The sequence below is a fragment of the Camarhynchus parvulus genome, chromosome 2 (assembly GCF_901933205.1).
Source record: "Camarhynchus parvulus chromosome 2, STF_HiC, whole genome shotgun sequence".
NCBI lineage: Eukaryota > Metazoa > Chordata > Aves > Passeriformes > Thraupidae > Camarhynchus > Camarhynchus parvulus.
The window spans coordinates 104,472,570-104,616,748 of NC_044572.1; the positions used below are offsets into that span (position 1 = coordinate 104,472,570).

At 40.9% G+C, this 144,179-nt stretch overlaps 1 protein-coding gene across 2 annotated transcripts; it reads left to right on the plus strand.

Moving 5' to 3' along the window:
- Positions 1-374: 374 nt before the first annotated feature.
- On the plus strand, positions 375-77,476 carry MIB1 (mindbomb E3 ubiquitin protein ligase 1). Of its 2 annotated transcripts, none has more exons than XM_030943614.1 (21): positions 375-839; positions 9,723-9,894; positions 12,541-12,670; positions 14,485-14,589; positions 21,591-21,657; positions 22,444-22,648; positions 24,112-24,295; positions 24,627-24,771; positions 25,907-26,040; positions 27,050-27,157; positions 30,782-30,979; positions 33,403-33,554; positions 51,548-51,680; positions 52,059-52,145; positions 54,865-55,026; positions 59,735-59,916; positions 61,125-61,317; positions 63,399-63,477; positions 65,102-65,215; positions 66,326-66,426; positions 71,106-77,476. In XM_030943614.1, exons 1-21 carry the CDS (start codon positions 611-613, stop codon positions 71,244-71,246), a joined length of 3,021 nt encoding a protein of 1,006 aa, XP_030799474.1. In that variant the 5' UTR covers positions 375-610; the 3' UTR covers positions 71,247-77,476. The 2 variants fall into 2 exon arrangements, with proteins under 2 accessions (XP_030799474.1, XP_030799475.1); XM_030943615.1 differs by having other exon boundaries at positions 65,102-65,188.
- Positions 77,477-144,179: the final 66,703 nt, after the last annotated feature.

Here is a 144,179-nt window from a genome sequence, read left to right on the forward strand (position 1 = left end):
CACCGCATTATCACCTCAAGGCCGGGCGGGGCAGCGCCACAGCACTCGGCACCAGGACGCCGCGATTCCAGAAGGAGTGGCCGGGCTGGGGACCCTGAGAAGCCTCCGGCAGCCCTCCCGGCAGGGACGAACAGCCCCGGTTGGCTCCTCCGCGCCCGGCCCTTCCCTCGGGCACAGCCCCGGGGCCGGGCCGGGGCAGGGCGAGCGCGGCAGTGCCCGCCGCGGCTCCGCAGGGGGCGCTCGAGCGACGCGCCCGCCGCGGCGCTCGCGCATGCGCAGCGCGGCGGGGCGGGGGCGGCCGCGCCGGTCTCCCTGGAGCCGGCGCCGTCGCGGCCGCAGGTCCCGGATGTAGCGGCGGGAGCGGGGCCGGCGGTGGGAGCGGGCGGGGGACGCCGCTGGGGCCGGGGAATGGGCGCGTAGGGAGCGAGGAAGGAAGGGAGGAGGGGAGCGAGCGAGCAAGAAGCGAGCAAGCAAGCAAGCAAGCAAGCAAGGAGAAGAGCCGGACGGAGATTCCCGCCCGGCGCCCGAGGTAGCCGCCCCCATCGGGGTCCCCCTCCGCCGCCTGCGGGCTGCGCGCCCCTTCCATCCGCCCCAGGGCTCCGCCGCAGGGATGAGCAGCTCGCGGAACAACCGGGTGATGGTGGAAGGAGTCGGGGCCCGGGTGGTCCGCGGCCCGGACTGGAAGTGGGGGAAGCAGGATGGCGGCGAGGGCCATGTGGGCACCGTGCGCAGCTTCGAGAGCCCCGAGGAGGTGGTCGTGGTGTGGGACAACGGCACCGCCGCCAACTACCGCTGCTCCGGGGCCTACGACCTCCGCATCCTGGACAGCGCGCCCACCGGTGAGCGGGGGGGAATGGAGGCACCTCCGCCCCCAGGGCGCTGGGTGCGGGGGGCAGCACCCCGGGGTGCTCGGGGTCCCGTCCTGGGGAGCGGATTGCGCCGTTCCTTCTTCCCCTTTTAGAGGTGCGCCTTTGCCTTGGATTTGGGCGGGGGGAGTCAGGCACCCTCCCTCTGCCCGGGCGTGGATGTCTGTCTGTGCGCGTCCGTGTGTCTGTGTGTGTGTGTCCACGGAAACTTGGGACAATCTACAGCGCGGGGCCGCGGGGACAGAAGATGTCCCGGGACTGCTAAATTGGAAACAAAGCAAAAGTGATCTGCCACAGACAGCAGGCTCCTGTTGTGCTGGGGAGGAGGTGGAGAGAGGGTGATATATCAAGATTTGGGTTTGCTTTCACGCCCCGATCCCCACTTCTTGAATTTATATTTCAAAGCAGTTTTGTAAAATACTGGCAGTCATCCTTGAATCAAGTATAGGGATAATTGCAGAATATATGTGTACTACCTTTTTTGTAAAGGTTACACTAAGTGGTTGAAATACTGTGGTTTTGTGCCTGTAATCTGCACGTTGCCTTTTATCTGTATTGCCAGAGCTGCTGTAAAATAGTAAAGGTACTGGGAGGAAAAGAAGCACATGAGTTCATTCTTTTACTTAGCTGCTCGATAGTTATGCTTTAAATCCTGTCATTTTGGACAATGGAATTTGATCTGCGCTGACATTATGCGGCAGTGTTAGTGTTGCAAACACTGCAGAGAAATGTTCATTTTAGCACCTGTTTTTACAGTGAAAACTCAGGCAGAAAAATGTATATATTGTTAAGTTTCATCAGAAATATCGTGAGGTGACTTTTGGGCCAGTCAGGATTGCCTCAGTAATGAGGTGTTTGCACTGATTTATTGAGGCACTTGAGCTGTACTCTTTTGTAGTATGTCTTTCATTTAGAACGTGATGGAGAGACCATCTTTGTGCCAGCTACGTGTAGTGTTACAGCAAGGAAAATTATAGCAGTACTTAAAGCTAAAACACTTTTGAGGAGACAGAACCATGGAATTCATTCTAACTAATTACAAAAAACTTTGCTAAGGAAAGAACCCCAAATATTGCATGGTTACCCTTTGAGATGGATTTAATTTTTCAGTGACTGGGTATTTTCCTCTCTGCTGGCATGATGATGATGATGATTTTTTTTGAAAATCCTTTTGCAGTGGGCTTTAAAACAAGAAAGAGGAGTCTTTCAAGTTGTCCGTCCTTGTCTTGCAGATGTTTATGCTTACAAACTTTTACCTGTGTTTGATGTCCTGTAGAAACCAGTGGGACTGCTTCTGCTTAGAACTGAAGCATATGCATAAATGTTGCATATGAGCCTCGAATGCTCTTTGTTCTAGCCCTGCCTGACATATTTGCAAGCAGATGGTGTCCTCTTAACTGTATCTGGAAGCCTAGACTTAATATTCAGTTTAAAAACTGTCACATTTTTATTTCCATTTTTTGCTTTATTCCTTCTGATTTTAATTTCTGTTTATACTTTTGTATTACAATTTTAAGTTCTGTTTCAGATAAAACCGTGTATATTGTGTCACACACATTGCTGTTGTCAGGCTTAGCAAAATGGTCTTTCTCTTCCTGAGGTTTCTGGCGAACATCATCCTCATCCTCATGGAACTGTTGTGCGGAAGTACCCAGGGTTGCTTTTTGCTAGTGGGAATTACTTTTGAGGTCTTTATTCCCTGGAGATAGGAAGAGTAGAATTCTGTAAAGTAGCTGTAACAAAAGGGCAAAGTTAATAGAGTTAAGGTGCTGTCAGTTTGGGCTGAAGTCCTCCGTTTACTGCTGATTCACTTTGTAGTCTTGTGTAAGTCACTTTCTTTCACCTTTTGGTAGTGATTTGTTTTTTCTCCATGGTGATGACTGTCTTTGGATGATATAGTTTGATACTTCTCTAGGGACATTAATGTAAATGGGATTAGGTATCAGGAATTTCTCGTGGTAGTATTAATGATGATGTTGAGCAAGAAAATGTTATAAAGCATGGGGTGGCTTTTTGTTTGATGATACTTAGTGGAGTGTGTGTCATGGCTCTTATAGTTTAAAATGAAAAAAAATTGTCTGGTTCATGAATTTACAATCACAATGTAAGTTTATAGGGAAGATAAATATAAAAGTAAAATAGTAAAAATAAAAATTGGTTATTTCTGGGAGTTCTTTCTATTATGTGTTCAAAACTAGTCTTGATTGTAAGTTCTTAGAGGTGGTGCTTGCAGCTGGAATTGCTGCCTTAAGTTTGAGGCCTGTGCAGCCAGGAACAGTGGGGTGCATCAGGAACTTAGAGTGTTATAAAAGTAATGTTTGAAGGTCATTCTATTAAAAAAAAAAGGCAAGTTGAGTTTGATTAATGTATGTGCATATATATGCAAGAACTATGCTTCATGGACTTAAAAGATAAACTGTTCTTGTCTTTCAATGGTTGTAGGCTATTACCAGCATTGTGACACTATGTTAACATCTTAGAAAACTTCAATAGCCTTAGGGCTATTAAGATTCTAGGATGGTCTTCTTAAAATAAAAACTCATTTACATGAAGAATGTCTTATAAACTCTTTGCTCCAGATGTAGTCATCTGGGTCATGAAGGACTTGTGATACGAAGTTTGGGGTTGTTTTGGTTATGTCTACCAGGCTTGCTGTATTAGCTGCCCTTTGGTGTGGTCCTATTTACATTGCTCACATTGCTTTTAGTGAGACAGAGCACTTGAGAAGAATTGGTAAACCAGGGATTTGGAAAGAATCAAAATTTCACATGGAAGTAAAACTTCAGGTAGGTCCTGCGTAGCTGGCTCCTCAATGGAGAAAGTGGTCAGATGTGATACATCAGTAGTGCATTGTGGTTGTTCAGTGACTTGCAGATAAATCCTGTTTTTTCTGTGAAGTAGACTTTTGCCAGGATCTACAACTCTTGAGTGTCCCTCTTTTTTGACAGTGTTCTGTAAAAGAATCAGGAGTCGCTTTCTGAGTTGTTGAAGAGAAGCAAGAAAGTTATAAATCCAAGCTTTTTGTTTAGAAAGGAAAGCAGCCTTTTACCTGAGCTAAAGGCCAGACAAGTAGCATGTTTGTAGAGAGCACATCTGGCTATGTTCACATAATAGCCATGAGCAATACAGAAACTTTTTCTGTTTATTCTTTTTCTGAAGATTTGCTTTCTGTAGAGCAGAATTCATTTGTCATTCATTTCCTTTTTTATACAGTTGATTCAAAGTAACAATATTATTTTCCTGCTGAAAGAATTTACCAAATTGTGTTTGAATAAGGGGAGGTGGCGGAGGGGCTGGAGTCCGGAAATGGAAATCTTGATACAGAATTATCCCCCAGCTGGAGCGTGCATCAGTGCAGTGTGGAAAGCATAATGTGCTGTATTCTGGTAATACTGAAAATCTGGGTGTTATCTGCAGGAGATGAGTGGCTTTCTGTATTGTATTGATAGGTTCTTGTACCTGAAAAGGGGCATAATTGATTATGAAGTCAAACACGTTAAAACATTTTAAAAGACAGAGCACCTATGATTTATCCTGTGTATTTATTTGTTCTTACTTTTAGAACTTCAAATGTAATTTACAGCAAGTTGTCTTAGTCAAGATTTTTTTAGTGGCTACTTGTAAATACCTATAGGAGCCCTCACAAATTAAAAAAATTATTAGCTTCCTGAGTAGTGGTACTTGGGAGGCCTGTTTTTTTAAATAAACATGTTCTTTGTTCTCCCTGCCCTTCCCCCTTGTCTCCTACACGATAATCCTCTCCCTTCCTGTGTATCTTGTGATTCCCTTACCAGATAGGACACATGCTTTAGCAAGTCTGGCATTTTGTGTCTGCAATAATAATTGGTCAGCTGGCTACTTCCAGATGGTGTATTTAGTAGATGAGTTATTTTTGTGGGAACAGTCATTGGAGTTTTCATGCAGTTTTTCAGAATCTAACTGGTTATCTCTAAGAATTTTTTGTTTTCAATTTACCTGAAGTCTGGCCCTAATGTAAAAATGGTCTGGGGTGAAAGAATAGGAAGAACAAAACATTGTTACTGCTTTTTAAATTAGGGTGTATATAAATCAATTTTTAAGTATCCCTTACGTGATGGTGTTATTGTCATTATGGTATGAAGGGACTTTAGTTCATTACAGTTCTGTAGAGAGTAATGACTCCATTGGAAACCAGATTTTGTTTGTTCTGAGAAGTGAAATCACTACTGGTGTCTTCTGTTTAACACTGAGTGAATGTGGATACCCCTTGTACATCTAACTTTACTGTTAAAATCCTTTTACTGGACAGCTGTATATTGCCATCTAATTATCTTCAGTACAAAAAACCTATTTGTAAGAAACTCAAATAGCAATTTGAGCAACACCACTTTTATTTCCTTTCACATCTGTAAGAGTGAGCATGGGCTTCAAAAACTTGAGAAGGGCTGTAAAACTGATGTGTAAATAAGTGGTGACAAAGGAATAGTGGGCTAGGTAATCCAGGGAGGATTTAGGAAGAGATGAGAAAAGTGAAAATAAGGTATGGCATTAAGGTAGAAAACGAATTTGAAATTCAAATAGTAGAAAGCATTAATGGCATGTGGACATCAGGAATATTGGATTTTATGGTGTGCTAAAGGTGAAGGGACATAAGGAAACAGGAGTTATTTGAAAGTAACTAGGCATGGTGAAAGTACCCTTCTCATTACCTGGTTTGTTTTGGTTTTTAAAGTGTATACAACACAAAACCTGTTTCATTTTGAAATAGCCTTCTTCTAGGAAATTTTGAAGAATATTTAGAAGTTAAATTTTTTCATTATCTCAGTTTGGAGAGCTAAAGTGCTCTAGCTCTCAGTTTAGACAGCTAGAGTGCTCTTCTGGTGCAGAACTGGTCAGCTGTAACCTGCTGTTTGAACTTTGAAGTTTTTATGGCACTTCAGTTTATTCCAATAGTTTAATGAAGGCTTTCTTTCCTAATATAAACTTTGTAACATTTGTGTTTCTCAAGCTTTCTTCAACAGCCTTGAAGAGGGGAAGAGTTTATGTGGCAGATTTTGCTTTTGGGTCAGGATTTTAGTTTGGCTCCAGAGCCTACACTTGATGCAGTCTCCTGGTTTTCTTATGACTTATGTACTGTACTTTGATTTACGTCATGGATGGTTTGAGAGTGCATAAACTGCTTTGCTTTTTGGTAAAAGTAAATTGAAATACGTTATCTCAGTGATGATGAGGCTTCAGTCCACTGGGGTAGAACCAAACTAGTCTGAAACTGGACATAATGTCTCCTTCCTTCCCCCTGAGTATCTGTAGTGCCACTGTCAGGTCCTCAGTGCTGAGTTTTGGTGTGGATGGTTGACCAGCAGATGGACACCTCAGTGATGCAGGTTGTCCTCATGCCACCCAGGGAGGGCCACAGTGGAGCAGGGACCCTCACTGCAGCACATGGGGGAGCCCATGCTCAAAGAATGTTTTCCTGAAGGAATAAAGCTTGTGGAGAGGACCTGTGATGGGGCAGGGGAAAAGTGTGAGGAGCTATTATGGACTGACCTCCATTCCCCATCTGCACCAAAAGGGTTGTCAAGCACTGGAGCAGGCTGCCCAGAGGAGTGGTTGAATAACCATCCCTGCAAGTATTTAGAAGATGTGTAGGCATGTTGCTTAGGGATGTGGTTTAGAGGTGATCTTGGTGGTGTTAAGTTAATGTCTGGACTTGATGGTCTTCAGGGCGTTTTCCAACCAAAAAGATTATGTAGTTTTAATCTACCCTGGGAAGAAGCAGGGAGATAGAGGCATTTGGAACGAAGGAATTGTTGTCTCTGCAAAGATGGTGAAGTACAGGGAGAAGGTGTTTTAGTTTTTAGTTTTTCTCACCATCCTCTTTTTTTTTAATTAGCTATAAATTTTCCCCAAGTCAAATCTCTTTTGCCTGTGATGATGTTTGGTAAATAATTCCACTTTTAGCTTGACCTAAGCTGTTTCATTTTGTTTTCACTCTTTGTCCTGTTGAGGAGGTAAAGTGAGAGACTGGTTGAGTGGACACCTGACAGCCAGGCAAGGTCAACCTACTACGCTTGTGTACCTATAATATCTAGTTGAACTTAAATTCTTTCAATCTTCTTTAACACATAGTATTGATCTAAATAATTTTCTTTGTATTATGGCCATGAATAAGAGTTTAATATCACATTATGTGGTCAATAGTAGCACCTTGTTTTACCCTTTTTTTTAGCAGATGAAGTTCAAGGTCTCTTAGTGCACTGTCACCAGAAGCCTACAAATCTGCTTCTTCCTCCAGATCTCTGGTGCAGTGGTTAGACATTCTGTAACAGGATTACTTGCCTGCTCCTGCCCTGCAATTCTTTGTTCCTCATGGCAGTAGGGTTGTGCAGCACCTCAAATAATGGGATTGGGAAGATTGGGAAACCAGTTCAGCTGAATATTTTTCCTCCTGGCTGTTTTCCAGCCTAGTATATTTCTTGATGCAGTTTGCATCCCAGCTCTGCAAAAACCTTTTGCGTGCATAATGAAAAGAATGGAGCAGCATGATCAGGTGAGGCATGTGCTGAAGTGGGTGTTGCTGCTGGAATCATGTGTCAGGGAATGGATGAAGAAAGGCCATATCTATTAGGATGGTGTTTAGGGATCTATGAGATACAGAAATGTCCCTTTAGATCAGATACTTCAAGTACAGACATGCACTGTTCTTTTTTTAAGTCCCAGACCCTGTGGTCAATAAAATTACTCGAGTCAAATATCTTTGTACTTTTTTTTTTTCTTGATCTTTCCTAAACAAATTTTGCTGAGTTTTGCATAGCTGCTTTTACCCACTGTCAAGAAGTGTTTAGTTTTTATTTAAGTTTACAGTGAGATGACCTATTCTGTATCACATGATTCCTGATTATACTGCTGTTTTGCTGTTTCTTCCTGCTGTTAGGTCAAGTGGAAGAATCCTACAGCACCCAATTCCTTAGTTCCTTCACATCCAGAATAAATGTATTTCTTGGCCAAATGCCTTCCCAAAAGTTCAGCAGGCATTAAAAAAGAATATAATCAAGAGATGTGTAGCTTCTGTTTCTATGTGAAATACAAATTTAGCAATCAGTTAGAAATAACACCAAAACAAACACTACCTCTCAACCCCAAGCACTGTAACTAGTTAGTCTTTTTAAACAAGGTGACAAAAACACGAATAAGATATCTCGGTGCTTTTAGTGCATCCACTCTTGAAGACTTCAGCTTTGAAACCAAAAGAATAGTAAAATGCTTCAGTACAATCCCTAGAGCAAGAGGGACGTGGCCATACTGAGATTCAAGTGAAGGGCTGCAGATGTATTGCAAAGAATCTTAAGGGTGTCTGGTTCAGGAAGAGAATGAGGGATCTGGTGGTGCTTAGTCTGGAGAAGAGGAGGCTCAGGGAGATCTTAATAGTGTATATAAATACCTGATGAATGTTGTAAAGAGCATGGAGCCAGGCTCTTTGCAGTGGTGTCACGTGACAAGGCAAGAGACAATGGGCACAAATTGAAATACAGGAATTTCCACTGAAACAGAAGAAACAGTTTTTTTCCTAGGGATGGTTGCATATGCTGTGTTGTGGAGTATGTTTGTGGTGGTGCTCAAAACCTTGACTGGATATGGTCCTGGGCAGCCAGCTCTAGTTTGCCCTGTTTAGAGCAGTGGTTGTTGGAAGAGACAATTTCCAAACCTTTCTTCCAACCTCAGCTATTACATGTTTCTGGGAAATGATCAAACAAGAAGGCATTTCCTTCAGTTTTGCCTTTCCAACTGTTGATTTTTCTTTGCCACAGATGGCTCAGCTGTTGGGTGTAAGCGACTAATAGCTTTATAGTGAATTTGGCATTCATTTCTGAAAGCATCCCTGCTGGAGGGGGCAAAATCTATTTTTTTTTCTTCACTTAATTTCAAATTGATCTGGGATTTTTTTAAGGGCAAGTGATTGGGAAAATTCTGCATTACTCTAGCTTCTTAGTGCTCATTTCTGTCTAGTGCTACAGACTGAATGCTAGTGCTTCTCTCTTCTATTGCTAATTTTTTTCCAAACAGCAGAATTTGATTATTTTTTTTTTATAAACTTGTGGCTGTTCGCTGTATTTAGAATGGGTGGATGGAAACTCTGTGACTGATCATTTTTACTCTGCTGTAGCTTGGCAGAGCTGTAAGGCTAAAGACTTGGGATCAGTTTTTGTGGAAGGCTTGGCAGAGCTCATGCTGGTGGGTTACATCTGGTCTGTCTCTGGCACATTCGTTTTAGAAACAAAACCAGAATAACAGTAAAATGCTTCAAAAATGGTAACAGATTTTCATGAAGCTAATGGCATCTATCCAAGAGAGCTTAATTTTTTTCCCATATAAAAAAAGAATAGAGACAAGCACTTAAATTTTCCAGTGTACAAAATGTGTAGGTCAAAGCAGTAATTTTTAGGCTGCCACACACAGTTGAGCCCAGTAACCTTTGTGATATAATGTGTGTTGATAGCTGTACTCCAGAGATAAAATTCTAGGTTGCCCTGTGTATTTTGATAAACCCATTTCTGACCCTTTTTAACTTGTAGTTAAAAGATTTCTCATTTTCTTTCTCTCCTTTGTATAGATGGAAGGAAGCAGACATAGCCTTCTCAACTTTTTAAGCTAAGAAAAGGTAGAATATTTCAGGAACAGACTGCCAACCAGAGATACGAGGCAAAGTCCACTATCTTTTCCCCTCAGTGGTACAGTCTGATAGGGTATAAGCAGCAGCCTTTCTTTATTGTTAAATTTCTAGTATGTGGTTTCAAGTTATAATGATGTGCAACAGAAGTCTGTGTAGTGATGCAGCAAAGTTTTTAGGTTTTTTTCCTTTTTCTTTTCCTTCCACAGGTATCAAACATGATGGGACTATGTGTGATACTTGTCGACAGCAGCCTATCATTGGCATCCGATGGAAATGTGCTGAATGCACAAATTATGACTTGTGCACAGTTTGCTATCATGGGGACAAGCATCACTTGAGGCATCGTTTTTACAGAATTACCACACCGGGAAGTGAAAGGTAAAACCTATCTTTTTCCTCATGAAATCAAGTAGAAACAGGTATTTGTGGTTAACTTTGAAACTGAACATTTGGTTACTGAAATTTGGATTAGGTAAGAGAGTAAGAGGCTTGAGGTTAGATTCTGTTTCTGGGAGACAGCTAGGATAAGTCCTTGGATCTTGGAAAACATGGAAATTTTAGGAAGAACGGAATACAGAAAAAAGTTAGGATATGATTATTCAGTTTTGCTTAATCTCCTTGAGGCTTTCCTAGTTTTTAAAACAAGCCTTTAAAACAAAGGCAATTACCTCTATGCTGTGTGTAATCACAAAAAGATTTGTCAATGAATTCTGAATGTGAAGGTTTAATTAGGTTCAGTAATGGTGTGGACAGACTGAGGGAAAATACCCTCCTTGAAGGTTATGGAAAACAGAATGATCTGGACTTTGACTTGAACTGCTTAAACTGCTCACTACAGGAAGCAGAGAAAAGATGCTATGAAGGGTTGTTCTATTCTTGCCTTGGTTTTCATGTTCTTAAGCATCTATTATCATCTCTCAGTGGAGAACTCAGAACAAAATTGCATTTAGTGTGTCCTTGTATAAGTGTTCTTGACTCTAAATAACTTGTCTCAGTCCAAAGCCCCTCTTTGTCAAGATTCATCTACCAGTTAAGTGAGAACAGTGATATTTGCCTGCTGCTAAATACTTGGAGAGCTATGGAAAAACACTGTGTAAAGGCTACACACTGTGGTGGCACCTCTATGATGTTTCCTGAATGGTCTTTCATTAAATCATCAAAATTTTTTTTTTTTTTAGATATGGTACTCATTTGAATGTGACATCTGATGTGTAAGACAACATTTATATCTTCTTCTTGGAGAAGTTAGATTTACAAGTATGCTGTAAATTAGTGGTGTGCTTTAATCAGTTCTTTTACAGTTAAGGGAAGTGGCTGGAGCACGCAGCCTGAGGTCTCAAATTATGTCTTACAGGGTCTGTGTTTACATTGTCAAGTGCTTGCTTAAATGTTTTAACTGTGGCTCAGATGCCCAAGTCAGTGGCTTAATCAAAACATAAGAACTTTTTGTTGTTTTTTTTTTTTTTTTTGGAGGCTCACACCAGTAGCTTTAGGTACCAAATGGGTATCATAACCTTACTCTCAATTGCAGTGTTGAATGCAGAACAAGACTTAGAAGTTGGACTTCGAGATGCTGTCTTAATGTAGTTAAAGGAGAATAGGTGACAAAATACATATGTTTTCTATTTATTTGGTTTTTTTTTAAGTCTGGTTGCTTTTGAGAATGCTTGCCAGACTTTTTTTCTTTCTTAAGCTGAGGTTTCCTTTGTAGTTTTAAGAGGCTGGTTATGGTGAATACAGTACAAGTTTTAGTTTTGAAGATAGATTGTACACTGTGAAAAATTGCTGGAAATTTTTTGCATCTTGTCACTTTCTTCCTTTCTTTGTTTACTTTCACTGAGCTCTTATCTAGAAAGCAGCTTCTTCTGCCAAGGAGCTGTTTCTATTGGATCAAGCTTAGCTGAGAATAAATGATGGAAGCTAACTATTTTAGGGAGGAGAAAAGGGCAAAACAGTGCTGTTGAATTTGAGGGATGTCTCACAGGAAAAATGGCAAGAGAACATGTAAGAACATTTTGATGAAGGGAAGCATAAGCTCTTACTGTTTCATTTTTGGGTCTGGGATATTGTATGGGTGGCATAATGAAGTAATGTATGTAGGTTTTTGTCTCAGTTTTGTAAGTTAAGGAGCCTCTCTAAACAAGATTACTTTGTGGTTTTGGTAACTTTTATTTTTCTTAGGAAAAAAATGGCCAATATTTTCATGTGCTTTTTACATTGATTGTAACAGTTGAACTCTTTCCTTGTATGCCATCTGCTGGATGTTAAAAGTTAGCAGGATGCTGAGAAATTTCCTGAAGTGGTCAGGAAACATTCCGAATGTCAGCTGAAAAATTCTTTTGTCTGGCAACATGTTCCTGGTATGAAGTAAGAAGACTTGTTACATGAAAATTGGTGGCTTTTGAGATGATTATTTATAGTTAAATAATCGTGAACTGTTCTATTTAGGTTTATCTACTTCAGTTCTGCTGAAGTCAGAAGGAAAAGAGGTTTGCTTTGAAAAAAACTACATAATATGACTGAAAAAATGGATGCTACTATAATGACTTAAATTTGCCAAGAGATGCTATAAAAATGTGTAGAAAAGCTGGGGGAAGAGGGAAAAGAGATGCTCTTAGTAGCATAATTCTGAGTAAAAGTAACAGGGTGGTTGTGGGGCAGAAATAATGGCTTAGAGTGCATCTAAGAGAAACACAGATGTGTTTATATGGCTCTGCTTTTCCTTTAATGATTATAATAATATAAGTACAGATCTATATACAAGCATTTATAGGATGGATGCTGGTAGTAGGAAGTCTGGAGAAAAATTGTTAGAATTTTAAAAACTAATTATATACATTCAATGAATCAGATTCTGGAAGTTTATGGGGTTTTACCTTTGTACTACTTGTGTGAATCGTGCACTGAAATCTGCAGTTGTGGGTTATTTTTGGTTTAAGATACTCTCCTTCCCGTCCCCAAAGATTTGTTTTGGACTTCCTTTATTATGTTGACATTTGTGGGTTCTTCTTTTAATAACTTCAGGGTATTGTTGGAGTCTCGACGTAAATCAAAGAAAATTACAGCAAGAGGAATCTTTGCAGGTGCCAGGGTGGTGCGAGGAGTTGACTGGCAATGGGAAGATCAAGATGGTGGCAATGGGCGTAGAGGAAAGGTAAGAATAAAACTGGTTTAAATAAGAAGCTGCACCTCTTTTTGCTCATGTAATGGCCTCAGTTGCCTTTTTAATTGTAGAGCAAAAATACAATAATGAAAACTCGTATTTTAGTTGTCTGGGCACTTTTTGATCTTGTTTTGTAATATTTAAGCATTTTGAAAGAGGAGGCTGTGTACACCATAGCCAGTTCTTTTACATTTTAATTTGCATTTTTTACTGTATCAGCACAGATTTTTTAAAATTTCTTAATTTTTTTGGTCATTTTTGTCTGTTTAAGATTGATTTGTAGCAACATTAAGATCTTGAGCATATTTCAGCATTACTAGAGAGCTGGTATAAAAAAAAGAGCTATCAAGAGTAGCCCTTTCTAGTCATCACTGAATTCTGTAATCTTACTGCTTATGGGCCAGCACATTTGTGTATCTCTTGCTCTTGGTTTTCAGTGCTGGCACCCTAGGGTTTTGTTTTTCACATAATGATTATAGGGATTTCTCCAGTTTAAAATGAAAAAGCTTTGCAAGTTTTGGGTGTGGTATTATGTTACTGGCTTAGGACAGTCTAGGAGTGCTTTTGATGCAGTGCTATAGTAAAAAATATTTGTATTTATTGAAAATTCTATGGAATAATAAGTTACTAATCATAACATTTGTATATTTTACTTTTACAACTTCTATTTACCTTGAAAACTGATGAAGGTTTGTTGTAAGTATGAACTTACAACAGGCAGTGTAAAATACACTATGACTTTTATCACCAAATTTGAGAATTGGATGCCCTTGTGTCTTGGCAACCTGGTGGTTTTTGTTAAATTTATTTTTAATACACTTAAACAGCATTTAAAGGAGAGTGAAAAGTTCCTGACTATGATATTTAGCCTATTTTATATTATTGTTTAGCTTATTTCATATCCTGGACATTTATGGAAGCCTTAGGACTTTTGGGGATTTAATTTTGAATTTTTATTGAAAGGAAATAGTAAGTCTAAATCTCTTAAAACAAGAGATATTTAAATGCAGCTTTTTTCATGTAGATTATTTACTCTTTCCCATGTCAAAATACATTGAAATCTCTGAAACTTTGCAAAATAAGAGTCTTATCCTGAACAGTCTGCTTTGTGTACTAAATTTGTATTAGAGAGATTGTTTAGCTGTACATCTGAAAATATATATAAATGCATATAAATGTTTTTAAATGTGGAAAGGTAGGTCGTAGCTAGCAGAAACACTGTTTAAATAAATATAAGTAAGAGTGAAAGCAAAATCTGTAAACTGATTTTTTTTTCTGTTTTTTAAATAATGGAAGTGTTTTCAGAATTTGCTGCATGGCCTCCTGATTTCAGAAATGTCAGGGAAAGACATTTTCACTCTCCTTTTATACTGTTGTTAATCATACTGGCTCTGGAAATAAAACTCTGTCTCTTAACATAGTGCACAGCCACCAGGCTAATGCAAGTTAAAGCAGTCATATTGAAGCAATTAGAATAGTTTTCATCCTGTTTCTCTTAGTTAAATGATGCTTCTGGTAAAAACATATCAGAACAGTCCAGATTTTGTTCTCTGGCTGTGTAGTTAGATAACCTCCAAATATACAAAAGAAAAATAGGCCTACAAAGTATATATTCAGACTGCTGTCTTAACACACCCAGGGAACATTTGCATCAAGCAGAAAACATTTTCAGAACAAATTTTATCAGGTTTAGTAAAACTACAATATCATTCATTATTTTGAAGAGATGAGTAAATTTTGAAGTTCAAATAGTGCTTCTGAGTCTTTGCTCTAGAAACCATTTTCTTATTTTCACAACTGAATAGGTAACTGAAATCCAAGATTGGAGTGCATCGAGTCCACATAGCGCAGCATATGTTCTTTGGGACAATGGTGCTAAAAACCTTTACAGAGTTGGCTTTGAGGGCATGGTGAGTATAAAGGAACACAAAGGGTAAAATGCATGGTGGGGGAAGGGCAGTAAGAATAACTTGTGCTTTATGGTCCTGCTTTTGTAATATGCTTTGTCAGTTTGCATGCTGGTAGTCAGGTCATTGCGAATCCAGCTGTAAGGGTCATGCATATGTATTAGTAAGGAAATCTGATCTGGGAATTTACTAGATGTGAATAACTACAAGTTAAGAGCTGCTTTCTGACGCAGTAAATATTTGCTTCACACACATTTATCTTTCTGTGCTACTGTTGTGTTTAGATTAAAATTCAGAAAAGAATGGCAAGCATAGTTAAAAACTTTTTTAAAAACCCTGTTTTTCCACTCCTGAACTATTCCGTTGACTTCAAATTTTGGTGTGATTACTGCAAGATTTGCAGTTTTAAAATTACTTCAATACTTGGAATGCTATTGAGAGCAATTTTATTTTTGCAAATGGAAAGGTGTTGAATTAAATTACGACCTTAATTTGCTTAGCGCTAAATTTTTCTGTTTCCTTTTGAATCTTCTCCTGCAACTTCTTCAGCTTTAGAAAGAAAATGGGTCAGACTCTAGCCTAAGTGCCTTCTGTTGCTGGGTTTTATCCTAATGTGGGTCAAGGAAAGGTTACTTTGATTATCAGCTGCTTAAAACATCTTAATTAGCATTTTCTCTGCATGATTTTTGTTTGATTGTGAAGGGGAAAACCATGTTAATTTAACATTTAAGTGTCATCTTGTCAGATGTGTAACAGTAATAAAATGTTAAACAATGACCAGTTACTTTTTTGAATGTAAACTATTTGACCTTATAGCCTCAATTACAGCTAATTTTAATACTTAAAATGAAAATAAATACCACTTTTGCAGTAAATACATATTTTAGTGTTACATTTAAAAAGAGTAAAGTAATTTAGTGCAGGTCAGCTTTTTGATGCATTAAGATCCTGGGGGCAAAATATGAGTCAGTATTAAATTATGTGCTTCATGGTGTCCCCCAGTTCTAAAGAAAATTCTTTATATACTGGCAAAAATGAATGTAGTATAACATTAAATCAATGTTTGGTGTCTTCTCTCTTGTGATACATGGAAAGGTAATGGTTACAAAATCTAGATAGAATGAGATACAGATCAACTGATTTTTTTGTTGTTGTGGTTGTTATGACTTCAGTTGCTATGTTAAAATTTTTGGACTACATAATAAAAGTGCTGTGATTTGAAGATTCCTTCTGCTCTCATGAAAAAAGTACATTTGAGATAAGTTACATTCTGCTTTGAAATAGTTATTCCCTTAATTAAAAAGAAGTTATTATTTTTAAATCAACAATACTGTGTGTCCCAATTTTTGCCACCTTTGAAAATGTTAACTATTTCTAGCAAACTCCATTAAGTACTGCAGCTGTAAATTTGAAGGGGTGATGGTGGTCCTTCACACAAGTTTTGTAGAAATATAGATATTTGCTTAATTAAAAAAAAAGCCTGTTAAACTGTGTGTGAGACTATGTATGTAGATGTTCTTTTTAGAATAATAGAGAAAAAATATGTACACATGAATGTACAGAAAGGATAGTTGGAGGCTGTGTAAGTGATGCTTACCTGATTGTAATCCATTCCTACACTAACTTTATCTTTGGGGTTTTCAAAAAATGCAATTTTCAAAAAATGCAATTTTCACTTCAGACAGAATGGATTCTTGAATATCTATGAGGGTCGTTTGAATGTAATGCTCAATTTTTTAACTGGTTAGTAATTTGTTAAGTGTGCAATTCGTTATTATTGTTTACTACTATTTATGTGCAGTTATGTAAAGCTGATACTGTCAAAAAGTTCACATAAAGTTGGGGCAAACTTGTTTTGGTACTTGGAAATTGGTTTAAAAACGTCCAGAGAATGTGGAATCAACAATACTCAAGAGTGTGTAGCCATGTAAATACAGCTGGGAAGAGACCCTGACTTGCAAATGGGTAACACTTGACTCATGCTAATGGAGCTGATTAAAGAAACACAGCTCATTATTGTAAGTCAGTGTTGTTGTTTGATAGCTTATAGGCTGCATCTGGTCCTCAAAATTAATCTATCTGGCCTGCCAGCTTTGGAGAGATGAGGTTTGGCTGGTGGGGCAGCAGGTGCTGACTGAAAATATGCATTTATTTCTGGTCAGATACTTGGAGGTTTTATTTGTGTTTGCTGTGTTTAAATATGAAGTGGCTGAGAAGTGCATCTTGCCTCTGTTTTTTTTTTTCTGAAGTCTGACATTTAAGCCTGGGAGTTTCTGTTGCCACACGTCACAAATTCCCGAATTGAAATCTGTGTTTATGATGTGGTTAGGTCATATAAAATGTTTGCTACATCCTCAGTAAGAATGAATTACTGTTGGCTTATATGGCTCGTTATGCTGCTCACGTTTCTTACCTATATGTATTCGGAGTCCTGAGCCAAAATGAGCTGTCAACCAAGTAACCTGCTTTGGGCATTTTTTCGTTTCTAAAAATGTGTGGCCACATCCTTTTGCAAGAAAGAGAGGTCATATGGAATTAAAAAGTTAATGGGAAGATTGTGATTTTGCTTTTGGGACTTGTGGCTGGATTTTATTTGTTCATATCACGTTAGCTGAGGATGTAAAGCTGGTGGCTTCCCTTGGTTTTCAGTGGAAAATAGTTCCAGCTACAGTTTCATCATTTAGGAATCTGTTTCTTTCAGAATTTCTTTTCTCTGTACCACTTGCCTTTTTTTTTGCTGCAGTTAGCCTCTCCTAGTTTCTCGTTTTGGTAGATTTTGCTTTCATCTGCGTAGCCTCTGAAAGAAGTATCTGTAGTTATCATCCATCACTGTCACAGCAATATGTAAGCCATCTGTGCTGGTGTACTTTTTTCCACAAATTCCAAATAGTGAGTGCATAAGGGAAGTTGAGATTGCCTGTCTCCAGGTGATTGATAATTAATGTCTGTTCATCAACTTTTATTTGGATTACCCATGAAGTTATTATTTGAAAATGCTCTAGAGGATTTTAAGAATTTCTTGTTACCACTTCCTTCTTTTAAATAAAAGCAAGGTAAATATCTTGATATACTAGGCATTTTATGTGAGTGTTATAAAATACACTTCTTCCACTGTAGTTAAAACTGTTAGATCTGTAATGTCAGTCAAATCTTCACTTCTCTGGTCATTTATCTTGTGCATTTATTTGCATTTGTCAGCAGACTTTGTTTTGTTTCTTTTTGATGTAGTCACATATCTCCTGTAGTCTTAACCAAGTCAAGTTTTTCATCTTTCTGTGTTGTGAAGAAAAATATTTCCATTAAGGAGAAATGTATTTACTGATCATTTTCCAAATTTTATTTATAGTATTAACTGACAAGGTTAGTGTCTTCCTTAAAAAAAAAAGTTACACACACAAGGCTTTTTTAAGTGCCTATAATAAATAGTAAGGTTACAAACCATTCACCCACTATTTGCCTGAGGTCTGGTTTCCTCTTTAAGAAACTGTTATTATTGTTTCTGTGCCTCACACATTTGAAACACGGCATTTCTTATAAACCTTTAGCTAAAACATATGGATTTATCCAGTCTCTCGTTGCCTTAATCCGGTGACAAAGCAGCATGCACTGAACTTCTTCCATTTGCCTCCAAAGGGCTGATTTCCTTGCCAAAAGCTGTTGTGAGTTTAAAGACTTAAAGTGACCTTTACTGTGTGTATTCAGTGCTACCTTGAACAATTGCAGCCATGGCACTATTCCTGCTGGTGTATCTGTAAGATCAGTATTAATTTCTCCCCTGATATTTCCTGCTGATGTTAGATGCTACATCAGTGCATGTGGATCAAACATTCCTCTTTTTCTCAGCAGCACAGCTTGTTTTCTTACCAAGTCTGTGGATCCTTCCTCCCTGGTATTGATGGATGGCATTCCATATTGATTGGAGTAACTTAAAAGTTATTTCTGTAGTCAGCTGCTCCTTCAGCTTTGTTTTCCTCCTCAAGGTCGGGGATAATGGTGCTTTTGCACCATCTGGCAGCACTGCTGACATTGCTCTACATTTTCTCATTCTCTGAAGTTTTATGAAGATGAAATTGCTGCTGTTTATTTCCATTGGTATAATTGGATGGTATGTCAAAGTACATTTACTGTATTTCCTATTTGACTGGGCAAGTCGTGATCTCTATGTAAGAGAATCACATGCTGCTGGAATGCAGATTTTTAGGAAGTTAAAGTGTGAGTGCTAGAAGACCAGAGTTCTCCATGGTAGGCAGAGACCATTATTACCCATTGCTCATGTGCATCAACTGACCTGCAAGTTGTGCAGTGCAATGTCTGATTTGCATGCTTTTCCTTGAGTTCTGATTGATTACCTGCTTAACTGGGCTTTCTGTCTCTTAATCGTACACAAATTCTACAAGATCTTTAGCTTATTTTTCTGTTTCCTGAAAGAATCCTACTTGAAGTTTATCAAATGATTTCTCCATCAAGTCATTGTAGAAATGCTGATTTGTTCATCTCCACAATGTATTTACATTATACCCTGCCTCACAGTTGTTACTTCTTTTTCTGATAGTGTCACTGTGAGTCTAAAACTTGTATTCTAACATCCCTTGTTTTGGTACTTCCCCTTTTACACTTGCACATGTCATCTCCAAACAATCTGCTATTTTGATTGATATTGAAGTCTCAGGGTAACTTTTAGAAATCCCAGTGGGATTCTCTGAAGTGCAAAGCCTGGTGCATCCAGGCTCCATCCATGTGTGTTTTTGCTCCATGTGCACTAGGGGGGCCTCCTGCCATGTGGTCCTCAGAGTAGTGTGACCAGGAGCTTAACATCATCCCTGATTTTTTACTTAAATTACTTGGGCAAGAGAAAACTTATTTTCTTTCTCTGAGAAGTATAACAGCTGAGTGCTAGAAGGAAAATTGTAGATGCTTACCCAGCTTTTGTGGCACTGAAATACAACTAACTACAGTTTTCTGTCTTAAAACTCCAGAATCTTGTTTGAGTTTGGTTATATTTTAAGGTATTTGCAGGCCTTTATCATGTTGATAAAGTATTTTTCTTAGTAGTGCTGTTTGCCACATTGCCAAAGGCACTCTGCTTATATACAGTATATAAGTTTATTTTGTGCTACCTTAATATCTGTAGGTGTCTTATCTTTCTGTGTGTTTTGGGTCCTCCATTATTTTGTTGAAGGCTTCTGGGAAAAAGAAAAAAAAAGCCACATTCCCTTGCTTTTCTGCTATAGTTAGATCAGACTCTTGTTTTATTCTTTAGCAATGAAACATTGACTACATCATGTAAGAGAAAGGAAGACAGTTGTGAGGCTGAGGTTGGACAGCAATCTACCATTTAGTTTTTCAACCAAGCATATCATTATATTCCAGAAGTAAACTGTGTGCAGGTCACAGTGCAGGCAGGGTAAAATGTGCAGGTTTCTGAGTTTTGGGTTTTTTTCTATAAAATTTAGGATACCATAACAGGCTTCCTAGTAATGTTAGCTGCAAAATAGTAATTAGCCTTTTAATGAGCATTTTGTTTCTTCTGCTAGGTTTTAGCCATCAGTCTGCTCAGTGCATTAACACTTGCTGTAACACAAGCAGTCTTTCACCCCGATTTTGCCTGGCAGGGAGGAGAGCCTTTGGACTCTCCTGCGCTCTATTCTTAGTGTTCTGAAGAATGTGACAGCAGCTCTTGCGTGTGCACCCCTCCTTGTCTCCTTCACAGACAGCTGCTTGTTGCCTGACACGGAGGGCTTGCATTCAGTGGGTGAGACGCGGTGCTCCCGGGCACGTTCAGTCTCCCTGGTTCCGGGGAATGAATGAGTTTGCCATCTGGGATGGGCCGCGCAGCCCCTTTGTCTGCGGCAGGGCTTAACCCAGCACCTGCCCACCGGGTGGCAGCATCCTGCCGCAGGCCTGCTGCTGCTGTGCTGAGCGAGCTTTCTCTGCTTCCTCAGGGGATTTGAAGAGCGGCTAAAATCTCATTGTTTTCCTCTGGCTGTCTTCATCGTATTTCCAAAGTGATGGTACATTCTATATAGATTGAATTTTGTATTGTTTCTGCTTACCAGTTGCCAAGGGTGGTATTGTGCTCTTCAGAGCCTTGATGATTTGGAAGAGTTCAGAGTTTTCATTTTAATCCTTTTTCAGGAGGACAGTCTGTCAGTAAATCCCGGGCAGGGGTAAAAGAATTGTTCAAGTATGTTTAGTTGTGGTTAATTATATCATTACCACCACCTGTCCCCTACTTCCTCCCCCATGCCATAGAATATTCTGAGACATTTTGCAGTTTCTGATCTCCTTCCCCACTTATTTTGCACACAAAAATGTCCTTTGTTTAGTGAGAATTGTTTCATAAGGAACAATGGCAGATGATAGCTATTTGGAATTAAGCATTACACATAAAGGAAAGGAGAATTATAGAAAATCTGCTGGCTTTATGAGTAGGAGTTGGTTACCACACTTGAAGCTTCTCTTTCTCATAATATGAAACAGTTTTATGAAGGATGAACTTTAAAACTTTTCTCTTTAAAAAGAGCATGTTTAGCTCAGTGTAGTATTTTGTAGGCTTTTTTGAAGTAATACCCTTCCTCATATTCTTAATAAAGAAGTTTTCATTTTATAGAATCTGAGTGGCAAGTTTTCTTCCAAGTTAAACATGGATCTGTCAAAAAGTGTTGGGAAGAGTGGGCAGCACTGGCAGGCATTAAATGATATTTCCTTATTTTTTAAAAGGAAAAATAACTAAATAGAACAATGCAAAGGTGCTTTGTGTTAATTCCTGTCTTTGAACTAAAAATTTCTCATCCTTTATAGCCTCTTATATTTTTAAAGGTTATTAAAGTCTTGAGAATGTCAAGGCTGATAGATTGGAAACTATTAGAGATTATGTGCATCATGGGACATGTTTTTTGTACATACAATTTTCAGCCTTTCTCAATTAAATATTTCAGTTTTGGTTTCACTGACCTGGAGACTCGGTCACTGAGGACTAAAGTTTTCTCAATCTCTCTCCGTAGTCTGACCTGAAATGTGTTCAAGATGCAAAAGGAGGCTCTTTCTACAGAGACCATTGTCCTGTGTTAGGTAAGCTGAAGTAAATTCATGTTGATTTGTATTAATTATACTCACTCTGGATTTCCCTTTATTTTCTAAATGTCATCCAAAAGTACTGTCCTTACTAGTGAAGTGTAAATAGTAACATTTCTATGTCCTAATGATAAATTGTCATGCTTTTCTAAATTCTAATTGGTATCAGTGTGCCAAGGGGATGACAAGGGAGCTTTTAAGTGATCATTAAGTTATTAATTGTGTTGTGTGTCCTGTGCAGTGTATTTCTAAAAAGCCAAACATAGCTGTTCATTCTTACAGAGCTGGCTTAAATACTAAGAGATGTAATCTCCTTGCCCAAAAGCACTGTTGTTTTATTGACACCAGAGCTTGTATGTGTCCAGATGTCTAACACCATATGATAGCTTTTAAGATCCCAGTTAGAGCCCATAGTGGAACTTGTCACAAGTATTTAGCATTTGCCAGCGTCACTGCTATTTGCCTTGAAAACTCAACAAGAAACACACAGTTCTGTTGCCAGAGTTTCCAAAGTTTTTTTTTACCTGTTGGCCACTATGGTTGCAGAGACATTGGTGTGGAGTCACCGTCCCTGGAAGTGTTGAAAACATGTTGATAGGGTACTTGGAACAGGGTTCAATGGTGAACATGGTGGTGGTGCTTGGTTGGTGGTTGGACTTGAAAATCTCAAAGGTCTTTTCCAACCTTATCAATTCTATGAGTCTCAGAAATTACCTTCTGCTCTTTAAGTTGCTTGGAAAATTAGTATGCTGATGTAAACTTTTTTTTCTTACTCCCTTTCAGGTGAGCAAAATGGTAACAGAAACCCTGGTGGGCTGCAAATAGGTGACCTTGTAAACATTGACCTTGACTTGGAAATTGTGCAGTCTTTGCAGCATGGTCATGGAGGATGGACTGATGGCATGTTTGAAACTTTAACAACAACTGGCACAGTTTGTGGCATCGATGAGGACCATGACATTGTAGTACAATATCCAAGTGGCAACAGGTTTGTTCTATAGCCTTCATCATTGCTTCTCACAAACTTCCCTTGCCTTCAGTGATTGTGATTACTTGGTGCCAGAAGCTTTCTCTTCTCCTTTTGTGTCTGTTAAGATTTCCTTCTAGATGTGTAATGAGGACTTCACTTTGAGGATGCTTTAGTGGGAAAAGGAATTTTCCTGTGCCTCTCGCTTGTGAAAATTTACTTTCAAAATACGAAATTATGTTCTAGACTATCTTATTTGCAAAATGCAGTGTTTTAAGCAGTAGCTTCCTTTTTAATGAAAAACTATCCATCCCATGGTTTCAATAGGCAAGGTAATAGCAATTCATTGTGGGTTTTCAGTAAAGTAGTTTAAGAGGACAGGCAACAAACTTCGGGAGGGATCTTGTCTAAACTATAGTCACCTTGGCATGGTCCATATCTAGCCTTTTATTATTCAAAGGAATGTTAGATTATGTAAATACAGACCAAGAACAGGAGGTATTGGGGAAGCCAAAACTACTCTTTGCAAGCAGTTTAGGTTTGAACTTTGCTTAGCTCCATCCATGTTAACAAGACTCAAACCCAGCTGTACAGCGGGGTTTGAATCTCCTATGGCCACATGGTTTTCTGTTCTCTTGCTCTCAAGTATTGGGCTTATCTTTAAAAAGTAGCAGGTGAATGGAATAACATTTCAGTTGTATATGGAGTTTGCCCTCTTTGGTTTGTCCAGAAAGAATTAACAGTGTACTGTTCATTCAGGATATCCCTCAAGATATAAGATATTAGTTTGCTAATATTGCAAAGGGATGCAGAACAAAACTGTTTTCCCAGCTAAAGGGATGCAAGTGACTTTTCTTCTGGCAGTCATGTCAGCAGAGTCAGTGACAGGAGCTGTTCTGTCTTGTGGTCTCCTCCCTGACGAAACAGTGTAGTGCCTCTAAATCAGCACAATTTAAACTACCAAGAGGATAGTTTGATTGAAAATTGAGATATATCTGGGACATCCATTTAATTGAAAAGTATTGTTATAACTTAATGTTGCATCTTTTGACCTGGGGGGAAGGGCCATAATTCTGTGTTCTTCTTATGTTGTTTCCTGACACTTCAGTCCTTGTGAGACAACTTGGATCTGCTGCTTTTCAACCAGTTATTTCCTATCCTTGTAAAAATAAAGTAACAATATAGCTACTTTCAGGACTTCTACACTGCTGTCAGCTTGCTTCCCCATAGGCAGGATATTTCTTAATTGCCTTTACAAATGTATATCTCTGAAGCTTATCCTTGAAATTAATTAATGAGCCACAATTAATGAATTAATGAGGCAAGTTAATGGAAAAAAATGCATAACAGCAAATATAGTATCTATAGTATTCAGCCACAGAAAGTTTATAGGCATACAAGCAGAAAATTACACAACAGATGATTTTTAAACATATGTTTCGCTTTGTGTGTTTAAGATCTTCTTTAAATGTTTATTTGTTTAGGTGGACATTTAATCCAGCTGTTCTCACCAAGGCCAACGTTGTCCGAAGTGGAGATGCTGCTCAAGGTGCAGAAGGAGGAACCTCTCAATTCCAAGTGGGAGACCTTGTTCAAGTGTGTTACGACCTGGAGCGAATCAAGCTTCTCCAGAGAGGTCATGGAGAGTGGGCCGAGGCAATGCTTCCAGTGAGTAGCTGTGTGCTTGCATTCACAGAATGGTCAAGCTTGTGCAGTGTTTCTAGTAATGTACCTGTATATTATTGGTGTTGTACCTGTACAGTATTGGTAATGTATCTGGAGGCTGCAGCAGTCTACAAGGGATTTTCTTTGAAGTTTTCGTCTAACTCAGTGTAAAACTCGATCAGGTGCATCAATCTGCTTACCTAATGAAACCTATATAAAAGTAGTAGTGATTGTGCTGTTAAACAGTGGACTTAATAAAATTTATATAATATTAAAAATAAAATATTTAGGTATCTAAATGTTTCACTTATATTTGATGTTTTCTTTAATTCAGACTTTAGGTAAAGTTGGTCGGGTCCAGCAGATCTATTCAGACAGTGACTTAAAGGTAGAGGTTTGTGGGACATCTTGGACCTATAATCCAGCAGCTGTCTCAAAGGTGGCATCAGCAGGATCTGCTATAAGTAATGCATCTGGTGGTAAGTTTGAAGAATAACTAGTAATATTGCCATATGTATGGCAAGTATTTGTGTTAATTAAAAATTGTTAATAGATATTAATACATTGTTTGTATGCAAGATTAATAATAGCCTTGGAGTTTGAGTAATTGAAGTTTTATGTGAGAAAGATGGGAAAAAAGCTTGCAGTCAATATGGAGATGTTGTTATATTGATCAGGTGCTTCTGTTTGGTCGCAGTGCAGGTGTGTCTTTGGAGGTTCACTCTAAAGACTTCAAAATGGTTAGAAGGGATGTCAGATTGAAATAGGGACTGAGGCTTGCAGAGAGTGTCACTGGCAGTAACAAGGAGCCTCCTTGTTTAATAGGTGGTTTAAGATAGCAGGCACAGGCAAGGGATCTGTTGCAGGTGGTTATTTGTTATAACTCAGGATATTTATTTCTGTAAAATTTCTGTCTTAAAATTTAGTCAGACATCCTGTGACTAATTACAGTGGGATTTTTTGGTGTCTATGTAATCACACTTCAGTTTTGTTGAACATGCTGTCATTCATATAATAACAAGGCAGAAAAACTGTCCAGCATGTTTTGTGTTCTGTTGGCACTTTTCAATTGAAACTAGAATTTTTCCTTTTTTTAGTCATAGCTAGTTATTCTTTCCTCTTCACATATTTGCTTTAATGCCAAGAAAACTTTCTACATAGTTTTCTAGATTTTTTCCTAAGGAGGCATAGATGTCGTGAGTTTTCTCAATAAAGAACCGAGTACAGTGGCCATGAAACTGTCTAGAAAAGTAATAAAACTTAGTGTTTCAAATCACAGAAGACAGGCTATACCTGATGTCAGGAAGTCTGTAATAGCAATACATAAGTTCATGTTTTTACCTTGTCCCACCCTTTTGTATTTTGCAGAAGAAAAACTATTTATGGTTCGATCATCTTTATTTTGAAGTGTCTAATGTGCAGTCTCCACTGTCTAAAGGGTACTAGGGTGCAGCTCTTATTTCAAACTCAGTCATTTTACAGCTGCTGTTCTATGGTAGTTTGTGTATTACTGTGTACATGGCCTTAGAAACAAAACAAATGTAGCTGGGGTTTTTTTCTGTTCTTCTGTAATTAGAATTGTAATCTTAGTTGCCCTTTGGTTAACAATTACAGAGAGATTGTCCCAGCTATTGAAAAAATTATTTGAAACCCAAGAGTCTGGAGATCTCAATGAAGAATTGGTTAAAGCTGCTGCCAATGGAGATGTTGCTAAAGTGGAAGACTTGCTAAAGAGGCCAGACGTGGATGTGAGTGTTCTGTTTTGGGAGTATCTCTTTTGGGGGGCCTCTAGTACTAAAGGAAGGGCAGCTGTTCTGAATACTCCTTGCCAATAGGTAGTGCGTCTTCTTAGAAGTAACACAGGTAGTTCCAGTATCTCTTCTCCCATTTGTTGTCCTGTGAGATGTGTGTGGGCTGTGTGAACAGCTGTGCTGTACATACTTTGTTGCTGGACAGATTTTGTAGTCTTTTGTCTGCCATAAATTAAGATACTTTTCAGCCTCTGGCTGCCAGGGTTGGTGCAGAGAACCAAACGTTCACAATTACTGAAGGGTCTTCAAATTCTTCTTTTTTCAAGGGGGTTAGAAGAAGGAGGGTAGATTTTTCAGGATGTTTTTGCTGTTGTTGTGAGTTTGTTTTGTTTTATTAAAACTCACAAGGTAGATCATCTAATCTGATCTCTGTCAGATTTCTTTTACCAACTTGTCTAATACTGAAAAGTCTAAAAGAAAATGCTTAGTAATTATAGGATTCCATTTATAGAACATATTTTAAAGTTACAGTCGTTCTCACTACAGCAATAGTAATGCTTGCAGATAAGAGTCTGAACTTCTTTGGTTCTGAGCACTGATTTTTAACTTAAGATTTTACACAACATGGGTTTTTGTTCAGATTCTCTCCTGTTGTTGGCATATATTTGGCAAGGAAGTTGTACCATAGAGCAGAGGACAGGTATAAATCTGAGACTTGTTCTCAAAAATCTTGCCTTTACAGGAGTCACCCAAAGATGAATGTTTTTAATTCAAGTATCATTATTGTTTGTTATAAATCCATTTCTTTCTCTTTCCTTCAGTCTAGCTAATATAGAAATGAAATAGAGGAGCCCTAGGCGATCTATATATGCTAAGAAGGCATCTTAAAATTGTTAATTTGATTCAGTGTTACGTGTGCTGTTGCGTTAAGTTTTCTACTGCTAAACAGCCTCACAGGTGTGTATGTGTGTGTCTTGAACCTCACCTGCAAGTGTTGGCATTCCAGGTGAATGGGCAATGTGCTGGACACACAGCTATGCAAGCTGCAAGCCAGAACGGCCATGTCGACATTTTGAAGTTGCTTCTGAAACAGAACGTGGATGTAGAAGCAGAGGTAACCTAAAAATTTCAAAATATGCTTTGCGTGTCCTTAAACTTGTTACATGCATAACAATTCTTCTTGACTTGCCTTCTTTTTAAATGCTAGAATGTAAAACTGCTTTTATTACCGTGATTGTGACTCCTACTCCTACTAAATTAGACTCCTGCTAACAGTATTATAAAGGGTCAATATCTAATTCCTTACCACTTCTTATTAAATGAAATACAACTAATATGATAGAGCTATGTAAGCCAGCATACCCTTCTTTCTTTCCTTTGGTTTCGTTTCAACAGTAGAATTCAATGGGAGCTCTGCCTGTGGCATTGAGGGGAAAAAGATGTTTGTAGATGCTGCATCTCCAACTTCAGATGCTTGCAATGTTTCTTATATATACAAAGTTCAGTTAGGAGAAATCTTTCAATTCTTAACTAAAACAAGTTTAAGCAGAAAGTAGTAGTATCTTTGGGTAGAAACTACCAGGTCTGTGACCAGTTTTTCAGTGCCTTTTTTTTAAACCTGACTAAAAACGGAAGTTTAGGTTTAAGCCTCTTGTTTAGGTTTTTTAGAATAATTGTTTGTGAGAATTACCTATCAGCATACAGTGATATTTGCATTTTGAATTGATTTTTACTCAATTATTTGCACAGAATGCACTCTGATATTGCAACCATTTCTTGTTTTGCACAAGGCAAGAGGCACAAGAAGGATCTGTCAAATTTGATTTATTAATAATATAAACTGAAGACTAGTGGGATGCTGAGAAATTGTGCACCTGGTTGCTGTTTGCATAACAGAAAAATAACTTCACATGCTTGAACATCTAGCATTATATTGTGTTTGATATACAGAAGTTAAAGAATATTAAGACATTAATGAGGAAATGTAATTCTTGGAATTAAAATTATTTTATATTTACAGACACACCATTAATTTATAAGGCTTTCATGCTGGCTTAAATTGATGCAATACATACTTGCTGTGCTTTGATTTCTGTGAAATAACTTCACGTTAGAAGTAGTGCTTTCACTGCAGTACTGGTAAAATTAGGCTAAACTGCTTTTTGTCTGTACTCTGGTGTTCAGAGCTGCCATGTTAATCAAGTGGTGGACTGAAGGGAGGGTTAGAAGCATTAAAGAGATAGGTAGAAGCACTACTTAAACAGTTTGAAGACAATACACCTGCTAGCACTAGAATTGTGAAGAGTTCCGTGTTTGCTCAGGCTGCAGAAGCACCATTACACTAGCTTAAAAAATTGTCAGGGATTTTACTTGACTTTTAAAGCCATCTTCACATAACTGTGTTGCTGAAGTGAAGATTGTTTTCTCACTTGATTATATAATTGCCTTGGTTATTATAATAGTAATAATTTTCATAATATTATTAGATTTGTAGTTATATCTTTCAAACTTTAAAAATGTGAGCTGTTTATCAATTTTTATATATATATATATATACAAATATATAATGTTTATAAACATAATTGTTTATAAAATGCAAAGGTCAGCAGGGCCATCCCATTAAGCAGAGAGCAAAAATATAATCCATTTACTTCACTGTTGTGGTCTGAGGCATGGAAGCAATGGATAAAAATCCTTACTTTCCTTGCTTTATGGCTAAGATGGATATTTTTACACTTAAAGTCATTACTTCAGAGTATATCCATTCATGATGACATTTTCTGGGAATATCCTCATTGTTTTCTCCTCTGTTTTTCTCTGATGTCTTAATGTGGGCTACAAGTGGCCTCTGTTTAGTCAGAGAACAGTTGGTTATTGGCATATTTCAAAAACCCGGATGTAGATATTGCGTAGTAAGAATATGTAACCTTCTAGACTGAAGGCATTAATGGTTGTCAGTTATTATATTAACAGTATTATATTATACTGTTGGCATGTATAGACATGTAGTGCTTTTAATATTTAGATTTATAGCTAAATGTAGATGTAAGTCTTAAGGACAGATGATTTACTAGCTGCTAACTTTTTCTAGATGAATTATTGCTATTGGGTAGGATTTAGTTTCTGAGATGATTTGTTTTGATGCTGAGCTAAAAAAAGGCCTGCATGATACTGGACCTCTGCTCATTAAAGTAGGAATTCTGTACATTAAGACTTAATAAAATCAGGCAGTTGTGTCTCAGAATTGAAATATGGTAAAACTAAAACATTCAATAATTATATGGGTTTCATCCATAAACATCTTGGTGTACTTTTCAGACTGCAAATATGAAAAGACAAATTACCATGCCTCTGTGAAACCAAGTGCTCTGTAAATACAAGTCTTGTAGCAGTTTAGGGCTACTGGCACACTCTTGATAAAGTATGCCTCATAATGATCCTTATAACCAGATGAAAAATATAGAGAAGGTCCCTTTTCTGATCCTTTTCCCTTCCAAATGGGCAAGCTTTGGCTTGTTTTGACTGTTGGTTCCTGAGAAGGATTCCTACAATCTGAGAAGGCAATTTGGTAGTGTGAGTTGATTTGGAAGGAATAAAAGTGTCTTTTCAAAAAGCTGTTGAAGCTGCTATGTAGTGCCCTGACTATCTTGAAAACCATATCCATGTTTTCAAAAAGATACATTTGATAATTTGTTGATAAGTCTTCTTCCACCATTGTAAATGCTGTAACTAGTCTCATTGTGCAAATAGAGTTTGTGCTAAGAGCTATTAATTTTTGCACAGGTTTAAAATATTTTAGAAGTGTGCAATATATAATAAAAAGTAGTTAGAAAGATGTTGCTGAAGAAGCTCGCTCATGAGAGGCAGTGAGCCCTTGATCAGTCATGATTTTATTTTACAATTTTCAGTGTTTCTCTGTTTTCAAAATTGAATCCTACAAATGCATGGTTACATTAAACTGTGCAGAAATACCTAGCTAGAAACTAGCTTATGGAAGTTATTTAATCATGTAAACTTCCATTTTACTTCTGTCTTTTCTATACTGTCATTAATGCTGAAATCACTTGATTGATATTTTAAAATGTTTCATGTTGTACAGTCAACGTCTATGAATGTTAAAATTGCCCAAACTGACAAATTTGACTTTCACATTTTAATTCTCAATTTGTGTGAAACTGAAACAAACTGAATCAGAGTTTTAACGCTGTGAATCATCAGCACAGAATCAGAACTTCTAGTTAATGTCAGCATCAGTCACAAATTTCCTTTGGAAAAGGTTTTTTAAGTGAAAACCAAGACACAGAAAAAATCCTAATAAATACTAACCAAATTATATGAACAAGAAAATACTCATTTCTTGCACTATGGTTTGGAATCCGTAACACTTCCCAGATTACAGGAAGAACTACCCTGGGATATTAAGTGTAATACTGTTTGGGCATTGGATTTAATCTGTGGGGTTTTTGGTTCGTTTGTTTTGTATATTTTCTTGACAGTGGTTGTTTTGTAGTAGGAGCCCAAATGAAACCCATTTGAGTTTGATGAACAAACCACACAAAGATTCAGGGCAATAGTTATATATGCTGTGGATTATCATATGTTTTAGAGCATGTGTGTTTATATATGAAGTGATTCTTCATCCTCTATTGCTACAGTTTGAGCAATTATTTAATTGGGTATTTTAATGGTGTCATGGTAGTCTTATTTTTCTTATTAAATCAAATTGTTTCCACTTCAGGACAAGGATGGAGACAGGGCTGTCCATCATGCAGCCTTTGGTGACGAGGGTGCTGTCATTGAGGTTTTGCACCGAGGCAGCGCAGATCTGAATGCTCGCAACAAGCGCAGGCAGACTCCGCTCCACATTGCTGTCAACAAAGGTCATCTGCAAGTTGTCAAGACTTTACTGGACTTTGGCTGCCACCCCAGTCTCCAGGTAAAGTAAATTTTAATGGAGGGTCACTTTTCAGCTACTGAATTTTATGATTTGCTGCATGTAGGTGATAGAAAAATTATGGTAAATGGGATTGAAAGGAACAGAGATGGTAAAGTTCTCTGTCTCAACCTTTACCCCACCATGTGATCAACTGTAACAAAAATGCTGTTCAGTCTGTTTGTTTTCTTGACAGCTAGATTGACACCTGGTTTATTCTATAGTTGATGCTAATTGGTATTTTCACAGTCTGTAGTTATTTCTAATTTGGTAACTTTCCTTCCTGATTAATTACTCCTATATTGAACCCACAACTCTGTGCTCCTTCTGCAAGCTCTAGTTTAGCAGGCCAACAATACTGGGGAATGTTTTGTTAAAAGAAACCTTTTATTTTTTCCCAAAATAGATTTATCATTGGTAGACCTATTTAGTCCAATTAACTTTCAAATATTCAGCTTTTTATTTAGAAAGTGCTCATGTGTAGGATCTCAAGTACTGTAATTTCATAGGGAATTTCATCTGTAATGAAGGTGATGGAAGCAGTAGCATAAATGCAATGTCCTGTTTAGAAGGTAGAGTGGAAATGTGCTATTAGATAAACAGGTATCCCACTGCTGAATGCAGCTGCATGAACTGCATTAGTAAAACAACTGAGAATGGGTAAGTTTGAAGAGATTGGCATCAGAAAAAGCTGTAGTGGCCTGGGCAAATCAAGATACGCGGTAACAAGACATTGCCTCCTTGCTTTGCCATGTCAATAATCAGACTTTTTTGGGACTGTATATCCACATAAAAGAAGATGGGCAAAAACTTTTTCGAAATTAAGGAGCATAGTGATTGTTTATTTATCTCCTTCTACATGACTCTTAAGGTACTGTCTTGATCTTGCTGAGGTTGAGCTGTTATATCCATCCAGATCCTGTTTAGTGTTTGTTGAACAGTAGGTATAATAAGGAGTCTGATGTGCTGAGACCAGTGAAAGGTGATTGCAAGTCACATAGGAGCTATGGGTAGCCAAAGTGGATTTGCCTGAGTCTAAATTACAGAATTTTGTTTCAGTTGAAAAAGTCAGTAGAATGGTGCAAGGATGCTCCATCTGGAAAATATAATTGGCTATTGAAAAAAATGAACTTTCAGATTCAGCATGTGTGCTGAAGAACTGCGATGTGCAAATGTGAGTAGGTGATTGATTTTGTCAATGAAAGCACAGGGGAGTAAGACTGAGGCATGACTCGAATTTAGCTGGCCAGCACTCTACTACTGTGGCCACTCACTATGTAAACAGAAACATATATTAGTTTGTGAACAGGAAATACGAGCATTTAAACTAAATAAAAGCTGCATGATTTGGTTCTGGCAAATTGGTTCACACTGGTTCAAGTGCCATATTCTGGCACTTTTTGTTTGGCAGGTTTTGATTCTCACTGTAGAGATCTGTTTTCGTACTAGTGTATTGCTAAAATGTTCCGTTTCTGTGTTAGCTTGCAGTTGAGTCAGTGTTGGTGGCAAGAGACTTCCTGACTTACATGGTGCAAGAATTTTACTGGAAGCATCAATCTGGAGATTTTGCCTATGTAGCTGCAAATAAGCTTAAATGGATGTGTTTTCTCGCTGTTAGTCTATGGCATTTCTCTTCAGTCCAACCATTTGAATCCTTGAATAAGTAATGTACAAAATGCTTCTAGGAGTAACAAGTATTTTTTCCTTATTTGGGATACTTGAAAAATAAAACATTAAACTACAAGTATAAATTCTTTGCCTGTTCGATTGTGCTGTCAAGTATTATCATCTACCTTGTGTAATATAATCTTGCCATAACAAGTTAAAAGCTTAATATTGCTTTATGGCATTGGCTTTTGCTTCATGGAAAGTTATATGCTTCAGTTAAAACAACAGATATGCCTACTTTTAGTACCTGGACTGCATTTTATTTTGATTTGCCTATGCTTTAATTTCGCACTGTCATTTTGGTATTGTCTTCTACATGGTTAATTGCTGGCTAAACTTAGCATTTATTACTCAAAATTCCATGCCTCCTTCTGCCTGTCTAGTCTTCCCTCTGTCACATAAGTTTTTGTTGCTGTCCTGTTATTTATAAATGGTGATTTGGGCATCCAACTCCATCTGGATGAGCAGCATAGAGAAGTCATTATCTACCCCAGTGTCTTCAGTACCATGGGGTACAAAGCATAGTTCTGGCAGTAATGTGTCTGTACAATGGTGGAGCTCAGGGTGGGGCTTCCCACTGAAGCATTTGCAAAACTGGAGCAAGATGAGAAGCAGCTTGCTCTGAACTCTGCAATATAGCAGCACTCAGGTCTGGAAGAGCTGTTTTGTGTTTATGCAGTCAGTTTTCCTAATGATATTTTAACATTTTTTTAATGTGAATGTATGCAAAAATTGATGTAAACTGTTTCTGGTTTTAGGATTCTGAAGGAGACACTCCACTTCATGATGCAATAAGTAAAAAGCGTGATGATATCCTTGCTGTACTCTTAGAAGCTGGAGCAGATGTTACTATCACCAACAACAATGGGTTTAATGCTCTTCATCATGCTGCACTAAGAGGAAACCCTAGGTACAGATTTCTTTTTAAAGATTATTTTTTATTGTATGTAAAGGGAAAACAAGTACATGTGAGGGTAGAACTATGGTATTCTTTCAGAAGATCCTTAAATCTGCATGTAGTTGTATTTCTTAAATGTTGATGTTGCTTAGCTATGCATCTTTGTAATTTTTGGAAGCCCTTACTAGAATGAAGCTAGAAGTCTGCTCAGTTTAATGCCTATATCCAGATAACTCCAAATTCCTGAGAAATTTCCTGTCATGGCTACAAAATTTTGCCAATAAAAGCTTTGATAAATAAGTTACTAAGATCTTGAAGGTGAAATCGTGACATAGGATAAAAATAGTAAATGCTGCTATGTTTCCCTTCTTGAGTATTGGAATTGATAAAGGAATTTGAGGTTTTTAGAAATACTTATTTGTGGATAATTAAGTAAACTATACAATTCTAAAGCACTCAGGATTATTGCATTAGATTATATTTGTCAGTATTTGAAACAGTTAATTATATTTTCATAGAAGTGTATCTAGAAGGAATTCTGCATTTCAGCTTTTATGTAGCAGCTCAACTGAAAAAATAATTTTAAAGCATAGTTTGTTTTATACTAACTGCATTCTATATGGCTACATTCAATTTTCAGTTAAGGTAGCTCTTGAAAAATCCTTCATAGATCGAACCTTAAAGAAAAGTTGTGTTGCTGATTCCTTATTATGTTGTGGATAAACAGTATTTTTCAAAGCGGTTATGCCAACAAGATTTCAATAATACTTTATCCTCGGGTAGAATATTTAGTATAGTTTACACAAAAGAAGAAATGTGTGTGTTTCCTTGTTTACTACTAAATTCAGCTTTTCAGTTGAGAGAAGTTGGAGAAATAAGGCTGTAAATTTGTATAAATTCCACCCATTATTAATATATGGGATTAAAATCTAGGTTAGTCTCTTAGAACATAGCTATCAAGATTGATGGTTAAAAAGTAAACATAATTAATTATCTATGCTGTGGAATGGAATAATTTAGTGAGGAAAAAGTAGTGGCTGGAAGTGTTGATAGGACAAATAAATGTTTACCATTTTTTACAGTACTCATAAAAGGTCTTTATGAGAACATGTCAAGGACCAAGTGAAGGGACCATATTTTTGGCATTCAGAAGACAATTCTTCCAAGTCTCATTTGGTAACTTCTTCCTCTGTAGTGAATTCTTTTTACTTATATTACAGCATTAGCCCGGAGCAGTGTTTCCTGTCTCAGTTACGCTGATGGGGTATTTTTTGTTAGGTTTTTTTTATTCCCCTGCAATGCTTTTGCTCAGGTCTTGTGGTAGTTCTTTTATGTGACCATAATCTCAAGACGAGATGTAGGGAAAGTATATGGGGGAAAAAATGTTTTTCATAGACATGTGCTGGAGATTTTTCTGTGGGCGAATATTTTAGAAGTGACAGACCATTCGTTTGATGGAGGGATCCAAGTTATAGTTCAGACTGGATCAATTTGATGGTTGGTAGAATGTGAAGTATAGTGCAGTTTTAACCAGAATCCTTCCTCCTTTACAAAAGTTTTTTTGTTGCAAGTATTGGAAAATGTTTCCCATATTAGTGATTTGAATGCTGTGTGGGTTCCCTCCATACAAGGGGTTTCACTAGTATCTAAAACAGATATTTAATACTCTCTTTTGGTTGCAGTTCCATCTGAGCACTGCTCAAGCATGTGGAAAAGGAATTTTGTCTCCCATCACAGAAGCAGTAGTTTAAAATGCTCACAGCATTAGATATTTTATCCATCAGCCTGGGAAGAAATAATTTAAAATGAAACCAAAATAAATCTGTTTTGATTTCTCCCTCTGGCCAAAAATTGTCATGATAGTTTCATTCACCTAGGAGTTGAGTTTTATATTCCTCAAGACTTCAGTGATATTCCTTTGTTTCATTGCTGATTTTGTAGTTTTGCCACTTGCCTGTTTCTGAATGAAACCGAAGTTTTTGTATTTACCACTTTGTTTTTCTAATCTGATATAGAACAATGGCTATTACTGATGTATTAAATGCAGTAAGCACAAACTATTTAAAACACTGTTAAAAATAACCCCCTCATCATTAGGTTGTTACTAGTATGGGTCACAGGCTGTATGTAATAGGTTCTGCTAGAAACTTTAAGACCTGTCTTTCCTCATCTAAGCTTCCCTGCTCCACCTACACTGGAGTTTTTGTGGCTTCAGGATGTGGTGCCTTACATTAATACAATGCATTAAATTCTTCTTATATTCAAATATATAGATATATTATTGAATTTCTGTATTATTTTATAAGAGTTAAAGATGTTTTCATATGTGTATATAAATGTGTATGCATTTATGTGCATAGCTATAATTCTAAGCATTTAAACATATGTATGCTAGAATTAATGAAGTTCACATGCATTGTCCTTGTTGAGGATAGTAAAATAAATGCATGTGTTAAGTGCATGAGTTATCACAATAAATGGACGTGGATTTCTGTAGTATTTTTTCTAGTTGATGTCAAATAGATATTTGGAACCAATTTAATTTTCAGAGCAAGACTTCTTGTTTCTTGAGTTCTGACCTTTATAAATAATAGGGAGATAAATGTCCCAAGAAAAAAACCTACAAATTATGCTGAGAAGAACATTCCAAAGTTTTTAGTTTTTCATGTGAAAACAAATACATTCTATTTTAAATGTTTGAATATTGGATAAATAATATAAGAAAGATAGCGATGTATGTCAAATACTGCTGAGATTTTCTCAGCACTTTATCTTCCGTGGCAGTTTGGCTGTGTTTTCCACAAGTCAAGGTACAATGTGTTTCAGAGAGCATCCTATTCTTAGTAGAATATTTCTCCTTTTCATGTTTTGCTTCTCTTTGTACCTTGTGAATTGGCACAGAGAGAACTTCTAGTTTTTGTCCTGATGTATAATATTGAAATGTAGAATGAATGTTAGTTTATGCTGTAGGTAGCTTTAAACTTGTGCATGGGAGATAGAGCTAAAAAGAAATTTTAAATTAAATAAGGGAAAGTTAAACTTTTATTTAATACATGGTTTCTTGTTTGTGATTTTTAACTGAGTCAGTCATATTAAAAGTGCATTTATTTTGGACTTTTTTCAAAGTACTGTGAGCCTCAAAGCTTGGCAGACTTTGCCTCTTCAGTGTTAATGAGATTTTTTTCAGACAGAAAAAAGGAGAGTAAAATTTGAAAATACTGTACAGATTGGTTATTTTTGCCATGTTATCATCTCTTGCTTATGTTTGATCTATTCGCATACCTGTGACTTCAGATTTTGAGCTGAAGACATGACTGTGAAGTGTAGGCGTATTTTATATCCGTTGCCCCAGTTAGTTTTAGATTTGCATTGTATCTTGTGAAGAGAGCTTTATTCACTCTGCAGCTAGCATCTTAAATAGAGGCTGCTTTTGGAGCTGACCTGACTTCACACACGTGTATGATTAGTTCTTCAGAGCAATCAATTCTGCTGGACTTTAAATAAAAAAATTAAAGTCCTGGAGTAAGATACAGATTTTAGGTATTGCTCTCCAATAGTGAGAAGTATGTCATCTTTATGTTCCTAAACTGGCAAGCGGGAGATTGGGGTTTAAAATAGAATTGTAATTTTCCCCCATGGTTTTCTTATTATTTAGGAGATCTCAGTTTTTTTTTTTAGATTTGCAGATGGTTTGAACAGGTTGGCAGTGAGATTTCTAACTCCAGCAATTTAATTGAGAGGTGGGGTTTCTCACTTCTACGTAGTATTAATGAGTGTCTTCGGGAGGTGTCTGCAGGACTCACGGGCTGTGTTGTCGTGGAGGTCTCAGAGAGATAAGTTCTGAGGAAATGAGAGTGGTACAATTATTTTCTAAACCAGTCAAAGTGGTTTTTTGCTTTTGTATTTGCAGTTCTGACAGTAAATGTAGGTTAAGCTCAGTTGAAGCTAAGTGCAAAGAGAGTCTGTTTTTAAAACCTCTTATTAAAGTATTATGTCAGAAAATGCTTTGGAAGAATACTTTTGTTCAAGTTGGTTTGGAGGAAGAGTATAATCTCCATGAGCAGACCTATTATTAGGTGGCAGATTAGCCTGTAGCTGTTGAGGTCACTAACAAATTTATTATCTTTAAGTGATAAATAATATTCCCAAGAGATACAAAATGGCAAATTCAGTTCCTGCCCTGTGGAGTTTCCTTCTTTGTACAACATAAAAAAGGGGAGAGGGGTGCCCAGAAAGTAAACTTGCCCTGCCAGTACTGTTCGTGATTGTTTCTTTTTGGGTTTTGGGTTTTTTTGGCCTGTTCTGCTAGAAAGGGCACCAGACTTGAGGAAGAATACAAGAGACAATAAATCATTGGGAAGTGTTTATTTCACTGCTTACCTATCTTCTTTATAAATGTTGTAAGAGATGATTTTTACTGCATATGGACAAAATGTTAAACACCAGTAGCTATTTATTTACAAATACAGACTTGAAATTTTGTAATACAGAATTTGCTACACTCCTGGTTACCTTCCATCTTCAGGCTGCCTAGAAGTGGAGCTGGACTGAAGAGAGGACTACACAATTGCTCTGAGCAGGTTTTGTGTCCAGTTTTAACAACATGAGAAATCCTGTAGTGATCAATGCATAGCTACAGCTGGTTGAAGGGGACCAAATCCATTGAAGAGGTGATTTGGTTCCATTTTACCAGCTTTAGCAAAGCATTGGAGTGCAGGAAGCTTATAATTCAGTAACATATTTTAAAGCACATGAGCAGTGCACAAAGAACATGCGGCTTTCTTCTGTGTTACACAATTTGTTTCTTGTCAATGCAAAATTTTAACTCTTTCCTAATTTGGAGATGGCACAATTAAAAGCTGTATACCAGAAAGGCCTGTACAGATTTGTTGTGTCCTTGAGTATTTCCTTGAGGATATTTGGATGAGTCTTAAATCAAATCATAGTTACAGTTTAAACTTTTTCCTGTCTAGTGTAATCAAATTTTAGAATAGGTTAGAAACTGTGGTCTTAAAGTTTCTATCAGAAATAGATAGAGCTCCCTTTCTCCTTTATGTTAAACTTTGCTGGGGAAGAATGTTTCAGTTTCCTTGTCACCCTCCTCCCCTCCTTTCCCTCACTCATTTTCTGGCAGGTTCCCTTTTGCAGCTGCTTTTATGCTGTAGTTGGTTAGCACAAATATAAATGCCAAGTGCTTTCAATTCCATTGCTATATCTCTGGTGAGTATTAACTTTTTAGGAATGATTATATAATATAGCAGGATAAATTTAATTTTTTTTACCTTGGTAGCATATGTAAAAACGTTTAATGCCAGAAGAACACAGCTTTTAAAGATTTATCTGGGGTTGCATCTGATTTCTTCTCAACTAAAGTCCTTAATACAAAATTGTGCGAGCTCACAAACCTTTTTTTATGTCATACTGAATTCTTTCTGAGCTTTGACTGCAGTGGAAATTAGGGGACAACCTTAGTTCAAACCATTCTCTAGTAATGAGTATGTCAAGGATAGTCGGCGTGTGTTTGTTGCTTAGTCTGATGATGGTGAGAAGATTCATGTAAATATATTCCCCAACACTATGTATCCTAATAGAAATGTAGCAGGTGTGTCGCTTGGACTTAAGCATCAAGATGGCTATAAAATGAGTTTCTATTTTTACCAGTTATAGAGGAACTGTTTTACAGATACAGCTGCTCAAGTGTGCTTTGGATGGCAATACAGTTTCATGTACTGGCCATATCGGGACAAAAAACGGCTGTGGAAAAAAAGCCGTGTAGCATTTGATAATGTCAGCATCTGTTATCCCTGTCAGTCACACAGTTGAAATGTTTGAGTTACAACTGTGTCAGCAGATGCCCAAAGTTCAACGTGTGCTCGGTTAAAATTGAACAGCTGATCTAAGTGATGGATGTGACATTTTAGAGTGACTGGGTATGTATTCTTAGAGATATGCTAACATGAACTAGCAGGAAGCAATGTCAACATATAATTTTAACTTTTGTATCACTCTGAACTGTCATTTTGTGTCAGAATAACATTGCAATGTTATACAAGGGAGAACACAGTATGATAAATTGTTACCAAAAACCTCTAGGATAAATTAAAACTGTTAAAAAAATCTGTCCCATTTTATAGAAGAAGCTAAATCAATTGGTGCTGAGCGCAGGAACTCATCAGGAAAAGAAGAAAATGCTTAGCAATTAACCCCTCAGTGAAACTGCTAGTTATACCAAATTGCTTCTGTGAGCATGATTGAGTTTAGTGGCCTTGCTTTATTCAGAAAAGCTACTGCAATTTGATTTGTTTCCCACTATAAACCAATTTTAATTTAGATGTTAAGATACTGTAGCCTTCGTGTCAAAATATCTGCTCGTAAGAGAAAGAGCTTTAAAAAAAGTATTGAAACTTTGCTTTCTTAAGCAGGTAAGGTAATATTTCTGCTTGCATATATATATTAATATGTAATCTCAGGTGTTAAAAATATCAGGCTGTGTATATTATTAGCTGTTTGAGAATTATGCGAGTATTTAAAAATAAGTTCTCCATCTAAAAATCGTGTATTGCCTTTGTTTATTTTTCTTCTTTGTTTTGGTTGGAGTTTTTTTTCCTCACAGACATTTTAGTAAGCAAAGGGCTACAGTTAGAATCTTTAATCTGGGCCAAATGTGCCTATTTATCATGGACATATCCTATTTAATAACTGCTTTTAGACGGCTGCTGTCATGAATAGAAATGGCTGGATTGATGAGTGGGGAGTTCTGTCCTCATGTTTTCCCCTTGTTCCTGGATTTGATGTTGAGTATCCTTACTTAGGGATGGTATGCATCAGTGTATTTTAATTAATATCAGTTTTAGAACTTGAAAGTATTGCGGGACTATTTCTCATGTAGTTCTTAAAATATTTTTAATGTCCAATTTTCTTAAATTTGAATTTAAAATAAATTCAGCTAATTTGAAAATAGTATTTAAGATAACTTACCTTTTAGGCTGTAACTGTCATTTGTGTTTTCATTTAGGAATCTGTCAATAGCTTTAATCCGCTGACTAGCAACTCTGGCCTAGAAATCTCTGTATTGTCACTTTCTGTGCATAAACCTGACACTGCACTTTGTATCGAAGAGCTCAGTGAGCATAATAAGTGCTGATTTGGAGAAAATTTTAACTTAAGTCTTATTAAATGGCAGAAGTTATACTCAGTTATTTTGGCTGTCATTTTTTGTAGATCACACTGTAATTTCTTAGCTGTTAATACTTGTGTCAGTAGCAACCTGTGGATTAATTGTTCTATCTATTGTACATGTAAATTTAAATGCTACCATCTGAAGTACACAGAACAGGCTGTGATTACTATAACAGTGGCTTGTTTTTATGAGATGCATTTTGATAACTAGCCTTTTAAGTTTAGTTTAAGATCTATGAAGTGAGGAGTACTGGTAATGATTAATTTTGCAGCTATGCTGCAGTCTTAATTGGTGCATTTTGAGGTTTCATTTCCAGCCTTACTTTGAATTCTGCTTGCAACTAATATTCTGCTTATCAGCTGTTAACAATTCTTCCTACCCACTTTTATAGTCACTTAATTTAATGTTTTGTGATTTGTTACTAACAAGTATGAGTTATTTTGGCAATACCAGCTGACCCTTAGCAAGCCAATTTGTCACATGAATGTCATTCAAACAAGAGGGAAACCTGTTTCTTCCAGCAGCTGTTTAGTTTCCTCTTACTGGTCGTTCCTTGCCTGCCAAAAATACATACTTCTTTACATTCCATAGCATTGTATGTTCATATGGGTACATAAAGAAGTATGTGCTCTGAGCAGGTACATACAGAGTTGCTTGACTGCCTGTCAGATGAACCTAAAAGGTATTTTGCTGCTTTTTCTTGCTGTCATTAGGTAAAACTGGCTGACAGTTCTTTGGAAGGACAACAGTTCTGATAAACTGATGGTAGAAAATAAACTTACTATGCTAACTGAACTTTGCAATGCAATTTACCTGCACAGTGTCTTAAAGCTGGGCATAGTTCATTATTTTGGGATGGCACTGATGATAGAAGTGCTTTTCCATATTTTTGCAGCCTCTTGCTCTTCTAAGTGACTGTGTTTAAGTAGAGAGTTGAATTGCTGGTGGGTTTGCAATGTCTTTTCTTAGAATTCGTAGTTGTAGTCCACTGTAAAAACTTCAGCTTCTTCCCAGGTCTTCTAGCAGATCTTCATGCTGGGGTACCGTTTGCATCTAATGTCCTGAAGGGAAGCATAGACTGATATAAAATAGCAGTTACAAACTTATTTTCTTACCCCAAATCCCACTTCTATGCTTTTTGTATCGCATCCATTATTCTGCAAACTCTTTGCAGGTTTATCCTTATTTACACTGTATTTCAGAGTGATTTAAAAAACAACAAAACAAAAAATAAAGCTAAACAAACAAAAAAAAAGCCCACAAAAAACCCAACCCAAACACAAAAGCACATGTCACCAGTGATCCTACTTATCCTAAAGATGATGACATTGAATTAAGAAAACAGCCTCTAACTGCTGTGACAGGATTTGGATTGTTAGGCCAAAGGTCACATGTGAAAGCTAATACCTATTCAACATTTCTGCAAGCAGCTTTTCTCGTTTTTTAAAACTGGCACTCACCTGCTTCAGTCAAAGTCTTGTCCACCCTTGAAATATTTATGACAGCTAAAATAATTAACTAAAAAATTAATCCAAACCAAACAAAAAAACCTCATAGAAACAAACCCCAAGTTTAACCCTGTTTCGTAAGATTTTGTGCGACTTGGTTTGGAGCTGTGGTTAAATATTTGATGTGCAGTACAGCTTTGACTTCTGAAGGACTGTCAGATATAGCTTATGGTTGATTAATCTGTATTTCAGGAGCTGGTTTGGGTTACAGTAATGAGTAAGCTTTGTCTGTATAGCATTAGAAGGTGAATTTGAAATAAGCTGAACAATTAGTAACTGTAATAGTTGTGAAGAAAGCTGAGAGCAGAGGAAGTAAGAATTTCTGCAGCTCATGACAAAAACCTAGTGCAGCTGATAGAGAGCAAATCAGAGTGTAGCAGTAGCTAGCACAGTAGTACAAGGAGAATCAGCAATGCAGCATTAGAATCACAGCAGTCACATTCTAGTTTTTAAGTAGGCTGTTTTCATGTACGTCTGATATAAAGCACCTTGAAAATTTTGCCGAGACCTATTTGAGAACTCAGCATTGCACTACCACACTGTTTATTAGGTTTTCTTTTTCAAGTTTTTACATTTTTAGTTGTGCATAGGAAGATAAGAATATATTTCACTGAAATGAACAACCAGTTAATGGCATTGCAATTTACTAGTTTATCTTCTTTAAAAAGAATTCTGCCTACTAAGCAAGTTGGGATTTTTTTTTTTTTTGTTTCTTCCTTTTTTTTTTTTTTTTTGCTATGAAATTTGGACTAACAGTTGTTTTCTTTCGACCTGCTCTTTACACTACAAATGCTTGGTACTTCAGCACACTCAAAATTAAGCTGTTCCCAGAGTAGAGGGATTAATACAACAATTAAAAAAACAGTCTAGTAAATAAGATATACATGCAGAAAGTCATAGGCATCCTTTAAACGTGCAGAATAATGCAGGTCTCCTGATGTTCTGTTACCTGTAAGCTTAGTATCATGCAGCATTTGCAGTTGGAAGAGAGGTAATGACCTAGAGACACATCAGCAGCAGCCATCTCATCCTGAGTGCTCTCACTCTATTCGCTGAATCAGCTCTTCGTTACATGGGAGGGGGAGGCAAGGGGGGGCGAATGTCGGTGCATACAGTACCTCACCACCTTAAATAGATAAAACTTAAAAGAAAAAAAAAAGGCATGAAGATGAGTGCCTAATTGGCACCTTCTTCCTTTCTTTTGAATGCCAAAATATGGATGATGTTGTATAGAAATTATACCTTATGTCTGCTGGACTGAGAGTTAAGACTCCAAGGATAGATGCTAGGAAGCCAAGGGAAGGTGAACTTAGCCCACTGTCAGATGAAGATAATCACAGGCAAAAAGAAAAATAAAAACCCAACAAAAGACCAAAACCAAGCCCCCAAAAGTTGGAGTTGCTTCCAAAAAAAAAAAATTAGAAAAAGGCACCAAAAAAATAGCGATCGTCTCCCCCCTCCCCCGGCAAATATTGGTTTCTTCTAGTTCCTTAGATATTGCACTGCATCTTTTCTTGCTTGAGGTTATGTTTCCAGGCTTAACTGTAGGCAGGTCTGTGTTGAAGCTACTTTCCATCTTCAGAGGTCAAGTCTGCTCGCGAGGTCAGGGCTCCCGCACACACACTACAGAAGTCACCAACCGTATTTCCCACTTAGAGGGCACGAGCAAAACTGTTACGGCTTTATAGGCAGCTAAGCATTTGAAACATGCACTCCCAGGCAAACAGGCTCTCTTGTGCCTCTCTCTTCCCTGACCATATTTAGTCAACCATTGCAAAAAATAGTCTCTCAGCTGTCGATTGTCGATCCGGCAGCGAAGGGAGCCTCTATCCGGCTCTCTGCCTATTGATTGTGCAGCCTGCACTTCCACCGCCGCTTAGCCATTTGTCCCCAGGTTTTTTTAGCACTGCCAAATAAAGCTCTCTCTCATGTTTCCAGTTAGATTTCCCAGGTTTTCACTGAGCTTGCGCTGCTACTAGTAAACCCTGATGAGGTTGGCACTATACTTAGAAACGTTTGGGGCGGGGGGAGGAGTGGGAGAAAAAAAAAAGGCAGCCCTGCTAGTAACAAGGCAGGGACTTCACGCAGATATAGAACAATAAATATCCTGCGCTGCCATGGCAGGTTGTGTAACCTGGTTTCTTGATCACTGAAAAATGCCGTGACTAACATGTCGATTAACCCAAGGTCTGAGCAGCCTCAGTCGAAGTTTTCAATTGCAAATTATACAGTTATTTTATAAATAAGAAGTCAGTGCCCATTTGTAGCCCTGCATTTCCATATTCAAATCAAGTTAGAAATTATTTGAAAAAACTTTAATTAGTAAATTCATATCGTTGCACACCATTATGTTTAATAATGCCATAATATTTTGTTTCTAATGCTTATCCATAGAATTACATCTAAAGAAAATAAATGCATGTATAAATTAGGTGCTACTGTTCTTTAAAAAAACTGAATTGTTTTAAAGAAAAGAAAAAAAAGAAGAAATCAAGGGAACAGCTCATTGCATTAATCTTTCATGTTTACAAAATTGGCTCATGGCAAGACTAATAACTGCGCATTCAAAATATGAAGAGGGATTTTCATATTCATGGGGAGTATATGCAATGTTTTTTTAAAAAAAGAATAACTGAAATTTAGCATTTAAATACAACAGTCGGGAACCCAAATACTTCAAGACTTCCTCTGTATTTTGCAGACAAAATCTTTGCTTGGGAGCAAGAAAGATGAAAAAGGTGAAAATATCTCAATCTATAATGAAACAAACTTATTAAATCAAAATACCATTCAGTTAATATTGATGTAATTAGTAGTTACAAAGTTCAGTATGGTAGGGTAGAGAGTGAATTGCGAAGTCCTAAGCAAACCAGTATATTGCATTTATACTTCCCTCGGTGCTTCTTTTTGTGTTGATTTTATCCTGTGCTTGGTTACTGCTTACCCTGTAACTTCTGTTGCTTTCTGGTTGAAGTCACATTTTTTCTTTTCTCTTTGTTTTCATAATTATTCATTGAAGACAAAGATTGCACAATGTTGTGCAATACGTTCTTGTGAATTCCATGTAAATGTATATATCTCATTGTTTCTTTGTTTACATGTATATTGAAACTGATTTTTCAAAAGCAAGAGATGCTTGAAAATCTGAGAAGCAAAAAGAAGGAACAGCCTACCTTCTTAAACTTTTACTAACTAGACCATTGATCAGATACGAATTCTGTCTGCAACTCTAAATTCAAGGTACAGTGTGCTCAGTAGTACCAGTCTAAGGTAATACTCTCTTCCTGTTGCTTGTTCCTGAGAGATAGATACTTCCTTCTTCATTCTTCCAGTGGTTCTCTCTGTACTGCACAGTGAGTATGCTGTGAATCAGATCAGGGAGCTGATTTGGCTTGAAGTTGTGCGCTGACGTGCACTTATGATCTTATGGTTGCCAAAAATAGTGCTGTCCTGCTCCTGTGTTACTTCTTGCACTATGTTGGTACAAATGTTTCTTTGGCTTCACAGTGAGCAGGCTTGGAGTACTATTCCATATGAGAAATAATCCAGCAGAAGGGGATGACCTTTCAGATGCTGTGTTGGGACCACTTTTTGTGGGAGCTTTTTTTGAGCAGAGGTGGTAGTCAGCAGGACAAGAAAGGGATTTAGTAAAATGTGGTTTTTCTTCTGTTATGTTGTAAAATGCATGTCAGACTACTCAGTCTTGAAAGAAAACTTTGCCACGGAAGCTATCTTTAAATCTGAATTGTTCCTTCAACTATTTGAGGCTCTAACAGGAGACAGGTGAATGGGTTAGTTGAGCCAGGGTTAGGAGTCTGGAGAGGAGTATGTGGAGGTGGAGGTGGTGTGTGTGTATGTGAGAATACTTCAAGCCAGGATTACTGTAAAATACATTATGAAACCATGTCACACTGAGACAGTGGAAACCTGAGTTGAGGGAGGAGAATGGCATGAAAGTAGAAAAACCTGTAGTAGAAAGTGCAGTGAATCATTACAACCTCTGGTGATAGGATTGCTGATAAGTTTATGCTGATCTAAGACTTTGCTTCTGGAAAGGGCGGCGTGCCCTCCTTGCAGCTCTGGCTTTGTCTTTCCCTTACTCCTATTGCTTCTAGTGATCATGAAGTTGCGGGGTAGGTTGGATTATCTCATTGATCTGTCTGAAAGCAAACTTGCCAAATCAGGAGTCTGGCAGGTTGTTTCACTTGCTAGAAAGTGATGTGTCTGTACAGCCAACATAATGCAGGAACTGAAGTGCAGGGAAAAAAGTGGGATTGTAGCAATTTAACTTAAATGTACTTATGCAGATTGTGGAGTAGCCTTTCTAATTTTTTCTGCCTAACTATTTGTTTCTATAAAATCTTAACAAACAAACCCTGAAAGACTAAACAAACAAATCCACCCTACCAATATCCCACAAGCCTTCAACCTTCTTCATTTGCCTCGTTCTGCTGTGAAATTGCAGCTGCTGGCAGAGAATCTTCTCTAGTTTTTGTTCATGTTTTTTAAAACAGAGTGCAAGGATGCTTTTGCAGTTAAGACTGCTAAATCTGGAAATTTTTTATACAATGAGGCGTTGGCTTATCTTGTTTAAATGTACTTCTATCTTGTAGATTTTCCAAATAGATCTGTTATTGTATGTTGCATTCTCAGATAGTACTGATGAGCATCTGCAAAAATTCTGTGAGCAAAGTACTGCATAAAACCCAACATTTTATATGTAGGTTGGTAATGAATAATACCCTATATGCTAACTTTTCAGCATAAGAATACATTTTTTGTATGTCTAATGTTGGTAACTGGTGTTGAAATAAGTACTGTATTGTTCAGATCTGTAACATATCTTATATTGCAAATATACAGTTCATGATGATGAATTTCCATGGCAAGGGCTGGAATGAGATGATCTGTAAGGTCTCTTCTAACCTAAGTGATTCTGTGGTCTTATATATGTTAAGCTGTGGTTCCAGACTCTCTAAAAACCTGAATTAGAAAGAAAAAAAAGAAGTACTACTCATGTGGCAAGATCAAATAAAGATGCATGCAACAGCAGCATTTGCTGTTACTCTTCTGCATCTCAAATTAAATGTAGCGCCATATTAGTGGAAGTTCCTTTGACCAAATCACTTTTAACTGTTAGAGTCTAGGCTGTCATTTTATGGGGATGAATTGGGCAGTATAAGCCAAGGTACCCCCAGCACCTGGGAAAGCAGCAGATACCTCCATCTCAGCCCCCTATGCACTCATGAGCTTTCTCTGTCCTTTTTGACTGAGCATGTGTTTAGCACCTAGAAAAGAAGCAATCGTTTGCTTATCCCTATTAAAGCTTTGCTGATAACTCTTCTTGTTCCATTTTTATCTTCTTGTTCCATTAGAAATGTTCAGAAGTTGCAAATGGGCATCCAGGTGAAAAAGGCCCAGAATGTTTTTATGAGCTTCCCACTAAGCTGAAAATACTGCAGACCAACAAATACCAAAGCTTGCCTATTACAAAATTTTTTATTGGTGATGCTTTAGTAGTAATGTACAAATAGCATAGTGATGGCATAAGTTCAGTGTTTCAATTAAGAGTTTCAGGCATTTCATCAGTGATCTTTGCAGCTCCTCAGACAGCCATATAATCTGTTACAGTTGAATACACTGAAGATGATAGTTTGAAAAGTTTTCTTTTGGTGTTTTCATGATCAGGGTTACTTATAGATTTGCTGATTTCTTGATCTTTGCAGTACAACTACAGTGAAACCAGACTGTGGTTTGTTTAATGTATACAAGATAAAAGCCAGTTTTCACATCTATGTTGTGGTCTTCAAAACAGAGCAATACAACCCAGCTTCTTCTGTAATACTTCATGGGAAAGAGTGAATCATGAATTACTGTGTAATTGGCAACATTAATTCTCTAATGTGACTTTTTATGATGTATGCCTGTTCCAGTGAGTGCTGCTCTGAATGGTAGCCACTTGGCTGTCAAAATTTTGGCAGTAGCTCTAGAAAATCCTGTAAAAATTGAAGGAAACTACCTCTCATCTAATGAGGAGGAGGATGCAGCCACTGAGCTGAATTTACCATTGTAGCATATTAATATCTTGCAGAATTTTTAGGTGTCATTCCATGAAACAGTCCTTCTAGCCTGCTGTCCCATAATACAGCATGGTCTGAAAGAGAGGTATAGTCTTTTTCTGAATAAAAAGAAACAGCTGAGTAGTGGTTCCTGGCCCTTCGATGATTTACTGTGAACAGTAACATAAAAATCTATTCCATATGGATGCCATTTGTTTGTTTTGATGGTCCTTCTATTTTTCCAGTAAGACCAATGCATCTTAAAACCTTTCAGAAATGTAGCAGGCATCTCATTTCTCTGAAAGCAAGATATCTCCAAATATCTTTCAGTCAAACTTCAGATAAAAATTTTTCTGGTATAAGACAGCAAACTAAAGATTTGAAAGAAGATCTAGTTAGGATAACATTCACACAAATATTAAGATGATTTTTCTTCACAGCACACAAAATGCTGAGTCAGTTGGTTTCTTATTTTTGTTTCAAAGATGAGGTGTATTAAAGAAATGTCAGTAGTATTTCAGAAGTACATTTGCATATTGAGGAATCTGATGAAGTGTGTCAATGGACTTCAAATTTTGTTTATCTGTAGAACTGGCAATTTTCTTATTTCCTTACTGAAAAAAAGGATATAAAATATCATTGAGTTGGTTAGGACAGTTTCTTGTTTAGTGACTAGAGCTACTTTGGAGACATGCTGGCTGTAATTAGTGTTGATGCTCTTCCACAGTGTTCCTCAAGTTGTAGTTGCAGTTTTAAGAAAAATTTCTTGTTGGTCTTTTTTGTTTGTTTGTTTTGTTAGGTTATTGTTGCCCCACCTTTTCCTCATTGCTCACAGTCATATTGCTTCTGTCAGTCATAGGGAATTTTCAGGAATTTTTAATTGTGTTTTTTAGACTATCCACAGTAGATAAGAACTTTATGGGGTCTTTAGAAGCACTGAGCCTGGCAGGTGAAGATAAAGAGCTTACATGACATGATGCCCTGTGGGAAGCCACTATAGAAGGCTTGTTGTGCTGTTGGGACTGTGTGCTTTGTATCAGCCCAGCATTCTGAAGAGCTGGTGTGGTGGTGTGCCCAGATACCAAGCAAACCATAGTGCTCCAGACATGCTCCTCTAAAGCAGCTAAACACAGTTCTGATGGTGCCAAGATTTGGAGATACAGCATCATTGCATTACAAAATAGACTATCAGCGCAACTTATACTGGTTAATTTTGCCACATTTCATAAAGCTTTGGTAACTTGAGTTTTATTAAATTATATCACTACTTTTGAAAAATCTTGCATAAGTGAGTCTCCCAAAGAATTAATGTTACCATTGTTTGGTTTTTTCTCAAATGTTCTAATCTTTTCTTCCTAGCACGTGAGAGAGCTGTAGAAGGTGTTATGAATAGAAACTGAGCAATGGCTCACAATGAGCAATGTACAGTCTGTTAGGTGTTATTGTCTTATAATGCTGTGTTATAAGTGGTTTGGACTGCCAGGAAGTGAGAAGCAATCTGCCAGGAAAACAAAAAATCCTAAGAGACTGAGAATGGCTTCTGTCCACTCTGAGGAGGACAAACATCCAGAGCAGCCCGGCTATGGGTGCTTCATGTAGCAGTTGGTTTTCTGTGCGTTTGTATGACCTTGTGGCTTGAAAATGCAGTTGGTTAGTTGGGGTTCCTATAGGCACTCTGATTCTGGGGACAAAAATGTGTCACTTAATATGCCATTCTGGCAGCTGCAGCATAAGTGTGAAACCAGAGGTTTATGTTGTGCACTCAGTAGCAGGAGAACATGGAGATGCTTATTAAGCAGAGTCTTTTATGGGAGCATCTGAGCAGAGCGTAGGAAGGAATGCACTTCCTTACTGTTACCTCACAGACTTCTCTGCTTTCAAGGAAGGCCTGTTAGGGTGATCTGTGCCCAGACACAACTTTTAGGGCTTTTTTATAGGGAACTCATTGACTTGTTCTAAAAGAGAGCTTAGGAGTGAATACTACTTCACCTCAGTGTGGATGTTCAAGGCAACATATGATTGGAATGAACTGGGAGTTCAGTTCTTACTTGACGGGGCAGTCATTCATACCTTATGAGGGTATTTTTAAGTAAAAGCTGAGAGATTCAATTCATGAGGCTTTTTCTGAGGATTATTGAGATCCCACATTTTTGATACTGGAGCTCTTGAAGAACTCTTTAATTTAGATGCATTATCTGCCTTGCAATGCACTGTGTGACTGAGTGGTTCCACTTGCATTAGCAAGGATTACTTGGATTTTAAAAGTTTGAATTGTGTGCAGAAGCCGTGTTTCTCCTGTAGATATCATGTTCCTTCTACAGTAGGGAAACATCAGATGACAGAAGAGGTTTCTTGGCACAGAATTGTAGCAGTTTCTGGTTTTGTGTTTGTCTTTAAGGAACTGTCATAAGGGAGCTGCATATGGTGTTTATAAAGATAAGACAATGAGGGGTTTAAGTTTGGTAACTTATGTATTCCAAAAGCTAAGTGAAGACATGTAAGCTTAAGAAAACCATATTTCTCAGAGAATACAAGATTGAGCAATTTGTTTATCTAGCATTATGTTGTTAATACCCTTAACTGAAGGTTAACTTTGGACTTCATGGATTTTAGTCTGCTTTAATACTTGTAGTAATGAAGTTGCTTTTCCCCACCCTACTCCCTGACTACCGGACACTGCCATGATACGTTATAGTCAACCATTATATGTTAAGAAAGTATCCCACTAGTTCTCACTTAACAGTTTCAGCATTTATTTTGTCCGTGCTTAAGAGATCTTCCTCCATTTTCTTTCCTAGAAACTGAGTTTTAACTGTTACAGCCCATGGCATCAGTTTATAAAGTGATGATTTTAAAGAAATCTAATGTAGTGGAACTTGGTCATTAAATACTGAAGTAAAGGATTCTATAAAGATTTTGAGGGAGAAAGTTCTTTTCTCTACATTTCAGAGTTTGTTTGAATGCTTCTTTAATGTAATTTTTACTGCTAGATAGCATTCTTCTAAAAAACAAACCTGTTCCTCACACTGTTCCAGGCATTGTATGGTTTGTTTGTGTGCTTTAATGAGAAGGAAATGAACATGAAATTATTCTGCTTTGGAACTGTTGGTATAGCTTTTCACCCACTCTCTCTGTTTGAAAAAAGATTAAAATTATTTTAGCCACTAGTACATAGTTCTGAGAATTAATGTTGTTCTACTGTTGTCACTCAGCATACGTTGTAGGGGTGTTTATGCCATCTCTGCTTTTGTTTTTCAGCGCAATGCGCGTGTTGTTGTCCAAGTTACCACGACCGTGGATTGTTGATGAGAAAAAAGATGATGGTTACACAGCCTTACATCTGGCAGCTCTTAATAATCATGTGGAAGTGGCTGAACTTTTGGTGCATCAGGTAGGACTTTTCTCAGGAGGATTTAAATGTCATGCTTTGGTTAACCATCTGATGTGAAAATAGTTGGCTGCTTTACGCCTGCAGTCGCAATGCAGAAGCAGTGGAGGAGGGAAGGACATGTTGAGCTCTAAAGGTCAAATTTGCCTTTGAGATTGTTACAATGGCCTAATGGTGCAGTGGGACTGAAAAATTGGATACCTAGTTTCATTCAACAGATCAACATCTGTACAGTGAATAACTGAAGTATTTAATCACTTCTGTTCTCAAATCCCCTAACTAGGAATTGTATTCAGGGTCATAGTCAGTGTCCTAACGGACTTCCTTGCCTGTAGATGAGTTGCTGGGTGATAATGCTCTAATGTTTTGAATATCTTGCAGGGCAATGCTAACCTGGATATCCAGAATGTTAACCAGCAAACTGCTCTTCATCTTGCTGTTGAACGACAGCATACACAAATTGTTAGGGTAAGTATATTATTTGCAGTAAGCCATATGGTTAATGGCATTTGACTAAAGCTGATGGTGGCTGTTAAAATACGAATACTTCGTGAACATTCAAAAAATTATTTGACAACATATAGTCACTGCATGTTTGTTTGATTGGATTTTGTTTCATTCAGAAGCCTGCCAACTTGCACAGAAGGTCAGTCAGCAATATGAACGCTGCTTGAAGCATGCTAAATTTTTGTACATGTACATTATGGTTTCCTCTGTGTGGTTGCCAATGCCAGCATCCCTTCTTGTTTAGTAAGGAAGAATGTGTTCGGCTGTTACTTGTCTGAATCTTGTGCTACTGTAAGGGGATCTTCAAATAGCATTTCTGATGCCTCCTGCTGTATGAGTAATTGTTCTTGCTCATACCTTTTGCAAATTGTAACACGAAACATCTTTTATGACCTTAACTCCTTTTCAGTCTCTGAGTGTTTGACGTTCCCTGCTCTTAGCTTGGGAGACCTATAAGCACTGAACAGTAGTGCCTTATTGGTGAAAGGAATGCTATCCTGGTTTTTTGCTTGTGTGGTTGCAAAAGTGAATGCTTCAACTTAACAAAGCTTTGTTGCTAGCACAGGAAGTGTGATGAGTCTGGCATAGCTTGCTGTTTCTGGCCTGTGTGCACTGTCATACAGGACCTGTGTGACTGTTTGCCTTGCTACTGTGGGCTTTTGAGGCTCAGAGAGAGCACTCACTGCTCTCAGAGTGAATACATCACCCTGGCCTTGGCCTTTGATGTAATTTTTTTTCTTTATAGAGTTATCTTGTATGGAAAGCTGTCTCTTATTCAGGCCTACACAGAATTGTTCCCCCTATGCAGACCTGCATTCTGTTAAGTGTTATTTAACCATAAGGTTTCTCCCTCTCTGCGGGCTGATGGGTGTGATCCTGTTACAGTGAAACATGTGATATGGCCCTATATCTGGAACTGCTTGCTACCAGAAGAATGGTTTCCTAGAGTCAGTGCCACTTGCATCCTGCTAGCTATTTGGCAGCTGTGTTTGGTGAACTCTTGTGCCCTTCTGGAATTTACACAGTACCTGGGAATACAATATTAATGTAGCAGATGAGCAGGAAGGTAGGCACGTAGAAGAACTAGCATGTTTGTTTCACTGACATGCTTATATCTGAGAATGTTTAAGTGAACGACCCTGTAGAGTATCTGTTTTCCAGAACTGGATTAACTTTAAGAAGTCCTAAAATAGCTCATGCAGCCATGCAAAGAACATGTTGGCTCCATATTCCAAAACTAATTCCTATTGGATACCTTCCAGGGCTGGGTTTGTACCTTCAGGCATTTGTGGAATAGTGGTCAAAGGTAGCAAGGTTCTTTTAAAAGTCCTACTGGCATGACAAAGGGCAATGGTTTGCTTTTTTTTTTTAATTTTTTTTTTTAACTTCTGCAAAGACTCTGAAATTCTGTGGTAGTCAAGGATTCCAGGAGAAAATCAAAGCAATAAAGAGCTGGTGGCAGACACAAAATATGAATATTGGAGAAGAAATTGGTCCAGAGTAAATCCATTTAGAAAGTGTAAGAGGTTGAGATGTATGTAAGAAGTTGAGACTAGACTGTGTCAACTATTAGCTGGTTTCGCTTGTGGAAGAGAAGGTTGGGGAAAATGATAAACTACAAATAATTGCAGGCAGATACTTCCTTGAAAATTAGGCTTTGAGTTCCTTGTAGCCTGTTCTGAAGTTTGAGGCTCTTTGGTTCTGAGAAACTGAAGCTCCTTGCAAGCATGTGGGTTCCAAAGAGGGAGATCCCTCTTTGTATATTCCTGTTTTTAGATTGTGCCTTTTGTCTCTACTGCTAATCCAAATTTTGCAGAGTAGCAGAAGCTCAAAAATCAAAACTAAAACCTCAGCTGCTGCCGACAGGCTTCTGAATGGCAACAGTTTAATTTTTAGGGGCAGTTTGTATTTTTTTGTCAGCATGTGTTGCTTTGTTTTGTTCGACAGTATATTTAAGAAAGTTCTGGTGGGTTGAATTATGGAAGGGCTGTATGCAAAGGCCATAGGAAGAGGAGGGCCTGTGCAGCCTTGTGCTTGTTTTGTGTCGTGTGAACAGGAACGGGTGTCTAAAATTAGCCTTAGAGACAAGTCTTACAGTTCATTACTTTCCAAAGTGTTCTGAGAGAGTTTTTAATAGTGTCATTGGTTTTTATGTCTTCTCCTGAATTAAGGTTAACCAAAGTACATGCTTAACTACTTTGCTAATGCAAGGACACTGTAAATTAAGTTGTAAAGCTTAGTATGGTGTGAAAGTGATGTTTTTTGAGGTCATTGAAACCTAATAGTAAAGAATATATACCTATCTCAAGTATTGTACATATTGCTGTAATAAATTACATTGTTTGTAGGCTGTCTTATAAGAATTAAAGTCTAAGCAAGTAGAAAGGATCCTCTTAAATTGTCTTTTGTAGCATTCAGAGCACAGGTAAGCATTAGCCTTCTGCTGAAATAAGCTTGATATTTGAGACAGATAAATGCTTTGGTTGAGGCCTGAGCTCCAGGTAAGGAAAATAAATTTAAACTAATTCAACTGTGAATTGTAGCAAGATAGGAGTAGCCCTTTTGAACCTTCTAGAGAATCCTAAACCATAATTTTTTGAAAATTAGTTCTAAAAGGGTGCTTTTTTGTTTTTTGTTTTTGTTTTGTTTTGTTTTTTAATTTGGGTTTTCTCTCTTTCAGCTCTTAGTCCGTGCAGGTGCTAAATTGGATATTCAGGATAAAGATGGGGATACTCCCCTGCATGAAGCCCTGAGACACCACACCCTGTCACAGCTCCGCCAACTCCAAGACATGCAAGATGTGGGCAAGGTAGATACTGCTTGGGAGCCATCAAAGAACACAGTAAATAAAACACATTTATTTATTCTTTTTTTCCCCCTGTATATTTGTCTCGTGGTCTGCTTCTGTACTGTTGGACTGGGTTTTGGCAGCTTAAGTTTATGTAGACATTTTGCATTAAACTGCGGTGTAGGCAAAAATCATATTTTCTATGTGGCTTTCCACATGAAGTCATAACCTTTTTTGAAGAAAGAGGGTTGTGTAGCTCAAAAATATTCCTACGAATTTATCTTCTGTAGTGAACATGTATGGCTGCCAAAAAACCAAAGTAGCTTTTTTGGAAAGAGAATTAAACAGTATTACAGTACAGAATAAGACTGAAATAGTTTTCTGTGATTCAGTGTCTTGCATGTCTTTATAACTTTAGTTGCTTAGTTGCTTCTCTAACTTTCTGAAAGTATGTACTGCTAGAACAAGGCAATCTTAATTTTGAATGTTTATTGAGTGTATATTTTTGACAGAGTTCACTTCAGAAATTGTGCTGTAGTAAGGCAATAGTCAAAAAGCCTCCAGGTAATAAAAGTCAAAATGTTTTACTGAAAAAAAGAAACTCTCACACCCAAAAAGCTATGTGAACCCCATATACAGAGGTGAAGTTTGTAGTTTACCTGAAAGACAAAGAAGAGATAAAATTATGGAGCAATTCAGATTGAGAAAAAGCAACAGTTTTTTTCTTTAGATATTAAAGATGCACAACATAATGATGTATCAGAGCTGCTGAACCACTAGTTACCAGTATAATGTTTTTTTCTGACTTTAACTGAGGGTTAAAATTAGAAATTTTTTATTGTTGCTTTTGCATTTCATTAAGAAAAAAACAAATACACCAACTTTATGAAAAGTCTTTGTTCTAAACAATAATTCCACTGTACAACTTTTTTTTTCAAATTGGTTACTGAATCTCACTGAAATACACTGGAATAAGCCTTGGAAGAGATTTGAAGTATGACTAACATGTAAGAAAATGTATGTGTCTTTTTAAATGAGACAAGAAGAGCAGTGACAGCTCAGTTGTTTCTGTGATCTGAAATGGAATCTATGAGAGCTGTCTAGAATACTTTGTGTTTAACTGTGAAATGAATGAAAGGGTTTTTTTTTTCCTCAGATTTGGCATTTCATAAATTGGTTTCTCTGCTCAGTCTTATTAATGGCTTTCACAATGAAACTAGAGTTGTGCATTGAGTTTTGAGAGTTTTAACAGAAGAAGCAGGGTTTTTTCCCATCACCTTTTAAACTTCTCTTTGGGGGGATTTTATATTTTAGAGAATAAAGTTTTATCTCTAGTTTCATTTGACAAGTATCCTTGGTTTAAAACAAAAGTGTAATTTTTAAAAAAATTCTATTGACGTAATAAGACAAAGAGCAGGCAAAAGATAAGAGAAACAGAGAATTCCCTCATCATTGCATTTCTGATTACTTAAAAATGTTTTAAAGTTTTAAAAAATCATGATCAACCAATACCTCCTCTCCTTTATTAGCGTGATCAAACTACTGGTCATTTCCTCGCACTTTGTTTAGCTGCAGAGAAAATTTTTGCCAAACTAACAAATCTGGGAGGTTTAAGTGGTATGGAGAAGATAAGTTCTGGCAGAGAAGAGAGGAAAACTTGCTTGTTTTTATTTTATGTGAAATGTAAAAAATGGAGTAAATATATCTGAAAACACTTTAAGATGATCAGCAAATCAAATTATATTGGACAACGTTTTGTGAGAAACAGGCAATGAGAACAATGCTGTACCTATCTACTTTTATTTAAATGACAGTAAGGTAAAAATTCTATAAACTAGATTTTACCATTAAACAGTTTTAAATATTAAGCTGCCTTTGGCCCAAAATTGACTATCACCAAAGACAGAATTGAAGCTGTGAAAATATGTGCAGGCATTTGGACCTTTAAAACTATCCAAGGACACATTGATAATTTGTCTTGTGTGGAATTGCAAATACAGGTGATGGATAATAGATGATAAAGAGGATTAATAATTTTGCCTGGGAATCAGTAAGGTTTTCTTTTTGTAGATGTGATGACTTAAATTGAGGGTTTGTTTTGAGAGATTTTTTATTCTTCTTCATTAATTCCTTTAAAGGTTACAAAATGTGTCAGATTTCATTAGGCAATGTGATAGCAACACATCTCTGTAAATATTTAGTTTTTAGCACTCATTTTTGCTTGGCTAAATTTTAATTAATTTTGCACTGCTGTCTTGGAGATTCCAACCTACTGAGGCCTGTAGGGTGCCTCTTTGTAGCCCATACATACATAATAGAAATAATTATTTCTATTTTTGTTTCAGTTGAATAAACCGAAAAGAAAAATCTCACTTGCAGGATTTTAGAGTTTTTTCATTCTTGATCAAGTTGGTTAGACAGCAACTCATTGAAATTGTATGATTTGTTACTTTTTACTTTGACCACTGTTTAAACTATGAAACAGTACTTTTTACTGATTATCATTCACTTAATTCATAAATGGAACTAAATTGAATGAATTTTTTAACATTGATTTTTTTTTTAGTAGTTCCTTCTAAATAGCAACATTATGCCTGTTGGAGCAGGCTCCCCCGGGAAGTGGTCGCAGCACCAAGCCTACCAGAGTTCAAGAAGCTCTTGGACAATGATCTCAGGGGCCTGGTGCAATTCTTGGTGCTGTCCTGTGCAGGGGCAGGAGCTGAACTTGATGATCCTTGTGAATTCCTTCCCACTCAGCACATTTTTTGATGGACTGTTTAAAATGCATGTAGTGAGCAATCTTGATAGTACACAAAGCCCTACTCATTTTAGGTACCATTCTGAAAAGCATTACTGTGCTCAAGTGCTATGAGCAGTGAACCCCATTTCTTTAAATAATTTTTAAGTTTTCCATCCAGCATATTGTGGTGACTTGCAGCTGGGAGAAGGAGAAATTTCCTGAAGTATAGTCTCCACCACCACAAAAAAAGTCATTTGAATTGCTTTATTACAGATGCACTGTTCTGGTCTAGAGTACTTTTTCATCCCAAATAACTGTATTATTCCCAGGGTCGTTTCGTGTAATTTATTTTAATATACAAGTGTCTTTAAGGTGTATTTCTGACTCTTAAAATGCTTTTAAGTGATGCCACTGCCTAAATCCTAACTTAAAGAAACTAATGGAAAGTGTTTACTGCTTCAAAGTTTCAATTACTTAGATGATATTTATACAGTTTTTGTGGATTGCACTGAGACTTCTCCCTCACTGGTGAATTGGCTGGGTTTGCATGTGTTGGTGCATTTGAGGGCTAGCCCCCTCCAGAGGTATGCTGCAGCCATACTGGACACTGAGACATAATGGAGAATATTTTGTGCATGGGTTGTTTTGTGGTGTTCTCATTCTTTGTGCCTGAAAAGTTGCAGGCTTCCTGAGAAGTGTCATAGGATGCAACATTGTCCTGGTGTTTTCAAGTTGTACAGCATGCAGAGGCATTTTTAGGGTTTTTGTGACTAATGTAGATGACTGTTCCACAATGACTCTGCCAACCTTGGAGCAAATCAGCTTCAATGGGTGTTGTGCTGCTGCCTTGGCTGGGTTAATAATATGGTCCAAAGTACCAGGACTGAAGCTGGATCACATCTTTGCATTGCTTCAGCCAGTGCTGCAATTGAAGTGCAGAAAAATGGTCTCAATTGATAAATGAAAGTTTTCTGTTATCTGAACACCACAAAACAATTTGTTTCCATAACTTACTGATTTTCCTGGTATAAAGCCTTTGGAGCTGTACTATTCTTACCTAATCATGAGGAAGAATGCAGGAGGAGCATCTGATTTCATAAAGCAACCTTCAGGAGTCTTGTAGCCTCAGTGACATGTATTGATGTAAGAACTTCTAATTAAAAGAAAAAAAATGGGCTGAGGTTTAAAAAAATGCTTCCCTAAGCAACTGGGTTTCCTTGAGTTGGAGCTGCCCTAGCTTTGCCAAAGCTTTTCCTTTCAATGCAGTGTAGTGTGGTTTGCTGAGGGACTTCTAGTGATGCCAGCAGTTCTGGAGTCTATGTTATACTTAATGCATTTCATCTGATTGAGCTTCAATACAAAAAAATGTTGGGAGCCCAGAATGCTTTGGGGAATCCACTCCTTGCTGGGCTGAGGTAGTGAGCCTTCTTAGCATTTGTAGTTGACCCTGTGAAGCAGTTACACAAGGATACAGTAACAGCTGTAAAAGGGCAGAGTAGCATTATGTGATTAGATAGGGACAGTGTGTGGGTTTTAATCCATCCAGGCTGAGAAAGACTGAAGTTCAGTTACTTTCTTGGGCAGGTACTTTTCCTACTGGACTAAAAGTGCATTCATTTCTCTGCTCAACTGTTATTTCAGTCCAAGTGCAGAGGTAGCATTTTGTCTGAACTGAGCAATTTGAATATATACTGAAGTGTCTTCTGAATATACACACTGGAACTTTGCCCTTTACAGTGCTTACATAGAAGGACAGCCACTTCACACGTGAGTATAGGTGTACAGGAGATTGAGTGCTTCAATAGAACTATTCCTTGCTGAATTTTAGTTCCTTAAAGGAAAGATGAATATAGCTGACTCAGAATGAAGCAGTTGTTTTGATTTTAGTCCTAGAGACGCTTCCTTTGGCTTACACATTTACGTATGTATGTGCATGTGTGCATGCCTAGTAGCTTTCCTTTAGCCAGACGATCCTTAACTGCTTAGAGAGTCTTTCTTGCTTACATATTTGTTTTCTTTCAGTTAATAATGGGACTTGGCACTCAAGGAGCAGAGAAGAAGAGTGCTGCATCTATTGCCTGCTTCCTGGCAGCCAACGGGGCTGACCTCGGCATTCGTAACAAGAAGGGTCAGTCCCCTCTCGATCTCTGCCCTGATCCAAGTCTCTGCAAAGCACTGGCTAAATGTCACAAAGAAAAAGTCAGGTTTGTATATTCATAAAATACAGTTTCCAAATGTCTGCTTTCCACAGATTAACTGATTTTTTAAAAATGTTGAACCTTTAATTAGCAATAGCTAATTAAAACATACAAATTTGGGAGTTTGGTGGGGGTTTTTGTGTGTGGTTTTTTTTTTTTACTTTTAATTCTTTAGGTTTGTATGGTACACTGAATGCTATTCACAAGTACATTACTTGAAACTTACCCAAGTCTTGGAGGGCTTTCACGCATATTAGTATAAGACAGGGGAGAATGGTAAGGTGACAGTCTTCAGGGGGGAAATTGGTAGAACTTCACAAGGCAGTCGCGGGGGAGGTCCCTAGAAGAATAACTAAGCATTGCAAACACGTTGGCCTGGAAAGTTGTGAAATCTCTGTCCATACAACTTTGAATGACTGAAATGGGCAAAGCTTGGTATAAACTGATATGAATTCACTGTTGTTGCTGCTACTGAGTACCTGTTAATCTGAACAACTGTGTGATTCTGTGAAAAGAGAACGAAGGAGTAGGTCTGATGTCTTTAGGAATTACGGTTTCAGTGAAGTACCATGTTATCAGGTCCATGCAGTATCAGAGGATTCACCTTGTCCTAGTTACGTTCCACCCGTTGCCACAAATGATTCTCATCTTTAATTCTTGTATGGAAATCAAAACAGTACTCTTAAAATGTGACAAAGAGAGGCTGTTTTTATTGATGTTGCCCTGGTAAAGAGTAAGGTGCTTATTTCCTTTTGCTGTCTGTGTGTCCGTGTGTCCTAGCCCCATCCCGTGGCGGGAGTTGGGCACGCGCGCCCTCTGCGGGCCAGCGCAGCGTGGAGCTCCGGTCCCGGGTCCGGCACTGCCGGGTGTGGGGATGGATGGATGGGTGGATGGCCCGGGAGATGCGTCTGCCCACCGCAGGGCATGTTTCTGTTAGTAAAGCAAGCTCTTTAGGACGAGAGGAAGGGACTTTTTACGTTCACAACACGATATCCTGACTTGTGTGTCCTGTTTCTGGACAATGCCTTATCAGAGCATGTAACCTTGCACTGCAGTGTCAGCTGTACTTCTGGGAAAAGGCAGTTCAGATGGCTGTATGATTGTACATTGATGCCCAAGTGTATAGGAGTATAGAAGCAGCCAGTTGATGTGCATTTTAATTTGAGTGAGTTTTTTTTAATTATTGAAAGTTTCACTGCAAGGTTTCTTTGTAGTGGCCAAGTTGGTTCCCGAAGTCCGTCTATGATCAACAATGATTCTGAAACCTTAGAAGAATGCATGGTGTGTTCAGACATGAAGAGAGACACTCTGTTTGGCCCGTGTGGCCACATTGCCACGTGTTCCTTGTGCTCACCAAGGGTGAAAAAATGTCTCATCTGTAAAGAACAAGTTCAGTCTAGGACAAAGGTAAAAATCTCTGAAATTGCCTGTCATACCTACCTCTCCCTGCCTTGCAATGTCTTCATTGTTCAGGTCCTCAGAGTTCCTAATACAGTCACCTGAGGATGCTTTATTGAAATAGACTATTTCCCCCCTGCTATGGTGTCTTTTCTTCATGTTAAGATAAATTGCTGCTTTTTCTAAAGTATAATTTCCCTCAGTAATATTGAGTTCTTCCTTTCCTTAGGGCTGCTTGAAAGATGATTTGCCTGTAAACTGAGTTAATATGTGCTTGTTTTTGTAGTTAATAATTACTTTCAGCTTTCACCTTCTTTTTCTTTGGAAACATGAGTTTCATTACACTGTCTTTTTCCTTCAGAGAATCAATCAGTCATGTCCTGTTTTGGAGACCAAGGTTTTTCAAATGGTTATTCACTAGTAGTTTTGACTATATGGATACCTCTCCATTGCTTTTCTGTTTGAGTATTATTTTATTCCTTGTAATCACCAAGTCTTGTCCTGGTTTTTTTTTTAGCTGTTAAAAAAAAGAAATCATGTTCTGCATTTGCATTTATGTTTGATTTTTAGATTGGCTTTGGGGGTTTTTTTGTTTGTTTGGGGTTTTTTCTTTTGGAAACCCAACTGTTTGGTTTTTTGTTGTTTTTTTTTTTCTTTTTCCAAACATGTTTGATTAGTCTGCTTCTGTAGTATGTTGTTTTTTCCTCCCTCTCAGAGTAAGTATAAAAATGGTAAATATAAAGTTGCACTGTTTTTACTACTCACTCTCTTATTCTTCTTATACTGTTTGCTGTTCTGCATTGTGTATGTTCAAAAGCCAAATGTTAACATAGTGGGAGCTCCTTTTCTCTAGACTTTCTTTACAGTCAGTGAAAAGGGTCTGCCACTGGGTGATTTGGAGCAGCAAAGTGAGGGTTCTGCCCCTACTCATTCATCTAAAGAAGGTACTTTATGGAAATCAGCTTTCCCAGGTGGAAGCTAAGCTTTGTGGATAGCCTTCCTTTGATTTCCTTTGCTGAATTAGTTTGAGAGGTTGGAATATCTGGTCAATACTTCTCTTATACTTTTCTGTATAAAAACCGCAAGGCTAAGAAATGAATTAATCAGGACAACGGTTCTATGAACTGGAACAGATAGTCCAGGCCAGTATAAATGGAATTGTATATGATGTCTATGATCATACTGCATATGCCCCATCCCTGGCAGTGTTCAAGGCCAGGTTGGATGGGGCCCTGAATAACCTGGTCTAGTAGAAGGTGTCCCTGCCCATGGCAGGGGTTGGAACTGGGGGATCTCTAAGGTCCTTTCTAACCCAAACCATTTGATGATTCCATGATATATACAGCTCTCACACAAAAGGACTTGAGAAACCCTAACCCAGAATATTAAAATATTTCTGTAAAAGTACCTTTTAAGTTAAATTTCGTAGGATCATAGAATGTTGGAAGGGGCCTTTAAAATCAGTAATGTGACTGACATCTGATACCGTGCAATGAGCAGGGACATCTTCAACGAGATCAGGTTGCTTAGAGCCCTGTCCAGCTTGACCTTGAATGTTTCCAGGGGTGGATCATCTGCCACCACTCTGAGTAACCTGTTCCAGTGTTTCATGACCCTCATCATAAAAAATTTCTTTTTTATACCAAATTGGCTTTCTTTTAGTCTAAAACTATTACCCCCTGTACTACAGCAACAGGCCCAGCAAAAAAGTTTGTTTCCATCTTTCTTATAAGCTCCCTTTGAGTACAGAAAGGCTGTAATAACATCTTCCTGGAGAGTCTCTTCTCCAATCTGATCAACCCTGATTTAAGTATCATTGATGGAATAAAGAAGGAGAAAATAAAAAAGAAAAAGAAATATATGATGTTCTAAATGCTTCTCTCTGCCTGTCATTGTACTGAATGTGTAAAAATTGCCAGAAAATACCTGTTCTTAGAAGTTAGTGTGATAACTTATTTAAGTTGCATTTTGAGATACTGAATGAATTAAAAACCCCACTAGATGGAGATTCTTGAGGCCCATGTGCCTTGGAAATTAATGTAGAGAGCAGGAGATGCACTTTGCTCATGTGTGTGTGTTGCTCTTTACAGATTGAAGAATGCGTAGTATGTTCAGACAAAAAGGCAGCAGTGCTCTTCCAGCCTTGTGGTCATATGTGTGCCTGTGAGAGTAAGTAACTTTACAAAACCTCTTTTGGAAATAATAGTGAGACAGAATGTTTTTGATCAGACTGCTAAAAGCATTAGCAAGTGTGTGTGTGTGTGTGTGTGTGTGTGTGTGTGTGTATGTCATGTGTCCGTCTCAACAGTGACCATTAGTAATCTGATTTCAGGTTCAATTTACTTGGTAGTCTGGTGTGATCATCAGAATTTTGACATTATTTGTCATGCTGATAATAATTGGAGGACAAAGTGGAGATTTTCAAATACTTAGAAAGCATGTGCTCTTTCATCTGAATTATTTAACTGTGAGTAGGCTTTCTCACATTAAAGAAGCCTACTGTATATCATTAACACTTCGGTAGTAATTAGAATTAATTTTGTTGTTTTGTTGCAGCTTTTTCAAAGCATTCAGATATGCAAATGGTATTTTTAAAAAATATTGTCAATAAATACTTAGTATGCTTCATTATTAATCTACAGATTTGCACAAGAGCTGTATTGTGCCCCAAAAGTCACATAATATATCTTTGCAAAGAGCACTAGTTATGGTTCATTTTGATATATCTTGTGTAATGGTAAAATAGATAGGCGAGGTCTAGAAATGTTTTGGTTTTGAGTGTAAGTGGATGAGAATGCAGCTATCACCTTGTCTCCAGACATTTCAGGGTTTTGTTGAAGGGTCATTTCCCTAGAGAAGAGCAGTCCTTATTGATGAGGATCTACACAAGAGGGAAGGTAATCGTTCCCATGAGTAACTGCTTACTTGGACTTGCTAAAGAAGTCTGGTTTCTTCCTCTGTTCTGGCTGAGGCAGCTGACATTAAACCACTGACTGTAGTTAGCCTGATCTGGCCTCTTTCACTGTCTGCAGTTGAAAGATGATGAGAGAAGTTTTTTTGAATTGTTTCCCAGGAAAGAAGACAACAAAAAGATTGATGACTGTGGTGAAGGATTTCAGCAGCGCAGTACACATTACCAGGTCTAAGCTGTAACAAGGACAGCAGAAGGTTTAACAGTTGTAGATTGTTTCTTTCCAGATTTTTTTCTGGCCATCTTGTTCAAGCAGGATGACAGTCTTCAAGTTTGTGTATTTTGTAGGACCCACTCTCTTGAATCACAGTAACCTTTTGGCATTTATGAGACAATAGCTTGCCTTTAGTTGAAAAATTACAACCCCCTCTCTAGGATTATATCAAAATATGTAGGTTTACTCTTAGGGGTAAAGAGCTGCATCTCTTTGCCCCTGGAGCATTAGGACACTGAGATCCTTTGTTCTAAAGAAAAAAACAGATAGCCAGGACATTCTTGGAAGTTCTGGTCTCAAATGTGTGATTACCTTTTAATTTCTGTAATTCTTGTGGACTAGACATCCATCTGGAGAAAGAGGAACCTGTTCACTTGAAATATCTTAAAAGGAGATAGAGAATAGATTTACTTTGAGCACCAAAAAGGACATTGTTTAGGTGTGATTTGCAGAAAATTATGTGAAGATAAACTCAAGTAGTTCTTTGTATTATAAGCATCTATTCAGTCATTGCTGTACAGTTACTCTGAATAAACAAACTCATGGATAGGAAAAAAGAAAAACAAAGTGGGAAAATTCAGAGTTGATTTATTTCTCTGTTCCCTCAGATTGTGCAAGCTTGATGAAGAAATGTGTACAGTGTCGGGCAGTGGTTGAGCGAAGAGTGCCTTTCATAATGTGCTGCGGAGGGAAAGGTACAGAAGATACCAGTGATGATATTTGTGAGTGACTCCAGAGCCCATACTCTTTCCTGTTCCTCCACCAACCTATTCTCATTCTCTTAAATGATCTAAATATTTCTCTCCTTTCTGAAGAAAAGTTTAACGAAAACAGTGCTAACCCAGGTATCCCTTTGCTGTTTGCCCTACTTTCTGCATCAGTAGCAGCAAATGTGGTAACACCACCAGTCATTACATTGGAGAGTTGCTTCTGGCATTCGGAGTAGAATCCAAAACATGTGATGACTTGGCCACTTACTAATGCCCTAAGAAGTAAATGCTGAAGATTTTCTGTGATTGTGCAAATGAGCAAATAATTTTTTTTTTACCTCTGGTACTCTGAAGTAATGGTAAGTATTTTGTATGTAGGTACAAGCAACTTTCCTGAGAGAATGTCTGGTTTTACATCTCGTCCTTTGACTAGTTTTTAAACTTCTTGTGACTTATTTGAGTAATTTCTATGAATTATTTGTATTTGCTCTGTGTGTGTATATGTGGTACACTGTATTTCAGCTGAGTTTATGAGAATGGGATATCAGTTAATTCTTGTCATAATGTTCTGAAATAGATTAATATAAGAATAGTCATTAAAATCAAATCTTCAGTACTCACTGGAAATTCAAAACTTGACAATTCTTTCTTTCATTGCTTCCCAGATTAGTCAAATAGAGGACTATTAATCTGAGCTTGTTCAAAATTTGAATGAACTGCTTCTAAGACACTTGGGCAATTTTGAACACCAAATAGAATCATCTCTGTAGATAAAAAAGTCATTTCAGTGTGAAGGAATTTGGCTTTTTTTTTTCTTAAACATATGCAAAAAATATTCATGTCAGGAACTTCACTGACAAATAAAAATTCTGAGAAGATTAAGGGACTACAAGCATCATTATTATGGAAATACTTGTCAAAGAAGTGTTGCTGCTAAACTCAAAGAAATTCTTTGTTGAGCTGCAGTGAGGGTGTAGTGAATTTAATTAGATTATCAAAGATGGTTGACTAACATTTTTTTCAGATAATTGAAAAATTGTAGCTGTGACACTGGAAATAATTATTCCTGGTTTGTTAGATTGCTGCGTAATCACGTATTTTTATTTTCTTTTAATGCTACAGCAAGTGGAAACATTCCAGTTTTGCAGAAGGACAAAGACAACACTAATGTCAATGCAGATGTACAGAAGCTGCAGCAACAGTTGCAAGACATCAAGGAACAGGTAAAAGTGCTGGATAAAAGTTGTAAGAACCATTAAGTGCAAGAACCACTTGACTGAAAAAGGCAATGCATCCTTTATTATTTAAAGCAAAATGACATGTTGAAGTGCATCAGGTCTTAAACTGTAGTTGGAAGACCAATATTTTTTGTGGGATGTGACTCGTATGTCCTCTATGTATGGGATTAAAAGAAAAAATCGAGTGGCTATGTTTGATAATCCATCTATTAGAGCATGTGTGTTGATGTGACTGAAAAAGGATGCTCTTCCCAGCCAGTACATTCTCTGACTGTTTAGCTGACCTGAATGTGTTGGTACAGCAGAAACTGTTTTCACAGAACAGTGATGATAAAAGTAGATCATCTTCATCATTCTGTATCTACCTTAATCTTGACTTGTCTGTTCATTAACTGCCTTGGAACAATAGCTGAGAGTTATCTGTCTTATGAAGGGTATAGTGAACACACTCTTCAAAAAACTGTGTGGCTGCAAGGTTAAAACTTTGAAAATATTATACATGTAATTCAAATATTTGGAATTTAAATGTTAAGGTTTATCTTTGTAATTAGGTGTAGTGTTTGCAGATCTTTCAGCAGTAAGGGATCTGGAGCATCTGACTACTGAATGAGGTTACTCTCTTAGAACCCTGATAATGTGACTTTTTGTTTCCGTGGGTATAACACAGTTGGAAGAAACTTTTCATGGATACAGGAAACTGAGGTGTTCTAGCTTGCCTTTTCCTGTAGTAGGCTTACAGCAGTCCATAATACTTCAGTGATGGCAGTATCACATCTAGTCCTGGTAGTTGTTGGATTCAGCTGTTCATGTGCATGAAAGCCGGGGCTAGAACATTGAGATTGCCAGCTTTAGGGCCTGTGTTTCAAAATGCCTTAAATTTGAGAGCTGATATGCTCAACTGAATGTCTGTGAGGAGCTTTTCCTGTCATATGGTGACTGGGCCAGCACCCTAGTAATAGAAATTCAGAAGAGTTTCCTGTGTAGTTTTTATGTGTAAAGAACATGCAAGATTGAAAATTGTAATTTGAAAATGCATGTCTGTCTTACCTGGAAACTCCAGATGTTGCTGTCATCTCTGATGGCTTGCATCCACTATATAGCTTCTGCTTTACATTTTAGCATTGAATGGAAAGAGTAAGATTATTCTTTTGGCATTTGAAATGGTGCATGCACAAGATGCCAGATGAGTGCTTAAATGCAAGTAATTTGTTTTCTTCAGATACATTTTTTCAGGGTACTTTAGGAGTTACAGAAGATCAGAGTTCTGTTTGGGTATGCTGGTATTCTTATGTATAGGCACATGAGAAGAAAACTACTTTGTTACAGTTTTTCTTCTTGGTTAGATGTGATCTCAGGGGTTTTTGTCAGTTTTCCTTCGGTGCTATTTTAGTCTCTCTGATTTTACCTAACCTTTGGGATTTTGCTAGCCAGCAGCCAGAATTGTTCAGTGCCTCTGACTAGAACAGATGGTTCTGGTTATTCCTTGTATGTCTCTTGGCTTGAGACTCTTGTGTTTTCAGTGTCTTTTGTGCTTAGTCTTGTGACAGGGCAAGTTGTATCATACTTGTGAGTAGCAAGTCAGATTTGATTAAAATTGATCATCTAATCTTTCAAATTTGTGCTTGAAGTTATGCACAGCATTCCAGAATAATTGTGTATTCTTTTGATTTGTGCTGTAATAGTTCAGTCTTCATGTTCAATTGATATTTTTCTACTTAAAATTAATTTGTTCTCTTTCAGCAGGTATAAGCCTTTGTTTCAACTCATACCTTCAATGATAATCTAATATGTTAGTGCAGCAAGCTTTTAAAACTATTTCTGGTGCCAAGCAGAAGTGATGCTGATGTCAACAGAATCTCCCACATCTGATGACCACACCATTCGTCAGGGATTCCCTGAATGTGAACCCTTTTGACTGTAATTGCAATACCTTCACTCCATTTCATACATAATCATCATCATCCATCTAATACCTTACGTATGTTCCTTCACCATACTTACATCACTTTCTTCCTCCTTAAAAAAGAAATTTATTTTGTCACTGTGCACCTGTATATTGTTGTAAAAACTGTTTTTAGTAGTGAGGAATTTATACTTCAAGCAGTTTAAAACACCTTGTTAGTGAAAGAAAATTTATTTGAGTTGCAAACCAAGTTATACTTAAAGTGTAATGGGCGCTTTCCCAGAGTACTTACCTGAAGAAGTAATTCTCATATAGAACAGGCATAATGCCTTTTTATACTGTTTGTTTTCCTTCAAAAGATGGGAGTCAAATGTTGCAGGCAGATAAAAAAATGGGATTTCATGCAGAGGATGTTCTAACAAATAATATAATAGTTACAGGTACTTACTTTTCACTCCTTATTTTCCGCTGCCCAAAAGGGGCATAATGCTTGCAGTGAACTTTCTTTCACTGTACAAGTATAAGATGGTGGTTAAATAAGGTATTCTCCTTCAGAATTGGATAAAACTCAGTTTTCTGGGCTTATATCCCACTGGGAAACTGCTGAACTAATTGAGAAAAGCCTGTCAGAAGAGAATTGTGTAGCAAACAGGAAGCTTGTTATTCTGCCAGCTGAGTCCTCCTACTGTGTGAAGTAACTTAAGTGTTAAGATAGTATCATGTTAAGAAATTAAACAGCTAACATATTTTATATACTGTGCTTCTGTACTAAGCAGGGGAAATAGGGCAATCTTCTAATACTGCATATCTATAAAATGAAAATGTTGGGGTTTCTGTCCTTGACTGAATGAAACGGATCAAAGTAGTGGTGTTTCAACAGGTTTGATTTTTTTATTATTTCTGTGTTCCTTACTGGATGTTTTAATTTTTAAATGATGGTGTAGCATTTGGAGAGAAACAGACCCTTGTAACTTCAGTAATTTTGATATTATATTTAGACACAAAAGCAAATAATTAGCCAAAACATACAATAAATGCTACATATTGGGGATTTTCCCAAAGATAAGATGAGTGTTTGCTTTGTCAGTCGTTTGTGAAAGATCGTCATGCCTGCGCTGCCAAGTTACAGACACGTGTCACACAGCTGTGTATTCATTGCATTGGAAATAGCTGTTTCACTGATACCTGAAGTCTGTGAGTTACTGGAGGAGGAATACTCTCAAGGTTCCATTGATGTGTGGGATGTGAAGGTGATGACTTCATGTGAATGGAAAAGTGAGCAGGACTGATTGACAGACAGTCAGTCTTCTGCAAATTTTTAGTTTGGGAATGTTTTGTTACAGTACTGTGGAAATTCTGGCAAAGCTGGAGCACATTCCCCTTTGGGGCTTTTTTTAAGTATAAAGTGACTTAAAGTTTTACCTGGAGGTTTTATTTTCCTGCTAGCCCATTATACTAGTACCCTGAAGATTAAAATAGTGATTTGGCCAGATTCCATGCCAATTTAAACTCTTAAGCAGAATTTTGGTGAATTTTTTTGGTCTTCAGTTAAGCTATCTACCCTAGGAAGTAATACCTATTGATTTCATAGAGAATGTGCTTTAGGGTTTTTCTGAACAGTGTACCTTCGTATAGATTTTCTCTCATGCAATGAACAAATTGACGTGAAGTCCCAATGATGAATACAGAAGCAAATCACAGGTGCAAGGTGGTGATAAAATGAATTTGTATTTGAAATACAAACCTTGTCAGTATTTCATTTTATGTATGAGATCGATATTTGTAATTGTTAGATATTTGTAGTATGTCTCAGATAAGGGGACATCTTAGATTTGATTTGTTCTGTGGAATGGTCTTAACAATTTTCATCTGTTGTAACATCTGTTCATTTACTAACATTTGATAAACTGTTATAAATGAAATCCTAATACGGCTGCAATATATTTATGGTGAAGGAACATGCCTTTTGAAAACTTCAATTTCTGCACATGACAAAAGGTGAAGGACGTTGTTCCTTAGTGGCTTGGTGCAAAATGAATTTTGCTGTTGAAGAACTTTGGGCATTGACCATCACTTCACGTTCAGCAATTAAAACTGATTTTAAAAGTTTGCTGTGCTGCTGTTACTAGTGAAGGTTACAGATTTACTAAACTGTTCTTGATTTGAAACTTGTGCTGTTCTTTTGGTTGAAAATCTAGATAACTTCCACAAAGTACTAAATTTTACATGTCATATCGATTATGCAGCGTTTTTATTCCTTCTGTGGGTGTTGAGTGCTTGGTGTTTACAGGTAAGTTTATGAATGGCTAGCTAGCCTGAGAAGAAATTTGTAAATCATTACCCAAGCATTGCGTACATCAAGCTGTTTATGTTTTGCTCCCTGGAAGATTATATTATATGTTTCTGAAGAGAGTTTTTATGTTGCAGATCTGCACAATTGTATTGAAAATATGGTGTCAATCTGCTACTGGATTGCCTTAATTAAAGAAATCATATTTAGAAAAAATCTACGTGGTTGTATCATGATGGAGTAGGAAAATTCCATATATTTTAAGTCCATGGGGGATAAAAATGGGATTTAAAAGAAACCCCACAATTTAGCTTAGTGGCTATGGCAATTATCCACTGTGCTTAGGATGACGTATTTGTTGTTGAATTTCAGCAATTGAGATGTTGCACATTCACTATAACTACTACCACTGACTAGGTAACCTGTATAACTACTACCACTGACTAGGTAACCTGTCCACATCTTTTGCAGACAATGTGTCCCGTGTGTTTGGACCGCCTGAAGAACATGATCTTCCTGTGTGGCCACGGGACGTGCCAGCTCTGCGGAGACCGGATGAGCGAGTGCCCCATTTGCCGCAAGGCAATCGAACGGAGGATCCTTTTGTACTGAACAGGGGCCAGGGTCTTTTTTTCTAGGTTGTGAAAGAGTAAGGACCTGGTGATGCTTTTAAACCTCTGTTAGTTTGAAAGGTAGTAAAGGGTTCAGATGAAAACATTTCTAATACTGTAGCACAGGTTTGTTACATAGTAATTGTTTAAAGACTGTGAACACACCAAATAAAAGAAACAGTATTTGAACAGTCACCTTGTAGCTTTACTCTTAAAAAACATCTAAGCCTAATGCTAATTTAAAGCAGTCTTTTTTCATTTTGTTTCTGTCTTCTTCTTCCCCTTAAAGTTTAAAGGAACAATCTTATTTTGGTTTTGTTCATGTGTGTCATGTATGTATCAGATGTCAAGTGATGCAAGGGAATTTTTTTTTTTATATTGTCAGTTATTACCAAACATAAATATTTAGGATTTTTTTTTTTTTTGCTTTGTGCTTTTCTGGAGAGTGTCGACATTTCCTGTGACAGTTCTGATTCACAATTAATTTCTGTCTTGAAATACACAGTCATGAAAAATCAATACAAAATATATATACACAGTAATAATAGATATGCTATTCCCATAAGCTCATGCCTCAGAATGCAATGGTAGGGTAATTCTGACTTCATCATGCCCTTTGTTCCTTAGGATGGGTTGTGTAGGAAACAATAAAAAGAAAAATCTTTTTTAGAAGCATTATGTTTCCAAAACTGCACTTTGAGCTAACAGGTTCAAGCTAAGTAACTTAAATAGCGAGCTTCATAATTCTGCTAATTACTTGACTTTGTATGGAATTGCTTTTAGCTTGAGTGGAAAGGAGAACATTTGAGCTGTGAGTCAGTTATCCCTTTTAGATGAGTGAATTTGATCCATTGTGTAGAAACACATACATGCAAAACCATTTAGAAATTGTGGGTCTGTGAATTCGGAAAAAAGAGATTTTGCAAAATTTCCTTTCTTTTTAAGTGAGTTTTATTGTCTCCAGGCAAACAGTGTCAACAGCAAAAGAGAATATTTAATATTGATTATTCATCTAAGTGGGGTGTTAACACCAGAACTTATCTATGAGCATTACTGAATAATACTGCAAATGAAGATATTGCTGACAGAACAGTGAATTTTGTGAGCTGTGCCTAGTTGAGCTGAATTTTGCTGAAGGAGTTTCTTGTCCCTGATATGATAAAAAGCTGCTCCTCCTGACCTCTAAAATGCTACTGTTAGGGACTGCAAACTATTAACATTTTGAAAACAAATGTATCCTTTCATCCTTTTTAGTGGTAGAAAATGCACTGATTTAAGGATCTCTTGTAGCTAAAAGGAATCTGTGCTTGCTCCTAGGTGATTTGACAGTTTTCTGAGTGCATAGTTCATGTAGCCCATTACCATTGTGTCGACTTCATTTGGACGTGCTCTTGCAGAACATTAAAGAAATCCGTGCTGGAGTCACTTAGGTGCCTTACTTGCAGCTAAGATGAATTTATCATTGAATTCTCATTGCATATGTCTAAAACGTGGATAAAAGGATAGTTCAGGGAAAGATCCAAGTAAGGATAATGTTGTGATTGTGGTCTTTGCAGATAAATCAATCTGTCTTCTGAAACTTATGTTGATATGCCTGAACTGTGCACATGTTGGCAAATGTCTCAGAAGACTGTAATAAGCTGTAAAGATAGACAGACCTTTAAGCAATAAGATTTAAACACTGAATAAAGTTTTCCAGGAAACAAGTACAGTGATATATTGGAAAAGTGTATGTAGAGGGGCTTTTAACACCATGAAGTGGTGTAATACACAGCCTTACAATAGCCATCTTTAATCCTCATCCAGCATTCCAAATTTTCCTCATTATTTTCAGCGTTCTTTCATTGGACACAGTCGCAATCTGGAGTCACTGTAGTAGTCTGGTTTGTTTTGTATACTAGTAGTCATCTGTTCTCAGATAATTGTATCCTTGATCAAATAAAGCAGGCTTCCCTTTTTTAGCTTCTCAATTCCTATTCAAAAATACCATAATTTCAAGGAGTTTTGGAAAGTTTTTTATGTAAGGCCTTTTTTCAGTTCAGCATTTTAGGTATCTCCACTTGAACTCTGCGTGCATATGAGTGTTCATTGCAATTTTCATTTGCACAATATGCATGTTACTAAGGTTTTTGGTTTTTTTTTTTTTTTTTGGTAGCATGTTTTACAGCTGAACTTTCTATAGTAGGCTTCAGTTTCTTGTCAGGCTTCCCCTGGAAATACTTCTATAATAGGATGTGCCATTTGATGATCCATTTTGAATTTTAGCCTGTTGTGCATCAGATTTGTACCTTGATTTCCTCTGTCTCTGGCAGACATATTTTGTCCTCTTAATTATTTAAGGGAACCACTGCCAACTTGGCTGTGCAGATGCAGGGTGGATCTCTTTTTGATAACGCAACACAAAACTGAAATCTCAGTATAGCAGTTTGCATTTTCCTGATTCTTTATTGCTGGAACAAGCCAGAATTACTGGAAAGTATTCCAGCTTAGCATCAGCTGAATAATTCAGCTGAGTTAGAACAGATCTGAAGCATCCTGGGTAGGAAACTGGATGTAAGTTACTGTTTAACACCCTCAGTGGTTGAATACCATCACAGTCCTATGGAAATGGAGACAATGACTGAAGGTATTGCTGTAGGAGCAGCTTTAGTATCCTATGCTGCACTCACAGCAGATGGATGTGACTGCGCAGGAGTTTGTGATTGGACTCATTCAGCAATGTTGTATGCCAGTTGAGACTGAACTGTGTCAGCTTGATGGTGACACAGAAAAACAACTATTTTAGTGCCAAGAAAAACAACTGAATTAGAAAAACTAGGAAAGCTAACCAAGATGCTTGAATTATTTATATAGGTCTCTTGTTGACAGGAGGAAGAGCTGTATCATGTCCGGAGATGATGATACAGTTTGCCTTTCAGAAAACTTAATGAGGAAAAATGCTTGCAAATCCAGTATCATTTATGGAAATAAATATTTATATTCAGACTCTCTCTTTTCATTCAGGTGTAGAAGGTGAGCTAGTGTTGTTGAGGATCCCAGTAAGCTCATTCACTTTATTTTGTGGTTATCTGTGCAATGTGCACAGAGTGTGAATGTTTAATTGGATCGCACATGTTTGAAGGATGAGAAGTTCACTTGAAGGCCAAAGGGGATCATAACAAGTAGTAGAGTTAAGGAAATATCACTGTGCATCTGTCTTCAGGAAAAGATTAAAGTCTAAATTTCACCTGAGCAAAGTGAAAATTAGAAAAATCAGTTAGACATTTATCTCTTAATTTATTGTAAAGTTATAGAATGTAAGGGTTGTAAGGTTTGTTATGTCTATTCCCCAACATTTAATAACAATCTTGAAATTAAATGGAATGAAACATCTTCATTTGTTTCTTGAAACAAGTAGCAAGACACCTAAAAATATGTATTATTCAGTGTGAGGTATGCTCAGATGTTTAAGTAAAATACTTTCTTTTCCATTCATTAAGGGACATAAACAGTCATATCACTATGCAGTGATTTAAAGTGTAAAGACAACCTAAGAGGTTAACAGAATAAACTTAATAGTTGTAGATTGTTAACTTTTGTATAACTACCTTTGACTTTTTTTTCCCCTCAAAACTTGTATCATCACTTATTGTGGCCCAAGCTTATATGGCACTTCTCAAAATCTGGGCTGCTATTGCCTACTTTCCATTTATTGGATTACTGTGCATTTGTATGTTGGGGTTTGGAGAAATCCCTTTTTCCTGAAGTGGATAATAAAAACTAGACTGGTAAGATAGCAAACAAGTTGCTTTGTAAATGTGGAAGTTTGATTAGAAGATGGTGTTCTTAACTTGGACTGGGTGAGAATATAGCAGATTTGCACAAGTACTTGTGCCTTTTTAGCATAATCTTATAATTGGTATTTTAGCTTCTTTTAAAGACCTGAAATGGTCTTTTAAAAATAATTAAGTACTTATTGTGTAGATATTTTCTAGAGATGAAGGTTTATGTACGTGTAATTATCTTTAGCAGTATTAATTGCAGTTAGCGTAAACACTAAATTGTTTGAAGAAGCTGCTTTCAGCTAGTGATCTGAGCTTCCTTTACAAAACTAATTGTGAGAAATATAATTTTACTCTTCCAGTAGCAGCTGGTGAACCGAAGAGCCTATCCTGTTCTTTGTGCTGCATGGGTCAAGTTTTCACTTAAAAAAACCAAACCCCAACAACACTACAGTCTAACCTTTAGCAGTGCTACCTCCTTTTTGTCAAAGTGCTGAATTCTCCTCTAGCTGTTTGTTGTCTTTGGGAAGGGGTAGGGAATGCATCAGTTTTCTTTTGCTTCATCAGTTTTGATGTCTGAATACGTTGCAGAGGTTTTTTTTACTTTAGAAAATTACCGTGTAAATTGCGTACAATAGCAGTGTGTGATTTGCCACAAAGTACATTGTGTACCTGTGCATAAGTTCCTGGAATTCATACTGTTGTCCTTCTGTGCATTTCATACTTTGTTCGTGTTGACAAAGCTAACTGTTGTCTGCAGAAGCTTTAGTATGTGCCATTTTTATAGCTCAGCCTGTGGTAAATACGCAAGTTCTGACTCAGGGCTTTTTAACAACTTAAACACATTCACAATATTCTTCAGCACATCTTGGAGAATACTAGAGATTTAATGACTGTACAGTGCCTTGATAGAACTATTGAATGGGCAGCAGCCATAGGGTCTTCATAAGAATGCAAGTATCTTTTCAATCCAGTTAGTGAATTGATGTTAATATAGTTGTAATGCCCTTGCCATGGATTTATAAACTTGTATATATTTTCTGTAAAGGAAAATTGGCAAATTTAGATATTGTTAAGCTTTCTGAAAGCTGTTTAATTGTTGCACTGTCATGAGAATCTGAAGGACATAATATTCAAATTTAAAGAAGCAGGTTTTGTATCAAAGACAGCTGAGAAAATTTTCTGTATGTGACATTTTTAGTGTGAGGAAGAGGTCATTGTATAACATGTAGAAGTACCTGCTTTACTCTGATCTGGTAAATCTTCTGTAAGTGAGAGAGAAATAGCCAACAACAAATCAGTATGTTTGCATGCCATTTCATAGTTAGAAAACTTTGTGTAATTTTGAGCTTCTAGGAAATACTTAATTTGCCCAGCCTTAGTGTCTTTATGAGTGCAAACTATTCATGTTAGAAAAGTTTTTTACTGAATCACAATGAGCATTTCTGCTTTTGTTAAAACTAACTTTGTATTTTCTGTAAACTGTAGATTTTGACATGACTGTTTATTGGAGAAATTTAAGGTTGCCTGTGTGAATGTAGTATATTTCTGTATGCAGATAGCATTATATAATTGCTTACTTTAAAACTGCTTAGCAAGGTCTAAGCTTTTCAAAGGAAATGCTGATGTACTGTATGGTTAGTAAAACTTGTCATATAAGGTGTATACTGACTTTTTGAAGCTTTGATTTAAAAGTATAGTTGGGCTGAATTAATACTGATATTTTGCACACAACATTGGAAAAAGGGTTGTGGCTCATTTGTCTTCCTCCTTCTGAGTTGTAATGATGTTAGATGTCACCATGGAATTTGAAAATTAGATACCTGAAAAAGTATTTGCAAACTTGGTTACTTGTTGGCATACAATGTTTAAAAGAGCACCAGACTTTATTGAGAAATTTTGCAGTCCAAAGTTCTTAAAAAAATTGGTTCTTTTATAATGTGTTCCTGAAGAATGAGTTTGTGGATGCATCAGAAGTGCTATGTGCCTTTGAATCTCCAAGGTACTCAAACATTGTTAAAGCAGCACAGTAGAAGTTCGAAGGGTGGCTTATGTTGTAACAGAACAGAACAGAAAGGTTGATTTAAAATTATCTCTGGATTATGTGCAAATTTATCTGTAAATATGCAGTTCATAGTACTGTTCTACTGACCCAAGTTGCTGTTAATTGTTTGTTAGACTCTGTGTTTACTTGTAATTGAATGGCCTTTACAGATCTGGCTATGTGAATGTGATCATTTAAACATCTCCTGCCAGATACAGTAACTTCCATATTCTGAGACAACAGATGCTGCATCATGGTTTGTACTTTAGGATTCAATTTAATGGATGCATTTGTTAAAAAAAAAAAAAGCCTATGTAATCAAAGGCAACAAAACCAACCAGACTTATATGGCTTAGTGTTTTTATTTGTCCTAGTGTACAGGTGAAAAAAGGAACTGACAGAATAAAAAGTTTGTTGCTCTCTGTCTCAGTTTCTTTTCATTTTTCAAGTTTCTTCAGCCTTGGTTTATATGACAGGTCTGTATGAAAACAGTGTTTTCAAATACTTTTGAAAAAACTTTATTTAAAAATAATTTGTGCGAATTGTTAAAATACATATGAAGTAGCCTCTTGTTCTTTGCTTTGGGATTTACAAGCTGTTCACATTTTTCTCCTTACGTGTTCATTGAACGTGATGGGAGCGGTGCTGGCATTGGTTGAAGACTTCATTTCTGTGGTCTCAAGGGTTTCAGCCCCTGCTGTTGATTGCAGTGGAAGCTGCAGGTTTTAATACTGTTTGGTATTGATGGGTTTAGATTTTGAGAAGGCTGTTTTCTTCTGTACTATATAAATAATCATAATAATTTTATAATATAAGTACTGTGTAATGCAGTTAATTTCTGTATAGTGCACTTGGCTATTCTAAGTCATTCCAGCTATATTCAATATACAGTTGTCTGTTTTTGATGGGAGTGGTGAAGGTGCACCGAGATTTTCTTTGGATTTGACATGAATCAAATGCAGATTTCTTCATGGGTGTACTCTGTTTCATTTAGGGAGTAAAGATTGGTGGTAGTATTGGAATAAAAAAGCATTGGCCTTCCTTTTCAGACTTGGTTTTCCACCATAAGGAGAGGAAATATAAGTTGTCAGAAATAAAATTGTTGAATTTTTGTGCAGCCCTGCTCATGATGGTGACATGCTTTGGAAAACTTTTGCTTTCAAGAATGAATCATACCAACTTTTCTTGATACTTAAAATAAGGGTTTGGCTGAAAAAACCTTCAGGGTTTTAAATGGTTCGTTCCCTTTTCAGCAGAGTAGTATGTCCTTGCTTTCCAGAAGATAGTAAGGTAGGGTTTTTTTGCAGTCTTTAGAAATGATGCTATGGTGGATTAAAATAGTTTATATTAAAAACTGAGAACTGTGCCAACTGGCAATGTATACATTTTAGTCTTCAACAATGCAAGACTTTAACTTATGGGAAAGTCTTTGCAGTATCTACTACAATTAGGATTTATTGATGCTTATGTGACTGCCCTAAAGAAGCTAATAAACCTAATTTCTAAAATTTTTAAAATACACTTTTGAGACTATCATGACCTCTTGCAACACTAACACTGTTTCACTGAATTTTCCTTAGAAATAAATCTGTGGGAGGTAAGGAGACAAACTTAATTCTGAGCCGATTTCCCCATTGACCTGTCTGCATCCTAAAATGTGCATTTCTCCCACAAGGGGTCAGTAGCACCCTTCATTTGGCACCACTTTTTATTACAATATAAGCAGAAAGCAAACAAGGGATAAGGATAATGATCATTGCATTAATATGTGGGTGGACCAGACCTAACTTGTCTCCTTCTTCAAGCAGGCTAAGTATAATTAGGTTATTTGCTGACTTCAGTAAGCACCATATTCTGTCCTCTGACTCTCATGTGACATGAACATTGCTACTATTGATTAGGGCAAAGTTCCAGTGGAGTGTTTGCCTTTAGCTCTAGTTGAAAGTATTCATTTAGTCAAGCTTTTTTTCAAAAGCATGCAGCTGGAGCAGATAAACTATATGAAAGAGCTTGTCCAGCAGGCAGGGAAAAAGAATTCTTGTAAGAGTGTCCCACATATTCTTAATGATAACCACAGTCTCCCTAGATGGCTAGAGCTGATTAATATTTTCCACTCTACAGTAACACAACTTACAGTTAAATATGCTTTGAAGCCTATCAGGCTGCTCAGTGGAAGGAATGTCCAGCTTCTCAAGGCTTCTCTGAGTATGCAAGTTACTTGAAGGCCAAAAGTTTGAAGTTGAAGTAACTCATAATCTTTCTCCCAAGCGGCTGAACAGACCAGAGAGCTATTCCTTCAACAAAAATTTCCATCCCCTGTAGCAAAGTCATGTTTCACAAATCTTCAAGGAATCTTGGGATGCTTGATATCATTCAGGCACAGGTTCTTATGTATGGTGAATTTAACAAGGCCTTCCTTACCTTCATGTTTGCAACTCTTGTTATTCTCTCTGTCACATCTGTTGAGGGGTTTGTATTTCATGTCCTCAGTTCTTCTGTCCCTGCTACTGAAATCCACCATTTCAATTCTTTCTTTGTCTGTATTTTTGATAGTAGAACTGTGTCCCTTCTTCTTGGTGTGTCCCTTCTGAATGTCCTCCTGTTTTCTTTTACACTTGAGGTGGCATAAGCATAGTGAAGCCCTGTCCTTGTGTCCCTAACTCCACTGTGAATTTCTGTACTGACAGGAGGAATTCCTGAATTTGGTCTTGGCATTATTTCACATTAATTTATTGACATCTCTTATTTCTCCCCATTGGTGGCATGAGAAAAAGATTTTGTCTACCACCCAAGGAAAGGATAGTGCTGATCACTTCTGATCTCAACCATATGAGGAAATTCAGAAACAAGTAAATATTTCAAGGTTGTTTGGCTTTGGTGATGTCTTTTTGTCCTATAGGCCACCTGTAATTTTCATTCATAGAGTGTCCTGGATTCAGTTTTTGGTGGCAGCCTAGAAACTCACAAGCAACTAGAAGAGAGAAGCTTCCATCTAGAGTGTCTTGTGCACTTATGTTGCTTGGAGGAAGTTCAGTAGAATTGCTTGCAAAGAGAAGGGGTCTGGTTTTGGACTTCTTGCTGCTTCCATAAAGAATTAGGAAAATAATTCCATCTCTTTGAATAAAGTAAATCTGAAACCACGTTCCAGTTATTTCTTTTCTGCTAAGATTTCATAATCCCTGCTGTGTATATACTTTACAGTTGTAAGGTAGCATGAGGTTCTGTATGAAAGCTATATAAACTAAATGCCAATTATGTAGCATTCATTTCCCAATGGCCACAGATTGTTGGCTTTGAAATACAATACTATTATTCTTCCTCTTTTTTTCTTCTGTGATGAGACCTGTAAAATGGAGATTACTTCAGGTCTATCCAGATAAAGTGGCTTTTCCTACCACAGAGCCCTAGTTAAGCTGCTTGTGGTACAGCCATACAACATATTCAAGTTTTTTGTCTGTTTTTCTGATTAATAGCACATGGCACTTAAAGCACCTAATTTATATTGATATTGGGTTTTGTTCAGGTGATTCTGATTCTGTGTAAGGCTGAGGAAATCTTGATATTGTTGTTGTCCTGAAACTGCATTCTCCCACCATTTCATGTAGAGGACATAGAGTCTGGAGGCACCATACTTTTTTGTTGGGTTAGAAAAGTGTGCTAGAGTAAGGGAATAGGGAAACTTAAAGCTAAAATACAGTCATAGCCCTAGTTCTCCTGGCGTTTATGAGGTGAGAAACTCAGATGGCAAATTTGACAGAGAGAAGAGTGGTCTGCCCAAGCTGAGTTTTAAATTCCTCTGTACCCTCTTTGGGGAGCCTGTAACATGGATACATTGAGTCCTGCTGGAAGCCTGGCATGTCCTGCATGTCCCACCACTCTGGATAGGTCCCTCCACACCAAATCTCCCTGGAGGAATATGTCTTAAAATTATACTGAAACTATTTCACCCATTGAGAAGGAAGGCATGAGAGTTACGAGCCGGTCCCTGGTGCAAAAGTTGTGGATTTGGTGTTTTATTTAACAACGCTTTCTTCCCATGGCACACACTGAGGATGTAAAGGAGTAAGTGATCTTGACTTGGATTTTCTGTGTGCTGTGGCTGTTGGCACCCAGGCAGCAGCTTAAAGGAGCTGCTGCAAATCAACTGCTCAGTAATGAGCTGTGTAAGGCGCTCGCCCTGCAGCAAGCAGAAGTTGGGAGCCACTTGAGCTTTTAAAGTGGTGCAGCCAAGTAGGGTTGAGTGGGCCAAGCCCTCTGGGTATCTACTTATCCTGAGCTGACATTGCTTTATTGGTAAGTGGCATGGAAATGAAATAGATTTGCAAAGCATATCTTCATTAACAAGATTGGGATACCAGACATTTAATTTTAGGCTTTATCTGCCGTGCTGAATCTAACGGTGACGCCAAGATTTGGCAAGCAGTTGTTGAGCACTCCAGGAAAGGTTACTCATGGGCTTTTGTAGGAGTTTCTCAGCTTTGAGGATGTAGTCAAATAGTCCTCAGGAAAGAAAAAAACCAACTCGCTAACAAGAGTGTTTCAGTGTTTTTTTTTTCTTGGTTGGTTGGCTTTTGGTTTGTTTTGGTTTTTTTGTTCTCACCCTCTACTGGATGGCAAGTGTGCCTGGTTTTTTGTTTCTCTTGCCAATTTTCATTTAGCCAAAAATGCTGCCATAACTGCTATTTGACGTCTGGATTTGCCAAAATCAAACATATATCCTATATGTCTGTTCCAGCTATTTCTGACCATCATACTACCTCTCCCCAGAACATTCTTCCAAGGGTGTGAGTATGTGCTTATAGGAGAGCTAGTGTTATCCTGTGTAACTTTCCAGGACAAGGAAATGAATTTAATGTTGATTTGGTCTGATCTTTTTCTTTCTGACCATCTTCAATTATCAAATGTTGAGATGCCTTTTTTTCACATGGCATTTAATTTTGAGAGGAAGTCAATGGGGGCATCATTGCTGTGCCTGGAGTTCTTGGGTTTGGCCTGTCCTTTCCTACAAAAAGTTAGGCCTGTTGGCCTAAGATTGGTTGTTTTATGAGGTACAGGGTGTTTAAACACTAAGCTAGCCAGCACTGCTCATAGGAATATTAATAGAGATGGTCTGGAGCTGGCAGGTTTTTCTAGGGCAGCTAAGGAAGGGCTTAGCACATCCTAGGTTAAGCTCCTCCCTGTCACAGCTGAATGTTAAATGCTGTGTGCCCTGCAGTGTCTGAAGGGTAGGTATAGATTAAGGCATCTTCATGGCACAGTGCTGTGTCCATAGGAGCTAGCAGTGAGGGAAGTGCACTGCATCCATGATAACATAATATTTTCCATGAGTTGGTACATCTGGCTTTTCTGGAAGGGTAGGTAGCCTGAGATGAAGTCAGTAGGTACCCTAGGGAACCTGGAGATAGAGCACTGGGTGGTGCTTGGAACTTGTAGCCCAAAACTCTAGAACAGGTTTGCTCGTGTATCTGTGGATTTGGCTGTCAGTGAATTAGAAACAAGAGGATCTATAAGGCACCAATTTTCCGTGTTTGCGTGAAAAGTGTCCTTCCCTGTGCTTTATTAATTTGCTTCCTCCTGATATGGAAAGAACGCAGGAAGCTAACAAGCCTAGCTTGTTTTGCTGCGAACTGTGTATATGCAGCATTGAACATCTCCTTAGATAGCTTTGAATGTGGACAGGCAAAGGAAAAAAAAGGGAGAGGGGGGAGGACAGAGAGGTCTTTAATGATGTGTTACATTATTGATGGAATTTCTAACCCAGAGAACTGCCTGCCTGGGAGCTGTGGGCAGTGTTACCCACAGTTACTGCTTGCTTGTGCATAGTTCATTTTTGTTTTATTGTTCAGGGAAGATAAAGTGGTGTCTCTGCTAAGCGTGGTGACTGGCTGGGAAGAGCAGCCTGGTTATGCTGAGCACAGCTGCCAAAACTGGAGCAAGCCAAGGGAGCGCGGTTCTTTTGTCAGGGACAGAAATGTGGTCTGACACAGCTTTCTTATCAAAGGGAAGGATTTTTCACTTCAGGAGGAAGTTTGGCTGGGAAGGCATTGGATAACTTTTTTTTTTCAGCTCTGCGGGAAGTCCTGTATAAATGTGGTTTCCATGAATGTAATAGTTCTGCTTCTAACTCTCTGGACAGAACATTAGTGCCGTGTACGCGGGAAATAACACAAGGGTGACTAAAATATTTTTAATCTGAGTAAGTCAGCAAACATACCTTGTGTGCTCACAGCCAGGAGCCATTTGCTCTTGGCTTATGCCATGGAGCAGGCAAAAAGTAGGTCTCTTTTTTTCTAATTTTTTATTCTAAGTATTTCTGAAATTTCTCTTGATCTGTTCCAAGCCATCATGTCGTAGTTAAATTAAAACTCAGCCTTTTCTTCTGGTAAATACCTTGTGTAACAGGAGTGATTTGTTTGTGTTTCAGCTTAAACTTGGATAATTTTGTTTAAACATTAAGAGCCTATGTATATATAATATAGAGAAGTTTCTCTAGTACAGTTGAAGAAACAAGTTATCCTCTAACTGAGGCCATTAGATTGTGATTTGTTACATTTGGTTTCCGTGGTTTTCCTGTGAGTCTTTGCACGAGTCACTTAGTTTTGTGTTTCCTCTCTTTCTTAAGTGTGAAATGAGAAATTACTGCTTGGGGGTACAGAAAGAAATCTGCTGGTGTATGCAGGGACTCCTACAACAGCTCTAATGAGTTCCTGAGTAGATAAGATGCCTCCCCTGCCAGCCAGTCACACTGTGGTGTACCATCTCAGTTCGATATTTTCCTGATGAAAAACTGAAACCTGGTACCAGTGCTACTTCAATCTTGCCACAGAGCAAATAGGCATAAAATGAGCTAGTATCTTCCACCACCCATGCAATGGGAGTTATCAATTAATTAGTAATTATATACCAATGTGTATTTTATTATGCTTAACAAGTAACTGTTGATCATTATTTCCTTATTAAATCTGTTAATGAGAAAGGGCTGTGTTCAATACAGGTACTGAGTTATAACTAAGTGAGCTGATAAAATGCCAGCTTTTGGGTGGTAACATTTCTCTGAGGTTCTCTCTCTGTGATCTTGTCAGTGCACTGAAGCATTTTCATAAGTGCTCTCTGCAGCTCCACCTCCCACAGCCAGTGGGTGTCACTGCAAGCATTGCAGTGAAGGAGGAACGATTCTGGGGAGAAAGAATAAAAGTTCAAGTGTATGCTGTATTTTTTTTAAGTTAGAAGTAATTGCAGAACAACAATTAAATCCTAAGTTACTAACCTAGCAATTTGAATAGATGTTTCTTGGAGATGCTTAAAGGCCTGAATACTTATTAATAAAAAAAACAAAAATTAAGTATCCTAGATGGCCAAGGCCAATCTTCTGATAGGAGTCATGTCACTGGCCACTTCCATAGCCATGCTGGCCCCAAATGCCGCCTTGCTTCCTAGTGCTGAATGCTATGCGCCTCAGAGATGATGGTGGTTTAAAAAAACCCCAACAGCAAAACAGCCAAAAACAAACACCAAAGAACCCCCAAAGCCACTTTAAAGAATTTCCTTGAATTCTTTAAAGCCACTTGTATGGAATTCTTGCTGTTTGCAGATCTGAGTGCTAAAGGTCACTCTACTCAAAGCCCCCATCTTCCCCAGAGAACTGGCCATCCCCAAAGCCAGAGGAGCTGACTCAGATGCTCTTCCAAGCCACTGCTGGCAGAAGACGAGGTTGTACCATGCCAGGCAGCCCCCAGCCCTCTACCCCCTAGGCTGGGCACTGTTCACAGCACAGACATTGCCCGGCAGTGGGAAGGAAGGGTGGCCCCTTCGGGAGGGGCCTCCCTCGCACAGGTCGTTGCTAAGGCCCGCGTTGTCTCTGCCTGTGTTATCATGAGGATGACAGTTTAAACAGGCCTTATCACTGTGTATTCAATCAAGGTTTATGAGGGCTGATAAAGATGTCACCTAGTTGCTTTGTGTGTTCATTAAAACCCTATTCCCCAGTAGGACTTTGCTATGTTATGTTTTTCTTTTTTTTCTTTCTTCACTGAATTTTAGGTGTCTTCAGAATACAGAGGTGCGCGTTAGAAGGAAAGGCGTAATGCTTACTTGAATGCCCCTAATATTTCTGTGGGAAACCCCAAAGCTTAAATTTAGTGGCTTGGTTGACACTACTCTATCTGTATTTAATATCTTATATTGTCATAATTGCTTATTTAATAGTTCAGTAAAGTTTTCTAAATGTAGCCTATGCAGGGCAGTAAAGTGACTTGTGTGCACTTCAGTGCTCTGTGGTGTTGGTGCTGAAGGTGGCTTGGGAGTGGCTTGGTGTTACTCAGTTATGACACAGGAACTCAACAGTAGGTTGAGTTCCCATTGAGACTTTTCCTGATGGATGGAGACTGCATATTTCCGACACAGAAATGTAAGCCTTGTTCACTTATTGTTCTGGTTGTATGTCAAAGCTGAAGAAATGGTTGCAATAAATAGGTAGTCATATAAAATGCATCCATGATTTTCAAGTCGTCTGTCTGTGAACAGTAATAGAAAGTAGGCAAAGATTAAGTCTGTCTTGTCTTGTAAACTTCTTCATTTCAAGATTTTCCCCTTTAACCCATGTCCTCCTTGCTAAAATTTAAAACAAATACATTGTCTTAATTGTATCTGATGTCCTGTCCAATTCTGCCAGTCTTCAGAAAAATTTCTACAGTAAGAAGTTGCTCAGTTGCATTTGTGTTGGTTAAGTAAAATATGTTTTAAAACAAAACATATACAAAACCATAATGAAATATGATTAGTTGCAGCTGCTTGCTGTGTTATAAAAGAGAAAAATGTTAGGGGAGTCTATTGGCTAAAAAGATTTGAAAATATGTAACAGACTGAAAACCTTAGTTCAGGCACAAATCAATTGAGGTTAGCATGTGTGTTCAGGCTCTTTTAAAAAATGGGAAGAAACTGAATACTCAGTTTATTCCATAGATCCCCAGGTCATAGTAAATTCCTGTTATTTACACTTTCGCATATTGGCTCTCTGCATCCTCCAAACTTTGTGAATACTAATGGCTGTTGGCATTTCAGAAATGATTCTTTCACTTTGTTTACAATTTTGCTGCTGCTGGCAAGCATTGGACTATCAAAGGCTTTAATGCTGTGCATGTGCATTTCATAATAGAATGTTATTCTATGAGGATAATAACACTTACTAGAGATCAGTAATAAAATGAAAAACAGCCTCTCCAGCATCACTTGTTAACACTTCTAATGATTGTTTGCCTATTAACACTAATTGGTTATATGCTTCCATTTTAGCCCTGTGCAGGCTGGCATAAGCATGAGGCACTCGTGTATGTACAGTACTTATGAATAGCTGTGCTGGCCTACTGATCTCTGCAATAAAAGTTACTGTACCATGATCTGGGTCTGCTTTTTTTTAGAATGTTTTATATCAGAACCATTTGTTGACCTCTGCCTTATCAATTCACTCTATCTGTTTGTCTTTAAACAGTAGTCACCATGTATTCTGTAGAATATTTGCCTGGTACAGTGGTGTCCATTTAGCCTTGACCATGGAATACTCTGTGGTCATCCAGTAGTACAGTATTTTTTTGAAGTTTGCAGTAAAACTAGAATGTGTTGTTATACCTTTGTTTGACTTCAAACAGTTGACTCTGGGTAGTCTAAAATAGTAATTTATTTGCCTTCTGATGTTCCTGGAGCTAAGGTAGAAAGTGTTGTGGTTGCAGCCAGTCACTGGGTTCAGGAAACCACCTTCACTCAGTGAGCACTTTCGGCAGGGTGAGGAAGGAAAATCTGGAGCATGGCAATGAAAGGTACCTTTGGAAGCTGAAGTCTCACCCCAGACACGTGTGCTGACATGCTAAATTGCCAGAACATGTTTGCCAACCAGAAGCTTGTCTGGCTTCAAATGTATATTGATTTCTATTTTCTCATTTAAATCCAGAAAGCTTATAACAACAGAATATTAGGCTGAAAATCTGGGGATAATTTGGTACAGAGAAATGAAGTGGTTCAAATATTAACAATACCAAGAGATCCTTGGTCTGTTTCTAGCCCGCTGAATGGGAAAGCGCTCTCAGTGCAGAGTAATTGGCTTTTCCCTTCTATTCATGTTTGGATGAGGCAATATATTCAGTTGTATCCACAGAGGGGTCGTTTCAGCCATGCCTCGTGGTAGTTCACATGCACTATCCAACCTTGGACGTTGAGCTGAACAAAAACTACAGTTCAGTACAGTTCTTGGTATCAGCAGTTTTCTTCACAGATCTTAGGCTGCTATCAGCAGCCTTTGGAGTAGTGTCAAGAAGTACCAGAGTCACAGTCACTTCTCTGCTTCCATACTGAGAGGGGAATCATGGTAAATCAGGAGCAGGAGAGGGCCTTGTTATGGGAAGAGCCATGAATAATCGTGTTTGCCAGTGCCACCCCTTCCCAGAGCACGCTGCTGCCTCGTGAAGGGCGGCAGAGCGTGCAGCGCCGATAAAGGGTGGCGGTGGTGCCGGCGGTGCCATGGCTTTGCTGCCGTGTGTTGTGCCGTAGCCATGGCACCTGGCGAGTGATGGATGTCTGTGGGCTGGTGCTGTGCTGAGCTATGATTAGATATTTATTGCTAACAGCCACGCTGGTCCAGCCTAAGAGATGACTTGAGGCCTCTGCAGGTCTGTTGAGGAGACTTGCTCTCAAGGTGAGGCATCTGTATGTAGGTCACTGCTTATGGACACCCAAATGCTCACCAGCAATCAGCCTGGTTAATCCAGCTCCCATGGAGAGGTCAGTAGTTCCATGTGCTGGGAGATTGCCAGCCCCTGTCCATGAGAATGTGGTAATTGATTTTCTCAGTTGAGTAAAAAGAGCAAGAAATCCTCTCCATGTGTCATTCTGGAGCAATTGCTTACAATATCACTTGATTTGTTCTTTTGTGCCCACCAGCATTACTCGGGGACATACAGTGAATCTAAGTTTAGGAAATAGGCTGTTTCTTCTTGAGGTACATTTCATTTATCTTCAAAGCAGACCTCAAAGGCTAATGATTTAATACCACTTCTCCAAATAGTAGAATGGCTAAATCCAATCAAAGAGTGTATCCCACAGGTATTTGTGTACCTCCCTCAAATCAGTCGATAGGAATGATTTATTATCTAGAAACTTCATTTTTTCTAATTAGTGAAATTACAATGCAGGCCAGCCACAAAGTTTTGTTGTTGTAACCCTCACCCACCTTCCCTGCAATGTTGCTTCTTCTTGTGCTAATCTAAATGTAAATTGTAAGCCCTGTGGGACAGGGTCTATCCCTTATATTCTCTCCCTTCCTTTTCTATTTTATTTTTATTTATTCCTATTACTTCCTTTTGTATTTAATTTAATTTACTTTTATTTTATTTTACATTTGCACATGATCCTCTGAGCAGAGTAGCTGTTGCTTGCCTTATGTGCTCCTTGATGATTCCTAAATTCATGTCTTGAATCGAGTCCACCCATGGCCTCTCTTTTCCACCATGAATCAGAGTATCTGCAATAAGCCAGCAGCACAGAGCGTATTTTAAGATCTTAACAGCTCCCACTGGAGCCTCCTCATTTCCCCCATGACCAGGAAAAATGAATTGCCTGTGTGAGATGCTTGATCAACAAACTAGAATTGTTTGGGAAAAGAAAATGGATGTGAGGAAGGAGTTATAAAAAGCCAGAGAACACCCTGCGGTTTCTTCTCCCTTTCTCACAGATGGGGATCCTGCTCCTGCACAGCTGTGGTGGTGGAGTCTGGGCTGAGAGAAGACTGTGGGATGTGTAAGCCCCCAGCCACAGAGGGGGTTTGTGGGTCAAAATCAATACCTGTATGTTAGTCCATATAAATAAATCATAGGCCTGTAAAATACATGCTGTAGTTTGCTGCTGGGTCCTGCGGGAGCAGGAAAATAATTTAGCGCAGCTGGATGCTTGTTCGTCTTCCAAACTGTTTTTATGGTCTGAAAGAATAGCTTCCTAAATCGCCGTCTCGTGGAAAAGCAGAGTGTGGGGCTGCACCAGAGCGCAAAGGTGTCATTTTAATTAAAAATCTGCTCTCTCACTCACCTTCCAGAGCACCCCTGTTCCCTCTGACCAAGGAATTTTTACCTAATCCGAGCGAGCAGCTGCTGCCTGCCAAACGGCCAGCCCGTGCTGCTGGCGGGGCTGGCTGGGTGAGCAGCATTCCCGCTCTCCCCGCTGTGAAGGGCTCAGTGTGATCAGTGTGAAACCTCTTCCCCCAGCTTGAACTCCAGCGAGGAGTCCCTGCGGCTCGTGGAGACTGAACCAGCCCTTGCAGCAATAAAGGCTCCCAAACACTCTGTAAGCGCCCAACACCACTGAAGTTGAGGGCCCATTGGAGATGTTGGATGCCAAGAAATGATGTTTGATGCTAACCTCTGTGCTTAATGGACGGAGTAATTTCTTCACTACCCTTGCCAGTGAAAAACCAGGCTTTTGTGAGCCCAGTGGAAGCTATAGGAATTATTTGAGAAGCTTTGAAGACCACAAGTGTGGAATCACCTCTACGGAGGAGCTTCATTGCTTTGGTGCCTGCAATCCATGTGAGGGAAGAACCTGGCACAGGTTTCCATGTCCTTAGAAACTGTGGTGAATGGGCTGTAAATATCTTTACATTCAGCTCAGGTCTCTGAGGAAAAGTGGGAAGCCAGTTCTGGTGTTTGGTCTGCATGGCTGGCAGCACCCAGCAGTTGCTCTCAGCTGAAAGATGGAGGGATGCCTGCTGGCCCAACAAAATGCTGTGTGAGCAGCAGCACTGCCAAAGTTCTGGTTTCTTCTCGATTTCTGGTCTATAAAATGCTCTGGTAAGTTCTGTCAATGGGGAGTTGGGAGGAAATGGTGTGGCCCAGGGTACATGGAGAACGTGGGCCCTCATTAGATATATGCCCCCTTTTAAAAACGCAAATTGATAAATAAACACTGAAACAATAGGGCTGTGCTAATCCTTTTACAAAGGGTAAATTGCTAATCTAACTGCCCAGCCAGGATGGCTGCTTCACCTTAACAATAGCTGCATTTATACCTTATGTTTTACTTGTAAACTGACATGTAGTGAATTGGAAAGGGTTTCAGCTCACCTTCTTGCTGGGGGAAGGCGGCTAATCCTTTCATGCCCTTCACACTCGGTGAGCAATGCTGCCATTTGATCACGCTGAAGCAAAAAGGCCAGCCAAATTTTCAGCCAGTTTAGACTTGGTTGTGCTTGTGCTCTAACAATGCTGCCAGTGTCTGCAGTGAGGGCAGAGAGAAAGGTGTATTCATGTCTTCACGCAGCGAGTACCCGAGGGCCTAATCTTCAAAGGCGCTGGGCACTCCCAAGAAAGGATGCTGAGCTCCCTGATGTTCAGTGACCCCAGTTTTCCTCACTTTTCAAGCATGTTGGGTCCTTGCTAAGGGATATTGGCATCAGGGAGTGCGTGTGCCAGTCTTCAATGGCCTGCTCCTGGCTGATGAGGCCATCATGGAAAACCAGCTGGAAGGGAGAAAGGTCTGAACACCCTGGTCCCTCACATTGCTGTGATAGGGGACTGGGAGCTGGAAACAGGGGAGGGTGGTGTCGTGGGTTACCAGGGAGGGGGAGTGTTGCCAATGAGTTGATTGAGAGGTTGTGTGTGTCTTTGCCTTGCCTGGCATTCATGCAGATTTTATAAGTTTAACAGAATTGCTTGTGATCATGTTGGATAAGTCCAGCCTTGGACTTTTGTCCTGAGTTGCTGCAGCTTTTTGTCCTCTCCTACCACTTGGGGTTTTGTGGTTTTTTGTTTTGTTTTGGTTTGGGTTTTTTTCCTTCTATATTAGTCTCCAGCATAAGATCTGATCCAAAGAGATAGAAATACGATTTTTCTTGCTGTATTTGTTCACTAAAGTGTCTACAAACCCATAAGCCTGTGTGGGAATGAAGGAAACCTGGACGTTTCATAGCTGTAGGGTCACAAATTCAGGGCAATTTGATTCAGAAAGAGTATTGAACAAAGTATTTTGGTAGACGAGATCTATGGGGTTCTATCTTCTATGTAACCAGATTTATATGAGCACAGAAGAGGAAAATCAGGATGATTTCTATTTTTTTATCCCTGGAGGAAATATAATCTCCCAAAGTCATGTGAGATTAACATCAACATGCATTTTTCCTGAGAGAAATCGTAGCAGACATCTGGCAAAGCAATTCATGTCACTTGTATTTAAGGGATTCTTTAGAGAGGGAGGCAGAAGCAGTCATGGACCAAACATGCCAGAAAAGTTCTGTGGAAGACTTGGAGAATCTTGGTTTGACTTTTCTGGTCTGAGCTCTTCTCACTGCCAGGAGAGGAGTGTTAATGCAACATCAGCTCCAAGGAGAATCTAGCCAAGTAAGGGATGCTGTAGCAGATTAAATTAAAGACTGTGGGAAATGAATAATTAGAACTTAAAACCCACTAGTTCATAAATACCTAAAAGTTTCATTATTTTTTAATATGAATTTTTACCACAGTTATCTTGAATTAAGAGTGCTCATTCTTTTTGCTTTGGTTAACAAAGGCAGAGCTAGCCCAAGTAACACCAATGGAAGAGTTATAGCAAAAAACTTCTTCATCTCCATTTCAGTCTCACAAAGCTAAGAAAAATTCACATGTTAAATTACTGGTCATGATTTCTATTTGAACTCTGACTATTGGCATTGAGAATTCAATGTGTGGTTAACAGACAACAGATTTAAGTGATTTATCTGTTAAAAATATATAATAGATTTGAGGGAGTTTTCTTGGCAGAGTTTCATAAAATTAAATTTGGCCACTAATTTGCATTAATATTTTCACCAAGTGTCAGTGTAGGATTATGCTGATGACCTGGAGTTGGAAAGCATTTTACATAGAGTGGAATTTAGATCTCCACAAGGAGAAGGGAATAATCACATAGCAGAAGAGGTGTGAAATTTAATGCTGCAGGAGATAAGATCTCATAGTATTTAGGGAAAAATAATAAACAGTTTGGCAATGAACTGGAGCCGGGGGGTTCAGAGAAGGTGAAAACCAGGGTGCTGCAGTGAGTCACAGGAAGTGTAAGTTGGATGCAGTGTCAGTGCAGGTCTTTCCAGGGATGAGGGGAGCATTGTAGCTGTACTGCTGAGCCAGGTGCTGAGGAGAGACCTCGTGTGAAATGCTATGTGTGGGTCTGGGCAGCTGCCTTTGTAGGAGGAACTGGGAAAAAAAAAAAAAACTGACCATGCTAGAAGTATTGGGCTAGCAGAAAAACCAGGAGCTTGGAAACCTTTGTCTTGTGAGAGGGCAAATCAGCTTCACTCACAAGCTATGGAATGGGAAAGGTGCAAAGAAGGGGAACTGGAACTGAAGGACAGTGACTATAAAGAGTCACGAGTAAAATAGTAATGAGTTTTACATGAGTAAAAAATAGTAGAGAGAGCAGTTAAGTGTAGATTTAAGAATATATGCTGCAGGTTTAAGAGGAGATTCCCACAGTTTGAGCTGTGAGATTCTGGATGAGCCCTCCAAGATGAGCAGTTTAGAAAACATGGTGAATGTGTAAGTGTTCAGTATGTGCGTTGTTAGATTGGCAAAGACAGATGATCAAGCCAGCAGCAGGGAGGGCAATATTCATTATAATACTAGCCTAATGTGAGGGATCTGTAGGAAAGAAGGGCAGGGACAGACCTCAGCCAAGCAAACCGTGCTGTAAAGACAGAAAAGTTGCAGAGGCTTTAGATTAAGTTACACCATCCTAGGTCTTGTCTTCTCTGCCAATACAATGGTATTAGACATCTCAGAATAAATGTATTTCATTCTGGTAGATGGTAACTGCTTAACCTGGTGGTGAAGAGACTCATTCTGGTGGATGTGGGAAGGGATGAAGGAGGACAAAGGATTTTCTTTCTATATTCTTTCTATGTTATTTTATACACACACACATGTGCACAGACATATATGTAGTTTTCATGAAAAGCCTCTAAGGAAGGTATTCCTGCTTCAGTATGCTGCCTTAAATTTCTTGTAGCCATCCTTGCTTGTGGTAGGCAGGGGCAGGAATGGGCTCTTTGAGTTAATGAGAGCAGCAGCCCCTGAACAGTCTGTTGGGAGGTGTAAATCTCTGTGCGGAGTAAGGCGACCAAGCAGTGTTTGAGCCTGAGCTTCCAGCTCTGAGACTTCCAATCTGCCCAGCTAAGTCCCCTTTCAGACTGGAAGCACAACTGTGTTGAAACCTGCTGTGAGACCCTCAAGACTCTTGTTTAAAAAGCAACAGTACAAAGGTCAAACCCAGAAAAGGGAGAAAAAAAAATCCCCAAAACAAGAAACTAAAACCTGTGGGAACAGTCATGGAAGGAGAGGAAGGAAGAATGTTTCCTGGAAAATAAAGAACCTCGCTGAACTTTAAATCTAGCCCAGACACTCAGAGTTGGCCCAGTTATGTTGGAAAAGCTTAATCCAGCAGAAACAGGGAAGGAAAAGAAGTTAAAATGCTGGAGAAGTGAATGATAACAAGCTGCCCTTGTGTCATGGTCCTTCATATCCTGGCTGTAATGCACACCACAGAAGGATGTTTTGTGCATCCCCGTGCCCAGGCTGCTTTGTTAGTAGATAGAAGAGAGAGGGGAAATGGGTGCAGGGAGAGAGTGTCATGTTCTGGATCATCCAGAAGAGCAGGAATGCCACTCTGGACACACAGCTCAAACCAGCCTACAAAACACTGCACAGGAGAACCCCCACTCTGCAGCCCTAAGCACACACTGCACAAAAGTTAAAAGCAATCACCAGAGAATTTTAATGCCATATTAAATGTTGATTCATATGGGGCTGGAGCCACAGTGACCTGGAGGGCTGGTGCTTGATCCAGCTCCCAAGTGATAAATTGATCTGTGATTGATGCCAGTTTCCGTGCGTGGCAAAAGTCATCTGATAGGGACCAGTGGTGCAGGGTGTGACTTGGAGCTGGAGCCAGGAGCTGTGTCCTCCTGGAGTGGGTGTGCACCTGGCAGGCTGAGTCACCAGCTGCCTTTGGGAATAGCCCTCTGCACAGGAATGTTATCATCACCTCCCCTGCCTGAAGCAGACCCCAGCAGCATCACTGGTCCCTCACTGCCCGGATTCAGGTGCATCGTGTTCAGTCTCTTCCGCCTGAGAAAGGAGCAGCTGAAGGGTTTTAGCCAGGAATTGCTCCCAATCTGGTCCACACCAATGGTAAACAGCTTCTCCCCTGATCGCAAATGGCATCCAAAAAAGACTACCCTATTGCCTTTTTTACTGTTATCGTTTGGTTTTGATCACTCAAAATAAAAAAGGACTATTTTTTTAGGAAATAGATGGAATTTCAAATATATATCAGATGTTTAGGCCAGATGCTTATTAAGTCAATGAATCATTCACAATTGAGAAATATTTGCTGTCTCCACATGTTACTGACATGAGGAGTGCTTTTTTTACAGAGCATATGGAGGAACAAGTCTCTCTCTGATTAAGGGGGTGAACTGAATCAGATTTTCATCGGCTTTCACTGGAGCAGATTCTCTGACCTCCGGCTGTGAACCATGCTCTTTTCTCTGGGTCTCGTTCTCTCTCCCCTTCCCTCCCACTTGTTCTTCCCCTTTATGCAGTTGTCTATTTTTCTCAGGCTTTGTTGAAGTTCAGTTTGTGAAATTTGGTTTGCCCGGGGTTTGGTTCCATAGGATGCTGAGCTAAATGCAAACTGGTTTAAATCTGGCAGCCAATTTGTGATCAATTAGACAAATAAAGGGAATTGTCTTGAAGTGCATGAACACTGATGAAAATTGGGACATCTGTGTCATCTTCTCACCAGCAACAGTTCTTGTGAGTATTCAATAATCATTGTCTGCCTTGTTTTCCCATAACTCTGAATCAAAGGGAGCATCTACAGCAACTGCAAGCTGTATTATAAAATACCTTCAGGCAGAAGTTATACATTCATGAGTGTGTTATTATTGTCCAAGCCAGGGCTGCAGAGAAAATGAACAGTTTTGGAAAGATGCAGATAGTGGTATTTACCACAAACTGATGTTGGATATTGAAAAGGTAAAAAGCCTTAAAGTAGCACTTGTGGAGATTAATGGGCTATCCACATAGGTTTGAAATGCCATCATTCCTGTGAGAAGCAAATAGACTTATGTGCTGCATCCTGGATGAAATATCATGATATTTCTTTATTTCTAATTAACCTGTTGATTGGTAGTGTGTGTGTGTGTGTATATATATGGTGTATATGTGTATATTTTATATATATATGGTTGTATATTAATGGACTTTAGAAGTCATTAGGTCCTGCTCTATTGTGTCACCTACCTAACTGATATTAGCTATAAAGTTTTGGCCAAAACAGGTGTTTGTATTATCAAGAATCCAAGAGCCTTTAGGACTCTGGCAGGGAAGAGAGGAACAAGTGTCATATTTATCTAAACTTGCTTATTTATTTTGGTGCATGGTTCCTTGGGCAGTAGGTCATATAACTGTTTCCCCAGAGCTATCTGTCCAACAGGAAACCATGAAAGCCTTAGACATGTGCCAGCTGAAAATCCCCTTGCTGAAACACTCTAGATTTTGCTATATTTCTGCAGTAGGTACTTTTTCTCTGAGCTCATGCATGAGCAAACCTCCCAGACTGGAGCTGAACCAGAAAGGAGAAGCCAGACAATGTGGCAAAGTTGACGTTTTGAAACTATTTCCACTTATTTAAACAAATCTATTACCTGCTTGAATACCTGGAAGTACTCCAGGACTTCAACAGTTTATAATTTTCTCTTGTCTAGTTCCCCTGGTTTATTTTCCCAGGCCTAGTAGCTGCTGTCTCAAAAAGTTCTCACTAAGAAGGCAGACAGGTCCCTGTTTTCACACTGTCTTCATCCCTGCAGTTGCAGGGCTTGGTATTACAGTGCTGCTGCATTTAGCCTCCATCCCAAAAGCCTCATAATGTTCAGGATTCAGATCTGCAGGGTAGTAACAAAGGCTCTGGGCTGGTGGTGAGCAGTGGTAATGTTCCTTCCCTTGAGGAAAGGCTTTAAAATCTGACTACAGTGGGTGGCTATCAGCACAAGGGACTGCAGGAGCCTGGCTGCCTTTCCTGGGACATGGGAATAAGGAGCTGTTTGAGGGGTCTCACTCCTGGCTTTCAGAATGGATAAAACCCAAGGCTTCTCTTAAGCAGTGGCTGGGCAGACTCAGGTTTTGGTCACAGAGGGAAATTGCCAAGGCATGTGGTGCTTAGAAGGATTTAAAAGCAGCTCAATCTAAACACACAAGTGCTCTGCGGCATAAGCAGCAGTATTGGTCTAATGTGTTAAAAAAAATCACAAACCACTGCAGGGTTGACAGTTCCCCTTCCTTCAGGCTATAAACCAATTTCTTGTTGTACTTTTAATTCCTCTCCTCTCTCAATAAAAAGTGATCTTGTTGGCCAGGTGCAGTGTCAGAAAGTAGTCCCTGTCAAGCAAAGGCATTGGCCAGTTTCCTTGGGATTTGTTAAATAATGGAGTACCACAGCAAAATATGACAGAAGTCCAGCATTACTGACCACAAATAAATAAAACACCAGTCTTTGACCACGGGGAAAAACTCAACTTATTTTGCACACAAATCTCTGGCCCTTGAAGAGGCCGGGGGAAGGGAAATTTAGTTCCTTTCATAATTTTAACCAGACCTGCTTCCTAGTCAGAGCTGAGCTTGCCATTTTCTCTGTTTGGAGCGCTTTTCCTGAAAGTGGGAAGTAGGAATCCAGCTGCATGAGTCTAATTTGTAATGGAGCAGGTCAGGAAACACTTTCCTTTCACTCTTCAGTATATAAGGTTTATTCAGTTTTCCCCTTTGCTCATTTGCTGCCTATACTTGTCATAGCTTCAGAGCAAAGCTCAGCATCAGGATCCTGTACCCTGTCTTTCCTAGTCAGTCTGGATTAATAAAATTACTTTTGACAGGCTTTCCTGGTCAAGTCACTTTACCACTGATGTCTCTCATATCTTCTGCCAGGTGAGAATGGCTTTGTCACTTTTAGTTTTCTTGGCTTTTTAGGTTTTTTGTTTTCAAAGAAATTGTGTGTGTGGGCAAATGCTTCCAAAGAAGCCAGTGGAATGGAGTAGATCTTTACTAAGAGACCAGGGCAGGCATTTTGCAACAGATTATTCAGCTGCATACATGGTGGGGGAAGAGGTGCTTCAATGGGCTCTGGTGAAATTAAGAACCTGAATCACCACCTACTTTTGAATGAAGACTGTATGAGAATGGCTGAATTATACTGTTGGAAGTCCTAATTCCCACTCTGCCTTCACCTCCATTTCGGACTGATTTCTGGTGATTTTTGCACCTGCATATATTCTATAATTTGTGAGTTTCAGTGACAGTGGAAGACCAATATGTGCCTCAGGGACACTTTCCTATTGTGTCTTAGCTTGTCATTCCCCATCTCAGCATGCTCCATCATCTAGTTTCTGTGTATGAGCAGACACATTCCTGCAGAGGAACATCTTCCTCTGCAGATTGAGCCATGCCTGTGAGATGGACACCCATCACCCATCACTCAGTGTGAACCCTGCTCCACTCAGGTGATATTGGCAGACCAATATAGCTATTTTCTTTCCACTGATCACAGCTGGATCCCATGCTATGATGCTATAATCCCAATCTCATTCATGCTTCTGATGTGCTTGCCTGCCCCACTTTGCTAGTCCCTGACTTCACAGTCCTTGAAGAATGGCAGTCACCATTTGTCACTGTAAATGTAGCCCCTGTGGATCCATGTTCCTTGATGTCCATCTGTATTCTTGCTCTTTATTTAGAAAAAAATGTGCTTTGTCATATGCCCTTACCCACATCAGAGGCTTGATGCTTGAGATGTGTGGTAGGAGTTAACTGCTTGCAAAATGTGGAGACCTTCCAGCATAAGCAAAAAATAGTTATTAGCAATCAGAGTTTGATTTTCCTGCTTAGAACTCCATTCCCTTTCCTTCCTAAGACACCTGGCTATGGATCTTGATCTTCCCTTCCTGACCAGTCACTGTAGAACTCACAAAGATATGGAGAGGCCACTCTGGAGAAGAAATCGTGTTCTGTTTAAAAAACACTTTTGTTTGCATTTTCTTTTGAATGGTATGTAGAAAATGAGTCAGTCATGTGTGAGCAGAAAAGCTGACATCCCTGGTAACCAAGCAGTTGAATGCTCTGTATACTTAGGCAAGCAGGCTGCAGAAGCTGCAATTAACCACCTCTGACTGTACAGTAACTTCAAATTTTCAACTTTGATGGCCACTCATTGGTGTTTGCAGAGCATTCCTATGGCATATGGTAACCTTTAGCCCAGCACAGACCTTCAGGAGTAAGTGCAAAACCACTGTCATTCCTGTATGGGGCATATGGTTAATATTAGAGAATGGCTTAGCTCTTGTTTGTTTGTTTGTTTGTTTTTGCTTTGAGTACATCTAAGTCCATCAGCTCCCATTCAATATCACCTCAAGGACTGCTTGAAAGACTACATTGATGCTGAAATACAAAGCATCTCATTTGCAAGACAGTCACAGGGAGGCACAAAGCAATCCCGAGGTGACTGGAGTGACATGGCACAGCTGACAACAGATGAGACCAGGAGCAGGACCCAGAAGTCCTCGGCTGTGTTGCCTCTCTCACCCACTGTTCCCAGGGCGGATTGTTATTTTACAGATGTTTGTGAAACATCTGCATGCATGAAAGAACAAATCACAAACCAGTCGTAGTTCTCTGCTTTTCTTTTCTGTCAGAAACATTGTTTTAGAACCAAGGAAGAGAGACAGAAAGATTTGTTAAGCAACATCCCACAAGAAATATAAATCTCCTGAGAAAATAATGCAGCTTCTTCATTCTATCTGATTTTTGAAAGGCTTTCTTCCCTTGTAGAGCACTGTACGCCTGGTGTCCCAACATATTCCCGAGGAGAAATGCTGTGCTGGGCAGGCGGCGGAGCCCAGCTGGGATTCTGGCAGAGCATGAGAGGGGGGGTGAAAGACAGTGGGTGTCCTAGCCGGCCTTCTAGAGTTTGGACACTGTCACTTCTTTTCCTGCAGCTTAAAAGAGAAAAGAGCAGCTGTAGGAGAAGTTAAGGTTCTCTCTCACGTCCTTAGCCTTGAAGGGATGCGCTGCCGTAGCTGCGCCTCCCCATTTACATTGCTGGCAAGCGGCAGAGATGGCAGCCGGCGGTGTCTGCCCCACCCTTCTCACCCAGGGGCAGAGACAGGGCTGTATCTCAGTCAGAGCAGCTCACAGCTTGTTGTATCGGAGCAGCCTCCCTTTGTCAGCAGCTGGAGCCAGTGGGGATGTTCTGGGTTCGGAGAGCTCATGTTCTGCTGCCGCTGTCCTGCTGCAGGAACCCAGCAACCTCTGGGACGGGGAGGTGGCAGCAGCAGATGATTGTGCTCGGAAATGCAATTTGTCTGCTCAGATACTCGGGCAGGACCTTTTGTCTGCAGGTCTCTCAAATTCTTGGAAGCACTCGTGACCAAATGCCCATTGAATTCCCGCAGACCTGACACAAGTGGGAGCTCTGGGCACCTCAGAGAGCCGAAGCCACACGCTTTCAAAATTATGCTCCCAAATGGCGAATGACGCAGATTTAAAAGCCTCTTTTGAAAAACCTCAATTCTAACAACACTCCCCACAGCTGCAGTGAACCAGTGGGAGAGCCACCCTGCTCAGTGGTGCCTGAAAACAGGTGGTTGCATGAGCAGAGGAAAACTCAATCCCTTCAATCCACAATAACTTCAGCATTGAAAAATTGACTGTTTTTGAAAATACGTGTCCAAAAATGTTTCATGCAGGGATGCCAGCTCTTCGAGTGCAGACTGAAGAACTGTTGGGAGAGGAACTACAAAAATCAGGCCACCCTCTTTCCCTCTCCTCCCCTCCATCATCTGTTTAGGTTAGGATAAAAGCTGAGTCCACATTACCTTTTCTGGGACATTTTTCTGTGAAGACATAGATATGAGAGAGGGGTAAATAATGGAAAAGTACATCATCTGAGAGGTTGCTGAAGGGACTGAGGTGTGGGGACGTGAAGGAAGACAAACTGTCACTGACTGATTAATTTTTTGTAATTTCTGAGTAATGGAGAACACAAAGGTTTTCCTGATTGTGACTGCATTAATTTAAAACATTAAAATGAATGGTTAAAACATTGGTGCCTGAAACGAAAACCCTTCAAATCCATAGTTAAGCATTTAAGTAGAGAGGCTTCAGGATTCTGTGGCAGAAGAGCCCTTTGCTGCAGTGCATTTTGTGGAATTTTGCTGGACTTTTGCAAAAGTTCTGAACATCCAGCAGCTACTGCTGAAGTCCCACATAAAATATATTTCCATTTCCTTAAAGTGCTGAATTATGGACTTAAAAACCCGACTCTAGGCACAATTTTTCTCTGTGTGAATGATCTGGTTACAAGTATAATATAATAAATTGTAATAAAATAGATTTATGGCTTTTTTCCCTTTTTTGCTAGTGAATAGATGGAAAAAATCAAATTTTTTAAAAAATGTTTTTCAGTCAGTAGGGATTGTAGTGGGAACTGTGCTAGGAGTTCTTGGCTCCCAAGTTATTCTCTAAACAAGGCTGTTTTGCCTCAGCTGGCTGAGATGGTGGGCCCACTCAAGCATGGGCACTTCTGGCTCTGAGCATGCACCAGGCTGCACAGGAGCCTGGTGCTCTGTGCCAGTAGGAAGTGAAGTGGAGCCACCCCAGCCCTCTAAGATGAAGGACAAGTTGAAATGTCCCTCCTCACATCCTCTTCTTTTCCATTTCCAATGTTTCCCATCTGAATTGTGCCTGGAGTGCCTCAGCTTTGCCCGCAATGAATACCACTTGAGAAGGAAAAAAAAAGGCAAAATGCAGAAAAAATCCTATGGCTGTGGCAGATCTGTGAAATCTTAAGGCAAGTTTTCTGACAGCAAAACTTCTGCAACATCGGCAAGCAGCTCTGGTCCCTCTGGCTGGAGAGCCACGTTGTGCTATTTCTAATTAATAGCGAGCTGAGGGGCGAATCACCCGGTAGGTACCAAAGTGCTCCTTCTCCTCTCCCGCCTGCCACTTTGTCCCACCTTTTGTCACCATCTGTACATGGTTAGCTGGAGAATGTTTATTATATAATTTAGTTAACTGTCGAGCTGCGAGCCTGCCCGTTTGATGTGCCCTCCTGTTAATGCAAAGCACACCATTACTAGTTAATGATCATGAACTGTCATCACAGTCACTTTGAAAAGGTGACAGTGATGAATGGAGCCGGTGGCTCCCAGGGAGGTTGATCACTGAATGGACAGTAAAGTTTATTTAAGCCCTGGCCTGATAATGGCTCTGCATATTTCAGATGGGTTGTTTCCACTCACTTCTGGGATAGCAGACATTCCCGAAATGATGCGTGCCGCTGCCGCCCCTGCCCCCTGCATTCTGCTCTCTTATGGGGAGAGAAAATCTCCCCCTGCTTTCGCATCTGCTGCCCTAACTGCTTCCCGGTCCACACTGCAAAAGAGAGGAAACCCTTGGGCAAAATTTCCTCCAGGTTTTGATGAAAGAAAAAGCCCCTCTCGGAGCTGTTTCCTGAGTGGATGCCCACAGCTGCTCCACAGGCCGGGGAAGGGGCTCACACTCCAGTTTGACTTGCCAGGGCTTTTCTAGCACGATCGCGGCCACTCGCCTGGCGTGAGGCTGGGGGGATGGGACTAAAAATGAAATCTGCCTCTCACTGAGCGATCTTCATGGGGGCTGGCAGCCAGCACTGGCAGGCCTTGGAGCTGGGAGTCACCCCGGTGCTCTCAGGTTGGGAGGTTCGAGGTCCCAAGATAAACAAATCTTCTGGTGAGAGTGACCAGCGTTAGGTCAGGCTAAGGGTCGCCCGAGGGTCACGCCGCCCCGCAGCTTGGATATTTTGGTTGTGTATTTACCTTCCCAAAATGCATGTGCGCTGGAAGGCTGCTGCTCCGGGCCCTGGAGCTGGGATCAATCTGCCAGGGACATCCCTGGGATGAGCAGGGCCTTGGTGGTGTGATGGAGAAAGGGCCTCTGGAGGGCCGCGGGGCTTGGCGTAGGAAAAGTCTCTGTGAGTGGGCAGAAGGTGCACGCAGTGATTTATAGTGCAGCCTCTTGGCTTTCATTTTAACATGTGCCGTGTGGGAAACACTGGTGGTAAAAACCAGACACTGTTTTGTCAAGCTGTGTAAAACCTGGATCTTCATCACCTGACAGGCTGGCAGATTGCACTGCCAGAGACTCACACGTGCAGCAGTCAGGTCTGGCTTAAGGAGCTGGAGACTCTTGTAAGCCTGAAGAGGCAGAGAAAAACCCAGGACACTCTTCATTTTTCTCTTTCTGGCTTTTGAATCTTTGGAAGAGCTGTCTGTCAAGGTTTACTGTGCAGCCAGGAACACTAGAAATGTCTTTTTTCCTTTTCCTAAGGCAAGAAAGTAGAGATATATGTTTAAAAGACTCTGATAAAAGTTTCAGGGAAGTTCACAATTCAGGACCTTTTCCTTGTCAGAAGGATGAGAAGGAACCTGTCATCTAGCTTCTAGATTACCTGCTGGTACATAGGATTTCTATGGCATTATCAAAACCAGGGGGAGTGTCAGCTGCACGAGAAAATCATATCAATTTACATAAGTAATGGTTTGTCTACAGTTCAAATCCTATCAAGCTTTACTGTCAAAGCAAAATAAGGACACTGCCACAAGGGAGCCACTTACCCAGACTGTTTATAAACTAACATGGCTTTTCCTGGTAGACAAGTCTATAAGCCGTTTGCTGGTATCTCAAATGGCAAGTTATCATGAACATTTAGGGGATAACAATGGGCTTTTAGGAAAAATAAATCACCGGGTGGAATTAATAATCGCTTTCATTGTCGAAATAAATGTTTTACATGAGCCGCAGAAAGGGAGGCAAATCCTTCTCACGAAGTTCTGAGGTTTGGGGGCATTGCCAGGGAGCCGCTGGTGGCAGGGGGCTGTCGAGCAGAGTGGGGAGCAGAGCCACGTCCTTCGGAGAAAGAGCTCCCTGCCGGCCCAGGTCCGGGCAAGGCGGGAGGCCGAGCATCAGCAGGAGCACCGAGATTCCCTCCTGGAGAGGCCTTCCCTCGCCTTCCCAGGGCAGGGGCAGGGATGAAGGAAAGCCACCCTCATCTCCCCGCTGCCTCTCCCGCCCCATGCACTGTCCTTATAAATTTGGGTTGAGACATTTTACCCGAGCGTCTGCAAACATTTAGACACAGAGCTGCTGCTGCTGACTGCCAGCCCATTGTCTGCCGGTGACACTTTTCTCTGAAAGTCACTTACCAGGGGGCGAATGTTGATTGAGCAAATGAACACAAAGCGCTGAAGCCGCTGGCTGCGAATTGTGCCGCTGTTAGTTTAAACAACTGGAACAGAAATGCCATTATCCGGGGGAGTTGAGGGAGCCGGGTGGAATATTCACAGCGAGAAAATTTGCCAGAAGTGACTAGCACAGCGAGATGGATGGAGTGCTTGGCCTTGATTGACATGTCACCCTGGGTCTAGATCATTGTACCCACACTCCACTCCTCCAGAGGGATGGAATCCGAGGCTTCTCCCTCACTCTGTCCCTCCAGCAGAATTGAACCTGTGCTCCCTGGTGCTGGCACAGCCCAGCCAAACCAGCATAGCCAGTGGATCTGCTCCAGTCCCAGCCTGTGCATTCCCAGCCCTCCATGTTCTGCCTGTTTATTCCCCTCTCTGTTCCGTGGGTTGGTTTGTACCTTCTGTGGTTGGTGTGCAGCCCAGCACAGCTGGCTGGTCAGAGGAGCTTGCTGGGCTCTTGCAGGGCTGGAGCTCCAGCTCAAATGTGGCTGGGGGAGGGCATTGCCTTACTGGTGTGTTAACACCAAAAAATTGCCTTCAAGCTGGGGATCAAAGGGTCTTTCCTCCAAACAGAGCACTCAATGAATCCCTCTGGCTGATGGAAGTGCCTTGGAAATGCCACAGCTTGGCCTCTGACATGTCACAGGGGACAGGTAAGAGGAGTAAGAGAAGTGTCCGAGATCTGACTCACTATGCCATTAGCATTACAGACCTCACCTAAGAGCAGCTCTGCCTTGGTTGTGTTTGCCACATCCTTTCCCCAAGGCCTTTTCCAGCCTCTGCCACCACACTCAGTGCCATGTGTGCAGCATCATCCTTGGGCACAGAAATCTGTCCCCACGAGGGGTACAGACACGACTCAGAGAGAATGGCTGTGCCTGGACTGGGAGAGCTCTTCGGCTGACAAAGTGGAAGGGAGGAATGAAAGCCCTGAGCATTCCAAAGGGTGGGGAAACAGCAAACCGAATGAAAGATGTGGATGTTGTCTGATCCAGCAACTGAGAAATGAACATTTAAGAAAGATGAAACACCTGATAGACTAACACTTGTGTTAAATGGGATCTGGTCTGATTACCAGGGCTGGGTAATCTGTGAGTGTGAGGCATTGCAGCTGTAGATTGAGGTGACTAGGATACGTTATTCAGATTATTTTCTCACTTGAATTTGCTCAGGAGATGGGGGATCTTCCTGCTTTGCAGCCTCTTGGGAGCAGCAGTGTCGGGTGCCTGGTGTCTGAGTTTCACAGGAAGCAGGATATTTGATTATTAGAGGCAGACACTGGTAGCTGATGGTATTAGTGCTCTTCTCCCAAGCTGGTGTGAATGCAGTAAAGCAAATATAGCCTAAAAGTGAAAGTTGTCAGTGCTTCCCAGCTGGAGGGCACATCAGCCGGGCTTGCTGTGAGAGGAATGTACCATCCCACTGTCTGTAGCTCCATACCAGCAGTAACAGGAGCTGTTGGGCTCCTTGTGGAGGCAAGTGAATTGTACCTCATGCAAAGCAAGGTCTAGCCACCAAGACCCTCAAGCCCTGGTTTAATTAATTTCTCCCACCACACTCTTTGCTCTGCCATCCACAGACCCACACCAAAGCCAGATTTTCAGAGTACTGGTGTAAGGGAGCCAGAAATATCTTTGTCTTCCTCTTCATGGGTGCTGTTGTGCAGCCTCAACCTCCATGCAGAGCAGGTCTGCTCACCAGGTGGGGTGGGGAGAAGAAATTCTCAATTCTGGGATAACAGATGTCACCAGGGACACCTCGTATGCCCCCTGGGGTGCTCAGGGAGACTGCCATTTGTTCCAGCGGCACGGCTCAGCCGCAGGGCACAGCCTGCTGAGGCTTCCTGTGAGCCCAGGTAAAATAGTGCTGCCTTCTAACACCTCCCTGCCAAGTGTCAGCGCCAGCCCTGGAACCAAGGAGTTGCCATTCTTCAAGGGTGTGTGCTGCCCCTCTGCTTGCTCTGAGCCCAATTCCTCCCACAGCATGGTCCCAATGCCCAGCTGAGGAACTCTGACCCTCTGCCTTGCACCAAAGCAGTTTGCCAAGATCTTTCTAGCACCTTGTCTCCTACAGCTGCTGCAATGAGGGATCAGGGCAGCAGAGCCTGTGTGAGTGGGAGTGAAGGTCTGTGTGCTTTGGCTGGTCACTCTGGACATAGAAAGCATCAGTACAGGGCAGCTCAGAGAGCCTCCACTCTGAGCTGTTGCCCACACACAAAGAATCAAAAAGGAAAGAGGATTCCATGTAATCTGCCACACCTGTGTCAATAAATTAAATTAGACCAGGATGTAGCTGTTCAGTATCACTGAATTGTTAGCACAATTCAGAGCTTGGCCCATGCCAGTTACCACCCTGAGATTGGGTTGCTAAATCACTCTCCATCATCCTTGAAAAATCATGGGAGGTGCCCAGTGATTAGAGAAAAGCCAATGTTACTCCCTTCTTCAAAAAGGGCAAGAAGGAGGATGCATGAAACTACTGGATGCTCAGCCTCATATCCATCACCGGAAAGGTGACAGAACAGATCATTCTGGAGATCATCACCAAGCATGTAGAAATAAAGTTAATCAGGAGTAATCAGCATGGAATTATGAAGGGGAAATCATGCTTGATCATTCTGAGGATTGGTCATCCCAACTATGATGGTGTGGCAGGGTGGGACAATAAGAGGAGAGCAGTGGATGTTGTCTACCTCAGCTTCAGCAAGGCTTTTGGCATGTCTCCCAGAACATCCTTGTAGGTAAGCTCAGGAAATGTGGGTTAGATGAATGCATAGTGAGTTGGATCAAGAACTGGTTGAATGGCAGAGCCCAGAGGGCTGTGATCAGTGGAGCTGAAGCTGGAGGCCTGTAGTCAGTGGCACTCCGCAGGGATCAAGACCCAGTCTTATTCAACATGTTAATTACTTGTTTATAATTATTTACCTGGATGAAAGTAAATAATTATGGACTGGACTGTACCCTCAGCAAGGTTGATGATGATACAAAACTGGGGGCAGTGGCTGATACAGCTGAAGGCTCTGCTGCCATTCAGTGGGACCTTGACAGGCTGGAGGGTTGGGTGGGAAGAAATCTGATGAGGCTCAACAAGGGCAAGGGCAGGGTCCCGCACCTGGGGAGGAGTAACCCCAAGTACCAGCACAGGCTGGGGGTGACCTGCCGGAGAGCAGATCTGTAGAGAGGGACCTGGGAGTCTTGGTGGATGACAAGTTGACCATGAGCTGGCAGTGCCTTGTGCCCAGGAGGGCCAGTGATATGCTGAGGTGCCTTGGGAACAGTGTGACCAACCTTCATAATTCTGTGACTCTGTGATTGGAGTGTTTCAGGTGTTTGCAGCAGCTGTGACTACCGAGCACATTAGTTGTGACAAGGCTGTTTTTAGAGGTATGTTACCTGGCCACATGTGTGTGAGCTGCACTGGGCTAGCAGGCTTTGAGACCAGGGGACATCCCTGCAGGATTTTATTCACTTAGATGGATGTAACTACACTTCCCTGCTGCAACTTGATTTGGCACCAGCACAACTTGGTCCTTGGGGTGATCCTGCAGCAGGTAGGCTGGAAGAGAGCCCTGGCTTCAGGAAAACTCTTTCGGGCTCCACACCCTTTGGTTTTGCACGGTGCTGTGCATTGCCCCTTTGCTGCTCCATTGTTTTCCCAGAGTGGTCCTTCCCTCTCTGCACAGCTCTGTGCTGCCCACATCCTGGAAGCTGGTGCTCAACCCTTCCAGCGCCTGCACTCCCCTCTCCTGCATCCCACACTTCATTCTTCTCCCGACTGACTGTCCACACCTACTCTTGTATCACCTCTTTATGAAAACACATCTCCTGCACTTCTTTTCTGCTCACCAGAGCCACACACAGAGTCGTGTCTTCACGTGCATTGGCTGGCACCACCACACCGACTTCTGGGGCAAGGGACACACACTGTCATGGAGGTGTCACCCTTCACCACCCGCGCTGGCACCGAGATGGACAATGCAAAGTGAACTTAATGCTGTTTTCGTAGCAAGGTCTTCATTTACACCTCAGCTGGTATAAATGACGCCAGATTTTAGCAGTCAATTTAATCCTTTTACTTCTGGTGTGAAGGAATTGTGTGCTGGATGGCTGCGACTGCCCCACACAGACCCATCCTCAGCCTCCTCCTTTTCCCCCGGAGGTAAAAAGTTCAGCTGGACCCCGTGTAGAAAGGTTTTCAGCGTAGCCAGCTCGCCAGGGCAGCGATCAGCGTGCGGCGGAGCATCCCTGGGCACCGGGATGCGTCTGCCCCGGGCTGGGCGGGCACGGCTATACATAGCTCAGACAAAGGGAGCCTGTGAGGCTGCTGGGATTTGCGGTTATCAGCGGCCAGGGCAGGAAGCGTCCCACACCACAATAACCTCAACTCCACCTTATGTCAGCAAGCCCTACAAACAGAGGGAGCCAGCCGCGGGCTCCTGCTCAGGCTGGTACTGTACACCGGAGCTGGCTTCCATGGGGAACGGACGGAAAAACAACACGACTGGGCTGTTCCGATGGCAGGCAGATAAAGCCTCGCTCCACTCAGACGGGTATTGTTTCCTTGCCACAGGCCTCCTCGCTGCCACCGCTGAGCACACGATAAAGCCCTGGCTTTTTATAGGGCTTCTGTTTGAGTTTGTGCCAATTTCAATGCAGTCATTCAAAGCGAACATGCTCGCTGAATTGTTAATTCAAGTGTCCTGGAACACAGCAGTTAGGGAAAAATGGAAGGGTTGTTATTAACCAGTTAATTCTGGACAAAAATTCCCTACCTCTACTTGCAGTAGAGTTAGAGCTTCTTCAGCTTTACATAGCAGTTGATTTTGGAGCCAGGCCTGGCAAGGAGAAGAGGAAATATGTGCATATATCAAGAACTGTGGCACAATTTTGGTCAGACTCTGCCAGTATTGCTGTTTCCCTGTCTGCCACCTAAGGTGGCTGGAGGCATTGCCTGGATTCCAGCAGAAATAAAGCCTGATGTTCATAAAGGCTCTGTCAGGTACTACATCCCAGCACACCCACACATGGCTAGGGACAGGAAAGACCTATGGGGCCAGACCTACGGGGCCTTTTAGACCTGCATGCTCATGTTTCTTGTTCTGGAAAGTACTGACAATGAATTCAGATATTCTGTCAGATACCTGATGAGTTACAGCAGCACCTTGGGGTCCCTGTCCTGGGCCATCTGCTGATATTCTTTCCCCATGCTGCAGCAGCCACACACCCAGGCATGCTCAGGCAGGAAGGGAAGGTGGGAAAACACCCAGGGCACTTGGGCAGAAGTTTAGGTTTTTAACTGGATGGTTTGACACGACAACCTTTGGGAGCAAACCCAGTGGAGGTATTCTAGCTACTGACAGCCCATCTCCTGGCACTGCAGGAGTGTGGGCATTTGCCCCAGTCAGTGCTTCCTACACTATTTTAAGCCTGAATGCTCTTTCAGGAAAAATAAATGGATAACAGGCCCTTTGCAACACAAGCATGTATTATTAAATGCTCCTCTCAGTTGTGCAGCTCATCCACAGCCATTTCCCTTGCTATGTCCTCCACATCCTTGCCCCTCACACACTAGAAAACACTGTCTTCATTTAAATATTTCATGAGAAGATTGACTTCTATCTCTGCCATGGTAAGTGGTACTTAGCAGCCACTACCAACTGGCTGTATGCACCTAGAAGGATGTGGCTCTCTAATCCTTCAAACTGGTCTGGGTTTTCTTCTTTCGTGTACTGAACAGGCTGTTTCATCATTTTTCCCAGCTCAGGTAACTCTCTGCAGCTGGCCCACATTTTTGGGTTTTTTTTTGTATTGGATTATCTGCAGCAGTTTTTTGTTTCCTCTGTTTGTGAATTGATTTGTTTCTTCTCTATTCATCCTTGCCGCATCCACCACACTCCCTGTAATCCTACCTGCACTGAATCTTCATCTCCCATGAAGAGGTTAACTTTACTTGACTGAAATATGCAATGGGACCATGGGAGAATCTCCCATATCCTTGTAAGTCATGTTTCTCCTCTTTTCCAAAGCCAAACAATACAACACAATTGGAAAAGGCCCACCAGCCTGGGCTCTGATGAGGTACGAAGACTTTGGTTGATGCTGCTGCTTCTGCTGCCACTGCTTGGAGTGGGTGGAACAACCAGACAACTTAACTGCCCTAGAATATGTAAAACCCCAGGGAGAAACAGTCCCTGGCCTGAGAAACGTGCAGTCCTGTTAGACAAGAAAATGGCAGGGAGAGGAGACATGGGGAGATGGTGCTGGAACAAGGAGCAATTAAACCAGGCTCCTGCTCAGGAAGGGCTCTTCAGGGCTCCAAGTCACCCACTGAATTTTACAGTCCCTTTTACTTGATCAGTGAATATCCTGTTCTTTATGACTTTTATATAGTTCTGTGTGTTTCTGGTAAATTGTTTTTTTTTTTTTTTTTTTTTTTTTTTTTGTTTTTGGGTTTTGATGTTTGTTTCTTTTTCTTTTTTCTTTTTTCCTTTTTTCTTTCTGCAACATTAACTCAATAAGCAGGTAATTTCAAGCTGATCTGATGTCTCCTGTTGTAAGGTCGTTCTTTGGACACACTGTGATCCTCCTGAGGGATGGCTTTTGCCTGGTGTCATCTGCAGCTCCCAGGCTGGCATATGCAGCTTATGAAAGATGCCTAAAGTCTTTTTCTCAAGAGACTAATAAAATTAAACGCTGTGGCAATTTCTGTGGTCAGGGCAACATCTGCTTCCTCTGACATATCACAAGTGTGGAACATACCAGGCCAGAAGGGACAGAACTGGGATATAAAAGCATCTTGAAAAATGAAAAATTAAAAAGAAAATACCCTTCAGCAGCTACAGCGTGTCAGTGCTATGTCCTGGCACTGAGGCTGGCCCAGGGTGGCATGTCTGTGCTCCAGGAATGCCATCCAGGCTGGCACTGAGCCTCCCAGGAGCCACATGACGTCCTTGTGGACCCAGCTGCTGCCTTGTGTCCCTACCCTGTGCAGGGTCTCCCCAGGCTGGTGGGGCAGAAGAAACCCTGGCCAAGGAGAGGATCCCTGTCCCTCAGGTCCTCCACTGTCACTCGAACCTCATGGGTGTGTGTGGCAGGACCTGAAGCATGGGCCTGTGACCAGCTACAAAAGCCCTGGGATTATGTTTGTTATGGCCATATGGACAAATAAATACCAATAAAAGTGCATGCAGGCTCCAGTCTCTGGTTGGATTAACTCCTTACAGTAAGGTTGTGTCCTCTGGATATTTCTGTATCTCTTACACTTTTGTTCCCTGCCACAGGAGGCACACAGTGATTCCAATCCTCTGCATCTCCAATCCTTCCCCATGCCACAGGAAAGAAACATTTGGAAAGGTTTTCAGTCAGATCCTCCTCCTCCTCGTTAAATTTAGCACAAGCCTGTAAAGCGCCACCAGGAACAGCAATTAGGGAGCTGCACATTTTGGTTCATGGTTATCTGCAAGGTCAGAGAGAAGTACAGGCTGTGTTCATGAAGGTTTGTCAGTTCTCATACAGTTTAAACACAGAGGTAAATGTTAAAAAAAGAAGAAAAGCAAAATGGGTTAGTCAGTCCTGACTCTCAAAAACCTAAATCCCTTCCTTACTGCTCTCCCCCGCAACTGCTCCTTCCATTTGCAATATTGATAAAACACAATCAGCTATATTTAATGAAAGCCAGCTTTGTTGAAGGCCAGGAAAGTCAATGAACTACTGGTCACTGTGCAGGGCTCCCAAAATAGAGATCTGCCCAAGGATCTTCTAGCCAATGGCATACTGCTTGACAGAGAATGAGGCCAGAGGATCCTCATGCTAAAAGTGCTTCACCATCCCCTGTTCTTTTTAAACTCTTTTTAATTTTTATCTTTTCCTCTCCCTTTCTCCTGTCACCCACCCAGCATCACCCACCCTTTGCTTTTAGTCCTTCCCCAAACTCTATACCCACTGCTCACCCAAATTTTCTTTCCTTTCCCTCCTTTTCCACACCAGACTGCCTTCATCCTGGCTATCTAGGCTCCCTTTGGTCTCTTGGGCTCCCTCTTGGCCTCTCACCCTGGTCCCTCTCTCCCTTATGCCATATCCCTGCCTGTTCTCAGCAGTGCTGGGGGACATCCCAGTAGACTCTCCCTCTTTTCCTGCCATGCTGGTGGCATCACAGGAAGCATGACAAGGACAAACATTTCCTGCAGTGGGATGGGACAAAGCAATGTCACTCAGCATGCCCAGGGACAACAAATTCCTCCTTCAGGCTCAGCCTGGCTCTAACTTGCCTTGGGCAGCGCTCCAGCCTTCGTGCCACCTCCTTCTCCCTGTCTCCCCTTTCCTTTCTCTCTGCCCCTGCCTCATTCCACGTCATTTCCATTCCAACCAGAACACGCTCGCTCTTTCTTTTCTCCAATGAGCCCGGTCTGAAATGTGTCTGAGGGGTATTTTTAGTGAAAGCTTGGCAGCCTGGCAGTCCTGGGCATTTTGCCACCTTGAGCGAAAAATGTGCCTCAGGCCGATAAGGATTACAATGGTGCGCTGGGGCTGCGGGCGGGGCCAGCCTGGGGCTGCCTACCTGCTCCGTGGGGCTGCCCCCAGCCCACCCTGCACCCTGCCTGAGCCCCACACCGGCCTCTAAAATATGTCCAAAGGTATAAAAGGGGGGGTTGCTGGGAGAGCTATGGGAGTTAAGTGGAAAAAAGCCCTTGTATGGCTGGAATTTTGTATTTTCTGGCCGCTGCGTTTCTGCAGGTGATGTGCACACAGCATCTTGTCCCAAAAAGTTGCCTTGAGAATGTAGCAGCCACATAATGATGGGCACAGGCACAGCTCCCAACATCATAGCCTTAGGGTTGCTCCTTTTCTTCTGCTTTGTCCTTTTGGGAGTGCCATGGCTCAGAGCGAGGTGTTGGCCCCCTCTCAGGCACAGGGTGAGCTCTGGGAGCAGGCACTGTTTGTCCCAGGGCTGTGGCTGGCACAGCTTGCTTGGAGCTGTTGTTCCCTGACGTGTCAGGCAAAGTATTTGCAAGTGGGAATGGCCTGCTGGGTTGACTTCCAGCTGCAATCAATAAAGAACTGTGCTGTGCGTTTTTAATTTGAAAAATAAATATCATGTCCAGCTAATATTTTTTAGTATTTAGTTTCCCTCTCACGGTTCAAGGGTCTAGATCTTACATAGAGAAATGACGACAATGTGATTAAATGTCTTCTGAAATGTATGCAAAAATGCCACTTTTTGCAAGCAGGACATTTTGGGGAAGGGGGAGATCATATAAGCTGATGCACCGAGTTTTCTTATCTAGCCTCCTGATCATCTTAGCTACCTCTATAGCTGAGGAGGTGAGAGAAATTCTCTCAGGAAGTATTTTCAGGGGTAACACAGATGCTCTAAATACTTTTCAAATACGCCTATCTCTCCTATTGACGCCCCAGGGAAGAGCTGGCTGGTCAGGCAGGGACCCTCAGCTGTGACAAACTCTTCCAATCCACACCACTCTGGCCGCACCTGCACGGACTCGTCGAGGCAAGGGTGATCTCCGACTCCAGACAAATGGCTCCATAGTCCTTCTGTGCCAAGTGGAATAATTTCAAAGGGAACTGTGCCTCAAGGCTGGTGGTGAGGATGTTTATTTGGTGCTGGATATGAATGGATGGCTGCCTACCTGCAAGTGAGGGATCCCATGCCTGGAGCACAGAAATGGATGGAGGGATTGGAAGGGGTCTCCAAAAGCGTGTCTCTGCCAAGAAGAGACCAACTATACATGCACTGTGTTGTGAAAGGTGTTACATAATTCTTAAGGATCTCCTTTACCATTAGAAAGGTTCTTCTCCCTGTTCACTAAGAACAGGGGAGCAGACATTTCCCTTCTTCATCTCTGAGCTGTTTTAGGTAGCTGAGGATTATTACTGCATCCCCTTCAGCTGTTTGTTTTTGACCTAAGCCATCCAGTTCTTTCAGCTCTCCTCTGCAGGACACGTTTCCCAGACTTCTGGATTGTTCCTAAAAGGCCAACATCTTTCCTGAAATGCATTGCACAAAACTGGCCACCCTATAAGAGTGGTAGCACAGCTCATCCAAACTGAACAAAAGGGCCATTTCTTTGTACAGGCAGTACTGCTTGTTATTATTTCCAACATGACATTTGCTTTGTTGGTTTTGGTTTTTGGTTTTGGTAATTGTGTGATTTAGAGTATTTTCCACAGAACTGTTTCTTAACCAGCCATTTCTGCCTCGTTGTTTCTGCCTGACTGTTGTTCCTTGCACTTCGCTCTGCTGAGTTTTGTCATGCGCTTTCTCTAAATTGTCAAAACAATTTCTCTTTCCCCCATTTTTCCTCATTTTTAAAATTTTAAATTCTGATCCTCTCTACCAGGTTTGCCATCACAGTCTGTGTTCCCTTGTGCTCTGACAGATGATGCCAGGCAGAGCTGGGTACAAGCCTCCTTTACCCACCCCTCTGTGTCTCTCCCCTTTTTGACAGCAACCACCACCAGCTGCTCTTTGGGCTGCATTATCCAGCCAGTTTTGTATTGAAGCTGTGTTTTCCTGGTTTACCTGAAGGCACAACAGCAACCCTGTGTCCAGACAGTGCTCAGAAGAGAAGATGCTGCTGGCAAGACAGCTGGAAGGACAACCTGGCACAGACACCTGTGGGGTTTAGGCGTTTTGCCACTTAGCTTGGCCATGCTTTAAGAAGCTGGGTACATTCCAGATGTCTGAAGGCACCTGAGCAGAGAAGGTTAGCACGAAACCTTCGTACTCAGGTGCCTCTGGGGCCACTGAAGTTTGGTTTAGGTACCTCTGCCTGTTTGCTGGCTCCAGCTCTCGCAGTGCAGCTTCCTGTGAGGCCAAAGGGCACAAATGCGCGTCAAAACGAAATCTTTCTCTCAGTCCTGGTCACATGTTTGGAGATGGTGTTCTGGCTGAAAAAGTATTCTCCCAGTGTTCATTAACTGGTATTTTTCTTTTGGAAAACTTCTCTCTCTGAGAAAATACTGGATCCTAAGAACTCCTATCCCAACTTACCAAGGAGAAGAAATATCCAGGTGCTGGAGACGGCTACAGCCTACAAGACCACAGCTCACAAGCAGCTGCTGGGTTTTGGTTGTCACTAGTGCCTTGTATTAAAAGCCAGGAGTTGCTCCATGAACCAGGGGTTTGAGGTACAGTGAAACTTGCATTCTGCCTTCCCCTCACCCCTTCCTGGCATTAAAACCTTGAAGAGCTGCAGCACACACAACAAAGGAGAAAGCAATAGGAGAGCAGCAAGGTCACACATCTGCTGCTTTCCACACTTTCTTATCTCTGACATCACGGGCCTCAAGGTCTTTCTTCTCATTAAAACAGCTGAATAATTGCAAACTGTACACAAACTGACTAAACCTGTGGCCTTCTGCCTTAGTTATAATATGGGATGTCTGGCTAGGGAGGATGTTTCTTGGCGAGGGAGGGTGAAGGGACTGAAGAAATGAGCAGCTCCGTGCAGACGCAGCAGGAAGCTGCTGCCGCTGCCCCTTGGGCTGACAAGCTGCAGGACATCCAGCCAGGTGAGTCTGGTGTCACCGATGGTGGTACTGAAAGCACCGGGCTGTGACTCCACCCCACCCTCAGGAAATGCAGGGCCAGCCCCAAAATGACTTCGTGGAGGGCTGATTTGCAATGATCCCACCAGTGCTGCCTCTGCTCGAGGCTTACTTTGTTAGCAGTGGAGAGAGAAATAATAGGCCAGGGTGGGAAGGGGAACTAACTATGGACTGAAAGAACTGTGGAAAATCAAAGGATAAGACGTGTTATGGATGCAGAGGCATTAAAAAATGATGGCAGGGAAGGCAAAAAAAGTACCTAAACCATCAAGTCTTTTGTACAGCCTGGATTTGTTCAAGCAATACCAACCTAAGCTGACCTCAGGCCCCTCTGTCTCTTGCATCTCTTCACATCTCCATGGTTTGGACAGTCACTTCTCAGGTCTGACCATTGCATGCACTCCTGCTGATGCCTCTGTGGCTGCTGCAGCTCGAACAGCTGCCACTGGGATTTCTGAAAACCACACCTGCATCCCCCACCCTGATAGTCCCGATGAAATTCATTAATGGCAAGTCATTTGTCATGACCTAACGTGGGATGTAAAAGATCTATTCCTGGCGGTTGCACACGCCTCCCTGCTTGGAGATTAGTGTTTATCATCTGGGAGTGCAGCAATCTGGGAAAGCTAAGGCATTAGCAAGTGGATGGGGGTGGTCTGCTCTGGGAGAAATTAAATGTGTACTGAAGTAAGTGGATAAAGATGCTTTTGAGGTTCCAAACATTTTCCTACAGGAATAGAAATGATTGTGAAAGATGAAAATCAGGAAACATTGTGTAACAGGTGGCTACTGACATCAGCAGCTAAACACAAGTGTTAGCGGTTTTAGTCCTTCCAGTGTTATTTGTGAAGGTTTGAAGGTGCCACAGCACAGCCCTGTGGGTCTCCTGCATAACACTGGCCACACAGTTCCTCCTGCATTTTGTCCCCCTGGTGAGCCCAGCCATTCTGTTCATGATTCACTGTAAAGAATGTAGTTGTAAGTTCTCACATCAGTTTTTGGTTTTGGTTTGTTTGTTTTTTGTTTTAATCTGGCTTCAAATTCCACTTCTTTGTATTGTGTCTTTCCCTACCAAAAGTAAATGGGGTTTGCTATGTGACGCAGTTTCCTTCTGAATGGATTTGTACCACCAGCAAAAAAAAGCTGGACACTGACTGAGAGATGCTGCCTCTGATCTGTATTTTCCTGCACATTCTCCAATTTTTGGTGGTTTTGGAAATGTGGACCCCAGAACAAGAGCCATAGTCCACTAGTACTCTCTTCACTCCCCTGAGACTTGGTGAGACCCCATTACAAACTTCTCATCCTACAAAAGCAGTAGGGGCAGAGGCAGAGATCTTTCCTGTAACAAGAATGCACAATTCTACAGGTGCATTATGGGTTTATTTTTACAACCTTTTTTTTCTTTAAGCACTGGGTCTTGACTGCTGCTGGAAGAAAAGTTTGAAACAGATCGAGTTTTCCTTGGAAATGAACTATCTAGTAAATTTTCTCTTTGTGACAGGTTCTTAGATCAACATACTGCTTATCTGATAAAACTCTTATCAGAGACAATTTGTAGCATGTTGCCCCAGTGCCATGGCACAGTCCTTTTAGCTTTACTCAACTGTGTGAAGACAATAGAAGATGACACTGCAAATAGTAAAGAGCAAATGCTCCCTGTGTGTAGGTATCTTCAGACTATCATTCCATAGTTTGAACAAACAGCCAAATATCTACAGACAAACAAGCAAAAGTTGGCAGGAATTAATGGTCCTCTGGAATAACAATGTGCTGTAGGAGTACTATTAAGCATCCTGAGTTGGACAACTGTGGCAAAATTTATGGTTTTTCCTACAAGAAATAGTTTATTCATGGATTACTGACTCTTTTAAATTATCTTCCTCTGGGCCCTGCCTCTTGGCTAGTGCCCACAGGCAAAGTACAAAGAGAATGAAAAATATGCAAACTAGGAACAGTGATGCTTGCTGTAACTGCAGGATATATTAAAACCTGAGTGGAACAGTTATTCCTTTTGAAATTTCTAAACATTTCATACAAAAAGAATTCCAAGAATTCCAGTTCTGGTGGGACGAAATATATTGAAACAAGTCACTAAGTCTTCTGTATTTCACGTAGAGGATGAAATTAAAATATGTTATTTCAACATTTTACTCTAAGTAAATTATTCAACTAATGAATCATCATCTTTGACAAAGTGAACTTTCCTGGAATTATCCCAACAAAGCCCTCCTGAGTATCAATTTTGTAATTTAAAATTAGGTAGCAATTCAGGTTAATACTTTGGTGTCAAAATGGCAAAAAACTTTGTAATGGTAAAATAATCTGCAGAATAGAAATTATCATTCCTAACCATGACTAATGAGAAAGAAAAATAATTCAGGTCTACGAGCTGTTGCACACAGAATATCCTTTAGATAGCCCTATGGCTAATGAATATCTGCTGATATGGGTACAGACACACCTCCCTTACATATGTATAGCTTCAAACCCAGGGAGAAAAAGCCACTCAAGAGCTAGAAAAATACAGCCAGATCGAGCATGATAATGCCAGTGATAATTAACATTAGGAAGTACAAACTTACTAGTAGGTCTTCCCTAATGATCAAGATGGGACTTGCACGAAATTTTGAAAAGTATCCCCATGCTCAGGCCATTCATATTTGACAGCATTGCCTCAGCATCTAACCTGAAGCACTCAGCTTGAATGCACTGCCCTCCCACCCCCAGACACTTGTCTTCCTCTAACAGAACATGATCAGCATTTATCACAATGCTGTCCATAATGGATTTCAGCTGCTGGTGTCCCAGGGAAGCAGGGCTCCGTGGTCTCTTGCTCCTCCTCTTGTCAGGATCATTCATGTTGCTGCAGTACCTTGGGATCTGGGGATCTGTTGCACTTGCCATTGCACCCACACGCACACAGACACACACACAGACACAGACACACAAAAAAAGGCAACATTGTGACCAGTAAGATACTTACCTATTATCTAAGTAGATACCATAGCACAGAGGCAAGTGAGCTCATGTAGTCCACCAGTAGATGTGGGTGATGGAACCAGAGTTCGCACTATCCCATGCCAGTGTTCTGAGTCACTGGGCCCAGCATTTCCATCCTTAGTGCCTTCCTAACATTCTTCTTCTAAGACCTGAACTCTTAGTTGCTTCTTCCTCTGAAAGTGACATCCAGATCTTCCCCTCTTAGCATTGTTTGAGACATTTGTAACTGGACTCACCTTTCAGGCAGCACCAAACACTGCCTGAAACAGATATTGTGTTCAGCCTCAGCCCCAGTGTCAGCCCTTCTCATCTCTCCCTCAACAGTGTGTGCAACTTTTCAACAACAGTGGCTGAAAAGGGGCCCAGTGCAAAAGGACCTGGGGGTGCTGGGTGACAGCAGCTGAACAAGAGCCAGCGTGTGCCCAGGTGGCCAAGAAGGCCAATGGCATCCTGCCTGTATCAGAATTAGTGTGGCCAGCAGGACCAGGGCATGATTGTCCCCCTGTACCCTGCAATGGTGAGGCTGCACCTCGAGTGCTGTGTCCAGTTCTGGGGCGCTCAATTCAGGAAGGACACTGAGGTGCTGGAGCATGTCCAGAGAAGGGCAACGGAGCTGTGGAAGGGTCTAGAGGGTGAGTCCCATGAGAAACAGCTGAAGAAGCTGTTTGGCCTTGAGAAAAGGAGGCTCATGGGTGACCTTATCACTCTCTGTACTCTCACATCTGAAAGGAGACTGTAGCCAGCTGGGGACCGATCCCTTCTCCCAGGCAACAAGTGGCAGGATAAGGGAACATGGCCTCAAGCTGCACCTGGGGAGGTTCAAGCTGGACATAAGGACCAATTTCCCCACAGAAAGGATTGTTAAACATTGAAACAGGCTGCCCAGGGAGGTGATGGAGTCACCATACCTGGAGGTGTTCAGGAAATGGCTGGATGTGGCACTTGGTGCCATGGTCTAGTTGACAAAATGGCATTTAGTCAAAGGTTAGACTTGATGATCTCAGAGGTCTTTTCCAACTACTTGAATTTGCAATTTTGTGATACATTCCTGATCCTAGAGGACATCTATGGGGTCTCAGGACATCAACTGGTGCAGTATTTACATTCTTCCAAAGAGAACTGGACCCTAAACTGGAACTCTAAACAGCTGTGACTTGGTTCTAATTTAGCTGTGGCAGTTTCTACTAACCTTATGCTGCATTTTATACTGATTTAAACTGAGAAAGCAGCTCTGAGTACATCTGGACCATGTTACTAACCCTGTCCAGGGCTAGACATCTTTAGCAGGGGTTGTCACCTTGGACCCAGGGTGGCTTGAACTCCTCCTGCAGTCAAGTGGTTCTTGTCAGTCAGCTGTGGAATTTCTGCTCTGCAGTCTCCTGTGCTTTGGGTCTAAGTCTGGAAGTCACTACATCTAGGATGTAAAATCACCTGTGTCTAAAAAGTTTAAATACAGGCTATGTTGCGGCCTTTCCATACAGGAGAGTTTTTCAGAGCAAAATATTCCTGATGAACTCATCAGCTTCCAGAACAGGAGGTCCTTTGATAAATTAATGTAATCTACTTTAGAGCTGACCCAGAGCTTTTCTGCATACAGTGCCTCATCTTCAAGAATGACCACAGAGGAGCCTTAATTAGGTGTGTCTTTAATTATTTATTTATTCAGAGCACACATTCATTCACATTGTATTCACCAAGCTTTGGTCAAATCCTGAGTCATTGTCTGCCTACACACGAGTATTTACCCAAAGGTATGGGTTTAAACTGATTAACTCACACTGGAGCAGACGCCTGTGTAGGCACTGATATTGGCTTAATACCTCACTCAGAAGTACTCTGAAGTTGGCTGAGGTCTTGTACAGATCCTCTTCTTTGAGAGTAAAGTGTTTGCACAGGGGCAGGACTCGCCTTTACTGGGTTGTACAATGGCTGGGCTGAGCTGATACCAGGCTGACTGGGATGCTTGGAACCAGCATGTCTGGAATCAGGCTGCTGGAGATCAGGAGATGGAGCACCTCGACTGCATTCCTGGTGGTGGAGACTGACTTTGTTCTTCCAAAGTTTCCAGCAAGATAATGCTGGTTTAGATCAAGGTGAGCGAAGGCTGCCTGCTCCTTCCCTTGGTATGAGGTGTCCTTGCCCTGTCCCACAGCAAACTCATTTGCTTTGCAAAGTGCTCACAGATGCCTGGAAGTGGATAGGGGTACAAACCCACCCCTTCTGACCCAACTCCAGTGCTGATGAACCACACACACATTTTCTGCCATTGGGGTTGCCTTCTCACTCTGGTGCTGCCTCCTGACTAGTTTAATCATCTTCATGCTGAAGACCAGAGCAGCAGAAGAAGCACTCGGATTTATCAGCCCCATTTCTTCCTTCAGCTTATCAAAAATGAGCTCCCAGTTGGCTTTGTTTGACTTTTAGGGTTTATTGGATTTGTTGCTTCCCTTCTTCATTTTCATATTAAAGGGTAAGGTTGGGCTGTGATCCTGCTGCTGTAGCCTCCAGCTCCTGAGCTGATCCTACCAGCTCTAATTGCTCAGCTGCCTGATGTAATCACCAGAAGGTATATTGTGTGTGTGGCTACAGGCACTTCATATTTTCTACCCAGTCAGATGAAAAAAAAAAAAAAAAAGAAGAAAAAAAGTCAATTGGCTCTAGGTCTGTCAATAGTGACTAATCAGGTGCTGTACAATTAATTATGAAGGGGTGTCATTTTAAAACAATTCTGAGGTGGGAAAGAACAGGCCTGGGCCCTTTACCTGCTGGCACTGTTTGTGTTGCTAAGCCAATCCAGGCTGCGTCCTCTATTTCATTTACCTTTTAAACTATTGCCCCCGCATAAGTAAACACTTTCTATAAAGTGTGTGTGTGTGTGCATGCATGTGTGTAAGTGGGTGGAGGGTGATCTGGGAAGCTCTCCACCCTAGAAAAGAAACTAATGATGGGGAGGGAAAAAAGAGAGAGCAGCATAATTTGGCAGTAATTTCTCAAGAACGGCAGGAGATAATAGCAGGTGGATGAAGCAGGAATAAGATGAAACAGTCTGGGGCTGAATCCCAGTAATCAAAACGGCTGTGGGATACAGAGATGGAGGTGAGAGGTGTCCCTGCAATGCAAATGACCCCGAGCATGGAGCCACCTGCCAGCACGTGTCAAGGGGGCAAATCCCTGTCCCACCTAAACTGGCTCTCCCAGGCTCTGCTCCCAGCAGTGGCCAACACCTCCCCACTCCCCTGGGGATGTGGCTGCAGAGAACAGGATGGCATTCCTGCTGTTCACCCTGCTGGCAAAACAGAATTGTCCCTTGCAAAGCAAAACTCATTTTCCAAGGAGGGTGGCAAGGGAGCTGCTACTGTCCAGAGCCAGGCTTAGGGCACTGACTGGGGAAATTGTGTGTGTGGAGGGGAAGAAGGGCAGTCACGGAAACGACAGAACAAAGTGACAATGCTAAATGGCTGAACTTCATGGAGGGAGCTGTCAGCCATTGAGACTGTGATGACGCTGTGTCTGTTGCCTGGAGTGGTAGAAAATGGGCTGGAAATGTAGAATCGAGGGTGTTGGGGGAAAGCCTCTGCTGGGACCATCTCCCGGAAGATGCTGACTTCAAGAGATCTTCTGGAACGTGGCAAAGGGCAAGTGCCATGGTGTCTAGTAGAAAAAAACCCTGTCCAAGCATTTAGCTTGCTGATACAAAAACTCCAAATGGCCCTTTGGTCAAAAAATTCTGCCTGCAGCACTTGCAATTCTGTTCCATGGGCAAAAAAAAAGGTAAATTCCTGTGTGTGAGAGAGTGTATAATTGCTAGCATTGTTTTTTGCTATAATAATTGTAGAATTAGATGGATTATTCTGGATAACAATTTATTAGCAAATGTGTTTTAGGAACAAAATGCCAAGGCACAAGAAGCTCTGTTTAGAACTTTTCAAAATCAAGCATGACTTTGCTCCCCAAAAATTAATTTTCTTCATTTTATTGGTTGATGTTTTAAATGAAAACAAGCATTAAAGAGAGAGCAAAACATTTGATCAAAATGCACATTTATTTCATCTAATTGGAAGACTTCTAAAACCTTACTCAAAGTTAGTTTCAGGGCTTTGTGTGTATTTCAGTGTCATTGCTGGCAGAGTCCCCCTCTCCCCATTCTTCAAAAAACCACATTAGATTTGCTTTGTTAACAGTGAAATATTTAGTACCCTTAACCTCTGTTTCTGTCAGCATTTTGATGACAGCAGCTACTGGATCCCAGCCACAGCATTTCCTTGCCCTGTGTCAGAGGACTTTGAAGTACGACGTGAGGAGGTTCAGTTTGTTGGGGCTCTACAAGGCAGGGGTTGCCAGCCTGGTTTAGGTCAGAAGTCTGGTCAGTCCTTGGTCCTGGTTTTGAAGCCCCAGCAAGTCTTGCACCAAGAGCATGGAAATGCACTGCCCAGAGAAAGAGCTTTACCCTGAATCATCCCAGAGCCAAGTCAGTGCCTGTAGAAAGGCACCGTGGCACTGAGCAGTGGCTAACCCAGGGTTACACAGCAAGGCAAAATTAAGGGATGTAAAAGTGGAGGTTACAACATAAACATGTGCTCAGATACTGGTGTAATGAACATAGTATAAATATTTAGATGTATTCCTACATCTAATTCTTATACTCATCATTCTTATGTCAAACGGTTTACAGAAGGCAAAACTACAGTTCAGTTACAGGCACGGCTTCATAATTCTTCAAGTTAATTAAGGCATCTAAATGTGCTTCATGTCTGTTGTCTCTGCTTTGTAAATGGCACATACCTGTAGGTAATTAAATGCTTTTCATATCAGTGACAGTAATGGCAGTTTAAGTGCCCAGCCTCAGGGAACAGCAGCAGCTATGAGTGTCATTTGTACATCTCCAGATTTGGGATCTCTCTATACTGAGTGTGAGAGTCCTGGTGCTGGTGTAGGTGCTGGGAGGTGCCCTGCAGATGGGATGTTGTGCTGATGGGTGCCCAGGGGCACAGGGACACCTCTGCCAGCCCTGGCGTCAGAGCAAGGGGCCTGTGCGTGCCACCTGCCCAGGATAGCTGCAGTACTGTGCAGTTTGTGTTGGCCCAGAGCTCCTCTCATTGCTCTGCTTCTTTCTTTATGCCTTTATGCAAAAGCTATAGCTGGCTGCACAGGCAAGGGAGGAGAGGGGTGGCCTGTCTCCAGCTGGGGTGTCCCGTCTCCAGCTGGGGTGTCCCCTTGCAAAGGAGACAGGGGGAGCAGGCGACAGGGTGCCACCCACAGCAGAGATCTCCCCAGGGGCCTGAGGGTGGGCTGCCTGTGGTGGTCCCAGAGCCTCACTGACAACTGAGATCTGCTTGGTGCCAGCTGGGGAATCTCCCTTTGCCAGGGGAATCCCTACCCGGCCGCTTCATAGTGTTTTTAAGGACAGCAAGGAGCCTTATCACGTTTCCACATCTGCTCCAGATGCTTTGCATTCCAGCAACGCTCTACAAAGGTGCTGAACCCTACAGCATCTCTCCAAAGAGAACTCACTTGCTGCCACCTCGGCAGCTGTCAGCTTCCTGCGTGCGCTCCGAGGGGAAGGGAGCGGCCGTGCTCCCAAGGATGTCCCCGCGGGGCTGACAGCCGGTGACACAGCCCTGCCCCTCAGCCGTGTCAGAAGGACCGTGTGTGGCAGCGGAGCTGTGTGTGCAGGAAGGCTGCCCTGCCTGCAGCCAAAGTTCAGGCAAACAGAGGAGAGCAGGGATGGTTTCCGACCCAGTGGCACCAAGGCCGCCTTGGCCAGTTTTGGGTTTCACCTTGAAGCACAGCCAGAGCATGAGGTGCTGCTGGCTCTGGGCTCTGTGCAGCAGGGTATGGCTCTCGGGGAGTGCTCTGCTCCCAGAAGAAGGAATAATTAATAAATGCCTCTCACAACATTTTCCAAAGGGCTGATACCCATCAGTCCCTAGCTGAGCCCCAGTGCTCTGCCATCTCTCTGCTGTGTGGGGTATCAGCACCCCCTGTCCTCCACCTCTCTCCCTCTATCTCCCACGTCTGTGCTGTTCCAGGGCTTCTTTCCCTTTAAGAGGAAACTCGGCGGAAGCCGAGCTATTCAATATTGTTTCATATTATTTGGTTGTGAAACAATTTAATTTGTTTATGGCTCTAAAGGTCAGATTTGACTATTGCCCAAATTTCTAAAGAATAAAGAATGCATCAGGGACTGAATGGGACTCCATGGCATGATCAACTGGAGAAAAAGAAGGGGGCTAGTGAGAATATTTAACTGGAACAGCAAGGCAAACTTACCTTCAGCTCAGGTTTAAAAGCCTAGTCAATCATTACACGTTTTTTATTATTTACCTGGTACAAAATCCCCCTGGGTGAAGAAGTAGAAAAACTCACAGGCCACACTCTTTCAAATTTTTGGTAGCTTGCTCAGCATCTTTTTTCCTCTGTCTCAGGACAGTTGAAACGGTATGGGCTGTGATGGTGCCTGTGGATAGATAAGAAATAAAGTGGAAGCACATTGTGGTTGTAGCTCCAAGCAGGGGTGTTTGTATCAGTAAGAGCAGGGCCAGCCAGGGACTTTGAGAAGGAAGGTAATTCTCACACAGTCATCAGAAGACAAAGGTTGCATTTACACCTGGCCAGAAGGTTTAATCATCTACTATTTCCAAACATTGCAGGCTCACAATCTGTTGTGTCTGAGATCATAAAACATAATCACAAACTGGAAACAAGAGACCTGGGGCTTGATTGACCAGACCTTATCTTTTCTTTTTCTTCGTTCTTATTTTTTGCTCAATTTTCTGCCTTTTTTTCTGGAGGGAAAGAAAAAAAAAAGATGTTATGGAAAGAACTTGCTTTGGCCAGAAAATTCTTGATGCAAAAAAAAATCTGAAAACCAAGGATTAATGGGCAATTTTCATTCTTCTTTGTCTCACTTGTGTCAAGAGCACTTGGGAGGCAGATTACCTGCTTGCTAAGGTCTGCCTCCCAGGTTTTCAGGGAGCAGAAATTATGGTAAAGGGACCAAAGAGAGAGAAGTATTCAAAGAGAACCAGGTACAAACCTCTCATAGCTTAGTTTTCCAGGTCCTACCACAAAAACAACTAACATTCAACCACCTGAAACACTGGGTGTAGGTGGCTTTCATCTGTCTTTGGGGGAAGGGTAAAATTATGGTAACGTAGAAAGATAATCTGGTGGTGATGGGAGGGTTTCTGGGTAATGTTAGCCACATTTTTGCAGTTTGAGACTGTAATTGATTTCCCCTGTACCTGTGAGGTTGGTGAGGAGGTTTATCAAGCAGGATCAGGGTCTCCAATAGCATAAAAAATTTGAGGCAGCAATACTTCTGCGTGCCTGACCCCGTTGCCTCTGCAGGGTCATCGCTCTTTACCGCCTGCCCTTGGCCAGGCTTGCAGAGAGGAGCCAGGTGTTTCTCACCTGATATTCCTGACGTTTATTGGAGAAAGGGTGGAAGGGCCATGTCCCGGCCCTGGCTCCAGCCCGGCTCCAAAGCCTTGTGTCGGCATCAGGGAGGGACCCTGGAAGCGTGGATGTTGCTTTGCACCTCGTTTGGGTGTTACAGCGCGGGTTCATCAAAGCACTTAGTGCCGGGAGGAAGAGCTGGCCCTGGTGAGATGAAGGGCTGCCCTGGCTGACTTCAAAGGGGGCTGAATTTAACCCTTTCACTTCAGTGGGGTTTGAGCTGCTGGCTGGAGTTAAGCACGTGCTGTTTCTGGATTGGGACCTTCCTTCCTCTCCTTGTTTGAAAGGGGAAATAAATAATCCAGTTTATTTCCAGTAAATCATCATCTAACTGCTGATGCCTCTGTGTGTTTTATGACTGCCAGCTCTGTAACTTCCCAGCTTCCAAAAAAAAAAAAAACCAAAAAAAAACCAAAAAAAAAAAAAAAATAACATAGAGTGGGAGCAATAAGAGCTTCCCGAGAAGTTCATTAAACCAGGCAGGCTGGAGAGCCATCTGCCACTGCCTGGTGCCTTCGCAGTGTCCCTCACCTGGCTGGGGCTGCCTGCCACCGGATGAGAGTGGCATCTTTGATGTCGTCTAGGGCAGCAGCCATGCCCAATTGCATAATCAAGGTCACTGGAAAATTACACAAAACTTTGCCCAGGTCTATTGGAAAAAAAAAAAAAAAAGTGAAGCAAAAACCCCACACCTCCCCCAGACTTCTGCTCATGCCACCAACTTGCTACTCTGTGTGAATAAATACACATACAGTGCCAAGCTGCCCTCTTACACTGCCCTGCAAGCATTGACAAAAAAAATTATATTATCCACGTTAAGGCAATTGCAAATTTTCCCTGGTAGCCACATGAATTCATCCCTGTGGTTTTCCCTGTCTTTCCTTCAGCTACAGTTTCGAGTAGATAATAATGATGCGCAAATGCAAGAAGTAATAGTCTCAAGCTTTGCATTGCTGAATGTTGACCTTCTGAGGATTTTAAGAATCAGCGTGGTGAGTTTGGTTTCACATGCCCTTAGGATCTATCAGGTCTTTCCAAGGCTTGATAGAGAAAACAGTCAACTTGAAAATCTGTAAATGAAAATAAAAGAAGAAAAAATTTCAGAATTTATCTTCAGAAAAAGAGAATTCTTAGAGAATTTTTGGTTATTCCTCCAACATTTTTCCACTTCAGTTTGTGAGAAAAAGAAAGTCATGGATGTGGCACAAAGAGGAAGAACTTGTAGCTTGAAAGAAACCAGGGCTAAAAAATGGAGCAATAAAAAAGTACAGAAAAATGGAAGGATTTTCTTTTTTTCCTGCCTAAAAAACACTGGGGAAAAAAAAAAAGCCTCTGAATGCCTTGCTAGGCAGGTGCTCTGTGTCGGGGAGGGTGCAGGTCCAGCCCCGTTTGCCCAGCTGAACTAGCAAGGGCCATGTTTCCCACTTCCTGCCTGCTGTCCATTCAGTGGGGACATCCTGCTGGCATTACACCACCAAAATGTGTCACAAAGGTCCAGGCAGTGCTGGGTAAGGCACTGTGATGCCCCTCTGAAAATCTCACACCTTTAACTCTGAGTTTACATTTCTGACTAGCCCCCTCTTGCAGCCAAGTAATTTCTGGGTAATTTGAGTTTGTCTCCTTCCAATTTCTATCCTGTGAAATCTCTTCTTCTTCATGTCTTCCCCAGCTTCCTGAGGAGGGTTGGATGTCTGTCAGTATTTCTGGTCATGAGAATATTGTGGCAGAGCTTTTAAGCTTCTCTTTCCACAGACCCAGGTAAATGAGTGATATGAAATATCTGTTGTTTCCCAACTTCTGGAGTTCAGGTCTGCTAGAAACAAAGCCATCTTTCCACCCCACAGCAGAAGGGGTGGAAAGATGGCTTTGTTTTTAGCCATCTGTCTTTCCATTCTTCGCATCATACATGGAACAATAATTTGAGTCTGACATCTTTAAAAGTTTGAAAGTTTAATAAACTCTTTATCCTATTTTTATTTGTGTGGAAGCAACCAGTAAATATCCTCATGGCTTTCCAAGCTAATATCGCATCCTCTAAAAGAGAAATCAACCTCCTTCATCACATCCTTAAGCCAGAGGACTTAATGGCATTATAGAAGTTGAAGGGAAGGCACAATCCACCCTACTGATTTTCCCTTGTGCTCTTGTTTTGGTTTTTAAATTGACATGGTGGGTAAAGATCCTTATACTCAGGACACTGATATTTGTAGGGTTGTACTGCTTATATTATCTCTGATGGACACTTTGTTATGTCTTAAGTAGTTTTAAATTTCCGTCATCTAATTTCATGCTGGAGAAAGAAAAAAAAAAGATATCCATCCTGGAGAGCTCCTAAATGCCTGTGGGCACCTTCCCACAGATGGCTGGTGCGCAGCCAGGCATTCCTCTTGATGTCAGCAACCAGTTCCTCTGTCATCACAACAGAGTCACCTTCCAGTTTATTAAGGAATGAGACTTACATTACAACTGACAAAGCATGTAGTAGGTCAGTCTCTCCAAGAACTTTTGGTTCCTTGCTCAGGAATGAGATGAAAGTTAAATGCTGGGGTTGGAAAGCGCAGACAGGAGCTAGCACATGGAGATCTTGTTCTCCCTATATAAAGAGAAACTAAAATGCCTTGTTTAGCATTTGTTTCCTCCAAGGGCTGTGACTCATGGTTCACCTCTTGAAGGCTTCCCTCTGCCCTCCAAGGAATCACCCTGCCCCCATGCACAGGGGTGGTTTTGGGGCTGCGTAGCTGGGAGCCACACCGAGCCAGCAATGTCTGCACATGCCCATTCCAGCTACGGGGTGGAAACTTGGTGGGAATTCGCAGGAATCTGGTTAAACCCACTCCTGGCCCACTGGAGTAGCGGGATGGCTCTGGGGCCATGGGCAGGGCAGGGGCCTGGAAAGCCAATAAATCCAGGAACTCTGCCTGCTTGGCTGCTCTGTGCAGAGATGTAGCAGTACCAGCTGGGACATAGCCCTCTCGCACATACCTCGAGCGTTTACTGTCACCCTCGGAACATTTCCTGGATTAGCAGAATGGCTCTTCAGCTATAATTTTTGTTGAAATATCTTGCTTTAAACCTAGAGAGCACCAGTGAAGGCCTCAAATCTGTAAATCAGCTGCACTTTGGAAAACAAATCATTGCAGTGGAGTTTTGCCAAGTCAATTTTCTGTGCTCATTCATTATGTAGTTTTCATTTTATGAGCTGATTTAAACCCAACTGTACCAGTTGCATCCAAGATAGCAGCCTGATTTACACTTTGAAAATGTTAACTGTTCCATGGTTGCATTTCCAGGAGGAAGAATTGCTACAAAGAGGTCATTTGGCAGCACCCATAGGCCTTATAGACAAGAGATTGCAGGTTGCCTCTGCTGGCCTGCTTGAACTGGCGAGGCGTTATTAGTGAAGAGAAAGCTGTGATGTTTCCATGTGCTGCAGAAAGAGGGGTGTCTTCCAGGGACAAAATGACAAAACAGCTCCAACTGTGATTGCCCAGTGGGAAAGTAGAAGATAAGAAGGTAGAGTGGAAGAAGCATGTATGAAAGTAAAGGGGCACCTGGAAAAAGGGGTAGCAAAGGAGAGACAATGGAGATGTGGCATTAACATTTGCAGTCTGTGAAATGGACAGGAAACATCCATGACCAACATCCATGGCCTGTGAGAAGAATGGGAAGAAATCCATGGAAAATTTTATAGTTATTTAAGCGGCCACATAAAATTCAGCTCAACAAAACTGTGCCTTCACCCAGGCTGTCTGCAGGGGCACTGTGAGATTGTGTGTCTTCAACACCACTGTAACAGCCAGTAGGGAGGATGGGGTGCCATGGTTTTTCTTCTTGACTTTGAAGGTTTCTGTAGTTCTGAGGTTTCCTATGGTAAAATGAGACAAATTTGGTAAAAAATTGCTTGCTTCAAACATTTAACCAGCACTGCTAATAAATGTTATTAACCGTAGCTATTTATCTTTGGAAGTTAATCTGTTAGAAAAACTTTCTCTCCCATTTTCAGCCTTCCCAACATTTTTTCCCTGGTGTCCCTGTGAGATCAGAATTTTTTGATTGCTGTAGTGGGACTGAGCTTCACCTACATTAACTTTCTTCCAGTTACAAGCAAGACAAATATGAAAGTGGAGTTGCTGTCATACATTGCAGTTCCCACACCATTTTTACAGTTCCTGTAGGTCTGTATAATTACACAGACTTTGAGAAGAACACCACGTATTCCTTCCTTGCTCATGGAAAAGTCTTTCAGGCTTGTTGAAGGTCATTATAATAGTTCTATATTGGCATGCTAAGAAATACCCATAATTTCTAAGAACACACAATTTTTTACATTTGTCATAGAGCTTATTTTTAAAGGAGTACTTTTCTTCAAAGGGAAAATGGGTTGCCTTGTTATTAATATCACAGCATCCTTGTTTTCTTGGTGAGCAAAAAATATCAACGTACAAGGCATAGGCTTATATACAGAAATATGAAATCCAGAACTGGAATATGTGCATGGCTGAAAAAAAAGAAGCCTGGTCTGTAAAATTCTCTGATTTCACATTTGTCCACTCATAGGATTAAGCAGATTTTAAACTGTTGAACAGATTCACATGAGAACAATTGTTATAGCCTCTATAAAGACAGCACTATTGATATCCTCTTTAAAATGCTTTATGCTGCCAGAAGCAGAATGAAGAAGCCTTTGTGTAAAATCCCACTGAGTCACCTGTGCTAAGGCTTTGTAAACTGCATGGAAGGGCAGTGGTTGGAGATGCTGGAACTCTGTGTTTTCCAGCTTCTGTGAAATTCCAGGTACATTTCTCCTAATCATGAATCACAGGAATAGGTCCCTTTGACAAGCCCTTTCATGTGGATAGCAGTTAGGAATGGCAATTACTATATTTGTTAATATGAGTAACATTTACATTGGCCCATCTCTGATGTTCCTCCTGGTACTGCAATTCCCTTTCATGTAGTCAGAAGTATGTATCCCATTATCATCTTTCTAGGGAGGTGATCACAATCCCTCACTTTGGGTATGTCCTTCCTTCAGGTGGATCCCTTAAGAGATTGTTATCTACATTTCAATGCCTTCTTCCCCCCTGCAGCTGTAAGCATCTTGAGCCACACCTTCCTAGCATTTTCCTTGCTTTTAGTATTTCCAAGAAGTCATCATGGCGGGATATCGAGGAACTGACTGTGGTGCCAGGGGTGTTGAGCATTCCCCAATAAGAAGGCCGACTGCATTTTACAAGAGAACGGTTGTGCAAGGATGGGCAGGACAGATGGCTGAACCTGCAGAACAAGTTTCAGCCATAAATGCTCTGAACACCGTAAACGTTCGGTGGCTTTTCTTTTTTTCTTTTTGAAAGCTGAAATATATTTGGGAAGTACTTGTTCAAACTACAGACTCGGTCAAATATTAACAAGTGGAAACTGAGCGGGGGGAAAAAAAGATACTTTGAAGGGCTCAAGCATGTGTGGGTTCTTGCTGTATTTGCCTAACTATAATCACCGGGGCCGCACTTGCGACAGGCTGAAATGTTGCTGTGAATAGAAAGTATACACTAAGGGTTCTCAAATATGAAAGTGGGGCTGGAACAAAGAGCAGGCACCAGACAGACTTCCCCTGTTAACGATTGCTGGCCTGTCACCCTGGTGCCAGCAGTCTCAGAAATCCCGTCGGGAGCGGGCGGCACTATCTCGCCCAGTGTGACGGGGCTGCTTTGAAACCCTGCCCACAGCCTCGCTACTCCTCGCTACCGCCTCGTCCCGGGGGAATGAACATTATCTCTATGCTTTCAAGAGTGTTTGCTTTAAAGATGATTTACCACACTTGACAATTACCGAATTTCCTAAATTCAGCCTGAGGTATTGTTGTTGTTGTGTATCTTGTACTGTGCGAAGCAGCGCCTGGGCTGCAGGGCGCAAAAGGTCGCCGTGGCTCAGTGCACAGCAGGTTGCTCTCCACATAGGCCCAAGGTCCTCCAAGGCTGTTTCCCTCTGCTGTCCCATGGCTCAGGCTGTCACTGCAGACATGGAAACTTTCTGACTGAAGGGCAGAAGAAAACAAAGCTGTAACCCAGTCTTGCAGGAACATCGGCGCACTGCTGAGTAAGGACTCCTCTTGCTGGTGTAGCAGGGACAAACATACAGCTGAAAATGCTCCATAAAGAGTTTTTCCATAAAGTTTTCAACCTTTTTTTTTTCCTCCTTGCCTTTTTTTTTTTACCATATTTTGATCCTGGTAATCAATGGGGTAGCATCTCCAAAACAATACCTATGGATCAGCAATGAATGTGATCCATTTGGTGCCAGTGTGATTTTCTTCATGTTGTTGCTGACTCAAGTGCTACAGGAATGTTCTTCCTCCACTCAAATGTGAAGCAATACAAGGAGTTATTGTTTCATTTGTATTTTGTTGGGAAAACTACCAAAACCTTTATGTTAGAATATTTGACTACAGTGTTAACATTTCCCTGGACTTCTGCTTAATATATTTTTAATATTTGTTCTCCATATGTTGGTTCTTTTAATCTGTTCTTATTAAAGTCTTCCACGTTTCAGTAATTTTGTCCCTGTGTTTCTTTTGAAGAAGGCAAGTGTGTGTACTGAAAGATTAGATTATCCTGTTAAAAAAAGAGAGAAAAGGGCGAAATGTCTTCAAAATGAAGCACATCAAAAGTAAAAGTAGGTGACAAATGTTAATATTTGCAAAGTGCTTCTGCTTTGATCCTGCATTTCTATTTTTTAAGAGCTTGACAAATGTGTCCTGTGGTTTGGCTCAAACCTCTTTGCCTAGTGCTTTACTTGACCCACAATCCATTTGATCTTCCACTTGTTTTTCCTTCTGTCCAGGAGGCCTCTGGTCTTGATAAAGGCTGGTTCTTATCTTCCACTTGCTGCTGTTCAGGGAAATAATTTTTAATTTTTGGTTGGATTAGGTTATTGTGTTTATCTATTTACTTAGGCAGTTTCTAAAGAGATATTCACTTTGCTGTTATTTGGGATGGTTCCCTTCCCATTTCCATGCCAGTAACGGCTATACTGGATCAGCATCTGGTTTGGCTGATTGACTCTGGCACCAGATGTGAGGAAGACATGGATGCTGGAGTGCCTGACTTAGAAGGCAGGCTGCCACTTCGTTTCTACAGTACAGTTTCCAGGTGTGCTGCATCCAGTACCTGAGCCTACAAGTATTTAATATACCTGACACTTTGAGGGGCTCTGGGCTGGCTACAACTGAGTGAAATGCACATGCTTCTACAGCCCCCAAACACCCATCTCAGCCTACCTGCTGGGATCCCAACCCCAGTGTTCTCTGCAGCGTGTCTGATCTGCTTCCACAGCGCTGCTTGTACAATCCCAATATTGCCCAGCTCAGTAAGAGCCATCCTACAGCCCAGCAGCCTGAGCAATCTGGAAGATGCTTCTACAAGTATGAACGCTGGCCATAAAAGTTGACATGTGATCTACAGCCTGTTTTATGGCATCAGCTCCCTTATGCCCCCTCAGGGGCCCCTCCTCCCAAGAAACCATAAGCAACAAACCACAACTGAGGAAAGCCTGGAGTTCTGAGCTGCCATTTCAGCCAAGTAGGCCAGGACGCGCAGCATCTTCCAACCATCATACTTGCAGACCACTCCACCAGCTCCAGGCACAAGGGCACCTGTCCATGTCTCTTCCTCAGGAGCTTTATCCTGTCTTTAAACCAATGGAGAATAAACCAGAAATTGAAGGAGAAGATGCCTGCTTATGTGTCACCCTACAACCCAGTGTGCCCCCATGGTACACAGTGCTGCCCCAGGGCCCTGGGTGCTGACGGCGAGGTTGGTGTTATTTCTGCTGCTCCCAGGTTTCAGGACACAGTACCTCTGTCAGGGCTCCCATGTGCTGTGCATTTGCTTTCAGGAGACACATTTAGGACATCGTTTGCATTGCAGATGTGCGGCTCCATTGCACTCAGCTTCTGTCCCCATAAAAATCTATTGACAGAGTGAGGTCAAGTCCACTGCCATTGCAAGAGACATGTATGTTTTGAACAAGTGTGAATGTGAGGGATGAAGGGAAGCCCTCTTTTGGGAGCAGCAATTACAATGTCTTGCTTAATTGGGGTGGTGAGGCAGGATGTTATAACAGTTGAAAACCTTTGCAGACACATTTCTTGTCTTTAATGGCAATATGACACCTGCCAGCTCTCCAGCTGTTTCCCTCTCTTGCAGAATGCATGCCTTCAAGTGAGTGAAGAGGAGAAGGTATGCAGCAGACCAGAGCAAGGTTCAGATTTTCACAGCTACAATTGTCTGTCAATTAAAAAACCCCAACCAAACAAAGCACATAAAAAATTCTGAGAATGAGGAAAACTGTGATGATGGCACTCAGAGATTCAGAAAGAGCCTCTCTAGGTAAACACTTCAACACCATAGTGACCTCCTTTGTGTTTGTCTATCCTTTTCCATTCACTCCTTTTTCATGCAGACTTATTTCCTTTTGCATGTAGAATTATGTGAATGCTTTGCCTGCCAGCTTTGTATCTTCTAATACTTTACCCATACATAATAAGGCACTCTGCTTTTCCTGGGGTGGCAGAATGCTTTTATTGAGAAAAGAAAAGACTATTTTCTTTTCTCTTTAAAAAAAACCCACCAAAACAACAAAAAGATTCACTCAAAAAATGACACCAGGATTTTGCACCTTTCTTATTTCAGGGAATATCTGCAGCCAGATCAGCTATTACTTTCCAAAACTGTTTTCACAGGCATTTCCTGAAGACAGACTATCAGATAAAATGCTGACTTTAGCCTTTTCTTTATCCTCTGCCTAGGGTATTATTTTATTGTTCTTGTTTTTGCAGTTTCTCTCTCTGGGTTTTGCTGAAAGCACTTTTGCCAGCACATGTTCTCCTGCCAGTACAGGAGTTCTGGTGCCACTGTCAAAGAAGCTGTGCACATCTCTGCTGGATAGATGCCTGAAATTGCTTTATGAATTATAGCCAAACTAAGTTAAACTGTTAATCACAATTATGGAATAAATTTGTGGGGTTTTTTGGTTGCTTTTTGGTTTGTTTGGGTTATTTTTGTGTAGTAATTTTTTTTAAGACAGTCTTTGCAAGGATTCCTCTGCTTGGAGGATGTCTCTGATGGACAAAGGCTGCTGTAATGTCTCTTATTCCACCTTTCAGTCTGCAGGAATGCAAGTGGAGAGTGGAAATCACTAATTCTTGCTGCTGTGCTGGGGTCCTCTCCACCGGCTTGCCAGCCTCGGAATATCAGAAATATTCTCACTCTACCTCTGAGCAGGTCCAGTCAATATTTAACTATTTGGTTGCTTCTGAGGCTACAGGTCTGCAGCTTTTCCACAATGGTTATCAGCAACTGAATGCAAGAGGATGTACAAAATTGCTCCTTAAACACAGTGTTGCTTGGTGTGGAGTAAAACACCCAGCAAAATGACCCAAACCATGCAAAAGGGAGGATGTAGAATAATATAATATTAAATATTTTAGAAATAGTACAGTTTCTCACCTCCCCAGTAGCCTTCTCTTATGCTTTCTCCACACACTGTTAGGTTGATAAGCAAATTTTTTTGCATTTCCTGAGGAGAAGACCAAACATAATCCTTGTGCCAGGCTACTGGTTCAGCCAGCAATAATTGCTTGATTTGCATGAGGATAAAAGCCTTGCTAAAGGAAAGGGTGTACATGAGGTTGACAGTCCCAAAATGCAGCCTCTCCAAGGAGCTCCTCTTTTTCTTGTACAAATGACTGTTGCATTGTGTCTCTGAGCTACAAGCTAACAGAAAATGTGTCATGTGGGAAACAAGAACTTCTGAACAATATCTAAGCATCTGGATCCCAAGGGAGGGAATTCATCCCACTTGCTTGAAATCTAGATGTTTCATTTCAGCTAATTGTCCTAATTAGTTGATGGCCACAGAAATTTAATAGCAAGGAGTGATTTAAATAGTTTAGTCTGGACACTTGTAAGAGACAGAAAAGGACAGTGAGGAACGCAGTGAGAGGAAGAGTATCAGGCATCTCTCTGAAGATCACCCTCCGAGGTGCTTGTGCTCTGCATGTGTGCATTACTGCTTCTACTTAGCACTGGCACTCGTTACCTCCTCCACAACCAAACTGGCATCCCAACACTTCAAATTCAGTCCTGATTTCCTAGTTCTGGCCATGATGTTGCTTGTGTAAATTCTCTAAATGCATGTGGGTGTTGACACCTCCACAGAGAAAGGCTAACTAACTGGTTGATGTGTGTGAAGAATTCCTATGTTTTTGTGTGGTTATTTTTCTCCTCTGGGTCTTCTATTTCAGCCCAAGCACAGCCCTGCTCGGTGGGGAGATTCCCAGCACTGTGGCTCAGACAGAGCCTAGCCCAGGGGACAATGACAGCTGCGGCCATCACAGAGGACCCCTGAGGCTGGGCTCTTGTTTGCTGGCTCTACTAGACACTGTGCAAGACGGGGAAAGTCTGTCTTTGGCTTTTGTACTTGCAGAAGTGTGAGTGGCTTTTTGCCTTGGCACATGCAGAGCCAGGAAGCCTCCAGGGAGGATGGAATAGCAAGAAGAAAAGTCTGTGCAGCAGTTTGTAGAATGGAAAGTTTTATAAGTTGAGGTGGTTCAGCGTTGTTATAACACCTGTCAAGTGTAGGAAGCAATACCTTGACCCTTCCCTAGTGCTGCTCAGTCAGGTGCTGATACAGTGATGGATGTTACTTACACAGGGATAAGGGGAAGGCAGGAGGAGGGGCTCATTCTTTCCAGAGAAACGTGTTACAAAAAAGGTGCAGATTTAGCAGATCTGGAAATGCTGGGCAAGAGGAGGCAAGGATAAGCATGTTAAGAGGACAAAAATGAGTACAGCTCAAAAATAAGCAAGCAAGCAGAGTTAATCTAAAAGCCCAGACTTGAACCAAGCTTCAGTTTGTTTGTTTTTGTTCTTTTTTTATTTAACTTGAAGTTAGTGTATGCATAGATATCTTACATAAAATATTTTCCATTTTAAGGAAGGAGGCATTTGCTGGATCTGACCTGAATTGGCTTGCAAGGTGTAGCACCATGAAATGTTTGGGCAGGATTGGTAGCCTGCCTCAAGATGGAAAGTATTGGAAATCCCATGAGAACTTGTGATTTTTAGTTCCATTTAGTTCCATTTTGGAGATGTAAGAAATTTTATCTTGATCCAGCAAGATAAACTGTGTCTGACTTTTTTTTTTACACATGTGTGTGAGTAGCTGTTTTATTTTTGTGCAACTAGTGCAGAGGCTCAGAGTTACAATAAGTATTACACAGGTGGAGAGATACCTTCTGAATCCTTCCTTTGTGAGACCCTATTAGGTACCCAGGTGTTTGTGAAACATCCAGAGTGAAATGGATGTCACTATCTTGTGAAGTCTGTTCCCACCTCACCCTGCCTGGGTTCAACCTTTTGCCCAATAAGATGCCACTAATATAAGTTATGAAGGTAAAACAAATAATTTTAATTTAATTTAAAAAATACCAGCCTCTCACGTAAAGCCTGTTATTGCCTTCATGCAATTAAGTGGTAACCAGCGGGGCTATCTGAACCTTGTGCATTATTTGAGGTACCTGCGTATTAGCATTAATCATACACTGCTCAAGACAAATCTTTAGAGGGATGGGGAAAGATGTAATCTTCTGTCTGTCCCTTCTGATATTAGAGTTTATCTTTCTGGTTGATGTCAAAGACAGGAGGCTTGCTGTGCATTGTTTTCCCCCGCAGATGACAGACATAGGCAGTGTCCATCATCAGCACAGCCATCTATTATGCTCGCGCCCTTCCTGAAATTTGCCAAAGTGGTGGCATGCAGGTGAGGAATTCAGCTGTTGGGCTCACAAAGAGGAGTCATGGTATGCCCTGGCATTTCTCTTTGCTCCCTCATCTTCCATTTGCTTCTTTCTGTTCCATTTGAAGCCAAGCAACTCAAATCACCTTCCTTTCCCCAATCTGAGTTTTAAAACTTATCTCTTCCAGTTGACTGTCTCCTCAGAAATAAGCAATCCAGTTCTGCCAAAGAACAAGTGGTGGAGACTCTTAGTGGAGGTCCTAGGTAATCTATGGCTTTTATTCAAGGCTCCTGTAACCCCACCAGGGAAATGGTCATCATGGACTTTCTTTTGGTCACCAGTGTGGCCATAGCCAAAACCCAGTTTGCCACAGATCTTTGTGCTTTGGGCATGAGAGTTCTGGGAGCCTGATATTCTGCCTTGCTTGGCACTCCTGTGATCTTAAACAGCAACATAATACTTCTAGAAAAAACAGAGGACTTTTTTCTTTTTTTTCCTCCAGGATGAATGGCCTTCCATGAAACACGTCCGAAAATTTCCAGGAGGCCCTGTGGATTTTAACCCATCACACCCTATAGACCCAGAGTTTTTCTACTGAGAGCAGCTACAGAGGTTTTCTGTCTGCTTTGCTTCTCTCCTGCCTTCCCCCACATCCTCCATTTTCCCTCTTGTATTATTACCTTAAACAATGCCTTTCTGGAAAGCATACCCTTTTGAGAGGTGCTTTGTTAAAAAGCAAAACCAAAACACAAACCCAACAGCAAATAACAAACTTCCCTGAAATTCCCACAGAAACAAATAAGACAGCTTTGAAACTGTAAAGAACTGGCACACGGTGGGTGCCACTGAGCCCAGATGTTACAGCCCTGGCAAACCACAGCTGCCCTCCAGTTGCCCTCCTGACTTATTTTTCAACTTCCATTTGATGCCCTTCCATTGAGCCCCAAGGTTTCCAGGCTGAAGTACCAACATCCACAGAGACCTGAGCGTGTACAGAAATAATGTTCTCTCTGCTTCCTCCCTCTCTCCCTCCATGTCTTGGCATCCAAAAGTGTTCCTGAGGGACGTGGCTACAATGGGAAAGGTGCATTAGGCACTATGTGCTCCTAAGTGTGTGGAAAAAGGAAAGCTCAGAAAGGCCCCGCTGAGCTGGTGCAGCTGGCACGGATGAGGGCTGAAGGATTTTTTTCTGGGAACCAGGAGCTGCTGTTCCTCCTCCCTCAACCCTCATGACCTTCCTGGGAAGAAACACAGTAGGTGCCCCACCTGCATAGTGCCACATGCCCTTAGCTAACCCTCAAACCTTTTTGCAGGCAGAGAAGAGCTGAGCTCTTCCATTCCAGGCAGGAACCTGGAACTCCCTGTCTTCTGTGTCTTGACTACCAGATAAGTATTTTGTGGTGGGTGCGTCAAAATAACCACACCAGGAAAAAGTGTCCTCTTTGCACTGCTCAGTGTTCATGAAGAGCAGAGGGATGAGGGACAGGGGAAAAACAGCCCCCATGTAGTTGTTTCTCATTTCCTTTTAAAATTGCTCATGACCCTTAATGTTACAACCTCACCAACTGTTTGGAGACTGTGTTTATAATCTAACTTTTGGAAGGACCTTAAGACTACTGGATTCATTATATCACTGCTTCTAGAGGAATTTCTGTATTTTAAGCTATCCTCTGGGCCCAGGGCTGTATAAAGTGCTCACACACTTTCATTGTGTTCAGTTAGTATGAATAGGTATTGGGTTTTTTTTGTGTCCTGTCACATCTGTGGTGTTGATATCACAGGACTGATTTCTCCTGCCAGATACCCCTGGGTAGAACAGCTTGTGTGAGTATCTTGCAGCACACGCAATTTGTGTGGAGGGAGTTGTATGTGACCTTCTTTGCATTGTCCTACTAATGACCCCTTCTGTAATCAGGCAGAAATCTTGCTCCTGAAGAGTGGGAGGTATGACTGCTTCCATGCTGGTCTGTTCCTGGGCCCCCTCTGCACAGACATTGCCAACAGTAACAAATTGCTCTGAGTTATGTGCAGTGCTTTAGTGATGTGGACCAGTTATTTATTAGAGAGGGAGCTGAGGCATCAGCAAAGGGCATAAGAGTGAATTAAAGAAAAATCCCCAATCAAATGAAATGAAGCTGCCTCATCAGGCAGGCTTCTTGCAAAACTGCTCTCTCTTCTGGATCACACCTTCTTTATCTAATGGGGGGATCACATACAGAGTTTTGAAAGTAAACCCCTTAAAATGAAGGAATGCCCCCAAAGGCTGTGGATAAAGGTGACAGAGTTGGACTAAACTGCATTTCCAGAGGTGGCAAATCAGTGATTTATTGCTTCATTAGTCACAGTTTCCTAAGCACAAACCTGTCTGTGATACTGATTGCCTTGCTCAGAGGCACCTTTTGAAGATACATGATAAAGATAAGGGACCTCCTCCCATGCACTTGGAAATAAAAGGCAGCTCCAAAAGAGTGAGGGCGCTGTCTGGTAAAAGCCAGACCAATGGAGGTCACTGAAGCAGCATTCATTGCCAAGAAAGTCCTGTGTTTGTTTTGACTTGGAAAAGAAACTTCCAAGTTTAACACCATGGGTCTATAATGTGGGCATTCCAAAAATGGGAGGAGAGGTCTTTATGGTGATTCTTTATGGCTTGGTATTCCAACAATTCTTTAATGTTGATGTGCAAAAGTGATGCCATCAGACTACTAGTCTGCAAACATAATTAAGTTTCACCCTCATCAACTGAATTCACTTTGCCCAGCGTAGGTTTCTTGCTCTTTTTCTTTCCTTCAGTTACTTTATGGTCATCCATATTAATACTCAATACATTTTCCTGGTGCAGAGTCCTGAAGGGCTGGAGGTGCTCTGGAGAGGACACTGTCAGCTCCTGGGAAGCAAAGGACTTCACGGTCAGAATGGGATGTGACAGCGACGTGACCCAGACCTGGAAAGATCTGGAGCAGAAGAATTGGTGGGAAGAGGTGTTGGTGCAACCTCCAGTGGAAAAGGCAGGCTATTCTGAATAAGGGCTCTCACTTCCTGGGCCTCTGACTCCTCACCAGAGAGATTTGTTCTTGTCTGATGCACTAGAGAAGTTAAACAAGGCTTTCAGCAAGTGTGGCGTGGGTCCCTGGGAGCAGAGACCCAAAGAACCGGTGCTCTTTGCTACAGTTATCCCTCCACAATCCCACAGCACATTGGGGAGGTGACTTTCCCCAGGCTTTCTCCATGAAGAGAGAGAACTAAAGTAGACTGTTACATTTATAAATAGATGGTGGTCTGTGAATTCTACTGGGGACAAAAATAAATCTGACTTTAATGTTGGCTACAATCCGGATTTGGGTCTACCTAATCACTGAATTGTATCTTCAGGGTAAAGGTTTGAAATAAAAAAGGAGATTGGCTTGGTTCAGGTTGGATCAGCTCCTTCCCAACAAAAGCATCGTGACAACACCCTGTGAGTCAGTGAGGCTTTCAATTTTGAGCTTCAGAGGGGCTGAGGGCTGTACCTGCAGGGATTTGCTGCTGAGACTGCAAAGCCATACATGAGCAATGTCACCTGTTGGTCACCTGTATGCAAGGCAGGGGCTGTGCATGCCATCCACACGGACAGTCACTAGCAGACCTCTTATTTGTGAAATTGTTCATTCTGTAAAAATAGAAATACATTTTAAAAAATTTGCTTTTTTAAAGTTATGAACTTCTTAAATACTGGATTAACTTTCTTTTCCTCTTTCTCTCTGTTTTTTCCCTGTAATCTTTTTTGTTGAGTAGTGTAATAAGCAGACCCTCTTGATTTCCGTCCTTTTGCCTCTTCCTGATATTTCAACATTTCTTCAGCTTTGGAGGCTTACTGACCAGTTAAAGCAAAACTAGGTGGATCCTGGATATGTTTTACTCACCAGAAAAAAATGCCTGGGGAGGAGGGCAGAAACTTTTCCAAGTGCTTCAGGACAGATCCCAAAATGAGATGAAAATAAAATCTAGTGAGACCTGAAAACTAAAAACAACATTGAAAGTCAAGATAGGACTTCTGTTACTTGGCCACCTAGAGCAGCAATGCTTAAGATGCTTTTCACCACCTTGCAAGCATGTAGTGAAAATTTATGGGAAGCTGAAGCATTTCCAGTCTGACATAATGGACATTAATGCTTTTTTTATAGACATCAGTAACAATGTGTCTAGATCCACCCAAAACCCTAAAGCCAAATCAGTTTCGAGATGGAAAAGAGGAATTTCTTTTTTCCTCACTTTCACTGCTGGGACAGACAGCCTTCCTCCCTTATGAGGTAATTTAATTTTCACATTATGCTTTATGGGATATCCTTTATTTACCTAATGTTTTCCTGTCAAGTCTTTTCAGACTATGAATCTTGTATATTTTATATACACAAAGGTGACTTTTCCTTCCTTTAATGACCGTGGCTTATCAGTGCAGGCAACCGATACTGGACTCATAAATATGTCACTCTTGGGTTTGCGGCAGCCCCTTCTCTGCCGTAGGACCGATCCTTGCTGCTTGCTCCTCCCTCCAGCTCGCTGCATATCCCCGGTCTGCTCAGCCCCTCAGTGCTCTTGGACTGACCACTGGCTGGTATAAATAAATCACTGATTTGAGCTATAGGTGAAAATCATTGTGAAAGGAGCACCCAGAGGAATGCAATACAAGGTCAGCGGAGCCAGAGCCTTCCGACTCCAATTAAACATTTCCTGTAAGTCGGTGCCAATTGTGCATCTTGTAAGAACATTTGAAAGCGGGAGCTTGAACTCTCGGGGACCCTCTCGCCTCGAAACCTGTTTCCTGTTTAACAAGATTTAACGAGTACAACCAAACATGCGCCATCAGCAACAAAAGTCATTGTGAAGGGCCCCAGTGTGCAAAGGTGCTGGGTTTCCTCTCGGCCCCGAGCGCCGACAGACCCCGTCAGGCGCTCACAGCGTGGCTGCTGTGCTCTGGTGCCACAGGACTGGCCTGGGCTCAGCCCTTTTGCTGAGAGAGCTGGAAGGAAAGAGGGAAAAGGCAGCCTTTTCAAAAGGGGTCAAAGCTTGTTGGGTGAAAGCTTCAAGAGTTGGTCTTGCTGTCCCAGGAGTTTTCTACAGAGGATGGAATAACATCTACTCTGTGCTGTTTGCCTCTTCAGCATAAACCACAGCCTTGCTGTGATGCAAGCCTGATGCCTTGAAGATATCACTGCAGTCAAAGACATCACTGATGCTGCATGATGCCTTGAAGATTTCAATGCAGTCAAAGATATCACTGTGGATGTAGCCTGGGCTGTAGCCCAGGCCGAGCTCCTTGTCCAGGCAAAAGAGATGCCAAAAGCAGAGATAGGCCAAAGCCAGCTTTTGATTGTGCAATCAAATTATGAGGAGAGTGGGCATGAGAGCCTCAAAATTTAGAGAGTCCTTCTGGTTGAAAATGCAAGGGAGACACTGAAAACCTGTTCACAGTGGCCAAGCACTGAGAGCACAGTACTGCTTCCCAGAGGGCTGTACAGTGGTAGGAGGCATCTACAGATGTGTGTGTACATATGTATATATATAAAAATATAAATATATACACCATTCTTATACATAAGATACATATGAATGCAAAACATTTGTGAGCTTATGTGTCTACATGCATCCAAGTGCTCTGCATTTCTGTGCACTATGCACAAAACTCATACTGGAAACTGTTGTAGCATACTCTCTGCATCTCTCTGTATCTCCCTGGTTCAAAAAGCCTGGGACTTGGGATGAATCCTCTGGTGCTCCTGGGGTAACAACAATCACAGTAACAGGAGCAACAATCCCATCAGTTTACTGAAAACCATAGTGTCATCCCACACCAGAAAATACACATCTGACTAAAGTTTCCAGGTGCATAGCCCATGTCTTGTCTCTCATCTGCAATCCTCTACTCTTTCCACCTGTGCCATCCCTACAGTAGCCAACAACCAGGGCAAGGTCTGCGAGCAAAAGGAGGACATGGGTGGAAAAGATCCAAAGAAAGGAAGTAAAGCGGAGCCTAATGTGATGCAGAGAGCTCTGTCCTCAATGTTGCTCAAACACTGAAAATGGCATTTCAGCCATGGATGTTAAAATTAAATCTTTAAGGAGGTCATGAGCTTGATATATAAGATTAATTTAAAACAATTTTCTCATTGTTAGAGAGGAGGAAAAGCCTGGGAATTTGATATGGGCTCCTTGGCTAAGTGCTAAGTGGGTCACCCTTTATTTGAAATCTGTCCATACGGGATATCATTCAAGTTCAGGAAGGACAGCACTTTGCTGAGAGAAGTCTCCTAGGTCTTCTCCTAGACTCCCTAGATCATGCTCAGGAGCCAAATCTGCCCTCTCTTCCTGCTGCAACACATAGCATTAAAATAGTGAGCCCATTCTTCAAAGGAAGGTCTGCACAAGGTCCTCACCATCCAAAGCACAGATGTGCTGGTGCCCTGCCTTGTGACTGAGGAGTAGACACTCCACCACATCCTCTGGGTTAGTCTTCTTTCCTCTGCAAACTGCCCATGACTCTTCAGCACCCTGCTTGAGGCAGTTCACATGCACCACATCCCGAAATCAGCCTCTCTTGTGCCTGTGTCATGAGGCATCTTTCTTTAGCTCTAAACTGCCCCCAAAATAATTCTTGGTGTGAAAGCAAGACATTGTATGATGCTCTGTGGACTCCAGCAAGGCTATCCATTCCTGCTGTCTTATCACAGTACAGGGCCAGAAAGCGTAATATTCTGGGATCTTGGGATCTGGCACAGCAAGTGAGAGTTTCGGGCACTTCTCCAGCAGAGTGTGCAGGAGGAAGGCAAGACTCCTGCTTTTGAAATCTACAGTTTAGCCATGCGGCTTGGAGGAGACCTTACAAAGTGGCCATGGGCAAAGCAGAGGCCCAGGGCAAGGCTGCACTTTGTCCTTTAGGGGCCCTGATTCACAGTATGATGGACACGCTTAGGGCACCATTAAATCAGGACAGCTCCT

What these genes read in the sequence shown, in the direction of transcription:
- MIB1 (XM_030943614.1), top strand. Translation starts at nt 611, where the DNA reads ATGAGCAGCTCGCGGAACAACCGGGTGATGGTGGAAGGAGTCGGGGCC. An exon ending in GGGCCGAGGCAATGCTTCCA is followed by an intron (nt 24,296 to 24,626) that starts GTGAGTAGCTGT and finishes TCTTTAATTCAG; the next exon opens with ACTTTAGGTAAAGTTGGTCG. An exon ending in TGTCACAAAGAAAAAGTCAG is followed by an intron (nt 59,917 to 61,124) that starts GTTTGTATATTC and finishes GTTTCTTTGTAG; the next exon opens with TGGCCAAGTTGGTTCCCGAA.